Source organism: Cololabis saira, chromosome 9 (assembly GCF_033807715.1).
Source record: "Cololabis saira isolate AMF1-May2022 chromosome 9, fColSai1.1, whole genome shotgun sequence".
In the NCBI taxonomy this organism is placed as follows: Eukaryota; Metazoa; Chordata; class Actinopteri; order Beloniformes; family Belonidae; genus Cololabis; species Cololabis saira.
Window position 1 is genome coordinate 9,138,710 of NC_084595.1, and position 144,179 is coordinate 9,282,888.

Consider the following 144,179-nt stretch of genomic DNA (forward strand, 5'->3'; position numbering starts at 1 on the left):
AAATTATCTAATTGGCTGTCGTTACTCTCACTGTTAAGAGTTTTGATTTGCTGTAGGCTTCTCGATTGTTTCTTTCACCCTATTGGTGGAGCATGATCTTGTCTAATCAGCATCAGATATGTTATTAGGTATATTACATACTAGTGCCTGTGTTCCACTATTATTGATCTTGAAGATCTAAATAAGAGAAATGCATATAGAATCAGAGTGTGCAACACTTTTTTTTGTCTCAACACATGCAATATCATGATATCGAAAATCCCAGACGATATCTTGTCTCAAAACATGATATCAATATAAAATCAATATATTGCCCAACCCTAATATTAAGTGGTCATTAAGTTAAGGGTTTAAGATGCACATGAATGAATGTGAGAAAGAGATAAAATAGGACAATAGACCTTTTTCACAGCAGCCATTTTGATATGAAATAGCAGGGAAACACAGGTGTTACTAATATATTGTGGTTCCATTCCATTTAAGTGTAGCAGAGTCTTTCTAGTGAGTTAGCATTAACAATACCAGGACCCTGGCTGTGTAATGGAATGGAACCTTCATTGGTGTCATTAGTAACACTTGGGTTTAGCCTACAATTTCATGTCAAAATTAGTGCTTTGAAAAAGGTCTGTTGGACAACACAAGCCTTACCTTTGAATGAATTCAAGTGTACAGGCAGCCTCCTCTTGGTACTGTAGATTACAGATGTAGTACACTGAAAACAGAGTAGCATGATATGACCCTCAAGGCTGATCATCCAGCGTCCAGCAGTCACACGCTCTGTTCCACCTGAAACAGGAAATTAGAGTAATTTCAGAAAGCATCTTGACATGTATAAATATCTCTATTTGCAAGAACAGGCATGCTTTGCTGGGATATAGATAACTTTAAAAGCTCATCTGATATGAAAAATACAGTATGTCACTTCACTGAACACATACCGAGCAGTATTAGACGAGGAGTCGAGGGTAGGGTGAGGCTCTTCTCTACATCAGCCACTGTTGCAGACATCTGTAGGGCACAGACAATATAAGTGTACGGAGCATATTTGTTCCATGAAATGAATTTTAAAATGGCAACAATTCAATGCAATAAAAATGAAGAAAGAAGAGAAACAAACTTACGTCTCCAAGAACACAGCTTGTGACAGAGAAATTGTTGGTCATAACATACTTTCAATATTTCTTAAACTTATGATTAAACTTGCTCTGCTAAAGTTAGTCTTTTGACGTTAGCTGTTAATGTTACCACTAAAGATATCCATGCAACTCAAACTCAACTCAACTTCCTTTATTGCCACACGGCTAGGCCGGTGGAATTAGTTTCACAGTGCAGGTGGTAGCTGCAACAAAACACCACAGCAGTACAAAAAGACAGAAAATTTTCCAGAGGAAAAAGACGGAGTAATAACATGTGAATAACATGTCAATTCATGTGAAAATGCACAGAAACAGAGGACAACTCCAAAATCCCCAAAATAGAGGCACAATAATGCTTCTAGCTGCAAACCAACCAAACAAAAAACTAAACAAAAAAACAATATGACTAACTTACCTACAATAATTATATTTTATGCTAAACAACACTACTATACTGTCCTGCAAGCTTAGATCTATAAAACACAGTTTAAAGATATTGAAATAATTGTACAAGAGTAATCACCAGACAGATAAAAGATATTTCAACTTACCGTGTGATTTGCTCATAAAGTGCAGGATTCAGATGGATATTCCTCAAAAAGAAAGTCCAGAGATGGCTTCAACTGTTCGGCATGCCTCCTCTAGAAATGCAGTAGCGTTCTGTTGATTCAAACATCACTCCCAGAATGCAACGCTATTTACGGTATATTACAGTATTTTATGGGAAACGGCAAACTGCCCATCGATATTGCCCAGAATGCATTGTTTTCTACAGTATATTACCGTTTTAATGAGAAACAGTATGCTACTGTCAGAATTTGACTGTTTTTTTACAGCATTTTGTCACAGTGAGAGAAACTATTCAGTTTGTGGCAAAATATTTGTACTTGTCTGAAACTGAAGATGCATAATGCAAACCTGACATTTACTTTTAGTTCAGTTTGTGGAAAATGGTTGGCCTGGCTTTCTCTTTAAAACTTAAACAGTTATAAAGCATTACAAACTGTAACAATAGGGCAAACGTACAGTATTGTTTTGTATTTTGTGTCTTTCAAATAAAAGAATTTTTTTTTCCAGTCATATGTTCCTCATTCAAGGTTGTTAAAAAAAAATACTGCTATAATATCGTATCGTTATCGTTATCATGACCTCAATATCGTGTATCGTACCGTCAGAGGTGTCAAAAGTATTCACATTCATTACTCAGGTAGAAGTATAGATACTAGAGTTTAAAAATACTCCTGTAGAAGTTGAAGTATCAACTCAAGTTTTTTACTCAAGTAAAAGTATAAAAGTAATGGTTTCAAAACTACTTAAAGTATAAGAGTAAAAGTAATGTAAGGGGGAAAAAGCCATTAAGGACAAAAGCCATTGAAAATGAATGCATCTTAGTATAATGCAAATATATTAAAGAAGCATATATGTGTACTATTGAGCATTAACATGTGTTTCAGAGAGCAGGAGATATGATGACTTGTTGCCTATAAGTATTGTAATGGTGCAAAAAGTCAAACTTCAGAGGCATGTTATCATTTATCCTAACCTTTATTGGAATGTACATCCAAGTTTAGTTGCAGGAATCTGAGGGAACGGATGTAAGAACAAAACTGGACAAGAACATCTGAAACAACCACAACCAAATTCACTCTATCCGGATGGAGCAATTTAACTGGATAGTTTTTATTTAAAGGCCGAAATGAAATAGAGTAACGAGGCTGTTTTTAAAATTTAAGGAGTAAAAAGTACAGATAATTGTGTGAAAATGTAAGGAGTAAAAGTAAAAAGTCGTCTGAAAAATAATTACTCTAGTGAAGTATAGATAACCAAAATTTCTACTTAAGTAAGGTAACGAAGTATTTGTACTTCGTTACTTGACACCTCTGCGTACCTTATCATGAGATTAGTGTATCGTTACACCCCTATAGGTCATTGAGGCTGGGCGTCCTGCAGCCATAAAACCAGCAGCAGAAGGAGTTTGTCCTGCTGCAAAACCATTGAACAAGTGTGAGGGTTCAGGTAACCGCCCCCTCACGAAGGTGAACAACACTCGTATGTTGTGATGTTGTTGTTACTATTTTGCACAGGAGGTTTTGGTTTGTTGTAGTGTTTTGAGATCACTGACATCTCTCTCCGTGAGCTCTTCCTGGGCGTGGCTCCATGGGCCGCAGACATGAGGGCAACCCAAGGACCCGAGCTGCTGTGGATCGCCTGCTAATCGGTTGGGGCAGACCAAGGAGTCAGAGTACAGGGGGGAGGAAGGGAATGGGGATTTTGATCAGTTCTTCTTGTTGATCCATTTTTTTCACAAAGTATGTTGTATGTACATGATTTCTTAGCCTTTGTAAATATTGATTTATGTGTGTTGAGGGAGAGAGTGTGGGGCCTCGTCACTGAGTGGTTATGGTTTCACCTGTTGAGGGGGGATGAGGGGGGATGGCATCCCCCCCTGAAATAAAAACAGTCCAAATCATCCCCCCAGTAAAACTGCCATCCCCCCTTTCCATCCCTTATGTCATCTCATCAATGAATGTGGTTTTACTGCTATTTCAACATTTAGAGTCATCACCAGAAAAATAACACCAGAAAAATAACTTATTTGACAATTTTCACCTGTTTCAAGTACATTTTCACTTGAAATAAACGGAAAATCTGCCAGTGGGACAAGATTTATCTTCTTATTACAAGCAAAAAAATCTTCTTCCACTGGCAGATTTCCAGTGATGAGTCTTGTTTTAAGTGTAATGAGATTTATTTACTAAAATGAGACATTTTAACTAGAAATAAGACAAATATTCTTGTTAAGATTTTGAGTTTTTGCAGTGATCCTTATCCTGTGAAGGACAGAGTCATATTGATAAGTTCAGAAAACTGTTTTTTATTGTTGTGTTTTGATGTATTTGATGCAAGTCCAGTGGATATTTAAAGCTTACAGAAGGCTGCATTTAACTGCTGCTATGTCATTCCTGCAGTATTTCTGCAGGTGTTTTGGTCAGTGCTATTATTTGTAATATATTATATTATTTGTAATCAGTACAAATTATCTGTCCCCATATGATAAAATCCACCATCCCCCCTGATTTTTTTTTTACAACTCGAGTACTGGATACATAGGGGCTGTGTTATCTACGAGTCTGATTGACGGGTTTGCCTTTTGATGCTGGAACAACAGACTGTTGTCATGCTTGTTGTCGACCACAGTCGGATTTCCTTGTAAAAGAAGCTCAGAGCTCTGAAAAATGGCTTCGGAGTTTCCTTCCTCTGTGTCACCGAGCTTCACCCTTCAAGACTGCTAACGGTTCACCCCGTGAGGACGGTTCATCAACACCTAACCCCAACAACAAGACATGAGAATAGCTGATGGGATGTTGTAACGGGGATCACTCAACCACGTGATCTCTAATCAGAGCTGAGAATAATAGTGATATGCTGGATATTGCTCTCGTCTGTGTTTCTCTGACCTTGTGTGCCTCTTCTGCTCTGCTGGTTTGTACACATTTGTATCTCAAATGGTATTTCTCCTAGTTTTAGGAGAGGAATTTTGCAGCATTTTTGTCTGATTGTAGCTGCTTAACAGTCCTGAACCTTGGATGCTTGACTTCTGGTTTCATGATGCTCGCTAGAATGATTACGTGTTGTCAGTACTCGAGTCTAAAAAAAAAAAATCAGGGGGGATGGTGGATTTTATCATATGGGGACAGATAATTTGTGCTGATTACAAATAATATAATATATTACAAATAATAGCAGTGACCAAAACAGCTGCAGAAATACTGCAGGAATGACATAGCAGCAGTTAAATGCAGCCTTCTGTAAGCTTTAAATATCCACTGGGCTTACATCAAATACATCAAAACACAACAATAAAAAACAGTTAGGCAACTACAAACGCATGGAGTGCTGCTGGGTGTAAAAAAAGAGTATACTTCAGGTGCTCTTCGGCATGGGGATCCAAAAGATACAAAAACAAGAAAAAGCCGAGGCACTCAAGAAGTTAGAAAAATTAAAAGGCCTTTATTAAATCATGGCTTAGAAAAAGTTAAAATGCCTAGAAAAAGTTAAAATGCCAACATGTTTCGGCCATGTAGGCCTTCCTCAAGGCAGATAGCAAAGACAGAGGGGTCTCCTTCAGGCAGCTCTTTAAACTCAGGTGAGAAGTCACATGATCAGCTCAGGTAAGCAGTCACGTGGTCAACTCAGGTGGTATCTATTAACCTGGTAGGAACAAACAGGCACATCAATCAGATGCAGAGGAGACCAAACAACCAATCAGCATAAGTATAGCAAAGAAAGTAACAAACAGCAATATAAACAGTAATAATACAAAAGACAATCAAAAAAGAAAAAGAAATTATAAAGTAACACTTTTCAAATGCTTTGAAGGCTAAAGAAAACCTCCCAAATGTTTCAAAGCAAGAAAATGGACCAAATTAGAGAAATGTTTCAAGGAAATCTTCTAAAGTTATTAATCATCTAAAAGTAAACAAAATATTACAAAATAACAGACCAAAAATATATAGGAGGACTAATCAATCAAAACAAAGGATAAACTATATGTGATGTTAAACACGGAGCCCCAACACTTACAAAAAAGGTGAGAAGTCCAGTTCACCATTCAGACCTGGGTAATGGGTAGCTTTCAATGTGTAGATCCAGAATGATTCTCTCTGTAAGAGCTTTTTTTAATCTGTCTCCACCCCTTATTGAGTTTTCTATATGCTCTATGCCAGACATTTTTAAAGAATCACAGCTACCATGGTTAGCTTCTTTATAATGTACTGCCATAGGATATAGTGGGTTGCCAGTTCTTATAGCATGTTTGTGTTCTGCCAATCTTACCTTCAGTTTGCGTTTTGTCCTGCCAATATAAAAGTTACCGCATGGGCACTCGAGTCTGTAAACTACAAAGGAAGTGTTGCAATTAATAAATGACTTAATGTTATATTTATAACCCGATGTGACATCAGTGAAAACATTTGTTTTTGTCATATTGCTGCAGTGATTACAATTACCACACTTGTAGTTACCTGATCTCGTGCTCAACCAGGTTTTCTGTTGTACAGGGGGAAGATGGCTTTTTACAAGTTTATCATTGAGTGTTGGGGCTCTCCTGAAGCTAATGGTTGGAGAATCTGGAAGTATCTCTCTGAGTACATTGTCACTTTTCAATATATCCCAGTTTTTTTCAATAATTTGTTTTATTCCCCTTGCTTCACTGCTATACTGTGTGACAAAGTATACCTGATTAGAGTTCTGTTGTTGCCTCTGTTTTTTAACCAGTAACTCTTCTCTGGAGACACTTTTAGCTTTGTTGTATGCTGTATTTATGGTTTTGTGTTTATAACCTCTTTTCTTAAATCTATGACTCATATCTAAAGCATTTCTTTCAAAATCATCTTCTGAGTCACAGATGCGTTTAAGTCGATGGAACTGACCAAAAGGTATGTTATCTATCAGCCATGGTGGATGGAAGCTATCTGCTTTAAGAATTGTATTGCGGTCTGTTGGTTTTCTAAAAATTGAGGTATGCAAATCCCCATTGCTATCTTTAAAGATCTTCAGGTCAAGGAAATTGATTTCAGTCTCAGAATAGTCTAGGCTTAGTTTTAGATTACTATTAATGCTATTCAAATATGCATGGAACTGTAAAAATTCTGTTGCTGACCCGGACCATAGCAGAAGAATATCGTCTATAAACCTACCCCACCATACAATCTTATTCAAGAAAGAGTTAAGGTTGGAATAGACAAACCTCTCCTCCCAGAGTCCCATAAACAGGTTAGCATAATTGGGTGCAAAACATGCTCCCATTGCTGTGCCTTTTGTCTGTTTAAAGAATTGATTCTGAAACAAAAAAACATTGTTATTCAAAGTCCATTCAGCAAGTTGTAAAATGAATGTAGCAGGGGCCATCTGTTCAGGTGGTCGCCTTTCCAAGTAGTGTGATAGAGCCTCCAATCCTTGATCATGGTCAATGTTTGTATACAGTGATTCCACATCCATGGTTACTAAAAGAGATGATCCAATGTTCTTGATATCTTTGATTTTATTTAATACATATGTACTGTCTTGAATAAATGAGGGCAAGGTCTCTACATAGGGCTTAATGTGAAAATCAACAAATTGAGATGCTGGTTCTGTGATTGACTCGTTACCACTGATTATTGGTCTGCCCGGTGGATTCTCCAAATTCTTGTGTACTTTAGGAAGCATGTAGAAGGAGGGGATTCTTGGGCTCCGACACAAAAGAAAGTCATGTTCATTTTGAGAAATCCATTCTTCATTCTTTGCCTCTAGGAGTATTTCTGTCAGTTCAGTCTTGATTTGTTCAATTGGATTAGACAGTAAAGGCTTGTAGTACTCACGGTTATCCAGCTGTCGCAGCGCCTCTGTGATGTACTGGTCTCTGCCCCACACTACAACTGCTCCTCCTTTATCAGCTCTCTTAATTAGGATGTTTTCATTAGTCGCAAGCCATTTTAGTGCTTCTGTTTCTTCTCTTGACAAATTATAGTTCCTTTTTCTCTTAGAGGTCAAGAGGTTATCCACTTCATACGTTACTTTTTTATAGAAAATGTTCAAAGTGTGATTAAATATATTAGGGGTGAAAGTGGACTTTGGCTTAAAAGGAGTTCTTGTGTCCAACTGGACATAGGATCGGGAGGCTGCTTGATTGTGATTAGTGTGATACCAAACTTTCAATTGGAGGTTACGGTGGAATTTAAATAAGTCCACTTTTGTTTGGAAATCACTAGCTGTATTAGTGGGGGCAAAAGTGAGACCTTTAGAAAGGACAGAGATGTGGCTGCTTGAAAGTGGAATGTCAGAGATGTTGATCACCTGTTCATTCTGGAGTAGCTCCTGGGGCCTGTACTACGAAGCAAGTTCAACATATCCAGGATATCTTTTCCTTATCCAGATTCACTAAGCGGGACAATTGCAATCACGCTAAGCGGTCACACGACGGCGGTTATCAACTCGGTATATCAACCCAGGTTTCTCCAATCTGGATATGAGCGCGTGCACATAAAAGGGGCAGTGTTTTCAGCGCATGACCAATCGCAAGCATGGAGAAGTCCGCTGTCAGAGCCGCTTACTTCAGCAGTGAAGAGCAAACTATAATTCTACAGAAATACGATGAGTATAGGAATATTATACAGGCAAAAAGCAACACAGTTGCAGCTGCAAAATCCAGGAAAGACAGCTGGCAAAAGATCGCTGACTGTATAAATGCATAAGTTCATAGGGATATAAACATATATTTGAATATTCTGGGAATCTTAATCTTAAACTGTAAACCATGATCAGCAATATTAAAATAATAAAAGGCTTGCAATATTTCAGTTGATTTGTAATGAATGAAGAATGTATGACATTTTTTTGTTTTTGTGTTTGCATTACAGAAAATCACAATATTCTAATTTTCTGAGACAGTCTGTATATATTGGTTCTATAACTATTGTTGTTGACCGATAGCTTGTGCTGATGCTGTACCAAAGAATTGGGTTTATTTATTTATTTTATTTTATTTTTTATTTTTTCAGGAGGGGGGTATTTAGTATTTTAAAGTGACTTCTCAGAATGTTCGAGGGACGAAATTGAAAATCCCTTTTTTGCTATCCCCTTACAAATGCATCTTCTTTTTGATTTCTTCTTGATTTATTTATTTAATTGGTATTAGTTTTGGATTGACTGTACATCGGATTTTGGGTGATGATTTGTTTTATTTATTCATTGATTGATTTATTTTTTATTTTCTCCTCCACCTTTTTTTCCTTTTTTTCTGGATCGTTCATACAGGTACTCATCAGGGAAAGCAAAGGGGTTTTGGCGGTCCCTGAATACGCGTTCTCTTCGGAGGGATCCTCTCACGATCCGCGCACCAAGCTCCGCTGGAATCTCTTCGAAAGGGCATGTCATTTTCCAAGAGAGCTGATTGGTCAGTGGGCGGTGCTTTTACACCCGGCGATCTGTATCTCGAACATAACCTGCTCCGGAGCAGGTTAGCTGTTCAGCATAAGTTACCATGGCGATGTGCCCCGCTAAGAAGTGAACCACCGTCGTAGTCCTGAAAACCCAGGGTTAAACCTGAAGTTACCTCGCTAAACCCAAATCCCGCTTCGTAGTACAGGCCCCCGGTGTGTCGGCGTTGGCTTGAATTTTCTAAGTGACCTGCGTCTGCCTCGTCTGGTCTTCCTCTTTGTCGTCTTCTTATTCGGTATTCTCTCTGGGGTCTGGTGTCTAAAAAATCAGCAGAAGAAGAGTCCTCCATCCCAGATTGGTCCTCATCGGTGCTTGGAAGTTGAAAAGAAACTGCTCTTCTTCTTTGGGGCTGGGTTTTGTGGCTGTATCGTCGCTGCCATGTGTACACTTTATCTTCTTTGTAATCCGACTGATCTCTCTTGAATTTGGTCAGTTTCATTTGTTTAAGCTCTCTCTGTAGTTTATCTAGCCCTTCCTTCAGTTCTTTTTCAAAAGGGACTTGTTGTTCTGTGAAACTAGTTGAAATCTCCTCTTTAAGCATAGCTATTTCAGTCTGAGTTTGACCTTTCTGTTTCTTGGCCTCTTCAATGAGAAGTAACATAAGGTCTAGGGAGCATTTATTCAGGATGGCTTCCCATTTATGTTTAAACTCAGGATCTCCAGAACCAAATGAGGGGAATTTTTTAATTCTTAGTCCTCTTGGTATCATTTTCTCTCTCCAGTAGTCTGATAATGTTGTCATATGTAAGTGTAATTTCAGTTCTTTCTCTGAAGATCTTTTAAGCTCTGAGAAAAGTTTCCTGGCGTCGGTTGTCTGTATCAGACTCTGATCAAAAAGAGTGTCTGAGACTATAATGCTCTCACCTTCTTCTTTTGAGTAGGAGAAATATCCATTTGAAGTGGCCATTTTGGGTGATGAGCAAATAATTCCCAACGTTCAAAGAACGGAGCTACTCCTGCTTAGGACGATCCCTCCAGGTCCTTCAATCATTAAGGCAACTACAAACGCATGGAGTGCTGCTGGGTGTAAAAAAAGAGTATACTTCAGGTGCTCTTCGGCATGGGGATCCAAAAGATACAAAAACAAGAAAAAGCCGAGGCACTCAAGAAGTTAGAAAAATTAAAAGGCCTTTATTAAATCATGGCTTAGAAAAAGTTAAAATGCCTAGAAAAAGTTAAAATGCCAACATGTTTCGGCCATGTAGGCCTTCCTCAAGGCAGATAGCAAAGACAGAGGGGTCTCCTTCAGGCAGCTCTTTAAACTCAGGTGAGAAGTCACATGATCAGCTCAGGTAAGCAGTCACGTGGTCAACTCAGGTGGTATCTATTAACCTGGTAGGAACAAACAGGCACATCAATCAGATGCAGAGGAGACCAAACAACCAATCAGCATAAGTATAGCAAAGAAAGTAACAAACAGCAATATAAACAGTAATAATACAAAAGACAATCAAAAAAGAAAAAGAAATTATAAAGTAACACTTTTCAAATGCTTTGAAGGCTAAAGAAAACCTCCCAAATGTTTCAAAGCAAGAAAATGGACCAAATTAGAGAAATGTTTCAAGGAAATCTTCTAAAGTTATTAATCATCTAAAAGTAAACAAAATATTACAAAATAACAGACCAAAAATATATAGGAGGACTAATCAATCAAAACAAAGAATAAACTATATGTGATGTTAAACAGGGAGCCCCAACACTGCTGATTACAAATAATATAATATATTACAAATTATAGCACTGACCAAAACACCTGCAGAAATACTGCAGGAATGACATAGCAGCAGTTAAATGCAGCCTTCTGTAAGCTTTAAATATCCACTGGGCTTACATCAAATACATCAAAACACAACAATAAAAAACACTTTTCTGAACTTATCAATATGACTCTGTCCTTCACAGGATAAGTAAAATGGATCACTGCAAAAACTCAAAATCTTAACAAGAATATTTGTCTTATTTCTAGTTGAAATGTCTCATTTTAGTAAAAAAAAATCTCATTACACTTAAAACAAGACTCATCACTGGAAAAAACAACAATTTTCACCTGTTTCAAGTAGATTTTCACTTGAAATAAATAGAGAAATCTGCCAGTGGAACAACATTTTTTGCTTGTAATAAGAAGATACATTTTGTCCCACTGGCAGATTTTCCTACTTATTTTAAGTGAAAATTTACTTGAAACAGGTGAAAATTGTCAAATAAGTTATTTTTCTGGTGTTATTTTTCTGGTGATGACTCTAAATGTTGAAATAGCAGTAAAACCACATTCATTGATGAAATGACATAAGGGATGGAAAGGGGGGATGGCAATTTTACAGGGGGGATGATTTGGACCGTTTTTATTTCAGGGAGGATGCCACCCCCCCTCATCCCCCCTCAACTCCAGTACTGCTCGTTACTACATGTAAGGTTTGTGTACAGCTTCCTCGCTGTTTTTAGCTCATATATTATACTTTTTCTGGGTATTAATCATATGTGTTCGGGGGAGCACGTTTACGTGACTGCTGGATGAAGATCCACATACTGTATAGGTTAGACATATAACAAAGGTTAGTGGCCACTCCAACATGGGGATTTATTAGAATTGTGATTTTATAGAAGCTTTCTTATTAGATTGTAGACACATAACACACCTATCGAAGGCATCTGTATTACTACAGTATATAAAAATAGTTTTGTTTTTCTGCTGCAGCCTGCATGACAGATAAGATACACCACAGCCAATACTGCACTTGTGTCTGACGGTTGGCGCCACTGAGCTGCATATATGATACCTACTGATAAAAAAGAGGAAGTCTCTCCCTCTGCGTAGGTGGAACCAAAGAAGCAGTTGAAAGACAGCGTTCTCTGTAGCTCAGGGCTTCATTCTTCTCTTCCTGTTCAGTGGGAGCGAGACTGAAGCCTCAGCGCTGATTCTGTAATTATCCTCTGCATGTGGTAATAAATACAAGGATTGACTCAAAAGGATAGGAGTCTGTCATCTTTCCATTAAAAGGTATGACGATCTTGGGCGGAAGGAGATTTAAGATGTCTTCCTTCAACATGATCCAAATTTATTAGTGAAAGGTCTGGACTGCAAGCAGACCAGTTCAGCGCCTCCACTCTTCTCCTGTGAAGCCCCGCTGCGGTGTTGGATGCAGTGTGTGGTTTAGGATTGTCTTGCTTGGGTCGGCAACCCAAAATGTTGAAAGAGCCATATTGGACCAAAAACACAAAAAACAAATATGTCTGGAGCTGCAAAAAATGAAAAGTCTTGTATCAGCCTTAGAATGAAGGCAACACATGCTGCATGTATCTATATTAGTTATAACTGGAGGAAGATTTTTTTTTTCATTTGCATTTCGAGAAAAAAGTCGAAATGTCGAGAAAAAAGTCGAAATGTCGAGAAAAAAGTCGAGAACAAAGTCAAAATTTCGAGAAAAAAGTCGAAATGTCGAGAAAAAAGTCGAAATGTCGAGAAAAAAGTCGAGAACAAAGTAAAATCTCGAGAAAAAAGTCCAAATGTTGAGAAAAAAGTTGAAATGACGAGAAAAAAGTCAAAATGTCGAGAAAAAACTCAAAATTTCGAGAAAAAAGTTGAAATGTCGAGATTAAAAAGGAAAGGAAAAAGGAAAAAAACAAGAAAAAGGAAACTTCATGAGCTGATAACTATGATACAGCTGCCACTCAGGAAGGGTTATCATACCAAAATATCATCTATAGACATGGATCTTTTCAAAAATCATGAGTAAGTTTTGTCACCTTGAGTGGTGCTGATATCTGCTCTGGACCATGAACTATTAACGAACCACAAATCTGACCCAGGGAATGAGAAATGTTCAGACCTCGACCCCTTCAAATATATATATATATTTTTTTTTTACAAAATAAGCGCTGACGTAAAGAGCTTGATTGAATTGACATGATTGAATTGTTTATTGATTTCACAAAATATTTGAGACAATTGTTTGAGATTTTTTTATTTGGGGTTTTCATAAACTGTGAGTCATAATCATCAACATTATAACAAATAAAGCCTTGAAATATCTCACTTTGCATGTAGCAGGAAATAATATTTGTTTGACCTTTAGTTGAATTTACCACGAATGAAGTTTTGCAATATATTCAAATTTTAAGACCTTCACCTGTATATTATGACATCAATACATAAGAGCATAATACAGGACTGTCTCCGAAAATTTGAATAATGTGATTTTCTGTAATGCAATTACAAAAACAAAAAATGTCATACATTCTGGATTCATTACAAATCAACTGAAATATTGCAAGCCTTTTATTATTTTAATATTGCTGATCATGGCTTACAGCTTAAGAAAAGTCAAATATCCTATCTCAAAAAATTAGAAAATTCTGGGAATCTTAATCTTTAACTGTAAGCCATAATCAGCAATATTAAAATAATAAAAGGCTTGCAATATTTCAGTTGATTTGTAATGAATCCAGAATGTATGACATTTTTGTTTTTTTAATTGCATTACAGAAAATAAAGAACTTTATCACAATATTCTAATTTTCTGAGACAGTCCTGTATATGTCCGTATGGAACGCAACTTTTAATTCCCAATTACGTAAAGATTCCGTATGACTGGTAAAGATAACTTCCCAACTAATTCCCATGGTTGCTATGGAACTTATCCATCTTTCTATCTACAAACACATACACAGTATGGTCTTTGCAAAATTAGTTGCAACAAAGTGATAATAGTTGGGATTGAAATGTGTCAAAGCCCGTTTTTCCAGTTTTTTTTCCAATGTGCCGTTTGTTCCCAACTCAGCTGTCGCACGAGAGTAATCAAATGAGAAGAACTCCCCTTTTTCGGTTTGCAGCTCCAACTTCTCCTCCTTTTTCCTGCAAGGGCGCAGGAGGTGGAGCTGAGCTGAGCGCCGGGCGGTCATTCATTAACTCTGAAATGATAATATTCCCGAGGACATAACCTGGCGGGAGGAGAGCTCGGGTGATGGTTCTGGTCCGTCGAGGGGACCCGTCCATGGCGAGGTCCAGGGCCAGGGTGAGGGTGTACTCCTGCTGCGCGCTCATGCTGCTCTGTCTGGTCGCTGTTATTGTGTGCGTGAGCGTGTTCGCCAGGCACGCGCGGCGCGCCGAGTGTCCCCCCGGCAGCTTCCACTCCGCGGCCGTGGCTGCAGACTCAAAGACCTGCTCAGAGATCGGGAGGTGAGTCGTATCTAACACTTTTATATGAAAAAAAGAAGAAAAAAGACGGCTCCTTAAAGGACAATGAAGATCGTTACGCACACTATCCTGTGGATGAAGTTGTTAATACTTAAAGGGGATCTATTATGCCATCTAATACCTATTTTAAACAGGCCTTGAATGTCTTAAAAACACGCTTTTGATTGTTTTTTGCTAAATAAATTAGAAATTCAGCCTCTAAACCATGGCTGCGTCCGGAATTGCATACTTCCACCCTAATGAGTATGCAAAATGAGTATGTGAGATTTTTTTGTGTGTCCGAAACATTAGTAGTACTCAATAGTAGCTCTATCCATACTCATTCCGGAGAAATGTATTAGTGTGGATTGATGGACACTAGCTAAGCAGAAACTTCCCACAATGCAATGCAGCAGCATTTGGTTGCTAAGTGATACGTATATGTCATAAGTATAATAATATTATTATATAATATTAATATTATAATATTCGTATATAATAATATTATATAATGTCAGCTTGTTTAGGCCAGAATAAACGGGAAATAGCGGAGCGGAGCTGCTACTGCGGCTGTGACACGTCACTTCCTCCCAACGGCAGGAAGTGACGTGTGCGCTCTGAATAGTACGTCCGAATTAATGCATACTACTGATATTTACTCAAAAGTGTGCCGAACTTAAGTATACTTTTTAGTATATACTTTTTAGTATGGCATTTCGGACGCACCGCATGTCTTTATCATCCCATTCTCTAACCTCATTATCTATGTGGGATTCTGAGTGGGCGGGTCTATGATAATGAGGCTCTGTGCTGATTGGCTGCCTGAATGACGCGATACACCGCTACGGAAAAATGGCAGAAGCTCCGGCCGGCGGAGTTACACCGTGTCCTAACTGCATGCGATGCGAGCGAGCGTCAGCGACAAAATCAATTCCATTGCTTTATTTTCTATTGGACTGTCCTAACTGGCCGCGAGCGACGCAGCGACGCAGCGTGGTGTTTTGAGCTGAACATTTGTCCGATGCCCTGCTTCTATTTTCTTCCTGCCGCTCGCGTTGAAAGCCGGTTGAAAGCGCTGCAGGAAACAATCCCGGATGAGGAACGGCTGATCCAGTTAGTTGAAATGAGAAGTTATCTCTATGATTCCTCCTCATTTCACTACAAAAACCTCAATAAAGTGGCAGCTGCTGGAGGGAGATGGACAGAGAGCGTCCGATGTGACACAGTGCTACGATAGTGGGACTCTCACATGCAGTTAGGACACGGTGTTTAGTTGTGGGCGTGGTTTGCATTTTGGTTACGTAACGACAGGAGCAGATTCTGAACGGCTCGTAGAAGTCACATCACACTGGAAGGATCCTCCAGACGGCTGTACAGACACTGCACAATTTGGCTGCTTTCCTCTTTCTCTGTGTTGGCAGGCTGAGTGGAGACCACTTTATATATGTTAAAGCAAAAGAAAACGTGTTTTTCATAATAGGTCCCCTTTAAACACTTAACACATTCACTCAAGAGGAAACTGACTTCCCTTGAAAATCATCTGCTGGTGCAAACATGAACATTACTGCTTGCAAACTTGTGAACATGGACTAACTGGCAGTGGGGTTGTGTAGGGACACGCTCCAGAGCGGGGGCTCCGCGGTAGATGGCGCCATCGCTGCACTGCTCTGCACCTCCCTCATGAACCCGCAGAGCATGGGCATCGGAGGGGGCTCCATCTTCACCGTGATGAACAGCTCTGGTAGGAGATGCACGCTCATCCCCCACAGTCAGAGGTGTCAAGAAACAAAGTACAAATACTTTGTTACCTTACTTAAGTAGAAATTTTGGTTATCTATACTTCACTGGAGTAATTATTTTTCAGACGACTTTTTACTTTTACTCCTTACATTTTCACGCAATTATCTGTACTTTTTACTCCTTACATTTTAAAAACAGCCTTGTTACTCTATTTCATTTCGGCCTTTAATAAAAACTATCCAGTTAAATTGCTCCATCCGGATAGAGTGAATTTGGTTGTGGTTGTTTCAGATGTTCTTGTCCAGTTTTGTTCTTACATCCGTTCCCTCAGATTCCTGCAACTAAACTTGGATGTACATTAGGGATGGGTGGTATGGACTAAAAAATGTATCACGATAATTTCTGGCATTTATCCCGATTTCTTTCTTTCTTTCTTTCTTTCTTTCTTTCTTTCTTTCTTCCAGGCTCATTTCTTTCTTTCTTTCTTTCAGGCTCATTTCTTTCTTTCTTTCTTTCTTTCTTTCAGGCTCATTTCTTTCTTTCTTTGTTTCTTTCCTTCCTTCCTTCCTTCCTTCCTTCCTTCCTTCCTTCCTTCCTTCCTTCCTTCCTTCCTTCCTTCAGGCTTCTTTCTTTCTTTCTTTCAGGCCCATTTCTTTCTTTCTTTCTGGCTCATTTCCTCAATTTATCATTCTTACCGTGGGGAATATTTTTGACGGTTTATCGTGAACGGTAAAATATCACCCATTCCTAATGTACATTCCAATAAAGGTTAGGATAAATGATAACATGCCTCTGAAGTTTGACTTTTTGCACCATTACAATACTTATAGGCAACTAGTCATCATATCTCCTGCTCTCTGAAACACATGTTAATGCTCAATAGTACACATATATGGTTCTTTAATATATTTGCATTATACTAAGATGCATTCATTTTCAATGGCTTTTGTCCTTAATGGCTTTTTTCCCCCTTACATTACTTTTACTTTTATACTTTAAGTAGTTTTGAAACCAGTACTTTTATACTTTTACTTGAGTAAAAAAATTGAGTTGATACTTCAACTTCTACAGGAGTATTTTTAAACTCTAGTATCTATACTTCTACCTGAGTGATGAATGTGAATACTTTTGACACCTCTGCCCACAGCCGGGGTAATGAGAGTCAGCAGTAACGGGTTATGTCTGATCTTCTCTAAGGTCACGTGAAAATAATCACCTCCAGAGAGTCTGCACCTGCAAAGACTGCGCCTGACCTGCTGCAGTCCTGTCCCAAGACTTTCCAACTCATGGCAGGTACTCTGTTCCAAAGAAATGCATATGTTTACTCATGCCCATACCTGAGGCAGCAGGGCTTGTTTTCCTGCTTTGTCACGCCAAGTATCAACTTACAGACTCCTATGCTCTTGAAGAAGTGGAGGGGGTGAACATGTTTATTCAGTGATTTGTGACAGGACTGACAATTCTGGTTATTTGTTCCCTGGACCTTGAAAGGGCTCTTTATTTTGGCTTTCATTCAACAGATTGTGACGACACAGTGACAGGTTTAACAGTCCTGACGTGAAGTCTGAACTCTGAACAGTCTCTGAGGCAGAGCAGCTATTAACCAAAGAGGCAGATAAATCTACCTACCCCTTCCCCAGAAAACCAACATATCTCATATAAATACAACTGAGTTCTGCTGCAAGCTATTTTGCTCCAAAAACAAATTTCAGTTCAAATAAATACAGGACTGTCTCAGAAAATTAGAATATTGTGATAAAGTTCTTTATTTTCTGTAATGCAATTTTAAAAAAAAAAAAAAAGAAAAAGAAAAACAAAAAAAAACCAAAATGTCATACATTCTGGATTCATTACAAATCAACTGAAATATTGCAAGCCTTTTATTATTTTAATATTGCTGATAATGGCTTACAGCTTAAGAAAACTCAAATATCCTATCTCAAAAATTTTGAATATTCTGGGAATCTTAAACTGTAAGCCATAATCAGCAATATTAAAATAATAAAAGGCTTGCAATATTTCAGTTGATTTGTAATGAATCCAGAATGTATGACATTTTGGTTTTTTAATTGCATTACAGAAAATAAAGAACTTTATCACAATATTCAAATTTTCTGAGACAGTCCTGTATATATTTCAGTGTAATAGTTACATTTTTATTTCTTTATGTTTTTATAAAGTTCCAGTTTACAATAGCACCAGTCAATTGAATTGAATTGAACTGAATTGAACAGACTTCAATAATATCGGGGCATAAACAAGTTCAACTAATGTCCACTTCAGTCATTTTTATTCTGTTTAACCCAAATTAAATCCAGTTCAATGTGATAAAAACATATTTTAGCTTAATAGTATTTATAAAGTTTCAGTTGGAGTGAACACTTTAGGACATTTTATCAGGAAACAAGAACCAACTTTAAAAGACGTGTGACAGCAGATCAGGAAACTGCTAGATGTTAGTTAACCCTTGTACTGTCTTTGGGTCAAAATGACCTAATTCTTCTATCCTTCTTTCCTCCTGCCATGCTCTCTCCTTCCTTCTTCCTTTCCTCTTTTCCTCCTTTTTTACCCTCCTTTACTCCTTTTTCTTCCTACCTCCCTTTCGTCATTCGTTCCTTTATTACCTTCTTTGCTTTTCCTTCCTTCTTTCCATATTTTCTCCATTCCTTCCTTCTTCCCTCCCTTCTTTCTTTCCTTTTCTCCATTCCTTCCTCCCTCCCTTCTTTCCTTTCCTCCCTTCTTTCCTTGCTTTCTCCCTTCCTTCCATCTTTTCTCCCGTCCTTACTCCCTTTTCTACTTCCTTCCTTCCTTCCTTCTTTTCTCCTTTCTCCCTTCCTTCTTTTCTCCTTTCTTCTTTCTTTCCTTCCTTCCATCTTTTCTCCCTTCCTTACTCGCTTTCCTACTTTCTTCCTTTTCTCCTTTCTTCCTTCCTTCCTTTTCTCCCTTCTTTCCTCCCTTCCATCTTTTCTCCCTTCCTTACTCCCTTTCCTCCTTCCTTCCTTTCTCCCTTCCTTCCATCTTTTCTCCCTTCTTTCCTCCCTTCCATATTTTCTCCCGTCCTTACTCTCTTTTCTCCTTCCTTCCTTCCTTCCTTCCTTCCTTCCTTCCTTCCTTCCTTCCTTCCTTCCTTCCTTCCTTCCTTCCTTCCTTCCTTCTTTTCTCCTTTCTCCCTTCCTTCCTTCTTTTCTCCCTTCCTTACTCCCTTTCCTTCCTTCTTTTCTCCTTTCTTCCTTCCTTCCTTCCATCTTTTCTCCCTTCCTTACTCGCTTTCCTACTTTCTTCCTTCTTTTCTCCTTTCTTCCTTCCTTCCTTTCTTCCATCTTTTCTCCCTTCCTTACTCCCTTTCCTACTTTCTTCCTTCTTTTCTCCTTTCTTCCTTCCTTTTTCTCCCTTCTTTCCTCCCTTCCATCTTTTCTCCCTTCCTTACTCCCTTTCCTACTTCCTTCCTTCTTTTCTCCTTTCTCCCTTCCTTCCTTTTCTCCCTTCTTTCCTTCCTTCCTTCTTTTCTCCCTTCACCCTCCCTCGACCCTAAGACAGCACAAGGGTTAATGCAACTACATGACTGACAGCTGTTACAAAAAAACATGTTTCTCACTATATGTAATTGAATTAAATTGTCGCCATTTCTAGAAAAAGGAAATGGGAAAAGTCCTGAAACCTTTGTGAATGCGGTGGTAAAGGCTGCATTCAGCCATTATGGCCCCTCTTTATGGAACAGCCTGCCAGAGAACCTCAGGGCCGCAGAGAACGTTGATATTTTTAAAAGGAGGCTCAAGACACACTTTTTTAGTTTGGCTTTTATCTGATCTCATTTACCTAGTCTTTTCATCTATTGTGTTTTATTTATTTGGCTCTTTTATTATCTTTAAACCTTTAATCCATTTTTAATGACTTTTATTCTATTTTATGTTATTTATTATTCATCTTAAGTTTTGTATAGATTTCTCTAAAATTTTACACTTTTTAGGCATTTTTTACTTTCTTTTAATCTTTTAGTTTTTAGCTCCAGTGTTTCCTCAGGGGGGTCGTCCACACTGGGAGGTGTGCCTGCTCCGCCCATGGGGGTGTCGTCATGGGGGTCCCTCAGGCCTGGGTAGCTGGGGGTGGGACTCCACCGTCTGTGTGGGGTCTGTCCTGGTCTGTCCGGGTTGGGGGGGTCTCTGTGGCGATGCTCCTTGTGGTCGTGGTCGGTGGAGCCTCTCGGTGTGGACGACCACCCATAGGTAGTGTTTTCCTCACCTGGATCGTTAGTGCTAAGCCATGTCACCAGTCCAGTGTGTGTGTGTGTGTGTGTGTGTGTGTGTGTGGGGGGGTCGTATGGGATGTTTTAAATTGTGTTTTATGTGTTGCATTCATATTGTATGATTTGGTGCTATATAAATAAATAAAGTTTAAGTTTAATGTCCTTCACCTGCTGTCCGTTTGTCCATCTTTGCAGGCAGTCAATGGATTGCGGTTCCAGGAGAGATTCGAGGTTATAAAAAAGCACACGACCTTTATGGAAAGTTGCCATGGGCAACCCTCTTCCAGCCAGCCATCAAGCTGGCCAGAGAGGGATTCCCCATTCCTCAGATCCTGGGTCGATACATCCCGTACATCGACACAAATGAGACCCAGGCACTTAGGTACAGAAGATTAAATGAGCCACAATACAAAAATATGACACATGACAAACTGGCGTTTCCCCTCTCTCCCTCTCTCTCTCTCATCCTTGGCCTTCAGGGAAGTGTTTTCTGACGTGAATGGGAACTTGCTGAAAACTGGAGACCTTGTGAAATTTGAGAAACTGGCCGACACTTTGGAGACGATTGCCAACCGTGGAGCAGATGCTTTTTACACCGGGCGGATAGCAGAGGATTTAATCCATGATGTACAGGAGGCAGGTATTGTCAGACGGGGTGCTCTTTTCTTCAGGCATTTGTTTCTGCCTGCCAGACACAGTCATCTAATTACAAGCGAACAAATCAATTGGGTCTGCAAAAGCATGGCGGTGATCCCTCAGACTCCAACGTGAGCCGCCCAGATCCATTAAAAGTCTTGATTTATGTGGCAACTGAGATGGCCTTTTCTTTAATTTTGCTTAACAGAAAGCATTTGTTTCAATTCTCCTGCACAGGAGGAACGCTCACGCTGCAGGACTTGGCTCTGTATGAAGCTACAGAGAGCGATGCGTGGGCTGTGCCTTTGGGAGAGTACCAGATGTACATCCCTCCACCCCCCGCGGGAGGAGTCATCCTCAGCCTCGTCCTCAACATCCTGAAAGGTTCGTGCTGGAGACATATGGCAGAAATGCCACTTCCCTACACTTTCAAATCACGAAATTAATCATGTAAAAAAAAATGTGTTTACCAGAGCCAGCTAGATTTACAGGTCTCAGAAAATTATAATATTGTGATAAAGTTCTTTATTTTCTGTAATGCAATTTAAAAAAAAAAAAAAAAAAATCAAATGTCATACATTCTGGATTCATTACAAATCAACTGAAATATTGCAAGCCTTTTATTATTTTAATATTGCTGATTATGCTTTACAGTTTAAGATTAAGATTCCCAGAATATTCCAATTTTTTGAGATAGGATATTTGAGTTTTCTTAAGCTGTAAACCATGATCAGCAATTAATATATATATATATATATATATATATATATATATATATATATATATATATATATTAGGGGTGCAACGGTTCAGGTAGCCCACGGTTCGGTTTCGGTTTCGGTTTTTAGGCCACGGTTTCGGTTCGGTTTCGGTTTAAGTTAAACCTAAATTATGGTTCTGGGTTAAATCGACGCAGAGCCTACGGCGTAGGGGTGCGCGCCGCCGCGTACCCTACGCCGTAGGCTCTGCGTTGGTGTAACGCAGAACCATAAATTAGCCTTTATGTGCATGAAGAGAGCTTTTTTTTCCAAAATTATCTGTTTATTTCTCTCATCACTTTTCAAAATGTAAATTACTATAATTCTTTATAGTCAACAGCCTCTTAATCTTGACAACTCAGTACAGTAAGTACATTTTACACTATTAAATACGTAAGGGATAATGCCCGACGAGGTACATTATCAGAAATATATGTGCGTGAACCGTCCGACGCGAGCGGAGGACGGTTCCCCTCCGCGAAAATATTGTAAATTATTATAATTATAATTATTACAATATTACAAAATATTGTAGCTTGATCCTGATATGGGAGAGTTAAAGTTGGGGAGATCAGCCTGAATTCTCTCGTCTCTCTGCCGGTCACAGTAATGCACGTGATGTCATGAAGGAGCGGTGGTGGCAGAGGGAGGGAGGGCTGAACCTCGGGTTTCTTTCAGGTGTTTTAATTTAATTATTGGGGGAGTTTTGCCCGAGACGTTAGAGTTGGAGTCTGCCTTTGTTTATGACTGTAAAGCTGTTTGTTTCCTTCCTGAAAATAAGCCGTCTCCGCCTGCTCAGTGTAACGTTTCACTGACCAGGCGGAGACTCTGATCTTCCACTAGCCGGTCTCAAGCAATGATTGCAGACAGTAAAAGCGTTGTTAACTGTTTTCACTCCACCGTCGTTGTAATCAACAGCGAAACCGAAATGATGCCACCGGAGATTTGAATGAAGCCGGCGCTTCTTCGAACTTTTTTCTCTCAACTCCCCCGCTCCGTGTCTGCTCTGTGTGAGCGGGGAGTGGGCGGAGCTACAGCAGTGACTCGCGGAGCGCTGTTCTGCAGCAGCTGACAGGCACACAAACACGTGGATTGTAAAGCATTAATGCAAAATTAATGGCAAAACCGAAAATCCGCGGCACACATGGGCGTATTGAACCGTGGAGGGCGAACCGAACGGTTCGGTTTTATACCGAGAACCGTTGCATCCCTAATATATATATATATATATATATATAATATATTATATTAAAATAATAAAAGGCTTGCAATATTTCAGTTGATTTGTAATGAATCCAGAATGTATGATACTTTTGCATTACAGAAAATAAAGGACTTTATCACAATATTCTAATTTTCGGAGACAGTCCTGTATGCCTCCTATTTAACTTTTTTTTTTTTTTTTAATACCTTTTATATTAATATTAGTCATCTGAGTGGTTAGTGTTGGACTTATGAGACTATTTTAACAACATTTTGAAATAGGTCTCAGTGAAAATATACTTATTATTGTTTTTTTTTTGTTTTTTTTTAAGGATATCAGATGAATTCCCCAGTTCTGACCAATGAACAAAAGACGCTATTTTATCACCGCTATATTGAAGCTTTTAAATTTGCAAATGGACTAAAAAAGCTCATCAGGGATCCGAAAGTCAGACCAGAACAAGTAAGTCCTGCAAAATCTACGGGCACCTTTCGTTTATAGAGTTGCCCATGATACTTTTGCATTTGTCAACATTTCTTTTTGAATAGTAAAGTAAAAATGTGGTTTAGAACCCGGGAAAAATGTATAATTTGCTTTATTTAAAGTTATAGTACCATAAATTAAGTTCAATCCCATTTCAAATATTTGAAGTTAACAAAATTACCGTCAGGGCATTTTAGAGAGAAAGTAAACACATTTAATACAGGGCCTATCGAATACCGATCATTCTAAATCAATAATTCAGTTAAATTCAATTTTATTTATATAGCGTCTATGACAATGCAATTTGTCTCTAGGTGCTGTGTAGAGAACCAGAACATGACCCCTGAGGAGTTTTTACCTGCCATTGTTAAGTTTATGTAATAAACTTAACAATGGCAGGTAAAAACTCCTCATGTGGGAGAAAAACCTTAAGCCAAACAGTGGCAAGAAAAACTCCCCTTTAGGAGGAAGAAACCTGGACCAGGACCTGGATCATAAAAGGGATCCTCCTGCTGAAAACCAGCTGGGCAGAGCAGGAAAAGACGGAACAGACAGAGAGAAAAATAAACAGAGAGGAGACACAGACATACTGTCAGCAGTACAAAAGACGAGATATATCCAGTACTGGAGTTGAGGGGGGATGAGGGGGGATGGCATCCCCCCCTGAAATAAAAACGGTCCAAATCATCCCCCCTGTAAAACTGCCACCCCCCCTTTCCATCCCTTATGTCATTTCATCAATGAATGTGGTTTTACTGCTATTTCAACATTTAGAGTCATCACCAGAAAAATAACTTATTTGACAATTTTCACCTGTTTCAAGTAAATTTTCACTTGAAATAAGTAGGAAAATCTGCCAGTGGGACAAGATTTATCTTCTCATTACAAGCAAAAAAATCTTTTTCCACTGGCAGATTTTTCTACTTATTTCAAGTGAAAATTTACTTGAAACAGGTGAAAATTGTTGTTTTTTCCAGTGATGAGTCTTGTTTTAAGTGTAATAAGATTTGTTTTTTACTAAAATGAGACATTTTAACTAGAAATAGGACAAATATTCTTATTTTGAGTTTTTGCAGTGATCCATTTTACTTATCCTGTGAAGGACAGAGTCATATTGATAAGTTCAGAAAACTGTTTTTTATTGTTGTGTTTTGATGTATTTGATGTAAGCCCAGTGGATATTTAAAGCTTACAGAAGGCTGCATTTAACTGCTGCTATGTCATTCCTGCAGTATTTCTGCAGGAGTTTTGGTCAGTGCTATTATTTGTTATATATTATATTATTTGTAATCAGCAAAAATTATCTGTCCCCATATGATCAAATCCACCATCCCCCCTGATTTTTTTTTTTTTTTTTACAACTCGAATACTGGATATATCATAGTGATACTCATTAGCTGGAGAACTAATAATAATTCAAATATATTTCAAATTGAACCCAACAACTGATTTGCGACTGAATTCCGTCCAATTAAGTAAAATTCATTACACAATAACTTTGATGCTAGTTCTGATAAAGCAGCCTACCTAAATAAATCAATAGATTAGATTAGAGTTTAATTTTGCTTCAGTCACATATCCTAAACTACCGTAGCATGACGTAATGGTGGAGAGGAACACATCCCCTTTAACAGACCTGCACCGTCAGCAGTGCCACAGTTACTGTTTCAGGTCAGTAAGAGAGGAGAAGAATTTTAAAGTCAATCCTGGATTTAACAGGGAGCCAAAGAAAAGTAGTTAAAACTCTCTAACTATGCAGTATGCAGGGCCAAATGGAGGCTTTTCGGAGCCAACTAATCAAAGAAACCCAGTCATCCAATCGTGACGGAGTAGATGCCTTGACTGCTCGGCACCACTCTGAGACCGTTGTTCCTGAAAGTTTGGCAATACTGTCAGACTGAAAGAAGGTAGTCATGGAAACCTGTTGCTGTGAGATTAAAAGACAAATTCTGGTCAGAAATGATCCCGGCATTGAAGCCAAAGCAACGCTGTCCACGGCCTCTAATGACAGTCTGTTCATGAAGCGTCGAAGATGCTCAGATGAGGCCGCCGCCTCCGCTTTGAAAGAAAATTGGCAACGTATGTCACCTCAAAGCTGCCTAATGATTAACTGAAGGAGGGACACGGTACATGAAGGGAAATGTACTGGTCCAAGCACAGAACCTTGCAGAACTCTACAACAAGTTCTAGTTTGTAAGGATGACTTCACACAACAGATAAGAAATCCAATCCAATCCACTTTATTTATATAGCACATTTTAAAAACAACAAGGTTACCAAAGTGCTGCACAATGAGTAAAGTAAGACATAATAAAATAGTAAAAACTAAAAAAAGAGTAAAATAGATAAGAGCACATAAAAGCACAAAATAAAAACACACCAAACAGACAACAACCAGTGATTCATAAACATAAAAGACAGGACAGAAACCACACAACTCTCAAGAAATATTACCTGCAAATCTGTTTGGACTAAACCAGGGGTCTGCAACTCGCGGCTCTAGAGCCGCATGCAGCTCTATAGCGCCGCCCTAGTGGCTCCTGGAGTTTTTCAAAAATGTTTGACCTTTTTTTTCCTTTTTTTTCCTATTTTTTACTTCTTTTTTCTCCTTTTATTTCTCTTTTTTTCTTCTTTTTCCTTTTTTTTCTCTTTAATTTCAACTTTTTTCTCGACATTTCGACTTTTCTTAACATTTCTACTTTTTTCACGAAATTTTGACTATTTCCTCAACATTTCAACGTTTTTCTCAAGATTGTACTTCAACATTAATCTTAACATTTCGACTTTTTTCTCGATATTTCGACTTTTTCTCAAAGTGCATAATGAAAAAAATGTTTTTCCCCTAGTTATAACTAATTTAGATACATGCAGCATGTGTTGCCTTCATTCTAAGGCTTATACAAGACTTCATTTTTTGCGGCTCCAGACATATTTGTTTTTTGTGTTTTTGGTCAAATATGGCTCTTTCAACATTTTGGGTTGCCGACCCCTGAACTAGCTGATACAAGCAAATATCAACTGTTTTATGAATTCTCTGGAGCTTTAATATATAAACTATGTGTGATATGTTTAATTGAAAAAACATGTCTTACTTGTAAACTGTACCTCATGTCAATTAGCTGGTCATGGTCTGTAAACCAATTTATCCCTTTGAAGTGGGCTGTTATAATTCGAGTCGTGTGTGCAGTTATTGATGTTTTTAGCTTTTTTAGTTAGTTAGTTAGAGCAGTTATACTGTATCTGACAGCTTTACTTATTAGTTTTTTGCATTTAGTAACTGGAGATTTTGAGGTGAACCCTAAATTTAGCACATACATAATGAATTCTGATTAAAAAATATGGGCCTTTTTATTCTGAGATAAATGGGTGTAATATTGCAAAGAAAGGGATAAACAGAAATAGTACCAAAACTGGGCAGGAAAGGGTTGAAAAAAGGCTGCAAATCTCTTTTAAACTGATCTTTGATTTAATCTTCTGCATGCTTTTCTGCTCCACGGGCGTGTGTTTGTGGTTTACACTGCTCTCTGCTTTTCACAGATGGCAAAGAAGTTCACAGAGGATAGTTTTGCCGACCACATTCGCAGCTTGATCAGAGACGATGGGACACACGATCCCCAGTATTACAACATCACCCCTCACCTGGACAGCGTGGGCACCACGCATGTATCTGTGCTGGCCGCGGACGGATCCGCCGTGTCTGTCACCAGCACCATCAACCACTTGTCAGTATCTGAAAACTTCTGCCTCACAGGTAGAAACCAGCCAGCACTTATTTATAGCCTGTACTTCTTCTGAGAAAACAACAGAGAGGGAGCTTTCTTTTCTATGAGACCTTGAAGCAATAAGAGTCGTGATAAGGTATCTGTTCCATATTCAAGTAACAGCACAGTCAGGTAGCTCGACTTTTAAAGCTGGGTGGCATCCAAGAAATTCATTGGTATGTGAACCGGCCTCCCAATCTTGATCATCTCGTTGCGTTTGTATTTTTCTCCACAGATTTGGCTCTAAGGTCTTCTCTCCAAGAACCGGAGTCATCCTTAACAATGAGCTCTCCGACTTCTGCGGGAAATTCGATAGGATCATTTCTGGTAATCAGATGGATGCATGATGGATTTTTGTTTTGCACCTGTGAAAACCCACCGGTAGGGTTGTATGTAGTAGGTTTAGGCCAGGGGTCGGCAACTCGCAGCCGTAGAGCCGCATGTGGCTCTTTAGCACGGCCCTAGTGGCTCCTGGAGCTTTTTCAAAAATGTTTGACCTTTTTTTTTCCTTTTTTTCTTCTTTTTCCTTTTTTTCCCTCTTTTTTCTTCTTTTTTTCCTTTTTTTCCTTCTCTTTTTTTCTTTTTTTTCTCTTTCTTTTCTTTTTTTCCTTTTTTTCTCTTTCTTTTCTTTTTTTTCCTTTTTTTCTCTTTTCTTTTTTTCCTTTTTTTCTCTTTTTCTTCCCTTTTCCTTTCCTTTTTTAATTTAGACTTTTTTCATGAAATTTTGACTTTCCTTGACATTTTGACTTTTTTCTCGACATTTCGACTTTTTTTTTCTCAAAATTTTGACTTTTTTCTCAACATTTCGACTTTTCTTGACATTTCAACTTTTTTCTCGAAGTGCATATTGAAAAAAAAATCCCCCAGTTATAACTAATATAGAAACATGCAGCATGTGTTGTTTTCATTCTAAGGCTTATAAAAGACTTTTCATTTTTTGCAGCTCCAGACATATTTGTTTTTTGTGTTTTTGGTCCAATACGGCTCTTTCAACATTTTGGGTTGCCGACCCCTGGTTTAGGCTCTTAAATAAAATGAGATTGCCTTCAACAGGTTTTATGTGGCAGAAAGTTGACTTCAGACTCAGTAAAGAGACAATAATGTCATTAAAAAAAACATTGTCTTACCACCATTTACCCTTATGACCCAACATCTGTTCCGCTTTCATTAGTATTAACCACAAAACCAATTTTGGCATGTGTCCATTTATTTGTTTTTTTTATTTAATTTCAGCCCTTTCATCACTATCAGTAGTTCATAGTTCATAAGGTGCCAAACATGATAGTTCTGTAATGAGGCTGGAAGCATTTCTCTATTAAATAGCGAACAAGAGTGAACCTTGGAAATGTGGGAAAGAGGGCAGGTAACAGATGAGCAGAGGAGCCCACATGGCAGCGTGATGTGAGGGGGTTCATGATGCTTTAAATGTTCTCTGAATGATCATTTCACACCGAACCGTAGCCCTTGATCACAGTGCGGCATTTATCATTAACCTAGACGAATGGCACGTTAATTAAATCGTTGTTTTCCTTTTAATTATGTGTAGGTTAGATGAAGTGAGCTATTCAAACAAAAACCTCCTCCGCAACATTCTTGCAAATCTACATACATCAGCTCAGCTAATGTAAGCAGGGCTACACAGCTCCGTTAACATTAGTCCATTAGTTCCTCTTGAGAGGAGCTAGAGGAGCTGCTGCCTCTTTATCCACGCTCAAAGACGCCGGCACGATGTCAGATGAAAACATCAGCTATGAGGGTTGGGACCTTGTAAATGACTATGTTTACATGCAGTCAAAATTCGGGTTATTGCTAATATTCCGGTTACTGAAACATTCGGAATATTCCATTTACATGCTTGAACAAACAGGGTTATCCCTGTATACATGGTAGTTAATCATTCAGGATATCTGGATCAAACCAGCGACGCGTGGAGAACATCATGACGCAATTCCCGCCATTTCCGCTTCTTCTTCCTGTATCCAAATTCAATACAAATGCTGCTTCGCGCAACTTTTCGCTCACCTTCTTGTAAATCTTGCTATCCCCGTACTTTCTACCGTCTACAAATGCCAAAATGTTCATATCCTTCATTACATTTATGAAGTGATTAGTCTCCTCCTCACTCCAAAAGTGTGGCGTGGTCTTGCGTTTCTCCGTGTTTATAAGAACTTCCTTCCTTACGAACAGAGCATGCATGCGCAGAAAACAAATTCCTGTTCCGTTTGATAGGGATATTCCGTTAGGTGTTTACATGACCCAATATTCAGGTTTTAAAAGGAGTAACCCAGGGGTCATATTCAGGTTTTTAAAAACCCGAATATGAGCACATTCTGGTTATTCAAAGGGGTTATTGGTGTTTACATGGCCGTGCAAATTCGGGTTATTGCCAATATTCGGGTTTTAAAAGGGTTATTGATGCATGGAAACGCAGTCAGTGATGTTATTACAATCTCTGGGCTAGGCTCAACACTCCAGGAAGACGGCCACAGTAAAAGCTACAGTACATTGTGTTCAATTAACCGTTTAAAAAAAAAAAACAATCAAATGTCAAATTAAACAAATAACTGCAGATACGGCTGGCCCATCTTACATGTCTGTTTATAAGCGTTTGTCCTTTTCTGTATGGGTTGCTAAAAAAGGGCTTGAATTAAGAGTACACCCTCCAGGGACCACGACACTGAACTCGTGTAACAAATCAAACACAGGAGTTCCCATTTTCTCAGGGCTTTTTAGATATGTACTTCAGTTAGGGCTGGGCGATTTTGGACAAAAATTTAATCCCGATTTCTTTTCTCTGAAAACCCGATTTTCGATTTTTTTTTTTTGGTAAAACTACAAAAGACAATGGAATAAATTGTTTCAAATATTTTATCTTTATTTTTTAAAGAAAAATAGCAAACAAATTTCCCTATTGGGAATGAAGTGCAATTGAAAGATACTGTAAATCCTCCTTGAGTTTAGTAAAGTGACAACATTTACAATTTTCTTGACCAAACAAAGATGACTAGATGAGCTCTGTCTGTAATGCAGCCAGCTGCAAAAAAGGAAAATCCATTTTCCTTTTTTTAACATCGTCTTGATTAATAAATCCGATTTAGATTTAAAATCGATTAATCGCACAGCCCTAGCTTCAGTATTGGCTTCACTTTTCGGATCTGGAAGCTCAATCAGTCTTTTAACAGTTTATAGTATATGCCCAAAATGATTTCTTTAAAGATAGCTGTTGGGCTATTACAGTCTACAGTAAAAGTAGTCACCTAATTTTCAGTTTATTTGACGTTAAAAGTGCTCTTATTATTGGTGAGCGCTTTCCTAGCCAAGAAAAGAGCATTTGTCACAACTAGTAGTGTTGACATTTTCATGTTAGAGGCAGAAGAAGTGGCTCTAACACAGAAAAGATGGTGGACGGCATAGGCTGGGCGATATGGACCAAAAGTCATAACTCGATATTTTCTAGCTGAATGGCGATACTCGATATAAATATCGATATTTTTTCTGTGACATAATTGGGGTTTCCCCCAAAGCATTATAGCATAGCATCTCTGTTAGCTTCATTTTTTTCTGAGGCAAACCCTTAAAAAAACAGTCAGTTTTAATACAAAGCCTCGTGCCAAATGTCACACAGGTTCCTTTATTAACAGAGGTCTGCACAATATCAAAATGTATAAAACAAATGAAATAAAAATAAACTGCCTGCATATATAGAATAAAAATGCTTCTTGAATAAAATAAAACAAATATCCCTTTCCTGCATAACAATTAAATTAAAATACACTGTGCAATTAATACAATGTAGACAGTAACAGGCAGACTTTTCCACTGAGGTTGACAGTTGTGCAAATAACAAAACATTTGTGCAAATCTCAAATAAAACATTCAAGTCAATTTGTCACAAAATAAGCTATATCAAAATCATACTTTTTTTTTTCTCTCGATATAAACAATATTGTCTCGTACCATATCGCGTTTGAAAATATATCAATATATATTAAAATCTCGATATATCGCCCAGCCCTAGGAAGGCAAGTATGAGGAAGAAGATTAATTTTACATTGAGACGAGCTGCTCGCCAGCTTTGAGCAGTTTAGACTCGACATCACAGCCGGATGAAAGTCTGAACAGCTTGTACAGGGGTGTAGTCTGTGGACAAATACCACAGACATACTAGGAACATTCTGTTTATTTATGATGCAGAGGAATAAAACTCAGATTTCGCTCAATAAATCTCCTTTAAGGTGATTTAGAGTCTGGTTTTCGATGTTGAAGAAAAGACGCGGCACACACACGATTAAATACTACGTGCACCTTTCACTATTTGATTTTCATTTGCCATTTTCAGCCCATCGATCAGTCTGAATTGCAGTCATCTGTCATGTCATGTGGGGCCTTTGTTGTGTTTGCAGGAGAGCGGCCTCCCTCCTCCATGACCCCCGCTGTGCTGAAGTCTCCGTCAAAGACACTGGTGATTGGCTCGACCGGCGGAGGCATGATCACGACCGGGGTGGCCTCAGTATGTGTCCATGGCAATCACGCCAAGAGCCATTCCCTTTAATTGCTGCACACTAGCGTACCTCACTGTTGTCATGGCAAAGGCCGGCTTGATGAGTGCCCCCATGTCCATAATCCATCCTGCAACTGTAATGCAGATTACAGCGTAGGGCTGCACGATTCTGGACAAAATGAGAATCACGATTTTTTTGCTTAGAATTGAGATCACGATTCTCTCATGATTTTTTTCCAATATAAAATTTATTGCACTTATTACTTTAACTTTGCAACAGCTGAACAAAAATATAATAACAATAAACATCTCTTGTCTTCTTTACACAAACCTTTTAATAATTTAAACAATAATAACAATTTTGAACAATATTTGTTCCTCCCTGAGTTGAACACCCTTTCAGAAAGGGGACTTGTAACAGATCCTGTAGTTCTGAGGCAACAAATTATTCCTCTGGCTGCTTTTTGCTGTAATAGCTGACATTGAACATAAAAACAATAAACATCTCTCTTGTCTTTAAATAATTTTAACTATAACAATTTTAACAATATTTATGTGCAATATGTGTCAGGTGATGAGAAAGGTAGATGTTTCTCCAAATGTAATCCACAATCATTAACAAAATATAACAAACATGACAACATGATAGTTGACCATGACAGGACTACAACAACCTAGAACATAGGCCTAGTCCTTTTTTTTTTATGCAGCCATCTTTAAAAAAAAAAAAAAAAAAAAATTTTTTTTTTTTTTTTTTTTTTTTTAAATCGTCGTCATTTGGAAATGAGATCGCGATCAAGCATGAATCGAGATCGCGATTTTTTTTTAACGATTAATCGTGCAGCCCTATTACAGCGTATTGCTTTTCTTCTCTTCCAGGCGCTCATCAACCACCTTTGGTTCGGGAAAAGCCTTAAGGACGCCATCGCCACCCCTGTTGCTTTCGTTGACTCTGAAAACGCAGTGAAATTTGAACCCGCCTTTGATAACGTAATACATTCAGCGTTTTTTTTTTCTCTTTAAATGACATGTCACGCTGCCTTTTGTTCCATCTGAATTGCCTCTCCACTTTGCTCCTCAGGATGTAATTGAGGCTCTCAAAGCTCTTGGACAGAATCATGTGACGGCGAAGAGATTCTTCAACGTGGTCAACGCTGTGGAGAGAGAGAGCGGCTGCATCTGCGCCGTGTCTGACGCCAGAAAACTCGGGGAGCCAGCTGGTTACTGACAGGAGGAGAGAGGGATGCCGCTTATTTTCCTTCGCCACAAGGACACAGGAGATGTATGTCCGGCTGCAAAATCTCTGAACGAGACAGTAAAAAAGAGACTATATGCTGAACGGTTGCGGTAGCGAGTGTCACTGAGCAGAACACGGAGTGAAGATGATGCGCTGGGATTTAGAAAACACAACGAAGAGTCTGAAAGCCTGATCCTCTACTGGGCTGCTCCTTTGGACACATTCAAATTCTATCTCTTTTAATTTTGTCATCTCTTTCATGTTACTGTTGTGAAACGATCAGACCGTGTCCATCTCATCATACAAACAACGTTATATGAGTACATGTACTGTAACTAATCAGGTCATAAATAGTCATAAAATCTCAACATAGGCCAGTATAGATGTGAATAAGCTGTTTGTGTCTGGTATCTGGCATTCAAACCACACGGCGCTGTAGTTATTCTTTAACTTTTTACATCACAGTACAGTTTGTTCTGTTTTTTAATATGCTGTAAATGAACCGTGGAAATTATTTGTAATATTCAAATTGATCTTGAAAAACAATGAATAAAAAGAGACTTTTTATTATTTTTTTCCCCCTCTTTTTCTTCTTTGGTCCAAATGCAACATGAGCTACGACAGAGACAAAGTGCAACAGGTCCCTCTTCAACCAAGTCTCCCCAGCTCTGTTCGTGTGACCCAGGAGCATCTGTCCGGGGTGGACCTCACCTCTGACACGCAGAATCCCAGCAGACCCGAACCCTTTTCCTACCCTCAGCCCAGCATTAATGACTGTGTTTCCATGCATCAATAACCCTTTTAAAACCCGAATATTGGCAATAACCCGAATTTGTTGGGCCATGTAAACGCCAATAACCCGACCCCTGGGTTGCTCCTTTTAAAACCCGAATATTGGGTCATGTAAACGCCAAACGGAATATCCCCATCAAACAGAACATGAATTTGTTTTCTGTGCATGCTCTGTTCACAAGGAATCCTGGTCTTTTGAGTCCAGGAAGTTCTTCTAAACACGGAGAAACGCAAGACCAGGAGGAGACTAATCACTTCATAAATGTAATGAAGGATATGAACATTTCTGCATTTGTAGACGGTAGAAAGTACCGGGATAGAGGATTTACAAGAAGGTGAGCGAAAAGTTGCGCAAAGCAGCATTTGTTTTGAATTTGGATACAGGAAGAAGAAGCGGAAATGACGGGAATTGCGTCATCACGTTCTCCGTGCGTCGCTGGTTTGATCCAGATATCCCGAATGATTAATTACCATGTAAACGGAATATTCCGAATGTTTCAGTAACCGGAATATTAGCAATAACCCGAATTTTGACTGCATGTAAACGTAGTGATTGACACGTGAAGGAAGCATGTCGGTTCATAGACCAAGAAAGATGAGGCTCCCGGTGCATCAGGGGAGGTGTCAGAAGCCTGTGTGTATAACAGCGTAGCGTAGAGATGGTTCAGGACCGCCTTAGGCAGCACTAATAGTGAGACTTATCCAGAAAAACGTTTAAAGTCTTATCTTGTGATATGGGAGAAGCTTCATTCTTGTTTTGTAGTTTTGGGAACTTGATGCTATGACTTGTTCGGCAACGATGGACCTTGCCCACTTCAAGCTTTGACCACTTAAGCTGGGCAGACACTGCGCGATTGTCGACTCGTTTTGAACCGATTTTCCAGTCGTGCGACTATTTTTTGGATCCGGACGGATTTCGACCCAATTGTTGCTCGTGCCTCGTGTAGTATATGTGGGGTAACGAGAGATTAACACCTCACGACGAGAGATTAACACCTCACGACGAGCTCCCGATCACGAATCGTGAGGTCGCAAGAAAATCAAACTTGTTTGAAATCCTGGTCGCTCCTCGTGAAGGAATCGCACAGTTGAAACAGCTACGACCCGACTGGCCTCATCCTTTCACAGAGAGCATGCGCAGTCTCTGATGTCACGTCAAAAACTATTATTTGTAGTTTAAAGTGTTGCAAATTCACATTACAAATCATGTTTTAATAGCAGAAAAAAGGACCACATTTCCCACGTCCGCCCAGCCAATTCCTTGTCCAGAGTACGGCGTAGGGTACGCCGTTGATTTAACGCGGAACCATAATTCAGGCTAAGTCAGCGCGTTTGTTTTTGCTGAGCATCTTCGGTGTCTCCCACTTCGGGGTTCCTCCTCTCCCACTTCTTTTTGACGTTGCCGTTCCAGTTAGGGCTGGGGATCGATTCAAATGTCAAGAATCGATTCGATACCGATTCTTAAGATTCAGAATCGATTATCAAGATTTGATTCGATTCGATTCTGATATTGATTTGGGTTAGTGTTATTAAAACTGTTTTTTGAGCTGTTGCATGAATTATATGACTGTAGTTATGCAAAATATTACTACTAGTATTATATTGAGATTAAACAGCAAGTATTGCAGCTAATGATGCTGTAAGGACCAATCAGCTCCCAGAATGCTGATAGAACTGCTTTCAGAAACATCATGTGGGTCAGAATTATCAAACAGATCCAGGGAGGAAACAGAGACGGATGAAATCGGTTTTATTCTTTCTTACATTCCGTTTTTATTTGTTCCATTTTCGGTCTATTTTTTAATTTTTGAGCATTTGGTTTTTAGCTGTTTTTGCAAATGTAACCCCAAGACAGTATATAAAGTAATGAAATATAGACAATTTATGCAATTATAACCTAACACTTTAATGTTTTCATACCTTTAAACATATTTAAAGGCAAAAACATGGCACCAGTTATTCTCGTGTCCAACAAAACATTCCTTTTTTGGGGATAAACAAAAAAATAACCAAAAGTTGTAATGTAATCATGAAAAAAAAAATACATAAATAAATAAAAGAAAAAAAATAAAAATAAAAATAAAAAGAAATCGATCTTTAGACATATGAATCGATTTTTAGGAATTAATATGAGAATCGATTTAGAATTGGGAAATCGATTTTTTCAACACAGGCCCAGTTCCAGTACTCAGAGGTCCAACGTGAGGATTATGAACGTATAGTGTGAGCAGACGGAGCATCAGAGCATCAGGTTGTACAGTGTGAGACCATTACTCGTGGGCTGTGAACTTTTGAACTCAGCGATCTAGTCGTGCAGTTTGAGATGGGGCTTAATCAAAAAATTTAAAATATTGCACAGTGTCTGCCCAGTTTAAGTAAAAGGAAAGATTGGAAATTATGCTCCAAATGTGTCATACAATGGGAGAATTATCATCTTTCTTGGCCGCTCTGTCGGCACGCAGCACCGGTCCGTGACACATCCGGGGACCCTTTTTTGAGTGAAACGTTTATGTCAGTTCCCGCAATCGTGTGGAGGAAATGGATATTTTACTGGTAATACAGAGAGATAAATCACTCTTGAAAGGAAAAGGTCAGATGATAGGATCCTGGAGCTTTTCAGGGCGTGCTGAGCTGCCTTGTCACATGGTATTTGGACCTTAGGGGGTGTGACAGTCAAACTGTGCCCTGACCTTACAGGATCCACCTGTTGCAAATGCCACATTACCATGTCTGGCAGCATGAACAAAAGGTTGCCAGGAGAGGATCATGGGTAGGGCCTCACGCAACGACCACCCTGCTTTTCCGTTGGCGAACGGGAGCAGCTTGGCGTAAAAACAAGTGCAGCACGGTCTGAAGTCGTCTTTTATTCCCCGTTCACCAGAGGTGTCAAAAGTATTCACATTCATTACTCAGGTAGAAGTATAGATACTAGAGGTTAAAAATACTCCTGTAGAAGTTGAAGTATCAACTCCAGTTTTTTACTCAAGTAAAAGTATAAAAGTACTGGTTTCAAAACTTCTTAAAGTATAAAAGTAAAACTAATGTAAGGGGGAAAAAAACCATTAAAGACAATATGGAGCCAAATCAAGGCCAAAAGTTTTGCTAATTTGAAAATAAAATTTGAACCTGAAAATTCTTTTTTACAGTTTCAATTTTATTTTTTTCAGTTTCAGATCTTTTTTTCAGTTTCAAATCTTTTTTTTTCAGTTTCACGTCTTTTTTTTCAGTTTCACTTCTTTTTTTTCAGTTTCAGATCTTTTTTTTTTTAATCTTAGTATAATGCAAATATATTAAAGAACCATATATGTGTACTATTGAGCATTAACATGTGTTTCAGAGAGCAGGAGATATGATGACTAGTTGCCTATAAGTATTGTAATGGTGCAAAAAGTCAAACTTCAGAGGCATGTTATCATTTATCCTAACCTTTATTGGAATGTACATCCAAGTTTAGTTGCAGGAATCTGAGGGAACGGATGTAAGAACAAAACTGGACAAGAACATCTGAAACAACCACAACCAAATTCAATCTATCCGGATGGAGCAATTTAACTGGATATTTTTTTTTTAAAGGCCGAAATGAAATAGAAAAATGTAAAGAGTAAAGAGTACAGATAATTGCGTGAAAATGTAAGGAGTAAAAGTAAAAAGTCGTAAAATAATTACTCCAGTGAAGTATAGATAACCAAAATTTCTACTTAAGTAAGGTAACAAAGTATTTGTACTTCGTTACTTGACACGTCTGCCGTTCACAGACTAATCGGCACAAATCAATCCGCTGCTCTCCTTGGTGAGTAGCTGGAGAGTTCCCGCGGTGGCCCACGTGTTACTTTCTGTTATCGTCAAAATGAAAGCAGACCACTCCTCAGATAAGTTTGATTCTTTTATTGGCAGTCATTGATAGGCATGAGACGAAAACGCAAGCTAGAACAAGAGAGAGTTGGACACATGAAACAGAAACTTCAAACAAAGAACACACGAATGCTGCGTGTCCAAGAGATTAAACATTCCACGTAAATGGCTCTGACTACGAACCATGATTTTTTTTCCCCAGAACTGTGTTATTGCTAATATAATCAGCCGTCCTGTGATTAGAGCTTACAGCAGGAGGTCATTAGACTCAGTTTCATACTCATTAGAGTCGTTACTACAGAGCCAGACGGAACATCAAAACAAATAATTACAGGAACAATCTGACGGCTTACAGTTACAAACATATTCAACAAACATTGAACATTTATAATATATCTGGTGATGTTTTTTTTAAATTTTATTTTGAATGATCCTTTTTAACAATGAAGAGCCAATTGGTCATCATTTCAGTTGAAGGAGGTATACGTTCAGCTTCCGCTGTGCAGATGTGTCGTTATAAACAATGCACAAAGAATATATGACATTGTAGAACAGACGGGTTAAAATAAAAGTGCCTTAATGTTAGGGCTGGGCGATATATCAAGATTTTAATATATCTCTATATAATTTCAAACGCGATATGGTACGAGACAAAAATTTTATTTTTATTTTATTTTTTTATTTTTTGATTTTGATATAGCTTATTTTGTGACAAATTGACTTGAATGTTTTATTTGAGATTTGCACAAATATTTTGTTATTTGCACAACTGTCAACCTCAGTGGAAAAGTCTGCCTGTTACTGTCTACATTGTATTAATTGTACAGTGTATTTTAATTGTTATGCAGGAAAGGGATATTTGTTTTATTTTATTCAAGAAGCATTTTTATTCTATATATGCAGGCAGTTTATTTTTATTTCATTTGTTTTTATACATTTTGATTTTGTGCAGATCTCTGTTAATAAAGGAACCTGTGTGACATTTGGCACGAGGCTTTGTATTAAAACTGACTGTTTTTTTTAAGGGTTTGCCTCAGAAAAAAAATAAGCTAACAGAGATGCTAACAGAGATGCTATGCTATAATGCTTTGGGGGAAACACCAATTATTGCACAGCAAAAAATATCGATATATATCGAGTATCGCCATTCAGCTAGAAAATATCGAGATATGACTTTTGGTCCATATCGCCCAGCCCTACTTAATGTACTTTGTAGAGCGTTGCTGTGACTAACTTAGTCATTATATGCTACTGAAGACAGAGAAGAACCAATATATAACAGTCACAGATGTGTCTCGTAACACAGGGCCATTAAATGGAAATGACAACATACCTGTGGAGACAAATGGCAGTAGGACGGGCAGTTCGGCCACCGCTCTGACTCAGTGGCCCACATTAACAGCTGGCTGTAGTTTCATAAATGCACTAAAACACTGGTGAGGATCTAAAAAGCTCCATAATAACAAAGAGGTGAGTATCAGCTTTTAGGACAAAAACAATCAGTGACCGCTATCCATTGTTGAGTCCTACCTGTTGTCTTCTAAGATTGCTTTGTTCACCAAAGTGCACAAAAATAGCCCGTGGAAACACAACAGAGCCATGGTTTGTGTCCTCATTTACATCAACACAAGGGCTGCACGGGTATTCACAAGTGGACATTTGGAAAGGGGGGGAAAACGCAAAAAGTCGACCTAGCAGTTTTCCCGGTGTCACGTGATGGGTAGTCGGCTGTATAGTCTGTTGAACTTGTGTCATAGCTTTTGTTGAGAGATTAACAGAGAACACACAATGTGGAGCGAGGCCCTGCCTGCCAGAGACAGACTCAGTCCTGGTAGAGACCCCAGCGGGACCCACCGTTCCCAAACTAACTCCAGTTCCACGTCAGCCACCGCCGGGATGCTGCTACATTACCCAAGCGACTGAATAAAACCTCCTCGAGACTGGCTCCTCGGCTGCCACTGTCACACAGAGAGAGAAAGAGACAGAGCGATAGAGGGGGAAAAAAGAGACAGAAAGAGAGAGACCACTGGTTCATTATTTCTTCCAGCCCCCCTCCAATGAAACCGCACCTTGTTCCCAAGAGCACCATCCACCAGCACAGTAAGTCCGCCGTTCCTGGCCGTCACTTCGTTATCACTATCTTGTGTGGGTCAACTCGGAGATGGTTGGGAGTATCTTGGTCAGCCGTGTCAGGACGGGAAGTTCACAATGTGGGCACAGGTGTCCCTCGTGCCTCAAAGGGTGACTGGGCTCGTGGTGTGAGGTCAAGAAGGTGAAGGAAGTACTGAAGTGCTGTGGGACAATGTTTCAACCACAGTTGAACGAGCCTTGCAGAGAGAACGCCCCATCACCTCTCACAGTAGTGGAGGGTGAAGTCTTTGGAGAGCTGCTTCTCCCCTAAACCCCACGGCTCCAGCTCGTACTTATTCTGCAAGTCATCATCGTCCTCTACCTCTTCCTCCTCCTCCTCGTAGTGGCTGGGCTCCTCGATGGAGGTCTCCAGGTGGTAGGAGTAGGGCTGCCCCTCTGTGTACTCGTAGATGGTGGGGAGGCTGCTCTTCAAGCTGCAGCGCCGGCGCAACGCCACCAGCAGTGGTTGAGGCATCGTAAAAATGTCCACGTTGTTGCCCAGGTCGATCCATGCCAGGTTGGAGAAATTCTTGGGATCTTTGAGCATTTCCGTGAGGTCTTTGAGTATGGCCAGGGTGAGGCGGTTGCCGTTGAGAGCCAGGGTGCTGAGTTTGGGCAGTGAGGCGAGAAGGGGCAGCAGTATCCTCAGGTTGTCGTCCTGGAGCTCAGTAAAGCTGATGTCCACAGCGACCACGTTGTCCCTGTTGTTTTGGAGGTAGAAGGCGATTTGCCGGACGTCGCGGGCGGACAGAGTGATCCCGGACAAGTCAATGCTGTCGCTGGACAGCTTTTTCTGCAGAGTCGTCTTGAGACTGTTGGGAGACATGACGGAGAAGAAACAGGGTTACTTAGATGAGTCTTTGAACATGAATCAATAAAAAGCAGAAGTGTCAAAAGTATTCACTTCATTACTCAGGTGGAAGTATAGATACTAGAGTTTAAAAATACTCCTGTAGAAGTTGAAGTATCAACTCAAGGTTTTTACTCAAGTAAAAAGTATAAAAGTACTGGTTTCAAAACTACTTGAAGTATAAAAGTAAAAGTAATGTAAGGGGGAAAAAAGCCATTAAGGACAAAAGCCATTGAAAATGAATGAATCTTGGTATAATGTAAATATATTAAAGAACCATATATGTGTACTATTGAGCATTAACATGTGTTTCAGAGAGCAGGAGATATGATGACTAGTTGCCTATAAGTATTGTAATGGTGCAAAAAGTCAAACTTCAGAGGCATGTTATCATTTATCCTAACCTTTATTGGAATGTACATCCAAGTTTAGTTGCAGGAATCTGAGGGAACGGATGTAAGAACAAAACTGGACAAGAACATCTGAAACAACCACAACCAAATTCACTCTATCCGGATGGAGCAATTTAACTGGATAGTTTTTTTTTAAAGGCCGAAATGAACTAGAGTAACGAGGCTGTTTTTAAAATGTAAGGAGTAAAAAGTACAGATAATTGCGTGAAAATGTAAGGAGTAAAAGTACTTCGTTACTTGACACCTCTGATAAAAAGGTTTTAGAAGGAGACAGAGAGGATCTCTGGAAGACAATGAAAGTTTCCCTGCATGTTGTCCTTCCTGTTTGGGGGGGGTGACAGTCCGGCTCGGAGGGGAAGGTTGACACAGAGACATCAGCCTGAGGATTTACTAACGTAAACACAGAAGCCAAAACATCCCAGTGAATGTTTGGAGGGTCAGGAGCACACAGCTCCTTGTAGCACGGCTGTTAGCTACCAAAGCTTGGTAGCTAGCAGGATTTAAGTGAAACATACATCAGCTGAATTTTAGAAACGTAGAAAATAAAACAAATCGGTTAACCAGCTTTCTTTGAACATGTTGCACCTGTTTCACACTATAATACATGTAACAGGGATAGGCTTGCCCCCGTCCCGTAAAATACGGAATTGTCCTTTATTTGAGAAAAAAATGTTACGTCCCGTATTGAACTAATACGGGACACGATTTGTACCGTATTTTCATTAACTTTTACACCATATTCTAGTTGAATTATTGAAATAAATTAACTTTTACACCATATTCTAGTTGAATTATTGAAATAAGTTAACTTTTACACCATATTCTAGTTGAATTATTGAAATAAATTAACTTTTACACCATATTCTAGTTGAATTATTGAAATAAATTAACTTTTACACCATATTCTAGTTGAATTATTGAAATAAATTAACTTTTACACCATATTCTAGTTGAATTATTGAAATAAATTAACTTTTACACCATATTCTAGTTGAATTATTGAAATAAATTAACTTTTACACCATATTCTAGTTGAATTATTGAAATAAATTAACTTTTACACCATATTCTAGTTGAATTATTGAAATAAATTAACTTTTACACCATATTCTTCACCTGTAGGCTATATTACATCTTGGCTGATGTGGACATACACAGCATAGGAGGATATTTCAGTTGCTAGTATGGTTGGCTGTCTGTACAGTCATGCAAGTTCAATGCTATTAAAGCACTTTAAACTTTAAATCAAAGCATTTAGTTTTTTCATATAAAATAAACACATTTTTATTCAGTTTATAAGTCTTGGGGCTTTTTTTTTGTCTCCTGCGCTGCTGAAATCAGGGCGTCCCTTATTTCTATTTCTGAAAGGTGGCAACCCTAAACAGGGAGTTAAAAGGATTACTTAACATTTAACAGCGTTGGAGTTGGTAAATGTTAAGCTACAGTTCCTTTACACATTAATTCATAGTCTATGTTGCAGAGAACTGGATACTAGTTTCAAGGCCGAGCTTTTTACTGAGCCTTTCTGCAGGGAAACACAATGGAAATGACACTTAAGGTGTCGTTTTTACAGATGTAGACACTTAAGTGGTGACCATAAGGAACATTTAGCAGGTAGCCCTTTATTAAACTGGATAAATATGTATCAAGAATATGATTTTTTCCTTGCCAGCGTTAATAAAAGCTTGCGTCTGTTTTAGAAGCCTCAGCTTCGTGAGTAACCGGTGGCTCGGGCAGGTTTTCCCATCTGCTTCGTTGCAGGTCTTTGGATCCCATTTGAACTCCTTGAGGACAATGTATTATACGGCAGAGTCTCAACAGATGGGATCCTTCCCAGCAGCAGCTAGTTACTGCTTTACATTTCGGATGAAAATACAGTGCATCAATAATGTATTATGTGCCTTGTCCCTGTGTTCTGAGTCAGTCCCATCTTCTGGGGCCCATCTCGCCCCACGCAGGAGTGAGCAGCATATTTAAGTTGAGCTGTTACTGAAGTGGCCCGTCCTGCTGATGCCGTGTCAGTGTGAATAAAAGCATCGCCTGCTGCCTGCTGACTTACATTGACATCTACTGCAGCACCTGTCACGTGTGACGCTTTGAAGTGTTGTTTCTTTATTTGGTCACGCTGAAAATCGATGCCTGATCTGCTGCCTTTGCTACTTTGTTTCAATAGATACAGGGATCAGGGGCGAAAATCCCGTTTCATAGTTGGGGGGGACAATAAACAGTAAAATTTTAGAGAATCAATCCAGGGGGGGACAAGGAATAAAAGTTTTAGCCTTCCTTTAATACAGCATTTTGACATTTTCAACTCTATCTCGCAAACAGGCAGAAGACCTTTCTTAGAGTAATACAAAACAATGGTATTAGGTGGAAGGTGGCAATAATACAGCACATCTGACATAATACACTGCAAAAACCCAAAATCTTAACAAGAATATTTGTCTTATTTCTAGTTAAAATGTCTCATTTTTAGTTAAAAAAAATCTCATTACACTTAAAACAAGACTCATCACTGGAAAAAAACAAAAATTTTCACCTGTTTCAAGTAGATTTTCACTTAAAATAAGTAGAAAAATCTGCCAGTGGAACAAGATTGTTTTGCTTATAAGATAAATCTTGCACTGGCAGATTTTTCTACTTATTTCAAGTGAAAATTTTCTGGTGATGACTCTTGTTTTAAGTGTAATGAGATTTTACTGTTTATTATTATTTTCGATTTCAGTTTCGGCCACAAATTTTCATTTTGGTGCATCACTACTAAATACTACTGCATTGTTCCAAAATTATTAATTCTGTCTCAAATTATTCTAGGGGAGGACAGCTTTACTAATGGGGGGGACTTGTCCCCCCTGTCCCCCCCGGGATTTTCGCCCCTGACAGGGATGATGAGCAAAAAAGGGTTTTAATAATTAGAAAAACCTAAAAGGAGAAAAGAAAAATGCAAAATCTGCCCATGAAGCTGAGCTCAAGGGGATTTTAATCCACTAGTACGGATAACACATTTGCCAAGGATGTTGTATCTTTATCAGTCTCAGGTTGTCCCTCTCAGCTTTCTTTCTGTGCGACAGAAACCTCATCTCCACCAGAAGCGAAAAGAAAAAAAAACAAACCCTAATGGCCTTGGAATAGGCTTCCCTGCAGGTGTTAATAGGTTTTGATCACGCATCCCACTCGCTTTCAGGCAGACTCTTCCTTTTGAACTCAGGAAGCACAAAAAAAGATGTCTGAGGCATCCTTTCTGCAAGTTGCTTTCATCCTTTTTCCAGATTCATTTTGTGCCAGAAAAACAAGGGTGACCATTGATAACTGAGAAACGAAGCCCATGTGGGGCTTTTAACACCAGAAATGCAGGCAGAGTTTGAATGAGAAAAAAGTGTTTTGCGGGATCATACATCAAAAAACAAATGAGGGTGACATTTTGCTTTAAATTGAATCAAGGCAAATAGATCTACAGAAAAGAATCCCTCTTTTCAACACTGAAGCAGAGCAGTTGTAATAAGGATAACCGATCTATCAGTAGATACTCATAGGGCTGGGCGATATGGACCAAAAGTCATATCTCGATATTTTCTAGCTGAATGGCGATACTCGGTATATATTGATATTTTTTCTGTGCCCTAATTGGGTTTTCCCCCAAAGCATTATAGCATAGCATCTCTGTTAGCTTCATTTTTTTTTAGGCAAACCCTTAAAAAAACAGTCAGTTTTAATACAAAGCCTCGTGCCAAATGTCACACAGGTACCTTTATTAACAGAGGTCTGATATGGGGGTATTATTGTTCCAATATTATTTGTGTGTGCGTATCTCAATCTGTGTGTGCGTAAAAAGATTCGTGTGTCTGTATTCAGATTTGTGTGTGCGTAAAAAGATTTGTGTGTCTGTATTCAGATTTGTGTGTGCGTAAAAAGATTCGTGTGTCTGTATTCAGATTTGTGTGTGCGTAAAAAGATTCGTGTGTCTGTATTCAGATTTGTGTGTGCGTAAAAAAGATTTGTGTGTCCGTATTCACATTTGTGTGTGTGTAAAAAGATTTGTGTGTCTGTATTCACATTTAAGTGTGCGCAAAAATCAGCCGGGAGCTCTCGATTGGCTGTCTTTGCACACGTGGATTTTGACACACTTCTGCCGCGGCAAATCTGTAAAAAGATCTGTGTGTAAAACGATTTGTGCGTCCGTAACTTTTCCTTTGCCCTGAGCTCGGACTCACAGGCTCACGCCAGGCTACAGTACAGCCTTCACCCCACTAGTCGGCGCGTAGCTCTCAGTCAGTACGTTTACATGCAGCAGTTCAATCGGGTTTCTGATCATATTAGACCTTGTTTGGACTTTTAAACTGCATGCAGACACCTGAACCCCATCTACTTCGGACCTATGTCGGACATTTAGTAATCGGGTTGTATATGGAGTAAGATAACTTCCAAAAAGATGTGTCCATCCATGTTATAACTATTCGTATTCGTAATGATAAACATTTGTATGTAAATAAAAAAGTTGTACCCAAAATTCTGCTGTCACGCACATGAGTCTGATAAATTATTAGGGTTAGGATTGTTTTTATATGAGTAAGAAATTAGGTAAGAAATTGACCTTTTAAGTCTCATTTATTCATTCACACATACACTAATATACTTGGGAAACAGTTAGGCACCAAATATAATATTTTTATTTATTTTTTATTTTTTATTTATTTTATTTATATATTTTCTCAGATGGCAAAAATAAGAACTTTATTGATCCCACATAGGAGTAATTCATGTTATATCAGCTATAGAGAACAAGATAGTGCTGAAAAAAACAATAGTCTATCCCCCTCACAAAAATAAGAATAGAGAAACATATTTTCTCAACAACAAAACAAATTTAAATTTTTTCAAATAACAAAATAACACATTTGAACCATTTTTCAGACAATAAAAGAACTGAAAAAATCTGAAGAATTGTTCAAATATGTTGTTTTGTTACTTGAAAATTTTTAAATATGTTTATGTAAAATATGCTTTGTTGATGAGAAAATATATTTTTCTTATTTTTGTGAGGGGGGATAGGCTATATATTGTTTTTCGGCACTACCTTGTTCTCTATAGCTGGTATAACATGAATTACTCCTATGTGGGATCAATAAAGTTCTTATTTTTGCCATCTGAGAAAATAAATATATTATATTTGGTGCCTAACTGTTTCCCAAATATATTAGTGCGTGTGAATGAATAAATGAGACGTAAAAGGTCAATTTCTTACCTAATTTCTTACTCATATAAAAACAATCCTAACCCTAATAATTTATCAGACTCATGTGCGTGACAGCAGAATTTTGGGTACAACTTTTTTATTTACACACAAATGTTTATCATTACGAATACGAATAGTTATAACATGGACACATCTTTTTGGAAGTTATCTTACTCCATATGCAACCCGATTACTAAATGTCCGACATAGGTCCGAAGTAGATGGGGTTCAGGTGTTTGCATGCAGTTTAAAAGTCCAAACGATGTCTAATATGTTCAAAACCCCGATGGAACTGCTGCAGGTAAAGTACTGACTGAGAGCTACGCGCCGACTAGTGGGGTGATATGAAGGCTCTATTGCTACTGTAGCCTGGCGAGAGCCTGTGAGTCCGAGCTCAGGGCAAAGGAAAAGTTACGGACAGACGAATCGTTTTACACACAGATCTTTTTACAGATTTGCCGCGGCAGAAGTGTGTCAAAATCCACGTGTGCAAAGACAGCCAATCGAGAGCTCCCGGCTGATTTTTGCGCACACATAAATATGAATACAGACACACAAATCTTTTTACACACACACAAATGTGAATACGGACACACAAATCTTTTTTACGCACACACAAATCTGAATACAGACACACGAATCTTTTTACGCACACACAAATCTGAATACAGACACACGAATCTTTTTACGCACACACAAATCTGAATACAGACACACAAATCTTTTTACGCACACACAGATTGAGATACGCACACACAAATAATATTGGAACAATAATACCCCCATATCTGCACATTATCAAAATGTATAAAACAAATGTAATAAAAATAAACTGTCTGCATATATTGAATAAAAATGCTTCTTGAATAAAATAAAACAAATATCCCTTTCCTGCATAACAATTAAATTAAAATACACTGTGCAATTAATACAATGTAGACAGTAACAGGCAGACTTTTCCACTGAGGTTGACAGTTGTGCAAATAACAAAACATTTGTGCAAATCTCAAATAAAACATTCAAGTCAATTTGTCACAAAATAAGCTATATCAAAATCAAAAAAAAAAAAAAAAAAAAATATTTTTTTTGTCTCCTACCATATCATAATAAAAAATCATAAAAAAATAAATAAATAAAATAATCGATATAAACGATATTGTCTCGTACCATATCGCGTTTGAAAATATATCGATATATATTAAAATCTTGATATATCGCCCAGCCCTACTCATTAAATGTCAGCTGATTAATAAACTGTGCAGTTAAACACTGGTCCACCTCTCACTCACTATAATGAAGCAGCCCGTAAATTGTGTATGCATCAGTTCATTTGATGTCATTATTTACGGAAATATGAATTTTGGACAGACCAAGGGACAAAGTATAAATGACAAAAAAAAAAGAAAAAAGAAAACTATAATTCTTGTTGAAGCTGTTTAACTGCACGTGTTAACGAGCTGTTCAGTAAAACGAGTCATCTTTAAGGGAATTTGAGGATCATTTTTCTCTTTCCCTCCCTCCGGGTTATTATTGTAGTGCTCGTGCCTTTTTTCTGTTTTTTTTTCTGCTCAGTCACGATGATTTGCTTCAGTCCTCTGATGATTTCAGAGATAAGCAGTCTGATCTCAGCCGCTTCCTGCTATGTTACTTTTATTTTCACTTCATTTTATGATGTATTCTGTGCATGAAAGTACTCGGGGTGGGGGGTGGGGTATTTATATTTTAGTCCAAACCTACTGAGCAAAGCTCTTCTGAGACATTTTTTGGAAAGAACTGCAAATGTAATCAGGAAGACAAATATTTGGAACAGAGGAGGGTAGTGTGAAAAATTGTGAAAATATTGTGGGAAAAAAAAAAATGTTTGAAGCTTTGGCCATCTGTAAGCTCACGTGAAGTGAATGAAAGCAGCTTGGCATCAGTTCTGGGTCACGGCTTCCATCAGGCCCATTGTCAAGCCGCCGGATTAAATGTGAAAAAAAGGAAAAAAACCCACGGTCCAAATCCAAATAAACTAATTATGTAGATTAACAGAATTAGTGAGAATCACATATTCGGCGCGGCGTGGCGTTTCAGCCAGAAGAGTACTGTACTGTGTTTGTAGAGGCCGGTGTGCAGAGCTAATGCTGGATAATGAAGGAATGAACAATCCAGTGGCATTAAAAAGGACTGAGCCGTTTCTGTTTCCTCTGAGCGGACAGGAACCTCACAGAGGCGCGATTGTTGCATGTTTGCATGGATGACGGATGTTTGCCTGCAGCTCAGCAGAGCTGGACAATAAAAGGAGCTAAAAAGCAGCCTGGAATAACAGTTATGAGATGCTTTTATTATTAACATGGGCAGATACTCCTGATTTAGGAGATGTGGTGACATGTCTGAGGGATTCTCAGTACTCGAGTTGTAAAAAAGAATGAGGGGGATGGTGGATTTTATCATATGGGGACAGATAATTTGTGCTGATTGCAAATAATATAATATATTACAAATAATAGCAGTGACCAAAACACCTGCAGAAATACTGCAGGAATGACATAGCAGCAGTTAAATGCAGCCTTCTGTAAGCTTTAAATATCCACTGGGCTTACATCAAATACATCAAAACACAACAATAAAAAACTGTTTTCTGAACTTATCCCAAAACCCAAAACAAAAAAAAATAATCAAAAAAACAACCACCTCTATTGAAGCATTTGAAATAAGAATGAGTGAAAAATTTAACTAAAATGTATGCAATGCAATGCAATAAGTAAAATGGATCACTGCAAAAACTCAAAATCTCAACAACTGTCTTATTTCATGTTAAAATGTCTCATTTTAGTAAAAAAATCTCATTACACTTAAAACAAGACTCATCACTGGAAAAAACAACAATTTTCACCTGTTTCAAGTAGATTTTCACTTGAAATAATTAGAAAAATCTGCCAGTGGAACAAGATTTTATTGCTTGTAATAAGAAGATAAATCTTGTCCCACTGGCAGATTTTCCTACTTATTTCAAGTGAAAATGTACTTGAAAAAGGTGAAAATTGTCAAATAAGTTATTTTTCTGGTGTTATTTTTCTGGTGATGACACTAAATGTTGAAATAGCAGTAAAACCACATTCATTGATGAAATGACATAAGGGATGGAAAGGAGGGGATGGCAGTTTTACAGGGGGGATGATTTGGACCGTTTTTATTTCAGGGGGGGATGCCATCCCCCCTCATCCCCCCTCATACTCCCTCAACTCCAGTACTGGGTATTCTTAGAGTTGCTGAATAAAGACAGTTAGTTCACCATTAAGAGAGGAAAAAAGGATCAGTTTATTTAGTTTAGAGGATGCTGAGAGACAGATTTTGTTACCTTTGCATGGCGCTATCTTTCCCCTGTTTATGATCAAATGGTCAGTAATCTCTCCTCGGATACTGTTAAGAAAAACATCCACCACAATCTTAGCTCGGCTGCTCTGTTTGATGATAATAAATGTAAATGTAACGAGCACACAAAGCTGGGTTTTGTTAGTTCATTTCCATCAGCAGCCGACTGGCTCCGTCTCGTCTCTCCAGCTCTGACAGACGAGCGAAGCTGCTCGGCCACCCGGCAGCTTCTGTATCAATATTCTGCTTTACACTGGGTTTTTAATTGATTGATGTCGCTCCTGCTGTCTCCGCCGGCGACAGACTGTCCCCCCGCAGACTCATCAGGTCAGCAACACGACCAAGTAGGAGAAAGAAAGGTCTTCAGCTGTAAGATTTTATCAGTCTGATATATCCAATACTGGATTTGAGGGGGGATGAGGGGGGATGGCATCCCTCCCTGAAATAAAAACGGTCCAAATCACCCCCCCTGTAAAACTGCCATCCCCCCTTTCCATCCCTTATGTCATTTCATCAATGAATGTGGTTTTACTGCTATTTCAACGTTTAGAGTCATCACCAGAAAAATAACACCAGAAAAATAACTTATTTGACAATTTTCACCTGTTTCAAGTAAATTTTCACTGTGGGACAAGATTTATCTCATAACAAGCTAAAAAATCTTGTTCCACTGGCAGATTTTTCTACTAATTTCAAGTGAAAATCTACTTGAAACAGGTGGAAATTGTTGTTTTTTCCAGTGATGAGTCTTGTTTTAAAGGAGCATGAGGCAGGATTGAGGCAGGATTTATGACAAAAATCCGTATACATTTTAAGTTTTCTAGTAATAATGTCAGATGAAGCGTTCCAAGCCAAAAAGAATGAGCAGGCTGAACAGGCTGTGTGCTGCAAAATGTGCTGCAATTCCGGGCCGGAATTTCCCGCGCTGCCCTGCGGATGTGACGTCACATGACGCTGCATGCGCGTTCTTCCCGTTCTCCCGTGCCGGCTTCGCTGTTGGCTGCAGTACCCCCGATGGCCGTCGTGGTGAAGGGTGGCGCTAGAGAGTCTCATTTCTTAAAAGGAGCCTCATGCTCCTTTAAGTCATTTCATCAATGAATGTGGTTTTACTGCTATTTCAACATTTAGAGTCATCACCTGAAAAATAGCACCAGAAAAATAACTTATTTGACAATTTTCACCTGTTTCAAGTACATTTTCACTTGAAATAAGTAGAAAAATCGGCCAGTGGAACTAGATTAATCTTCTCATTACAAGCAAAACAATCTTGTTCCACTGGCAGATTTTTCTACTTAAGTGAAAATCTACTTGAAACAGGTGAAAATTGTTGTTTTTTCCAGTGATGAGTCTAATGATAAGTGTAATGAGATTTTTTTTACTAAATTGAGACATTTTAACTAGAAATAAGACAAATATTCTTGTTAAGATTTTGAGTTTTTACAGTGATCCATTTTACTTATCCTGTGAAGGACAGAGTCATATTGATAAGTTCAGAAAACTGTTTTTTATTGTTGTGTTTTGATGTATTTGATGTAAGCCCAGTGGATATTTAAAGCTTACAGAAGGCTGCATTTAACTGCTGCTATGTCATTCCTGCAGTATTTCTGCAGGTGTTTTGGTCAGTGCTATTATTTGTAATATATTATATTATTTGTAATCAGCACAAATTATCTGTCCCCATATGATAAAATCCACCATCCCCCCTGATTTTTTTTTAAAACTCGAGTACTGGATACATCTATACAGATAAATCTTGAGTCTTTCCTCTTGTGAGCTGAATTAGATATGCAAAAACACCAGCCTTCAATCCCGTCGGATCCATGTGAATATGCCGTTCCTCGGCTTCTGGACTGATTGCTGAACAGACTCGTAATGAACCTCACGGAGCTCGCGGTACATGCGTCGCCTCCGTTTATTTTCATCTCTGGAATATGAATGCTTGGTTTTCAGAGTCGAGGTGACCGAGGAATAAGCAATCACACAGAAAGAATAAACGGTGGTCTGTTTCCGCTCATGAATAGGATTACCTATTACCTAAGGCACAGGGAGAAAAACCGTACTAATTCTGCTTCCATCATTACATGTAATTTATCAAAATGAGTACAATTAAGTCATAACGTTCCTCTATCAGATTCTCTCCAGTAAACAGACATATTCTTCTTCTTATTCAGTCTGAAAGAGAGTGAAAACCCAGTGGCACTTGAAAAAGGGTAATTTTTGACAGCTGTGGCACACGATGACGCTGCTGTCAGGCCGGCCCTCCGGCCCGCTCTGTCCTATTTCAATGTCAGCTACAAAGATGGAAATCTCTGTCGCTAGAGTCGACACGGAGCCGAGCGAGCGCTGCTCTCTGTTGTGCAGAGCAGCACATTTATTACAGACTGGATGTCTGGACAGAAGGGGCTTACCAGGCCTGGGATTTCCGTCTGGACATGCTCTGCCGCAGCCACTTGGAGTGCGGGGTCAGGTGGTAGATCAGCTGTCGACAAATCTTATCGGAAGACTTTATAATGTCTGCATCCTGGACAAGGAGAGCACGAAAAAGAGTGACAATTACAGCTCACAGCACAAAAAAAACTAAAGAAAAAGAGACTATAAATCAGCAGCTTTCAGTGGGAGATTAGCTGCCGGTGTCGGTGTGCACGGGCAGAATACATCTTGGCCAATTATTTTATCGCACTTTCTAGTTTTCAACTTTCAAAGGTTTCCTCCATCTTTTTAAAACCTGTCAACTTCTACCTTTATGCTCCACATGAACAGAAAAAAATGGGTCTTTTATTAATCCTGAGGCCTCGAGCGGCTCCTGAAATAAACAGAGTTTAGTCGCCTCGCTGGAGCAAGAAAATCTAATCACATGCAGAGTGCATGAGGAGGAAAACACAGGAAGCAGACAGGAGAGGCAAAATGCAACACAGCCGCGCGTAAACACGGATAATTTCACTTCAGTTACCAGGTTGTGGACGCCGTTGCCCGATGTTTCCATCTAAACAGTCCAACATCCTTAACCCTTGTGATGTCTTTGGGTCAAAATGACCCAATTCTCCTATCCTTCTTTCCTCCTGCCATGCTCTCTCCTTCCTTCTTCCTTTCTCCTTTTCCTCCTTTTTTACCCTCCTTTACTCCTTTTTCTTCCTACCTCCCTTCTGTCATTCGTTCCTTTATTACCTTCTTTGCTTTTCCTTCCTTCTTTCCTTATTTTATCCATTCCTTCCTTCTTCCCTCCCTTATTTCTTTCCTTTTCTCCATTCTTTCCTCCCTCCCTTCTTTCATTTTCTCCCTTCTCTCCTTCCTTTCTCCTTTCCTTCCATCTTTTCTCCCTTCCTTACTCCCTTTCCTACTTCCTTCCTTCTTTTCTCCTTTCTCCCTTCCTTCCATTCCTCCCTTCTTTCCTTCCTTCCATTCCTCCCTTTTTTCCTTCCTTCCCTACTTCCTTCCTTCTTTTCTCCCTTCTTTCCTCCCTTCCATCTTTTCTCCTTTCCTTACTCCCTTTCCTACTTCCATCCTTCTTTTCTCCTTTCTCCCTTCCTTCCATTCCTCCCTTCTTTCCTTCCTTCTTTTCTCCCTTCTTTCCTTCCTTCCATATTTTCTCCCTTCCTTACTCCCTTTCCTACTTCCATCCTTCTTTTCTCCTTTCTCCCTTCCTTCCATTCCTTCCTTATTTTCTCCATTCCTTCCTTCTTTCTTTCCTTTTCTCCATTCTTTCCTCCCTCCCTTCTTTCATTTTCCCCCTTCTCTCCTTCCTTTCTCCCTTCCTTCCATCTTTTCTCCTTTCCTTACTCCCTTTCTTCCTTCCTTCCTTCTTTTCTCCTTTCTCCCTTCCTTCCATTCCTCCCTTATTTCCTTCCTTCCATCTTTTCTCCCTTCCTTCATTCCTTCTTTTCTCCCTCCACCCTCCCTTGATCCAAAAACAGCACAAGGCTTAAATGATACAGAATCATGAATCCCTGTTTCTTTTTCCTAATGGGATTCATTCGTGCAACGTCTGTCTCCAGAACAATAATCTCAGAATAACCTACTTCACAGGGGGAACTGTTATATTCTGCTTTTCATTGAAAGGAGAACATGTTCTTTCACAGATCGCGTTAACTTTATTTCAGAGCGCTAGAACAGGACAGACAGGAAATGACTCACCTTCTTCGGACACTGCATCTCTCGAGCCAAACTGACCAGCAGTTCGTGCGAGATCGGGTCCACCAGATTGAGGAAGGCAGCGTTTTTGTACAAAATGTCGTTAAGCGAGGCCCCCTCCAGACCCAGATCCTGCCAAGGCACAACAGACAAGAGGGATCATAAACGCGGCATAAACAGAACCCAGAAAAACAGGTTACTATAAAGAGTTGGAAGCGTGCATCTCTGCAGCTATATATAATGCTAGTGTTAATAAAAGGAGAGATGTTGGAGGTGCTCACGGTGTCAAGGGCATTGTGACTCCAAATGGAGAGATAAAAGGAGTGTTTTGCTTTAAATATTCATTACGAGAGACAGAAGCCCTTTCATCTGCAGTTGGACAGAGAGTTCTGGGGAACTGACTGGGGATGTTTTGGCATATATAATCACACTTCCATGGAAGACAGCCTTAGTGCACTCCGACTTGACACAGCACATACTGTCTGCAGAAATAGAACCGCCCCTGACTCGCTCTGACCTCACATGAAAACTTAATTTACTTCTTCTTTTTATAGCTTCCCAGTCAATGCAGAAAAAGAAACATGTAATCTTGCAGCTGTGCATTATTTCCAAGCTATACAGGACTGTTTAGAATTTAGAATATTGTGATTTTCTGTAATGCAATTACAAAAACAAAAATGTCATACATTCTGGATTCATTACAAATCAACTGAAATATTGCAAGTCTTTTATTATTTTAATATTGCTGATCATGGCTTACAGTTTAAGAAAACTCAAATATCCTATGTCAAAAAATTTGAATATTCTGGGAATCTTAATCTTATATATAATCTTAATAATATAAGATATATATTATAATATATAATATAATATAATATAATATAATATAATATAATATAATATAATATAATATAATATAATATAATATAATATAATATAATATAATATAATATAATATAATATAATATAATCTTAATCTTACATATCTGTAAGCCATGATCTGCAATATTAAAATAATAAAAGACTTGCAATATTTCAGTTGATTTGTAATGAATCCAGAATGTATGACATTTTTGTTTTTTTAATTGCATTACAGAAAATAAAGAACTTTATCACAATATTCTAATTTTCTGAGACAGTCCTGTAAACACTGTATTGTCATATTTATTGCTACAGTAATACTAAGTAGTTTTTTTGCTGTTTTCTCCTCTTTCATATTTCGGAACGGCACTTTGAAGTGCTTGAGCATCTTTAATTAGTTCAACTGTTAAAAAGAACCGGATAAACACATCTGGGTCTTCACGGGAGCTGACTCAGCAAAAAAGTTTATCAAAAAATGGGAAATGAGCAGAATTAACAAATCTGACATCTGGTGGGCTTACTTCCTGCTAAGCTATAAGCTAACTAGTGTTACGTTAAATTTGATGTAATCTGGCCGTTATTATAAAACGACCCATTGTCAGTGATGGTAGCCAGGAGGTTTCTGGAACTCAGAGCTCAGTCCTAGTGGAGGTCCAGGTGAAGGTAGCGGGTTGAAGGGCGGCTAGCAGTCCGGTTAGTCCAGGGGTCGGCAACCCAAAATGTTCAAAGAGCCATATTGGACCAAAAACACAAAAAACAAATATGTCTGGAGCCGCAAAAAATGAAAAGTCTCGTATAATGAAGGCAACACATGCTGCATGTATCTATATTAGTTATAACTGGGGGAAGATTTTTTTTTTCATTATGCACTTCGAGAAAAAAGTTGAAATGTCGAGAAAAACGTCAAAATTTCATGAAAAAAGTCGAAATGTTGAGAAAAAAGTCAAAGTTTCGAGAAAGAAGTTGAAATGTTGAGATTAATGTTGAAGTACAATCTCAAGAAAAAAGTCGAAATGTCGAGAAAAAAGTTGAAATGTTGAGATTAAAAAAAGAAAAGGAAAAAGGAAGACAAAAAGAGAAAAAAGGGAAAAAAGAAAAAAAGGAAAAAAAGAAGAAAAAAAAAGAGAAAAGGGAAAGAAAACTGAAAAAAAGAAAAAAAGAAGAAAAAAAGAAGAAAAAAAAGGAAAAAAAAAAGTCAAACATTTTTGAAAAAGCTCCAGGAGCCACCAGGGCGGCGCTAAAGAGCCGCTTGCGGCTCTAGAGCCGCGGGTTGCCGATCCCTGGGTTAGTCGATCTGGAAGGTGGTTGGTTTTGGAGGAGCTGGCTGTTGCGGCTGTTGCGGAGCGAGAGGTCAACCAGCTGGACATTGTCCAGTTGCTCCCAGCTAGCAGCCTTCAGCAGGGCCAGAGGAAACTGTGACTGGCTGCTTAGAAAACATTGTGTGACCCTTCCAGGCCCAGCCAAAGCCAGTCACGAGGATTGTAAATTATGCTCTGTTAGGCCTTTATTCCCAGCTCACATGTCTCGTTTGACACCATAGACTGGATGCAGCTTTCACTCGATGCCCCTAATTATGCATACATTTGTAGCTTTATATCATTTTATCTGTTAGCGTTATACAGTTTTATCTAAAGACTCACAACGCACAATTGTCATGGATGCGCAATCTAGTTGTGAAAAAGAAAACCTATGAAATACGCTTATTTCTGCTGCAAAAATGGACATCTTAAAGGGACCGGTTGAGACTGGTCGAGTCGCCCCCTAGTGGTCATACGAGAAATTGCAAAATTTCCTTACTACCGTGTTGGCAAATGCACCGGAAACCCAATTAATTAACTAATTCACTAATCTGCTGTACTAGTACTATAACAACAATCAATCTTACAAAATTCTCACTTATCCGGGTATATACACGTTTCTATATGCTGTATCTCAAGAACTGTATTGGATAAAGACATGTACTTGGTACCAAAATGTCCACAATACCCGACTTTATATTCAACTTTAATATATTTATGGGGCTTATTATCAAGGCATTTCGAGTTATAAAGGAAAAAGCACGTTTTTGGGCGGACATCCTAGATTTTGGGACCGCCATATTGGAATTTTGAGTGGCACGCACCTTTTCCTAAAGAGTAGACCTTGTAGAGTATCTGTGCCAAATTTTATGCTTCTTTACCAAAGTGAAGTATCGTCTTGAGTAAATGAATTAACCTGCTGCACTAAATGTTGCCCCTCAGATTACACTTTGGTTCCAATTTTGGCCATTATTGGGCTTCACCGGTACAAGTTTCTATATGCTGTATCTCAAGAACTGTATTGGATACAGACATGTACTTGGTACCAAAATGTCCACAATACCCAACTTTATATTCAACTTTAATATATTTATGGGGCTTAAAATCAAGGCATTTCGAGTTATAAAGGAAAAAGCACGTTTTTGGGCGGACAGCCTAGATTTTGGGGCCGCCATCTTGGAATTTTGAGTGGCACGTGCCTTTTCCTAAAGAGTAGACCTTGAAGTGTCTTGAGTATCTGTGCCAAATTTTATGCTTCTTTACCAAAGTGAAGTATTGTTTTGAGAAAATGAGTTAACCTGCTGCACTAAATGTTGCCCCTCAGATTACACTTTGGTTCCAATTTTGGCCATTATTGGGCTTCACCCGTACAAGTTTCTATATGCTGTATCTCAAGAACTGTATTGGATACAGACATGTACTTGGTACCAAAATGTCCACGATACCCAACTTTATATTCAACTTTAATATATTTATGGGGCTTAAAATCAAGGCATTTCGAGTTCATAAAGGAAAAAGCACGTTTTTGGGCGGACATCCTAGATTTTGGGGCCGCCATCTTGGAATTTTGAGTGGCACGTGCCTTTTCCTAAAGAGTAGACCTTGAAGTGTCTTGAGTATCTGTGCCAAATTTTATGCTTTTTTACCAAAGTGAAGTATCGTTTTGAGAAAATGAGTTAACCTGCTGCACTAAATGTTGCCCCTCAGATTACACTTTGGTTCCAATTTTGGCCATTATTGGGCTTTACCCGTGAATGTGATACATCTTCAGTAAAAATAACTAAAAAGCAACATAAAAGAGAAGTGAGATGACCTTTTCAGTGCAACGAGACGAGCAGCAGTCAGCCGTGCAGCTGTGTGTACCCGACTGTACAACTTGCAATCATTAACAGGCTCAACTTCCAAGTCCTGATGAGGTAAATGGCGTGAACTTTTGTTGGGCATCCAGCTTAGATGAGAGATGAAAGCGTGCAAGACAATTCACAACAGTATGAACCCACTTGCACAAACACACAGAAAGTATCCACATTTTTTATCTCCTTCTCTGACACATTCAGCATTGATTCTAATAGACAGTTAGAGTGGGAGGCTGGCAGCTCCACTTCACCGGCTCCCCTTTTTAACGAGGGCAACGGTAAACACAGACTCAACCCGTGGCGGGGGAGAAGCCGCTTCTGTCTTTCTGAACAGGAAGGCATAAAAATATCCCTCGTCTGCGCTCAGACACAATCAATTTCCATTTGTGAGTGTGACTTGTAGCAACGGATCCTCCACATCTGCAGCAGAACTCTCCTTTCCGTTCTGTGGCAAGACTTCCTTGTTGCACGGCTATTAATCCTCCAACAAACGCCTTTCATATTCAAAGAACACTATCTCAGACATCTACTTGCTTGCAAATGCAAGAGGAGATAAAGTCAGGCTCATTTAATGAAAGTGGAGCTCATTTGGAGAAAGAGAGCTCATGTTCCCTGCGATGCGGCTGTCATGGAGCCTAGTCGGTTTATCTCCTCGCCGTGATTAAGGAGGTCCCACTCTCTCCTGTGTCACGGCTTCAGAGTAATTACTGCTGGATTGGTCGTCAGCTAAAAGAGAAGAGAACCCTGAGGTGCAAAGCAAACAAATGAGATCCCCGAGGAGACTGTTGCATCTTGCATGCACCCACTTATTCTTTCCCATGATTTAATACTAAATGCCACAGCAGGTGGGACCGGGCTTTGAAAACAAACCTCTAATTAAGATCCAACATTGTTTAGTCAATATGGTTGAACGTGGCATATTTTAGGTCATGACTATACTTGTAGCTGTACTGCAGGTTGCGCAACGTTGCATCTAATTAAACAAATATGGATTCTAAATGAAAACAAATGAAGAATAACAAAAGCTGCACTGGTAACTGGCTTGATGACTGTGCATTTTACAACTCCTCATCAGGAAAGCTTGAGATGTGAGAAAGAGATTATCACATTTACTTCAGCTTTTCAGACAGCATGAGCCATACTACTGGATATTATTTTACATTTTTCCCCCTTGTCAGGTTCAGTTTATTTACATTTCAATTCTGAAACACATTGCCAGAAAAGTAAGTTGATATGGGGGAAATGTAGAGCTAGTAAAGATACGAGAGTGAGAAAAAATCCGCCAACAGAATCTCATTTCAGAGAGGTGATTGTAATGATTTGATACAAAAGCAAATCCATGAAACGCGTCTCTGTGGAGCAAAGGTGGGCAGAAGATCTCTACTTTGTTAAGGAGTTTGCAAAAACAAACACCGAACAATTCAAAGCTCCTAAAAGAATAACTGGAAATGTGTATTTTTGATGATGCATGACATAATTCATCAATTAATATACAGCTCCGGAGCTGATTTATGGTTCCGCGTTAAATCGACGCAGAGCCTACGGCGTAGGGTTCGGCGTACGGCGCGCGTCGCCGCGTAACCTACGCGGTAGGCTCTGCGTTGGTGTAACGCGGGACCATAAATCAGCCTTTATTCCGGCGAGGTTGCAACAACAGGGAAAACGAGTGATTATGTACATTCACTGAGTGAATATTATGAAAGTAAAATATATATTTCTCGCTAGAAATGTAATCAAAACGCATTTTTATGCAGAAACTAACTCAAAATATTGATTTGATTCACTAAAAAATAAGAAATGTCCGCCATGTTGTTTTTTTTTGGATTCAGTGGATTCAATGACGACGAAAAGCATTCTGGGAAATTTTTTTGTCCCTAGGTCAGCTAGTGAGGATCGGAAATCCCTACAAACGTAGGGACACATTTATAGCACCTACAGTAGCTACTTTTCGTCACTACCCCTAGGTGGAAAGAGGAATTGGGACACCACTACCCTCACAGGAACGCGCAAAATTTAGGGGTAGGGATGAAAACGAGGGGTAGGGGGAGTATTGGGACAGGGCCCAAGTGTGTAAAGTGCAAGATTGCAAGTTTAAGCAGTGACTTCTGACTCCTGAGTCACTGCATGAAGAGTTTTGATTGTGTTGGACCATCATTCAGAGAAAGTTTGAATTGTGATCAGATGATTGCAGAACTCCAGGTTGGTTCTGGGAAAAAGTGGGTACTGTGTGCTGGAAACCCAAAGGCAAATACAAAAAGGATTGTCCAAAAGCCAGGCTAGGTGATGGGACGGGGTCGTATCAATGTCCTCAGCGAAGGTCATGTACTGTATACTTCTGCGATGGCAGAGACGTACTTTGAGATGTATTTGTTTTCCAGAGATGGTGAATGGTCCGCACCTATACGGCACCGTTTCAGCCGTCACCAACTTCTACAAACACAGCCAGCGCTTCTGTTATACAGCAACAGTTTGTTCCTACGTCATATCTTGACGGATATATCAGGAGCCCGTGTCTGGTTTGGTATAACACTAAGGCCGCGTTCAGACTGCAGGCAAATCTGATTCATATCTGATTCCTTCTCATATCCGATTTTCAGGGCTGACTGTCCACACTGTTTTTAGCAAGTGGCCAAATCGGATCTGGCTCTGTTCAGACTGGGCCACATCATTGACTGATCTGACGGGTTGCCGTAGCAATGACGTCGGAGCGGAGGCTTCACCCAGCGCGTGTATTGTGTGACGTCATGTAATTGCGACGACAAAAACAATAACAAGATGGAGCCGCTGTTGGCGGCTGTTTTCAGCATCTCCCGACCATGGATGTATTCTTCCGACTGCTCCATACCTGTAACGTAGCTCCACAACTCGAAATGGGCGGGTGGTTTGGCGCATGGGTCTGTGTGTTTGGAGCTGTTCAGACTGAGACGCATCTGCCCAAATGCGATATGAATGCGATATGAAACTACCTCCCGGAGGTGGTTTCGATCTGGTTTGCAAAAATCGGATATCATGCGGTTTGGGACTGTTCAGACTTCAAAAGAGTCATCCAGTTTCAATCTGGATGGGCTAAAAATCAGATATTGGCTGGCAGTCTGAACGCGGCCTAAGACACATGATTGTTCCGAGGCATAGGTGCTGCGAGAACCACTTCCATTTCTATACCACATTCTGCACAGAATACAAAGGCATGGGCTGCGTCCGAAATTCCATACTTCCTCCCTAATGAGTAGCAAAAACAGTATGTGAGATTTTTTAGTGCGTCTGAAACATTAGTAGCCTACGTACTCAATAGTATGTACTATCCATACTCATTCCGGAGAAATGTACATTATTAGTGTGGATTGATGGACACTAGCTAAGCAGAAACTTCCCACAATGCAATGCAGCGGTGTTTGGTTGCTAAGTGATACGTATATGTCATGAGTATAATAATATTATTATATAATATTAATCCAGGGTGTAACCCCTGCCTCTCGCCTGAATATAGCTGGGATAGGCTCCAGCAGACCCCCGTGACCCTGCAAAGGATAAAGCGGGTATAGATAATGGATGGATGGATATAATATTAATATTATAATATTTTTATATAATAATATTATATAATGTTATCTTGTTTCGGTCAGGATAAACGGGAAATAGCAGAGCAGAGCTGCTACTGCTGCTGTGACACGTCACTTTCTCCCAACGTCAGGAAGTGACGTGTGCGCTCTTAATAGTACGTCCAAATTAATGCATACTACTGATATTTACTCAAAAGTGTGCCGAACTTAAGTATACTTTTTAGTATATACTGTTTAGTATGGCATTTCGGACGCACCGATAGTCGAGGAAGAAGGGGCTACGGGTACTGGACCTTCCTGCCAGCCGTTCTGACCTGACCCTCAGAATCTGTGGAGAACTTAAAACCAAACAAACAAGAAAAAAGGTGCCCTGTTATGTTGCACATCTAACAATTAGGATCAATAATTGTTTTTGTTGCGATTTAATTTAAATGCTTTTATTTTCTCCTCAAAATGAACCATTTCTAAGTAGAATGAGTTGAACCAACAACTGAAACCCTCTATCCTCAGGGTTCCTTAGAAAACATTACAATCTTCAAAACTCTCCACCTTTGTTGGATTGTATCGAGACCTTGGTGTATTTAACAAATGAAAAGAGCTGGACATAATGCAGGTCCTATATATAGTTTGGGTTTTCACTGTCTTCAAAGGAGTCCAAGTAAACGTAAGAATGTTGTTCCAAATTTCTTCTGATTTAAGATTTGTTGATGTGATGCACACTGTTTGTTTGTATTTAAAAGGACAAAAAGATGCACTACAAAGTATGAACGGTGACGACTGCAGCCTTGACAGCAACTGTCTTCCACATAGAAAGAGTAAATGTTCAAATATAAACCTCTTTGATAAGGAGTCGCTGTTGTTTTGAACAGAACAGAATAGGTTTTATTGTGCTGCTGCTGAAAGAGAGACTTTAACGGTGGAGGTCGTGTCCCTGTTACGGCAGCGTTAGAGCGGCTTAAGAACGGTGGAGATTCTGGCCACAGTGGAGGAAAGAACAGTCGGAGGGGTTGGGGTGTTGTGGTCTATTTGTGCAAGATCACATACGGACACAATTGGATTTGGGAGTAACACAATGACACACCGCGTGCAGTTTAACTGCCTCCTCATTTAGATAGCAGGCCATCCTTTCAAATCTGATGTCAACAGGAGCACGTTTGCCCACAGTGAGAGTGGTGAGTCACATGACGCATCCGCCGCTGAAACACTGTGTCATGAGAGTGGCCTAGTTTCCAGACAAAAACAAAACGCTCCTGGAGGAAGTGGCTCAAGAGACGAGGGCGGGGAATAGGGTCACCCCGAGGGGAGAAGCGGGGGATGAGCTGGGCCGGGATCAAGAGTCGGAGGACGAGCGGAGCGGAGCCTGCACAGATGGCCGAGGACGACCCTGCGGTTCTGAGTCTGTGCTCCACACATGAGCGCTTCCTCAGCTGTTGCCCTGTTGAGCCGCATTTTGGAATAACGGTGCATTTTGTAATAAACGTCCAAAATATAATAACTTTGTAATTTCATTTTGTAATAATGGTGCATTTTGTCATAAACCTCCAAAATATAATAACTTTGTCATTTCATTTTGTAATAAACTTCCGCATTTTGTAATAAACTACCCCAAACTTCCAAAATATAATAACTTTGTCATTTCATTATGTAATAACGGTGCATTTTGTAATAAACGTCCAAAATATAATAACTTTGTCATTTCATTTTGTAATAAACTTCTGCATTTTGTAATAAACTACCCCAAACGTCCAAAATATAATAACTTTGTAATTTCATTCTGTAATAAAGCCGCATTTTGTAATAAACTGCTGCATTTTGTAATAAACTACCCCAACGCATTTTGTAATAAATTTTGCTGCATTATGTAATAAGTTATTACATTTGGAAGGGATTATTACAAAATGCACTTGCAACTTTTTTATTCTCTAGAAAATGTAATAACATGGTGCATTATGTAATAACAATTCTAAAGCATAGTTTATTTGTTTGTTATTGGCCTATATAATTCCAAACTTCAAATAGGCAACTAAAGTTATATTTGGAGTATTTTACATAGATTTATTGGGCTATAGCTCTAAGGGAAATTGCATTAAAAAAAACAACAAAAGTCACTCTTGTATAAATTCATTGTTAAACAAACGACAATAATAGGTTATTATTACATAATGCACCATGTTATTACATTTCCTAGAAAATAAAAAATGTTGCAAGTGCATTTTATAATAATCTTCTCAAAATGCAATAACAACATTTATTACAAAATGGGGCAGTTTAATACAAAATGCGGCTTTATTACAAAATGAAATGAAAAAGTTATTACATTTTGGACGTTTATTACAAAATGCACCGTTATTACAAAATGCGGCTCAACATGCATGCCCTGTGTTTCTAGCCCGAGCTTCAGAAGTGCACGTTTCAGCATGCAAACTGTTCCAGTTTGCATGCTGAAACGTGCACTTCTGCAGCTTCTGCAGCTTCTGAACCCCCACCACCACCACCACCACCTACCTTCCTCAGCAGTTTGAGCACGTCCGTCGCCTGCTCAATCCGCCGGTCGCGCAGCAGCTTCTGGATCTCCTTGATCCACGTCACCCGCCTCATGTAGGGGCTGTGGTTGCTCCTGCGCAGCATCCCGGGCAGCTTGTCCGACTTGAGCATCAGTGCAAACAGAAAGTCCCCGCCGCCCCGGCCGCCCCGGCCGCCCTCCCCGGCACCGCCGTGCTGCAGCTTGCGGCGCTTCTTGGAGAAATTCTCGTTGTCGAGGCTGTTCTGCCTGCTGAGTCTGGACCCCATGGCAGGCTGCTGCTGCTGATGCTGATGCTGCTGCTGCTGCTGATGCTGAGGATGATGCTGAGGATGCTGAGGATGCTGATGTTGTTGTTGTCGGATACAGGCGGCGCTTGTGATGCCGCTCAGACAAATATCGGCAGAAGGACAACCCCACTTGCCCAGCCCCGGTTTGTTTTCCCTGCCAGCGGATGCTCCTGCTGTCTGGCCCGAGCTGCAGAGCCGGGATCCGGTGCAGAAAAAACAGTCCAAATGCTCGTCAATTTCTGGTGCAGCCGTCACTGTTTTGGTGCGTCCCTCCTCGGCGGGGCTACGTGCGCTTGGCTGGGATGATGAAGACGCTCCGGCTGCCTCATCCTCCCCTGTCTCTGCTTTACGCTGCTGTTTAGGTTTGTGTTGGCTCTGACCAATCAGCGTGTCTGGCGCCTGCGGAGCGTCACAGAGCCCAGGCTTGAAAATAAATAAACCACTAGCAGCTCCATGGCGGAGTAGACCAGTATTCCAGTAGTATTATAATATTATATTAATATATTATATATATATATATATATATATATATATATATATATATATATATATATATATATATATATATATATATATATATATATATATATATATATATATATATATATATATATATATATAATGGACTGTCTCAGAAAATTAGAATATTGTGATAAAGTTCTTTATTTTCTGTAATGCAATTAAAAAAACAAAAATGTCATACAGTCTGGATTCATTACAAATCAACTGAAATATTGCAAGCCTTTTATCATTTTAATATTGATGATTATGGCTCACAGTTTAAGATTAAGATTCCCAGAATATTCAATTTTTTTGAGATAGGATATTTGAGTTTTCTTAAGCTGTAAGCCATGATCAGCAATATTAAAATAATAAAAGGCTTGCAATATTTCAGTTGATTTGTAATGAATCTAGAATATATGACATTTTTGTTTTTGCAATTGCATTACAGAAAATCACAATATTCTAATTTTCTGAGACAGTCCTGTATATAGTAATATTATAATATAATATATCTGATATATTATATCATTACAAACCTACGGAAGCGTATTGCATTCACTTGAGAAAAAAAAATCTGCTCTGTTTTTCTGAATTAACGAGATAACATTTTTATAAAAAAAAAATCTGCTCTGTTTTTCTGAATTAACGAGATAATGTCCAGCAGATCAGAATGGGCTTTCCTTCTGAACAACCGCAAAGTCCTGATGTTTCTGCGCAAAGTCGACAAACTAATAACAATACCATCTATATAACTTAAAGACAAGAGTATCTCCCAATGTTTCAAACCGAAAGCAAAATAAAACTGGATTGAACTGGACAGGAACATGTTTGCTTCCATGAAATCCAGCTCTCAAGTGAATGACAGCTTCTTGCAAGTCGTTAATTCAGAAAAACAGAGCAGTTTTTTTTCATTAAAACATTTCTCGGAATTCTGAGATAATTAACTTTTTAATTCAGAAAAACAGCAGATTTGTTTTTCTCAAGTGAATGCAATACACTTCGTACAAACCAAACTGTAAAAATAAATGAAAAAATAAATAATTAAATAAATAAACAAATAGATAAATAAATGAATAAATAAATAAAAAATGTAAAAAAAAAAAAGCTGCGTGAAAGTGTGAAATGTGAATAAAAACAGGATGCAGTGATTTGCATTTTTCACCCAAATGTTGTTCACAATAGCACGTAGAAAATACATATTTTGTGGAAAACAAAGAAATGTATGCTCATACAAAAGAAATAAAAGAATTGGATGGCAACAGCACAGTTCCAAGCAGTTGAGACAAAATGTCAAGCTTTGACACCAACTAATCTGAGTATCTTTTCTGATCTTTTTCCCATTTATTAAATTACCAGATGTTTTCATTTGGTGAAAAGTCTAGACCGCTGCCAAGTCATGTTTTTGTAACAGATGTCAGTCTATGTTGTCCTGAGAGAAGATGATGCCTAAACGGGACCACATGTTGCTCTAAAACCTAAAAACATCTTTCAATATTCTCATTTCCATATTTAAAGCTGGTGATTCAGTAGGCGCCAAAGCACCCCCATCCCATCAGAGATGCTTTTGAATTGATGACAACAAGCTGAACTGTCCCTCTCTGCTTTAGTGTAGCCCAGGGGACGAGAGCCGGTGTCCTGCATCGTTTGGATGTTTTCTTGTATCAGAACACCTGATTCTAATGAAAGACTGTTATCAGCATGCCACCGAGGTCTGCAGAAGTCTGTTAATGACACAGCCAGGTCTATCAGGGTGTATTAAAGCAGGGAAACGTCTAAAACATGCAGGCCCCCGGCCCTCGACACCCCTGGTCTAAAGATGCAGCATCCTCCGTTTTCCAAGAAGAATTTCCAACTCTGATTTGTCTGACCTCAAGAGAGTCTTACTCTTTTTTTATCTTTGTAAATAAGCTTCGGCTGGGGAAAATGACCGCATTTCTGACCACCTGAGCACCTCTTCTTTGCATCACAGTTTATTTGTGGTTGCCAATGGCGACCTGTTTCCTGAGCCCATTATTTCCAACAGAATAACGCCTGTTTTTGAAGCAGCATGACGGCGAGGGCCCAAAAGATTCTCATAATCTTTTGAAGATTTTACAGTAGATGGTGAGATACTCACCATCTGAGAGTCTCAGCTATTTTAAAGAAAATTACATTATTCTTTAAATTATCATTCTGATATTCCTTCAGGTGTTTTTTTCTTAGCACCACGTAATTTACCTGCCTGTTGTTGGTCGTCTCATCTTTTCAAGATGTTTTGCTGTAATCACATCCAAAATTAGATAACATCCTCCTTCTATAATTCTTAAAGGTATAGTCAGTAATGTTGGAGAGCTAGCAAGATTTGAAAGTGGCACCTCCTCTAAGCCCTGCCCCCTCCTCCCCCTCCTGTCAGTGCTCCGTCCAAAGCCACGCCCCCACAAACTTTGGGGAACGCGCATTTGCAGGAGTTGAGTTTCCCAGGACATTTTGGACAGCACATTCTCAACAAAACTACCCCATGTCTCATTCACCTGTAAGCGAGGCCGGTTTTAGGGGGGGGGGGGGGATGGGCTGTGTCCACCCAAACGTGCATCCTGCCCACCCAATCAAAGTTATGGGGATCCTTTATTTTTTATAAATATAAAAAAATATTACAGAATATCTGTACCGTTTCTGATTGTGTGGGCACTGTGCATCATTTTTAGACACAACAATGAACGCATACCGCAAAAGTTGTGTCTCGGCGGAGGGACCCGACGTCCCAGCAAAATGAGGACAACAGAGAAGTTCAGAACAGCAGACAGAGCACACTGAAGGCTGATTTATGGTTCCGCGTTACACCAACGCAGAATGGTGCGCGTCGGTCCGTGGCAGACCCCCAGTAGCGGACAACCTGCGCCGCAGAATCACACTTTGGCTTTCTTTTTTTTAGCCTTTTTAGCAGGGCGAGCCGTTACAAGTAACGCTGGAGGTGGTATTTTTGGCAGCATTTTCTCGTTTTCTGCGCCATTCTTTAGCAAACGTGACTCGAGTGTGTGAAGTTTTCCGGCAAGATTTTCGACGTGACGAGTGCGCGCATGGGACATAGGGGGGCGTGGGCGGGACTTAACCTTTGTCTGGTGTTAGCTTTCTGTTACCATCTCCGATGTTAACGGGTCGGTTTTGACCCGTGTTTTAAATCATCTCTAAATTACACTAAAAGCAATTATCCATCATCCAATTTGTTTCTCATCTCTTGGTTACATTGTTAGGCTTCCTTATCCATGAAAATATTGGTTTTAATATTTTTGGTGTGGGAACTCTGGGCCTTTTTTTGTCAGTATAGCCTTTGATTTCAATTTAAAAAACTGGTCAAATGAGCCTCAAGAGAATCATATGAATAAATTAAAGGTTGTTGTGTTACCTGGCTATTACTGAGGGGTATTAGAACACATATCTTAAATAAATTTGTTTCATTTATTTTTTCATTTTAATATTATTAACTATAATAACATCTATGGTGTTATGGGTCAATTTTGACCCATATACATTTACCTCAAGGAAATGGAACAAAAGTATTTTTTCAGCAATAGAACTTTAAAAAATTGTCACAAGTGATATTGTGACCCTGCAGGCCAGTAGTCAAATCAAGGACCACACGTTTTCCTTGGTTCTTCTCAGGGATGCCACTCGCAGCTTTGCCTGTGTAAATCTGTAGGTTCCAGGCATAGCTGTTTTAGGCATTGCAGGCTGCCCAGATTTTTATGCCGTACTTCCCTGGCTTACTGGGTATGTATTGCCGGAAGGGGCATTTTTCTGGGAAAGGGAGAAGACGTTCATCCACTGTCACTTCTGGCCCTGGGTTGAACATCAGTGGAAGGAGCTGCACCCAGTTCTCCCAGACATCCCTGATGGGGGCAAGCTCGTCAGATCTTGTTTTGGTATCCCTGTTGTCAAATCTGAGGACTCGTGATATCATTCGAAAGGTCGTAAGTGACATTGTTGCCCAGAAAATATTTCTGCCTGTCGATGGATCCCAGAGATCAGTGGACTCATTGCAGGATCTGTACACTCCAGCAAGAAGAAGAACACCAATAAAAGCATCCAGGCATTCCTCATCCATGTCTTTCCACATGTCGCCATGGACTTTTTTCCCCTTCAAGGTTTGTCATAGCAATTATGACTCTTTTTATTGACAATGGCATAAATAAAACATGTTTTGATATCACTGACTCTTGTCACAGCAAACCTTGTGATTCCAGGGGTCTTTTTGATGACATTTTCAGCAGCTGCCCTGCCATGTACATCATGAGGTACTGAGCTCCAAAGTATCTTTCAATTTTTGGACTTGAATTTTTCAGCAGGATAAGCTTCAACACCAGTGACCTCCTCGTCAGACTCACCAGATGTGTCAGTGTCTTCTGGATGATACTCCACATGGTCTTCCTCCTCAGAATCCTGCTCTTCTGCATCACTACGCTGCTCATTGTCGTCTCTATCATTTTCACCAAAAATATAGTCCAGAACTTGGCTTACTGTAAATCTTCTTCTCATCTTTGCATGCTGCAAACTGGAGATGTGCACTCTGCAAGTGAAATGAGTGAATTGACCTACATGGCTGGACATGCCCGACTTTATTTGCTTTTGTTTATGTGCAGGTAAACTGGAAGACAAAAATCCAAAATGAGAATCCACTGAAGTTCACATGACTGGGAGAGGAGCTGGCTGTCTGACAGTGCACTTATGATTTCAGTTTTGGCTCTAATTATTGCTTTATAAGCATCATTTTATAACTGGGTCGAAACCGACCCTAACCCCACAAAGGTAACAATTTCAACCAGAGCATTTTATAATTTAGTGACAACATTTTTTTTGATATTATTTTGTTGAAATAGAGGTTCCTGACAAAGTCAAAAAGCCTTGATGCAATAAACGGATTTTTGTGGTAGTTTTATGAATTTAAAACCTAAGAACGGGTCGGTGGCGACCCTAACACCAGACGAAGGTTAAAGGAGCTTGAGGCTGGATTTATGAAAAGAAATTGTATACGTTTTAAGTTTTCTAGTAATAATGACAGATGAAGCGTTCCAAACCAAAAAGAATGAGCCCTCTAGTGTATCTCTCCTTTGCCTTGAACAGGCTGTGTGCTGCAAAATGTGCTGCAAGGCTGGGGCCGCTTTTCTCGCGCTGTCCTGCGGAAGTGACATCACATGACGCTGCATTCACGTTCTCCCCGTTCTCCCGTGCCGGCTTCGCTGTTGGCTGCAGTACCCCCAACGGCCGTCGTGGCGAAGGGTGGCGCTAGAGAGTCTAATTTCTTACAGTTTTTCTCAATTGGTTTGGTACATTTCTCACATCAGAATTGAAATTCTCAAAAGTTCTTGTTCAGTTTTCACATCATCATGCCATTTGTGCAGATGAAAAAGGCAGTTTCTCATTGCATTGAACAAATTGCAAATGCTTTTGTCCATCCATGCAAATGATTGTGTACAATTCTCAGTTTTTTCGTACATTATCAATTGCTTTTGTCATGCTAATCAAAATGCTTTGTTATAGGAATCTATCAAATAGTCTCTTTCCCCAAAACATTTAGGCTATAGTTCATCATATAAGTCTTCACATGCAAAATGATTTACCAAGCCATCATAACATGTCAAGCATATATACATTTCCATAAGACATTTGTCTGTAAATATGATCTAAATTGGTAAATTCCTCCCAGGTGAATCTAGACTTTCTCTAATGAAAAGAGTTGATCAACCAATGATCGACAGTTTTCTGAATGAGCTCAAGGGAGCATCTCATGAACAATCTACTGGGGAGTATATAGGTAACCAAGCACAATAGAAAGTTACAATGTTTGCCAATGAAGAAGTCATTCTGTAAATGTGAATCTTGTCTTTTCCAATCAATCTTACACGTATACATTATATGAGGTCAAATGTACAACACTTGTCATCACACCTAAACCACATTTTACATCAACATGTCCCTTCAAAGTGCCTTCAATTGCCAACATGACTAATGAATTTGACTGTCTTATCTGTACACAATGACACAATGATTAAACATTCTGATGGCACTGACAAGTATATTGACACAAAAACTTGCTTTTGAGGGATGGACTAAGGATTTTGAGCAAAAGACTGGCTTTTGCAGGTGATCCACAGTGTTTTGCTATTTGTTCAAACTGTTTTGAGAAATGCACTTGATCTTCTGCAAATTGCAAGAATGATTGGAAAAATGTACCAAAGTGATTGAGAAAAACTGTAAAAGGAGCCTCAAGCTCCTTTAAAATGAAGGCATCTGATTGGTTCTTTCCCCCCTGCCAATCCTCTGGTCCTCTGACCAATCCGTTTCATTCAGTGCGCAAAAAACAGATTGGTCAGAGTTTTTACAGGATTAAAGCTGTCAGAGAGGTCGGATTTTTTTCTTTCCTTTTTCTGAACACATTATTCACTGGCTACTCTCAGGATAGAAGGACCATTTCACCCAGTATAACAATACATGTTTTTGAATATGATTACAGACTATACCTTTAATCCTTAATCCAGGGTCACAAGGGCCCGCTGGAGCCTATCCCAGCTAATTACAGGTGAAAGGCAGGGGTTCACCTGGACAGGTTGCCTGTCCAACGCACCACAGCGCCACACACACACACACATACAAACCACCACACACGCCCACACTCATGGGTCATTTAAATCATCAATGAACCAAAGCCGGAGAACCTGAAGAAAAACCATGCGCACATTCCCCACAGAAAGACTCCTGCCGGGCTCGGGAGTGGAACCAGGAACCTTCTCGCTGTGCGGCAACATAGCTAACAGTTACTGAGCCCCCACGCTGCCAAAAAAACCCTGAGTCCACATTTTCATGAAATAGTAAAATGTCTCCTTTTTTAACATTTAACAGATTTTCTATGTTTTATTGTGAATACAATGAGTTACAAGACTTACAAATCATTTTTTAAATGTACTTTCATTTACACCTATTTACTTAAATTTACTAAATTTAAATAATTTATTTACTTAAATTAGTGTCATCATATACCTTGGTTATAGATAGATAGATAGATAGATAGATAGATAGATAGATAGATAGATAGATAGATAGATAGATAGATAGATAGATAGATAGATAGATAGATAGATAGATAGATAGATAGATAGATAGATAGATAGATAGATACAGGACTGTCTCAGAAAATTAGAATATTGTGACAAAGTTCTTTATTTTCTGTAATGCAATTAAAAAAACAAAAATGTCATACATTCTGGATTCATTACAAATCAACTGAAATATTGCAAGCCTTTTATTATTTTAATATTGCTGATTATGGTTTACAGTTTAAGATTAAGATTCCCAGAATATTCTAATTTTTTGAGATAGGATATTTGAGTTTTCTTAAGCTGTAAGCCATGATCAGCAATATTAAAATAATAAAAGGCTTGCAATATTTCAGTTGATTTGTAATGAATCCAGAATGTATGACATTTTTGCATTACAGAAAATAAATGACTTTATCACAATATTCTAATTTTCGTTGGTATAAATACAATAAAAGTAAAATAGAATAAGATACCCAGTTAGAAAAAGAAAATAAAACCGCAGAATGGAACAAGGACATTTGAAACACAAGATAAATAGGTAAAGTAATCATATCTTGGATATCTTGAAAAACCATGCGATAAATGTAGCATTTGAAAAAAAAAAACACATTCAGAATTGGTTTAAATATCAAAGTTTCCAAACACTTTTGAGCATCCAGGCCTTTGTATCTGAAGACGGTTTTAGATTCATCCTTCAAAGGAACTGAAAAGTTTGTGTTTTATCTCCAGGTGCTCAAATATCAAATATGCACTTCCCCGCCGGCCCTGTATGAATATGAATCTCTCTCTTTTGGCAATTTAGCTGTCGCTCAGCCACCGCAAACGCTGTCCAACCCTGTTCACATCCGTCACAACTAATCCCTCTGATGAACACCCATGTCCCAGATCTCCCCAGTGTTTCTGTCATATGGATCAGTATCTGATTGAAAGGAACCCCCGGTCGGGCCATAAGTGCTCAGCTCAGTTACCGCGCACTTTCTGTTCTATTTGCAGGCCCAGTCTTCACGGCCCAGGGCTCTGACCCGACCGTACTCTCTGCTGTGATTCATCCTCCTCGTTACTGAGTGTCACACAAACTACTCTTTATTTCCCCTGATTGTACCATCTCCCGAGATTGGGCCGCCAGATATTTTCTAAGAACTTTAATTATGAATGACTGGTGCCCTTTATTTAATGTATCATTGCTTTGCCACTAACTTGTGTTGCTGGATCCGTAACCCGTTACTGCCTAAATATATTATATATTTACAATTATACAACACAAAAGGAAACTATTTGTGTTCTAGCTGATAAGCAAACACATTCAGAGGTGGATGGTTGGAGGTGAATCCTCCACAATTTCATTTTCATTTATTTCATTTTATTCTTTATTTCATTCAAAAAATAAAAGAAACAATTCAATACAAATACAAATGTTCATAAATTGTGAGCAGAAAGAAGAATAATCTTATCTAATCTGCCCCTTTTTCCAAGAAATAAATTCACAAATAACATAAATTAAAAAAAAAACAAAAAAACAACTAAGTATATAAAAAAATAAAATAAAATTACCACCGTCTATGGGTATGTCAATCAAACTTAACTAACATATTTCATTATATTTACTTAACATACGGGCTTTAATTGTTCTTTTGAATGTAATGTTTGATTTTGATTCTTTGTTTTCTTTGTTCAGATTGTTCCATAAACTGATTCCTTTCACAGAAACACAACGTTCCATCAATTTAGTCCTGAGTCTTGTTTTTTTTAAAATATCTGTTCCTTTTAAGTTATACTTGCTTTTTTCTTTTTTCAAATCTTTTCTGAATGTTGATTGGTACATTTTTTTACGAGTTTTAACCTTAATTTGCAGAATACTATAGTATACTAATTCATGAAATTTCAACAATTTTAACTGAAGGAATAATGGATTTGTTGAATCTCTATATCGTTTTCTACTGATTATTCTTACGGCTTATTCTTATTACAATAAGGGTGACGTCTCCTGCTGATGCAGGTTCACCAGCTTCTTCACATGACCTGACAATCGTGCTCCTCTTCCTGTTGTTTTATTGCCAGGAGACGTAAGAATCTGTTCCTTGAGGCCAAACATTTCGACCCCCTAATTTTGCAAATTGGATAAACTATAAGAAATAACGTGGGCCAAATACGGCGTGAATGCTGCCCCAAAACTGCTCCAAGTGTGGTTGCTGCCACGACATCTTCCCGTCGCTGCACAATCCAAGTGATTCAATCTCTAGTCTTTGTCATTTGTGCACTGGAGCGCTGTGGCAAAAGAATTTCCCGCAAGGGATAAATAAAGTCTATTCAATTCAACATGTACGTGGTGTTGTTTTTATAAGATAAAACACAGCCTGTATGGACGTGTACCGTTTTTACCAGACAACGGTTGGATGGATGGATGGATGGATGGATGGATGGATGGATGGATGGATGGATGGATGGATGGATGGATGGATGAGCACTCCTTTGTTAGCACGCTGGATTAAACTGTAACATTAATTCTTATTTGATAAAAGCGAACAGGAGGCAGAAGAAACGGGACCAGGCAACAGGCAGTTAAGCTTTAAATGTCACTGAACTGGCGTTAGCTCCTTTACATTTTGCAGAATCGGGTCACTGGGTGGTAAGCCAGTGTCTTTAAAGTCGTTGTTCAAATATTTGTGCAGCAAAGCCAACCTTTACCGTAGACCTTGTGCTTGAATGCTTTGCTTACTGCAGTGTTGCTGCTGTGTGCAGGATTAAAATGATCTGTGCATCACATGGAGCGATATAGAGGATATACAGGACTGTCTCAGAAAATTAGAATATTGTGATAAAGTTCTTTACTTTCTGTAATGCAATTAAAAAAACAAAAATGTCATACATTCTGGATTCATTACAAATCAACTGAAATATTACAAGCCTTTTATTATTTTAATATTGCTGATTATGGCTTACAGTTTAAGATTAAGATTCTCAGAATATTCTAATTTCTTGAGTTTTTTTTATTTGAGTTTTCTTAAGCTTTAAGCCATGATCAGCAATATTAAAATAATAAAAGGCTTGCAATATTTCAGTTGATTTGTAATGAATCCAGAATGTATGACATTTTTGCATTACAGAAAATAAAGGACTTTATCACAATATTCTAATTTTCTGAGACAGTCCTGTAACTCCTCTGAATGTGCATCAAATCTGATTGTTTTGCTTTTTATTGATTTTATTTCCCCAACTACATCTTAAATGTCACTGTTACAGGTTGGCCTCCAGTTTTACACTTTTGAAAGTTATTCCAATCAATTTTCATATTTTCCAAATAATTCCTATAATATAAAGTTGTCAACTTTAAAATGCACCAGAATATTGAACTCTGGCCTTTCTCTTCAAGGCAACAAGTGTAAAAGGGTCACTAGCAAAAACTTGAGGGCGGATGGGTCATATTGAAGGTCCAGGGGACAAATCCAGCCCGCTACCTGATTTTATCTGGAGGCTGAGAAAGCACAAAGTTATTTATGTACTTAACACACAATTCATACTGCATTAATGATGCACACGGACCATAATGACATGTTCCATAATACATGCAGATGTTGATACCTGTGCCATGGTGGCATCTATTCATTTGACGACAGTTCCTCAGACTATGCTTTCCTGGGACAGTTTTAGTGTTGAATCATGGATTTGGGGCAAAATTGTCCAAGGAAAGGAAAACCTAAAAACATGGAAGGCGATTTATAAATAAATGGCAAGCAAAAATATTTTCTTAGTGGCGTGTAGGCAGATTTGTCCGCCATATTTCCCCTACACCTCTACAATAGCAATACAATTATATCAATACAACACATATCCAACTAATATGAATCCTTTATTTTTATTACAGAATGTAACAGAGTTATTTACAATACGCATTACAGAGAATACACCAACAGATTATTTTTTGAATCAAGATTACTGAAACTTGATGATTTGGTTAAGTTACAGACACTCACAATCATGTACACAGCTAAATGTAAAGCATTACCATAAAACTTACAATACATGTTTACTTTCAGTTCAAATAATGAAGATAGTCGTAGAAAATTTCATTTCAAACATTTATTTGCCCGAACAACTTTAGAGCAGATAAGTGTTTCTGTTGTTGGAATTAAGTTATGGAATTCATTACATTATGATTTAAAGGGCTGTATAAACATATTTCAGTTTAAAAAGAAATTTAAAGAGAAAAAAATAGCAATGTATGGATGAAATAGTCAAAATTTATAATATATGCGTATGGAGACAGACAATCTATCTTTGATTTTTTTGTTTTTCTTTCCTTGTGATATTAACTAAGTAATTGTGCAGACCATCTGTTATTATTGTTCAATTTAGTTTTGAGGGAGGGGCAGGTAGAATAAGATTTTCTTCTCCCTGCTCCTTTCTGGTTACGGAATATGCTTTTGATTGTGTTGTCATTTTACTTGTTTGTTTTTTTTGTTTGCATATTTCCATGATCGGAATAAATAAAAATGAAATTAAATAGTTAAATGTGGAGCCAATTATGTAATATGTTGCTGTATAACTGGCCGTTGACAGCAATAATGCTGATGAAACCGAGTCTGACATCTCTGCTTTAGGGGCTCACCAGTGTAGACTAAATCCATCTATCTGCCTTTCTCTTTCCATAGACACCATAAGTATATCTTTTAGAACATGTATCCTTAAAGAATAGCCTGCGTTAACAACTCAGAACAGCACAGCTCCACGTCATGGTGGGTTTACGGAGCCCCCGTAATTAAAAGGGCTGGAACCAGCCATGAAAGCCCATGACATCAGCTCCTTGTTCACTGACGTCAACGTTCAGCTGGTGGGTTATTTTGCTGGGTGTGCATCATCACCTTTCACGAAGGAACAGCAGCAGTGCGGGCGTTTACTTGCTGCCGTGCACGTACAGTAAGCAAAGACAAACCCTTCATGCAAAAACAACTGTAGGGGAAACATGGTGGTAATAGCGTGGGCAGATCCCAACCAGTGGAGTCAAAATGAAACCTATGAGGTTTGAGGGGGAAAAACAATTACTGAGATCCTTCTCATTTTAACCCTCGTACTGTCTTTTGGTCAAAATGACCCAATTCTTCTATCCTTCTTTCCTCCTGCTCTCTCCTTCCTTCTCCCCTCCTTCTTTACTCCCTTCCTTCTTTCTTTTCTCCCTTCCTTCCTTCCTTCCTTCCTTCCTTCCTTCCTTCCTTCCTTCCTTCCTTCCTTCCTTCCTTCCTTCCTTCCTTCCTTCCTTCCTTCCTTCCTTCCTTCCTTCCTTCCTTCCTTCCTTCTTCCTTCTTTTCTCCCCTCGTACATGCTTTCCTTGTTTTCTCCTTTCCTCCCTTCTTTCATTCCTTCCTTCTTTCCTCCCTTCCTTCCTTCTTTTTCCCTTCCTTTTTTTCTTCCTTCCTTCCTTCCTTCTTTTTCCTTTCCTTTTTTCCTTCCTTCCTTCCTTCCTTCCTTCCTTCCTTCCTTCCTTCCTTCCTTCCTTCCTTCCTTCCTTCCTTCCTTCCTTCCTTCCTTCCTTCCTTCCTTCCTTCCTTCCTTCCTTCCTTCCTTCCTTCCTTCCTTCCTTCCTTCCTTCCTTCCTTCCTGACCCAAAGACAGCACACAGACAGACACATTCCTTTTTAGTTCCCAAGTTACAATTCAGTTAATACCATTCAAACAATGTTTATACCTTTCACAACAATGGGTATGTCCTTCAAACGTAACTAAAATCTTTCATTATATTTCATTATATTTCCTTAACATACTGGTTTAATTGTTCTTTTGAATGTAATGTTTGATTTGGATTCTTTGGTGTCTTTGTTCAGATTGTTCCATAAACTGATTCCTTTCACAGAAACACAACGTTCCATCAATTTAGTCTGAATCTTGTTTTTTTAAATTACTCTGTTCCTTTTAAGTTACACTTGCTTTCTCCTTTTTGAAATCTTTTCAGAATTTTGATTGGTAAACTTTTTTTATGAGCTTCAAACATCGTTTGGAGAATACTATAGTCTACTTCATGCAGTTGCAACGATTTTAACTGAAGCAATAACGGATTTGTTGGATCTCTATATCGTTTTTCTACTGATTATTCTTCGATCTCCATTTTAAAAGAGAATTAAAAAGCAGAAGAAAGCTTTCCTGATTTCTGCCCTCAATTCTTCTTGTCCTCCCTGCCTCTCTCTCTCTCTCTGTCTCTCCACTCATCCATTTTCTCCCTTTTAACTTTTCAAAAACAAATCCAAATGCAGTGCACGCTTATTATCCAACAAGCACTCGTCATCATATAAGTCCCACCTGAAAACCAAAGATGACACAGTCCAGCGACTGGTCACCTTGCCATTAGTGCTAGAGTCACTCACTGGTCTCTGTGTTTGCCTCCTGTTTTTATCAAGTGTTTACCATCAATCGCACCAAAGGTAAGTGAAAAGACGACAAAAAGATTTCCAAGAGTATTTTTGTTCTGAACAAAGCAAAATATGTACTAGATTATAAGGCATTGCAAATCTTATATTGTTCACTGATTTTACCTTATCTCAATTACTGTGTGGAAGTCTGGGGCAACACATATACTGTACTAGCAATGCACATCCATTGTTTATCCAGCAGAAAAGAGCGGTGAGGATCATTCATAAAGCAAATTACAGAGAACACACCAACAGATTATTTATTAATTCAGGATTTATTAAATTTATAGAAATAGTTGAGTTACAGACATTATTAGTTATGCATAGGGCAAAAAGAAAAGTATTACCAAGTAATCTACAGCAGTTGTTTGTTTTTTCGAATCCAGAAGTTATAGTGTGTATCGGTTGTGGGAGTAAAACTGTGGAACTCTCTACAGAATGATTTAAAGGAATGTACAAATTTACTTAGGTTCAAAAAAATGTATAAAGATCAAATATTTAAGTTATATGATCATGAATAGGCTGGGACTTAAACAGTACTATTGATATAATATGTGGTTGGTTTCTATTTAAGTGTATATTTTATTGTAAATATTGGTTACATTGACTGTTCTTTTTGTTTTGGTATCAGCTACGCTGACGACACACAGCTGTACATCGCCGTGTCTCCTGATGACACAGGGCCACTTGACGCCCTTTTTAACTGTATTTTAGATATTAAGTCATGGATGGCAGATAATTTCCTACAGCTCAACCAGGACAAAACAGAGGTTTTAGTTATTGGTCCTGAAGGCCAGAGAGAGAAACTTTTACCAAAACTACAAGATTTTAAACCTTCGCAATGTGTAAAGAACCTGGGTGTTATTTTTGACTCTGAGCTCACTTTTATTCCACACATAAAGAATATTACGAAGATAGGTTTTTACCATCTTAAGAATATAGCCAGAGTCCACCTGTTTCTCTCTCAGGCCAGCACGGAGGTGCTGATGCATGCTTTTATCTCTAGTCGTTTAGATTATTGTAACGCCCTGCTCTCTGGTCTTCCTAAAAAGAGTATTAAGAACTTACAATTACTACAGAATTCAGCCGCTCGCGTGCTGACGAGGACCAGAGGGCGGGAGCACATTACACCTGTTTTAAAATCGCTGCATTGGCTCCCCGTCCGCTTCAGGATTGATTTTAAGGTTCTTTTACTGGTTTTTAAGTGTCTTAACGGTCTTGGGCCATCTTATTTATCTGATCTGCTTTTACCGTATCAACCCTCGCGGACCCTGAGGTCCTCTGGCACCGGCCTTTTAACCATTCCCCGAACCGGGACCAAAACCCGCGGTGAGGCTGCATTCAGCCACTATGGCCCTTATTTATGGAACAGCCTGCCAGAGAACCTCAGGGCCGCAGAGAATGTTGATATTTTTAAAAGGAGGCTCAAGACACACCTTTTTAGTTTGGCTTTTATCTGATCTCATTTACCTAGTCTTTTCATCTATTTATTGTGTTTATTTATTTAGCTCTTTTATTATCTTTAAACCTTTAATCCATTTTTAATGACTTTCATTTTATTTTATGTTATTTATTATTCATCTTAAGTTTTGTATAGATTTCTCTAAACATTTTATACTTTTAGGCATTTTTTACTTTCTTTTCATCTTTTAGTTTTTAGCTCCAGTGTTTCCTCAGGGGGGTCGTCCACACTGGGAGGTGTGCCTGCTCCGCCCATGGGGGTGTCGTCATGGGGGTCCCTCAGGCCTGGGTAGCTGGGGGTGGGACTCCACCTTCTGTGTGGGGTCTGTCCTGGTCTGTCTGGGTTGGGGGGGTCTCTGTGGCGATGCTCCTTGTGGTCGTGGTCGGTGGAGCCTCTCAGTGTGGACGGCCACCCATAGGTAGTGTTTTCCTCACCTGGATCGTTAGTGCTAAGCCATGTCACCAGTCCACTTATTGTGTGTGTGTGTGTGTGTGTGTGTGTGTGTGTGTGTGTGTGTGTGTGTGTGTGTGTGTGTGTGTGTGTGTGTGTGTGTGTGTGTGTGTGTGTGTGTGTGTGTGTGTGTGAGCGTGAGTGAGTGTGTGTATGCGTGGGGGTGGGGGGTGGGGTCGTATGGGATGTTTTAAATTGTGTTTTCTGATTGTCATTTTATTCTGCATGTAAAGCACCATGTGTTGCAATTTTTAAATGTATGATATGGTGCTATATAAATAAATAAAGTTTAAGTTTAAGAATAAGGGGCAGGTAAAATAAGACTTGTCTTCATCCTGCTCCTTTTCGGTCATGGGTGTGTAGATTGAAGTGTACAAATGTACTACTGTAATATTGTCAAACTATGCACTACCATGCACGAAATAAATAAAAAAAATTTTAAAAAAAAGAACAAAAAACACAATTGGTGTTAATGTTTGGTTTTCAGGCTGAAAATGACGGACGAGGACTTTAATGTCTGAGCTGAAGGGTGCTGTCCCATAACAAGGTGTCTTGATCTTCCTGAGCAGGAAAATGGTTGGGAAGTCCCTGGTTGCTGGTCTGGTGGTCCTTCTGGTGGCTGCAGTGAGTCTGTTTCTGGGGGTGTTCATGGGCCTGGGGAAGAAAAACACGCCTCCCCCTTCAGACCACTTCTACTCAAAGGCCGCTGTGGCTGCCGATGCTGGAAAGTGCTCAGAAGTGGGGAGGTAAAAGGACATACAGCTCATATTTGGTCCGGCACACGTGCTTCCCGGCCCGTTAAGTGTTTTCCTGTGTTTCCAGGGATATTCTGAAGAGAAATGGCTCAGCTGTGGACGCTTCCATCGCTGCCTTACTTTGCGTTGGCCTTTTGAACGCTCACAGCATGGGCATTGGGGGAGGGCTTTTCTTTGTCATCTACAATGCTTCCACAGGTGAGTGTGCATCGGCGGTGACAAAAAGAAGGAAAAAATCAATCAATTCGAATTTTTCTCTTCAACAGGGAGAGTGGAAACCATTGATGCGAGAGAGACGGCACCAATGAATGCCACTGAAGACATGTTTGGAAACAACACCAAGCTTTCTCGTACAGGTAGCGACTAGCTGGGAGCTGTCAGAGTGTTTTCCAGTCACAGACTTTCTGTTAAACGACTTCAGCTGCTGTCACATGACTGATGGAGTTTCAGTGTGAGGTAGGGATTGAAGGTGGATAGATAGTCAAGGCTTTAAGCTCTCCATTCATCTCTTTAAGAGTGTTTCTCCTCCTTCAAACCCTCTCTGTGTCTTTTTTAAACACATAAAAGAAAAGTAGTTCAGCTGAGGATTGTCTCTATAAATGTTTCGCAGTACATCCAGTACTCGAGTTGAGGGGGGATGAGGGGGGATGGCATCCTCCCTGAAATAAAAACGATCAAAATCATCCCCCCTGTAAAACTGCCATACCCCCTTGCCATCCCTTATGTCATTTCATCAATGAATGTGGTTTTACTGCTATTGCAACATTTAGAGTCATCACCAGAAAAATAACACCAGAAAAATAACTTATTTGACAATTTTAATCTGTTTCAAGTAAATTTTCACTTGAAATAAGTAGGAAAATCTGCGAGTGGGATTTATCTTCTTATTACAAGCAACAAAATCTTGTTCCACTGTCAGATTTTTCTACTTATTTCAAGTGAAAATCTACTTGAAACAGGTGAAAATTGTTGTTTTTTCTAGTGATGAGTCTTGTTTTGAGTGTAATGATATTTTTTTTACTAAAATGAGACATTTGGCGAAGAGCATTTCTGAATGCAAAACACCGGATCCTGCAGTGTGGGAGTGAGGGGGGCAGGGTAACGGCCCCTTTTGGGCGGGGGAGAAGGTTCGTCCCTCAAGACTCCTCTCCCTGGCCCTGCCCCTTTTCAACCTTTCCCCGACCCTGCACCCCAACCTGGGACTTGATGATTGGGCTGGAGCTTCGGGAGCTGCATGCTGGCCTGCGGTCCCCACCCCCGGTCATCCCGTTGCTGCTTCCACCTGCCTGCTGTGCTGCTGCCGTCCCTGATACACCAGTCTGGCCCTCGGCAGGAGGGTCCCCCCTTATGAGGCTGGTCCTGCTCAAGGTTTCTTCCCTCTTAAAGGGGAGTTTTTCCTTGCCATTGTTTATGTAATAACTGCTCGGGGGTCATGTTCTGGGTATGGGTCTCTGGAAAGCGTCTAGAGACAACTTTTGTTGTATTAGACGCTATATAAATAAAATTTAATGAATTTAATTTAATTGAAAATTTTAACTAGAAATAAGACAAATATTAGTGTTAAGATTTTGAGTTTTTGCAGTGATCCATGTTACTTATCCTGTGAAGGACAGAGTCATATTGATAAGTTCAGAAAACTGTTTTTTATTGTTGTGTTTTGATGTATTTGATGTAAGCCCAGTGGATATTTAAAGCTTACAGAAGGCTGCATTTAACTGCTGCTATGTCATTCCTGCAGTATTTCTGCAGGTGTTTTGGTCAGTGCTATTATTTGTAATATCTATTATTTGTAATCAGCACAAATTATCTCTCCCCATATGATAAAATCCACCATCCCCCCTGATTTTTTTTTTACAACTCGAGTACTGAGTACATCCACGTCACTCCCGGGTATAATCCCGGTCCTGTACTGAGACACTTTCCAGAAGGAGAATACACACATCTTTCATGCATGACAGGTGGATTGTCTATAGCCATTCCAGGGGAGATCCGCGGTTATGAGATGGCGCACAAAAGGCATGGCCGGCTTCCATGGAGGGAGCTGTTTGAGCCCAGCATTGCTTTGGCTCGTCAGGGGTTCCCCATCGGAAAAGCCTTGGCTCATGCCATCTTCAAGAGCAGAGACTCCATTCAAAGAGACGCCAACATGTGGTGAGCTCCATTCTTCTGCTGGGTGAATGTAAATCAGTTGTTCATTGAATCATTTAAAGTGCATATAGTATTTTGAAGAGTGTTTCCATTTATCCAAGATTTTTGTCATTTCTCGGTTTAATTTGTCAGATATGAAAGCTGTTGGCAGGAGATGCTCAGCTTAACACAGTGGACGGCTGCTGAAAAAGAAGCCCAGAAACATAAACATAGCAGCATTTATAACACTGCTCCATTTGTCCAACCATAAATCTTATTGAAATGTATAATATATCCCAAGTGTTCAGTGCAAGAAAGTTCAGTTCAAAACAAATGGGTTGATGTTCAAACTCAGCTTGTTGCTGAGAATTGTAACACCCTATAATGTAATAAATCCCTGAAAATGTAATAACGCCTGAAAATGTAATAAAATTTGCACTTAACTCAGTCGAAAATGTAATAAAACCCAATAATGTAATAATTTCACCAATAATGTAATAAAATATCCTGACGGATATTGTAATAACATTTATACCAATAATGTAATACCTTATTACATTATTGGGAATTTATTACATGGTACTCAAAAAGTCGTCAAATTTAACCCAATAGTCATTCTGGTGTTTCAAATCCAGCGTATATAACATTCTTAGATTCTTAAAACACAAAATGTAGAACTCTGGACTGAAAATGAACATCTATATTACATTATCTGTCAAGTATTACATTATCAGTTTTGGAAAGAAAAAAAAAGACCCACCTGAAAATTTAATAAATTCCCAATAATGAAATAAGGTATTACATTATCAGTAAAAATGTTATTACAATATCAGTCAGGATATTTTATTACATTATTGGTGAAGTTATTACATTATTGGATTTTATTACATGTTTGATTGAGTTAAGTGCAAATTTTATTACATTTTCAGGAAATTATGACATCATAGGGTGAAATTATTACATTATAGGAAATTATTACATTATAGGGTGAAATTATTACATTATAGGAAATTATTACATTATAGGGTGCTACAAGGATCCATAGAGTTTGATTGGCAACACTCAGCTGCGACTCTCCTTCCTAATTCCTGTGGGAGTAGCATCAACAGTATTAGTAGAAGATTTGTTAAATAGATAATACCACGTTGTAATATACCATGTGTTGTATTTACCTCATTTGAAGATCTGATTTGTATTATGTCCAGATATGCAAAACTGTACCAGTGAAATAGGATGTTTTGTTTTCTACAAGTCTGAAAGGTATAATGATGCATATTCAGGCTTTATTTACATTTTACGACTGCTGATTAAAAATAAGTTTGCAGTGATAATTGACTTTAAATGACTTCATTGCCAACTGGCGCTGTTTTTACAGACGGCGCTTTCATAACAGTGGCCTTTGGAGAAAAACACTCTGACTCACAGGGGGATTATCTAGAACTAGAAGTGCCTGCTGGAGTCACGTTTGGTTGACCGGGGATGCCAGTTTCAGTCGTCTTAATTTAGATTCAGTTCTTCACGTTAGATAAAGCAACACAGCCTCAGCATTAATGTTAAGTTTGCATCCTTGCTTTTGTGTCCTGTAAAAACAGCCTTTAGCTGCTATGAACCTGTTTCATTTCAGCTCTCTCACGTTGCTATTATAATTTAGAGCACTGTGGCCACTGCTATGTGTGAACCAAGTTCCTACTTCATACTGAGATAGTTGGACGTGTTTCCTTCTTGTGCTTGCAGCGAGGTGTTTTGTGACTCTCGAAAGAACATCCTGAAAGAAAACGATATCCTTAAATTCCCCAAACTGGCCGACACGTACCAGAGAATAGCAGACGAGGGGCCGGATGTGTTTTACAACGGAACGCTGGCGCGGACCATCGTTGAGGACATCCGGGCAGCAGGTGATATTTTGCTTACTATTACAGAGATGGAGACAGAAGGACTAATAAATGATGATTAGACTTATGCACATTGGTCCTTGATGCAAATATTTAAACAAACAAACAAAAAACATATTGCAGGAGCCCAGTGGACATAGGTACAGTATGTAGAGATAGCAAAAATTGCCTGCTGAAGTTCAAACCTTTCATCAGAATGGCATGAAAATCGATTCGATGGAACATTTGTGCATATGTTTTTGGAAGTTTCTGGAAATCAATTCATTCCTTCACACAATCAGTTTTAGAAATGAATTTTGAGTTAAGCTCCAATTTGTATTTATTAAATGATACACTGGATCTTCAGTTAGACCGGAAAAAAAGCAGGATATTAATTATGATCACATACTATCAAGTTTTTTTTGGATCAAATTTCAGTTTTTTTACCATTGGAAAAATTATGAGAATTTTTCCAAAGGGGACCAATGAGTATCTCTATTTTTGAATTTGTGCCCTATATGTATGTACTGTATGTTTGTATGTATGTATGGATATATATATATATATATATATATATATATATATATATATATATATATATATATATATATATATATATATATATATATATATATATATATATATATATATATATATATATATATATATATATATATATATATATAGTTTGATATCGCTGTTGCTGCCATTATTTTTTTTTATTTATTTTTTTTATTTTTAATATTTATTTAATATTATTCTCCCTTAATGTATGATTAAAAAAAAAAATCCCTAGGGCAATTATGGAGAGGGTAGGAATGTGGGTAGAATAAAAATCGTGAATGTGAAAATGTGAATTGTGAAAATTATTGTGAAATAAAAATATATTAAAAAAAAAAGAAAAAATAATGGCATGAAAATGATTCAAATAATTTAGACTTTGTTGGTGCCAAACTGGCTGGTCTGAGTATTTAAGAAGCTGTGGATTCACAAGGAGTTTTACACAAAGCCGTGTCAGGAGTTTAGAGGGGAATTCTTTCAAAACAGAGAGAAATAATCCAGTGAGTGGCGATTATGAGGGTAAAAAGGCCTCTTGCCAGAGGTCAGTTGAGGAAACTGGTCCGAGATGATAGAAAGGCAACAGTAACGGACTTGTCACAACCAAGGTACACTGAATGCACCACATGGTGAACCTTATTTCCAGCAGCAGAAAATTACCACATACAGGACTGTCTCAGAAAATTAGAATATTGTGATAAAGTCCTTTATTTCTGTAATGCAAAAATGTCATACATTCTGGATTCATTACAAATCAACTGAAATATTGCAAGCCTTTTATTATTTTAATATTGCTGATCATCGCTTACAGTTTAAGAAAACTCAAAAAAAAAAACTTAAGAAAACTCAAAAAAAATTTGAATATTCTGGGAATCTTAATCTTAAACTGTAAACCATAATCAGCTATGTTAAAATAATAAAAGGCTTGCAATATTTCAGTTGATTTGTAATGAATCCAGAATGTACCGGTATGATATATTTTTTTTTTTTTAATTGCATTACAGAAAATAAAGAACTTTATCACAATATTCTATAATTTTCTGAGACAGTCCTGTATGTCCCTCCTGAGTAGGGATGGGAATCAGGAACCGGCGCCTAAGCGATCCAAACCCTCGAAAGTCTGGTTACATTTCAGTAAAAAAGACAACAGGGCAACTTTCAGCGCTTGCCAATTGGATGTTTCGTCAAAGGGCCAGGGTGGCGTATTTCCAAAGTGCACAGTTTGATTGGAATCGACTTGATTGGATTTGTCACTAGCTCAGTGCTCAGTTCTTATATCTTTTTAAAAATTTGATTTTTAATTTCTATTAGAAAAGATGTTGGACATTCTCGTGGAATTGCCACAGAATAATCAATGTTGTACTTTGTTAATTGCTACAAAAGAATATTTATTTTATTATTATAAAAAATTTATATTAGTGATGCTAATCAACCTTTTATTGTACGTTTTTCCCCAAATAAGAATCGATAAGGGAATCGATAAAGGATCGAACCGTTAAGCAGAATTGAAAATGGAATTGGAATCGTACAAATCGTATCAATTCCCATCCCTACTAGTGAGACAATGAGAAAACAACATCTCGCTGAAATTGGACAACACTAGATTGGGAAAAATACCACTTGGTCTGAAGAGTTTTGATCTTTGCTTGTAAAGGTCAGAATTTGGTGTGAAGAACATGACAGGATGGATCCATCATGCCATCAAGAGACAGGGCCGCTGCTGGCTGTGTAATGGCATATGGGGGTTTGGTCTTTGCACGCTTAAGACCCTCCTACGAGTAGATGAATATTGATTAATTGCCACAACCGAACTGTCATTTGCTGCGGACCATGTCCATCCCTTTATGACCAACATGTACCCAACTAGCAATCCCTATGTTTAACCCAGTAAAAGCAAGGTGAACCTTAACCCATGTACTGTCTTTGGGTCAAAATGACCCAATTCTTCTATCCTTCTTTCCTCCTGCTCTCTCCTTCCTTCTTCCTTTCCTGCTTTTTTACCCTCCTTTAATCCTTTTTCTTCCTACCTCCCTTTCGTCATTTGTTCCTTTACTACCTTCTTTGCTTTTCCTTCCTTCTTTCCTTATTTTCTCCATTCCTTCCTTCTTCCGTCCCTTCTTTCCTTCCTTTCTCCCTTCCTTCCATCTTTCCCTCCTTCCTTCCATCTTTCCCTCCTTCCTTCCATCTTTCCCTCCTTCTTTCCATCTTTTCTCCTTTCCTACTTCCTTACTTCTTTTCTCCTTTCTTCCTTCCTTCCATCTATTCTCCCTTCCTTACTACCTTTCCTACTTCCTTCCTTCCTTCTTTTCTCCTTTCTCCCTTCCTTCCATCTTTTCTCCCTTCCTTCCATCTTTTCTCCCTTCCATTTTTTTCCCTTCCTTACTACCTTTCCTACTTCCTTCCTTCTTTCCTTTTCTCCTTTCTCCCTTCCTTCTTTTCTCCTTTCTCCCTTCCTTCTTTTTTCCTTTCTCCCTTCCATCTTTTCTCCCTTTCCTAGTTCCTTCCTTCTTTTGTTCTTTTCTCCTTTTTTCCTTACTACCTTCTTTCCTTCTTTCCATCTTTTCTCCCTTCTTTTCTCCCTTCCATCTTTTCTCCCTTTCCTACTTCCTTCCTTCTTTTGTTCTTTTCACCTTTCTTCCTTCTTTCCTTCCTTCCATCTTTTCTCCTTTCTCCCTCCCTTCCATCTTTTCTCCCTTCCTTACTCCCTTTCCTACTTTCTTCCTTCTTTCTTTCCTTTTCTCATTTCTCTCTTCCATCTTTTCTCCCTTTCCTACTTCCTTCCTTCTTTCGTTCTTTTCTCCTTCCTTCCTTCCTGCTTTCTTTCGTTCTTTTCTCCTTCCTTCCTTCCTTCCTTCCTTCCTTCCTTCCTTCCTTCCTTCCTTCCTTCCTTCCTTCCTTCCTTCCTTCCTTCCTTCCTTCCTTCCTTCCTTCCTTCCTTCCTTCCTTCCTTCCTTCCTTCCTTCCTTCCTTCCTTCCATCTTTTCTCCCTTCCTTCATTCCTTCTCTTCTCCCTTCACCCTCCCTTGACCCAAAGACAGCACCAGGGTTAATAAAATGGCCTATGAACTCAGGTTAAGACTGACTGAGAAAACCAAATGAAACAGCAAATATCACATTCCTCCTTGTTTCCCCATCACCATGGAATCTGTGTTTGTGTTTCAGGAGGCATCATCACCCTGGAGGATTTGATGGAGTACCAGCCTGTGCTGAACGAGGACCCTCTGAAGCTGAATGTCGGGGAATACACCATCCACATCCCCGACGCCCCCTCCAGCGGGCCCGTGCTGGCTCTCATCCTCAACATAGTGGACGGTGAGCAGCTTGTGCACTCATGCGGGAGAAAGGATGCCGGGTTTTCCCAGGTCACCCCTGGAATATCCTCCCACTTGTTTGGAAGCAGAAAGCCCTGTTACTTGCCAAATGTAGCTCACCTCTATCACTCCATCTGTCGGGGTGTAGAAACCTACAGCCCTGCTGCAGAAATAAATGAGCAATAAGGAAGGACGACGATGCACCCATGTAGTATAAATCATAACTGTTATGTCTCCAGTTTTACGTCCTTTGTATCAGAATCAGAAACATGTTTATTCGGCCAAGTCAGGTCAAACAAGACAGGGAATTTGACTCAGTTATTTTCGCTCACTGTACAGTAAATAGACAAATGACAGCTCTTATTAACATAATTTAAACAAAAGTGAAATGTGCAGCAGTATGAAGTAGACATGGTTATTGAAAGGTGCATTGTTACAGCATATGATTGTGGTTATTATTATTACGGCCCGAGCACTGACAGTGTTTTTATTTTTCCGATGAAATGAGGGCCTTTTTTCCCCCTAAACGTGCCCCAAAAGTCACCAAATTTTGCACTCAAGTCAGGCCTGGCGAAAAATTTGATATTTAATGGTTTGCATTAATGGGAGTGGCAAAATGGCTCAACAGCGCCCCCTAGAAAACTTTGTGCCTCAAGCCCCACAATACGGTTTGACGTACATATACGAAAATCGGTACACACCTGTATCATGGGGCAACTTAAAGAAAAGTCTCTTGGCGCCATGGCCGAACAGGAAGTCGGCCATTTTGACCATTTTGAATTAATCGTCATCATTTTGGCGAAATTTATGCCATTTCTTCAGCTGCTTCAGAGCCCGAACTGTAACGTGCACCCAGGTGTGTTATACATCAAAATGTGTGTCTCGATCTTGCGACGATGGGCATTACTTGTCTCATTTAAAAGCGTTACCGTGGCGACGATAGACGCCAAAAAGCGCGCCCCCCTTCATCTGATTGGTCCATATTTGATAGTTCCTACTTTCTGCCATAACTTTTGAATGGTTGGACATAAAGAGTCGTGGGTGGTGTCATCAGACTCGGTTTTGAGTCCTTGAACATAATTTGTGCAAATTAGCCCCGCCCTTTTTCTGATTGGTCGATATTTCATAGTCCCTATTTTCTACCATAACTTTTGAATGGTTTGACATAAAGAGTCGTGGGTGGTGTCATCGGACTTTGTTTTGAGTCCTTGACTATTATTGGTGAAAATTGCACGCACGAGGGCCCAATAATCACTGCTTGCAGCTTTAATTATTATTGTTACACTATTCTTATATTGTAAGGGTTTATGTCGTTATTGTCCTGTGGATATTTCGCAGGATACAACTTCTCAGACACAAGCGTCTCCACAGCAGAGAAGAAAACACTTACATACCATCGTATCGTGGAGGCGTTTCGTTTCGCCTACGCCAAGAGGAGCAGACTGGGGGACCCGAGATATCTCAACATCACTGATGTGAGTACTCATGTCACGCTCCTCTAAGACTTCACAGCCTCACTCATTGTGATTGCTGATTCTAGCTGGACACTCAAGGGGAAATAAGAGGTGAAATAATCTCCTCATGGATGTCTAATCTAAAAAAATAAATAAATAAATAAATAAATAAGCTCCTATTTTCTTTTCCTCTCTCCTCTTTAACTTATTGTGCACATCTTCAGCAGAGGTGTCAAGTAACGAAGTACAAATACTTCGTTACCTTACTTAAGTAGAAATTTTGGTAATCTATACTTCACTGGAGTAATTATTTTTCAGACAACTTTTTACTTTTACTCCTTACATTTTCACGCAATTATCTGTACTTTTTACTCCTTACATTTTAAAAACAGCCTCGTTACTCTATTTCATTTCGGCCTTTAAATAAAAACTATCCAGTTAAATTGCTCCATCCGGATAGAGTGAATTTGGTTGTGGTTGTTTCAGATGTTCTTGTCCAGTTTTGTTCTTACATCCGTTCCCTCAGATTCCTGCAACTAAACTTGGATGTACATTCCAATAAAGGTTAGGATAAATGATAACATGCCTCTGAAGTTTGACTTTTTGCACCATTACAATACTTATAGGCAACTAGTCATCATATCTCCTGCTCTCTGAAACACATGTTAATGCTCAATAGTACACATATATGGTTCTTTAATATATTTGCATTATACTAAGATACATTCATTTTCAATGGCTTTTGTCCTTAATGGCTTTTTTCCCCCTTACATTACTTTTACTTTTATACTTTAAGTAGTTTTGAAACCAGTACTTTTATACTTTTACTTGAGTAAAAAACTTGAGTTGATACTTCAACTTCTACAGGAGTATTTTTAAACTCTAGTATCTACTGTATACTTCTACCTGAGTAATGAATGTGAATACTTTTGACACCTCTGATCTTCAGCTAATCCAAAACATGACCTCGGACTACTTTGCCGATGGCATAAGGAATAAAATCACAGACGACACCACCCACCCAGACAGCTACTACGAGCCGGACTACTTTGTCCCGGACGACCACGGGACGGCCCACCTGTCAGTCATCGCTGAGGACGGGAGCGCCGTGGCCGCTACCAGCACCATTAACTTATAGTGAGATTCCCCAGTTTTGACCCGGATGTGATCTGTGGCTTATTGGACATAAAGGACTGTCTCAGAAAATTAGAATATTGTGATAAAAAAAAAAAAACTAAAATGTTATACATTCTGGATTCATTACAAATCAACTGAAATATTGCAAGGCCTGTAACACCCTATAATGTAATAATTTCCTGAAAATGTAATAACGCCTGAAAATGCAATAAAACTTGCTCTTAACTCAATCGAAAATGTAATAAAACCCAATAATGTAATAACTTCCCCAATAATGTAATAAAATATCCTGACGGATATTGTAATAACATTTTTACTGATAATGTAATACCTTATTACATTATTGGGAATTTATTACATGGTACTCAAAGTCTGCAATTTAACCCAATAGTCATTCTGGTGTTTCAAATCCAGCGTATATAACATTCTTAGATACTTAAAACACAAAATGTAGAACTCTGGACTGAAATGAACATATATATTACATTATTTGTCAAGTATTACATTAACAGTTTTAACCTCTAAATGTAATAAATTCCCAATAATGTAATAAGGTATTACATTATCGGTAAAAATGTTATTACAATATCAGTCAGGATATTTTATTACATTATTGGAGAAGTTATTACATTATTGGATTTTATTACATTTTCGATCGAGTTAAATGCGAATTCTATTACATTTTCAGGAAATTATTACATTATAGGGTGCTACAAGCCTTTTATTATTTTAATATTGCTGATTATGGTTTACAGGTTAAGATTAAGATTCCCAGAATATTCTAATTTTTTGAGATAGGATGTTTGAGTTTTCTTAAACTGTAAGCCATAATTAGCAATATTAAAATAATAAAAGGCTTGCAATATTTCAGTTGATTTGTAATGAATCCAGAATGTATGACATTTTTGCATTACAGAAAATAAAGGAATTTATCACAATATTCAAATTTTCTGAGACAGTCCTGTACTTCTGGATATTCAGACGTGAACTTTCAAAGGACGCATATTCACGAGCCCTTTCATTTCCACAGCTTTGGGTCTAAAGTCATGTCTCGGTCGACTGGAATCATTTTCAACGATGAAATGGACGACTTCAGCTCTCCGTACATGACCAATGGATTTGGAATCCCTCCGTCACCCAACAACTTCATCCAACCAGGTACTGTTATGATACTTGTTATGCATTTATTAAGGTGGTGCTCTCAGCAATGAAACTCCTGTGAGGGACCGCTGAACAAGGCTGGGAGTTGACGGGAACTCACTCAGCAGTCAAAGCAATCTTATGTTTCTCTGTTGCAGGAAAGAGGCCACTCTCCTCCATGTGTCCTACGATCATATTTGACAAAGACGACAGAGTGAAAATGGTTGTAGGAGCCTCAGGCGGCACAAAAATCACAACAGCCACCGCCTTGGTGAGTCCCAGCCGTGACTGACGTCAGTACTGGAGTTGAGGGGGGATGAGGGGGGATGGCATCCCCCCTGAAATAAAAACAGTCAAAATCATCCCCCCTGTAAAACTGCCATCCCCCCTTTCCATCCCTTATGTCATTTCATCAATGAATGTGGTTTTACTGCTATTTCAACATTTAGAGTCATCACCAGAAAAATAACACCAGAAAAATAACTTATTTGACAATTTTCACCTGTTTCAAGTAGATTTTCACTTGAAATAAGTAGAAAAATCTGCCAGTGGGACAAGAGTTATCTTCTTATTACAAGCAAAAAATCTTGTTCCACTGGCAGATTTTTCTACTTATTTCAAGTGAAAATCTACTTGAAACAGGGGGAAATTGTTGTTTTTTTCAGTGATGAGTCTTGTTTTAAGTGTAATGAGATTAATGAGATTTTTTTTACTAAAATGAGACATTTGAACTAGAAATAAGACAAATATTCTTGTTAAGATTGTGAGTTTTTGCAGTGATCCATGTTACTTATCCTGTGAAGGACAGAGTCATATTGATAAGTTCAGAAAAGTGTTTTTTATTGTTGTGTTTTGATGTATTTGATGTAAGCCCAGTGGATATTTAAAGCTTACAGAAGGCTGCATTTAACTGCTGCTATGTCATTCCTGCAGTATTTCTGCAGGTGTTTTGGTCACTGCTATTATTTGTAATATATTATATTATTTCTAATCAGCACAAATTATCTGTCCCCATATGATAAAATCCACCATCCCCCCTGATTCTTATTTTTTTTTTTACAACTCGAGTACTGACTGACGTCTCCATCCCGTAGATTCTAACTTTTAAGAAAACTTAAGTTACTATTTTTCTGGTTGAAAACAGGTCATCCTGAACTCTTTGTTCTTCAACTATGACTTAAAGAAAGCGGTAATGGAGCCGAGAGTTCACAACCAGCTGAACCCCAACATGACCGTGGTGGAGCAGGGCTTTGAAAAGGTGGGCCAAGACAACTACAACAAATCACACTTAACAGCCTCAAATATAGCTGCACCATGACACAATTTGCCTGTTAGAACTAGACGTGTAAAGTGAGGGAGTCCAGCTGGTTTTGTAGGTAACAGTTAACAACAGCGGAGGCGCTGAGCTCTGAGGCGCCAAAGATATTCCAGAAAGAGCGGCTGCTGCGGTTGCCAGAAAAGCTAATACACTGTAAGAAAAGCCCGTAGAAATTACCGTAAAAAAACTGTGAAATAGCAACGGTGAAGGACGTTAAATGTTACAGATGAAAATCTTTGTTGACATTGTGTCAGAGTTTGTCTGTCTAACGTGTAATAACTCATTTAATGAAGACATTACTCAAAGAATTCAATGATAGTATGTATGTTTATTTCACAACAAAACACAGCTATTAATACTACAAAATATGTTACACAACACACAATATTTTAATAAAATAAGCGGAAAAATTCAGTCAAATTACTGTCTTATACTTAAGACTTACTTAATTACTTATAATGGGGCTTTTATATGGAGCCAAATCAAGGCCAAAAGTTTTTGGTAATTTGAAAATAAAATTTGAACCTGAAAATTCTTTTTTACAGTTTCAATTTTATTTTTTTCAGTATCAGATCTTTTTTTCAGTTTCAAATCTTTTTATTTCAGTTTCAAATCTTTTTTTCAGGTTCAAATCTTTTTTTTTCAGTTTCACTTCTTTTTTTTTCAGGTTCAAATTTTTTTTTCAGGTTCAGACTTTTGGCCCGGATCTGGCGTGGGGGGCGTGGCATCAACTGTGAGGGGCGTGGCATCATGAGTGACAGCAGAACAGAGAAGGCGGGGGACGTTACTCAGTCATGTTGCCTTCAGGAAACGTAGGTTGCAGAAGTTATCAGTAGAAGTATGAATCAACACTGTATATACACTATATTCACGTGATTGGCAGTGGAAAAAACTGATATTAGTGACGGTCTAAAACAGCCTTTTAAACAGAAATGTGTCACTAATATCAGTATTTTCCACTGCCAATCACGTGAATATGGTGTATATACAGTGTTGAATCATACTTCTACTGATAACTTCTGCAACCTACGATTCCTGAAGGCAACATGACTGAGGAACGTCCCCCGCCTTCTCTGTTATGCTGTCACTCATGATGCCACGCCCCTCACAGTTGATGCCACGCCCCCCACGCCAGATCCGGGCCAAAAGTCTGAACCTGAAAAAAAAATTTGAACCTGAAAAAAAGAAGTGAAACTGAAAAAAAAGACGTGAAACTGAAAAAAAAAGATTTGAACCTGAAAAAAAGATTTGAAACTGAAATAAAAAGATTTGAAACTGAAAAAAAGATCTGATACTGAAAAAAATAAAATTGAAACTGTAAAAAAGAATTTTCAGGTTCAAATTTTATTTTCAAATTAGCAAAACTTTTGGCCTTGATTTGGCTCCATACTTTTACCGATTAATAATGCCTCTATTTTGATGTTTTCCAGTGAAATTTAATGGGTTATATGTAAAATAAGCAATGGCTGCACGTAAATTGTACAGGAGAAAATAGCTTTAATGAAGGCATAGTCATGCTAATTTGGCTGAAAATGGATGTTGAATTTACCAGTTTTGTACGTAAATTGTATAATGTTATTTTGTAAAGGATTACAGTTTAAAATTGTAAAATTCACAGGTTGTTCTGTAATGTGTTTTACAATCCGCTGTATCTTTTACAGTATTATTCTGGCAACCACTGCCAGTTTTTTTCCGTAAAAACAACGTTTTTTTTCTTACAGTGTACAGTTTAAATTAGAAAGAACATCAGTAAGATTCAGCAGGCTCTTCGGTGGCGGTTCACTGTTCAAGTGCGAGGCTGCTTGTGCTTAAATTTAACATAAAAGATTCATCAGAATAAAACCTTTCCCGTGTCCTCACCGCTCAGTGTCAGAAGTTTACAAATTAAATTCCAGGACACACTGATGCATACGAGACTCATGTGATGCAATGAGCAAAACAACTTGGGAGGAAAGTTTGAACTTACTAAATTTCACGAGAAAGACTGTTAAAACACACATCCGGGCGAGGAATATGGTTATCAGTCGGAAAAGGGTAAGATCCCCTTTCTGGTTTAGGAGTGAGGCGCTGGCTCAAGTGGAAATTCAAGTATCCTGGGAATGTAACCTCTGGTTAGGAGGATGCCTCTTGGACACCTCCCCGGGGAGATGTTTTGGTCTTACCCAAGAGGGAGGAGATCCTTGAACAGACCCAGAACAAGCTGGAGAGATAAATCTCTCAGCAGACATGGGAAAACCTCCACATTTCTCCAGAAGAGCTGGAGAAGGTGCAGGGACCAGGAAGTGCAACCTGCTTAGGCTGCTGCGCCTGCAACCGGAATTCCACTCCCGTTTGCTTATATCAGTGGTTCCCAAACTTTTTTGCCAGGCCCCCCTTTTGTACGTAACAGAATTTTCGAGCCCCCCCGACCCCAACACAGACACACACATCTTTTGCATTCAAATGTGACTGCAATTTATTTCATACATTGAACATATGTGCGAAAAAACTGTCCATCTCTGTAAAAATAGATTTTCAACCTGACCAGCTCAGAGATTGAAACAACAACAATACAAACAGGACCCAAAATCTGAACATTTGCTCTACAAAAATGACACCTTTAATCCTCACATCTTTTCAGTGATGTGAGTGGGCTTGCTTCATGTGTGCAACACATTTCTTTTTTTTACTTTTTACTGTACAATACAGTATGCATTACTTTCAACATATTTTTGAAAACCAGCAGCAACAGCTAAAAAAATAATCAAAATTTCAACAATTGCTCTGCAAAAATGTCAGCTTTAATCCCCACACCTCTTCAATGAGTGGGGTGGGCTTGCTTCATGTTACAGATCCTCTCAAACCGGTTGCAGGTGAGAAATTACCACATGCATCTACCTCAGTAGCACCGGGTAGTTGTGGGACCTGAAGCAGCAGGTCCTGGTTAGATTCCCGCCGGCCAGACCATTTCTTCATGTCATTCCCCTTCTCTCTTCCCTCTATTTCCTGTCTCTCTCTCACTGCACAGATGTGTTGAAGGCAAAATCTTAAAGAAATTAAAAATCTTTTCAAAAATCAGGCCACCAATTCATTTATCTATAATTAATATTAATGTAAAACATAAACATATTCATTCATTCATTTGATAAACCATCATGACAAAGGCTGTCTTAGAATTGTGTAATAGGTAACAGACCTTTGGTTTTGAGGAGCAGGCCTGAAGATCAGAGGCAGAACATGTTTTTACTCCATTTTTAAAACTTTTTCTTTTTAAGCAAAAACAACTGAGACAAATATTTGGTTGACTTTTTTTCTGTTTTCTGAGAAAAACGTGAGAAAAACATGACTGAAGCCATTATTTTAAGATTATAAATAATACTTATAATGATACATTTTATTTATAGGTTGCTTTAAGGCCACTCAAGGTCACCATACATTAGACATAAAAAATACATAATAAAATGTCATGTTGAAAAGACGACAAATGAAAGGCAAGTAAAAATAGTAGCAAATAAGTGGAAAATTGACGTCATTCCAGTCCCAGAATTAAATGTCTAAAAAGAGGTGTTTTAAGCAGAATTGAAGGAGGTGACAGTGTCAGAATGTCCTCACTAAGACGTAGAGAGTGGACCACGTAACTCCAGTTCCTAGATCTTTACTCTGGCTTCCTGTTTGTCTCAGAATACGTTTATAAATGTCTGAAGGGTCTCGGACAAAAACACATCCCTGACCTCCTGGTCCATGATGACCCAATCAGAAACCTCAGATCTTCAGGGTCACGCCTACTTTCTGTACCCAGAGTTAGAAACAAACACTGAAGCTTGAATTAAGGTTCTGCGTCAAACCAACGCAGAGCACACGCCGTCACCGTGACGCCGTCATGAACCCTTCGGACTTCTCCGTCACTCCATTTCTCCGTGGTGCAGTACCCCCCGCGACTGCTAATTCGCAATCTTTTCCTGAATGGTTTATCCGACTTTTTCCGGTCACAGTGAATCAAAGAGATAAGGACAACTATTGTGCAAAAAACCAAAACAAAAAAACAAACAAAAAAAAAAAAAGAGCGCTGAAAGTTCACGACTGCTTCAAACCGGAAACCGGAAATGCGTTGCAACCAAGCGAACCAATCACAGCCCTCTCGGTCTGCGTCGCCTCGACGCGTAGTTACAATTTTCGGGAGGTGCACGCCAGTGACGGCGTGTGGTCTGCGTCGACGCGTACCACACGCCGTAGGCACGGCGTCGTTTTGACACAGAACCATAACTCAAGCTTGAGGCATCTTTCAGCTTTTATGCTCCTGACCTGTGGAACAAACTCCCAGAATGCATCAGGGCTGCTGAAACTCTCAGATCTTGTAAATTAAATGGCTGTTCAAGTAAACTTGCCTTTCATTACCAAAACAATTGTCCGCGTCCTCCATAGTTGTGGCATGCTTTAGAAAACAGTTAGCAGAAATGACTGATGTGTCCTTTAACTCCTTTAACTTGGTGTTGACCAACGCGTTCAGCTTGTATTTGTGTATTTGTGTTTGTGTACCAGAGTGTCCTGGAGGGGCTGGCCCTGAAGAACCACATAACTCAACTGCTGAGGACTCCGGACTCCGTGGTCCAGGCCGTGGTGCGGCAGGGAGAGCGTCTCTGTGCCGAGTCCGACCCCAGGAAAGGAGGCTACCCAGCCGGATACTGAGCATCCCCTCGCGTTCTTCTCCCACAGCGAGGACGCTTTCAAGAGACTCGGACAGAATAACCAGCGATAACACAAGTCTGCACCGAGGACTGGAGCTGTGTTTCAGCTGTGGAGACGCCATCGCCTTCTCTACGTTTACTCCCAGATGGACATTTGACTTCATTTCAATACCTCTTTAATCAAACCCAGTTATTAAGCATCACTTCTTTTTGACATTATCTTATTGTTTTGAAGTAAAGTAAGAGGTTTCACCTGCTTTGACTCTTGTATCATCAATAGCGGATACCAGTCAAGAAGGTTTGGAGGACTGAAGTAGAAACCAGAGTTTCAAACTGCATCTGCTCTCAGCAGCTAGGGTTGCAAAATACTGGGAACTTGCTGTAAGCCTTCCGTGGAAATTAACAGGAATGCACGGGAATTCACGAGGGATATATTGTATGGTAAATTATGAGAATAATTATATAATTAATTAATAAATGAAATGATTGTTTTATACACTGGCTACCTACGGACACGTATCATAAATATTTCAAGACTTGGTTGCATTTATGACTTGTGACGTCCCAAAAGTTCACTTCGACATTCTAAAACCCGCCTCCCCTGTTCTTCTTTTCATATTCTTACTGAGAGAACGGGGGGGTGCACAAGGGAGCTGTGTAGGGCTACATTAGTAGTTTTTAGAAACCTTTTTCTAACATTCCTCTATGGAACAACACCAGCTACACCATTTGATTATACAGGACTGTCTCAGAAAATAAGAATATTGTGATAAGTCCTTTATTTTCTGTAATGCAATTAAAAAAACAAAAATTTCATACATTCTGGATTCATTACAAATCAACTGAAATGTTGCAAGCCTTTTATTATTTTAATATTGCTGATTATGGTTTACAGTTTAAGATTAAGATTCCCAGAATATTCTAATTTTTACTAATTAATTAATTTCCTAATTTCTAATTAGGATATTTGAGTTTTCTTAAGCTGTAAACCATGATCAGCAATAATAAAATAATAAAAGGCTTGCGATATTTCAGTTGATTTGTAATGAATCCAGAATGTATGAAATTTTTGCATTACAGAAAATAAAGGACTTTATCACAATATTCTAATTTTCTGAGACAGTCCTGTATAAAGGTTTATTCTATGTATAAAAATAATAGTTAAAAAAAATATATGCTGAGCTTAATTTCCCATGGAAAGTTTCATGAAACTTACTTGGAAATTTGACACCACTTTGCAACCCTAGACAGAGCGTTGAAAACTGGAATAAAAACAGCCACATAGCCGAGTTCCTCGGGTTCGTCACTAGGAACCTGAGCGGCGGCTGCTCATGTCATTTTAACTTTGTAAGGAAAAAAATATATTGTAATGACCTGGATTTTTTTTTTTTTTTTTTTTTAGGGGGGAGGGGAAGAAGGATTGTTTTCATGTCAAACAGGTGGAAAATCACAAACTAAGTGGACGGAACCTGTTCTGACCCAGCGAGCGGTCCTGAAGAGCACGCAGGTATACCGGTCACCACTAGGACATCTCAGGTTGTTGCCTGCTCCACCAACATATATCTTTCTTTCTTCTGAGGATGGAAGTCGATCCTGGAAAGGACAACATCGGGAAGAAACTCAAGTGTCGTTTTCTACCGTGAAGCTATTGATTTTAATGTTTGATATCGAGTAGAGGTTAAGTGAATGTATGGTGTATTCTGAAAAATACATTTGCAGATATATTTTTCTAAACATGCATTGTTCTTATGCCATGTTTGTTGCAAAGCTTGTAATTAAACATTTTGGAAAAAAAAAACAAAAACAAAAAACCAAGACACATTCTGGCCTACAGACTATTGTTTCTGCTCTGGAGGGGAGGAAAAAAACAATCCTCTGTTTTTTTGGGGGGTTTAACTGAATGAGCTCTTTGATAAACAGATATTGGCCGGGTTTCCCAGATCCGACCCTTCTTAAGGATTTAAGAAGGTTCTTAAGAAGGGCTCAACTAAGAAGGGGCCCTAAGATACGGGTGTTTCCCAGATGACTTCTTAACACCGTTCTTAGGACCGTTCTTAAGATCGCTCTTTAAAGGAGCTGTCCACCACCGAGGTTCTGAAACCAAATCAATCGATGCCAGGCAAATCGATCACCGATCACTATCAGCGCATTTTCACACACAGCACTGCTACCTAACGCACTAATTCCCTGCTGCCTGTGCGTTATGTGTGTTATAATGAAAAACTAAGATGATAAATATACTTCAATGAACCTTTTTCATGTTGAAAACAAGACTGCAACTAAATAAGAAGTAGTCTTGGTAAGAGAATAATGAGGAAATGTATTGTTTTTTTTAAATGTGAAAGATGGACGAAAGGACAAATTAACTTAAAGGAGCTGTATGTAAGAGCAATAATAAAACAAATCATAAAATGACCCTGATATGTCAACAGACATTTAAAAATCATGTTCATTTCAAATACTTATGTCACTGACAACAGCACTCAAGCCAGGATATTCCAGTTTAAAAAGAGGAGTTGCAGCCCTCAACTGATGTTTATGTTGTCATTTTTTGTTTTGGCCTGAAGCTCCACCCTCCACCTATCTCCCAATCACCAAGTCAGTATTGTTTCTGAAGCTCCACCCTCCACCTATCTCCCAATCACCAAGTCAGTATTGTTTCTGAAGCTCCACCCTCCACCTATCTCCCAATCACCAAGTCAGTATTGTTTCTGAAGCTCCACCCTCCACCTATCTCCCAATCACCAAGTCAGTATTGTTTCGGCATCTGGGTTGCCAGCTCGGCTCTAATTATCACAGCCATGGCAGCCTACGTTCCTGCTTCATTCTGCAGCCTACCTGGCAACCTCTGGTCGGGGGGAGGAGGGGGAGGGTACACGCCGCTCAACAATATTTTGAAAGTGACTGCAGTACCAGTTTTGGACATTTCTTACAGACGGCTCCTTTAACGATCAGCATATAGGACCACATTGTATCCTTTTTTCCCCCCTTTGCTGTCACCAATGAATGCTAAACAATATAAATCTAAAGTATAAAATAGATCAAAATGTGTGTGGTGTGCATTGTTTTAATATCTCATTGCTTGGTGTGATATTGAATTGCCTGACGCGGCTGGATCTGTGAGTCTTTGTTCACTAAGAAGGCTGTAAAGACTGGGTCAGCAGCATCTTTCATTTCCTTCTTAATGAAAGAGCTTCTTAAGCTAAGAGCAACTCTGGGAAACGCGTTTTTCTTTCACAGGCCCCTTAAGAAGGTTTGAAAGAAGCCTTTTGCTGTTAAGAGCTTCTTAACTGATCTGGGAAACCGGGCCATTGTCGTAAATAATTTGAGGCAAAGGCACAATATCAGAGTTATCAAACGCTTACGCGCTGGGACAGTTGATCAGCTGTTTTAGAGTATTTTTGACTTCTTCAAGTGTCAACAGTAATAACATGGTAATAAAATATGTCTGGCCAGTGGCAGGAAAACTGTTCACCTTCACTTCAGGAACAACAACGTAAACATATTATATTCTGAAGGGAGCACTTGGTGAAATACATTTTTTAAGTTCAATGGGTTCAGTGGTGCCATTAAAGGTGACACTTTACTTATTTTTGTAGTCAGAGGAGAGAAAATCAGATGAGGATCAACCAGGTTTTAACATTCAGTGAATTTCAGTCACTTTACATTCAATATCTCTGCTCGTAAGCTTTTAAACAAAGAACCGAGCAGCCGCACCGGTGGTTTTTTAGAATATGATGCTCAAGCTTGTTAAGAAAAAAGAAAGAAAAAAGTTGTCATCCATAGAGTTGGAGTGATTTTCCAAGATTCAGTTTCCCACGTTTTGTAAAAATTCTTCATTGAACGTGCTCCTTTGCGTCAAGAGTAACTTAAAAAAAAAAACAAATCGAATTCATTCAAATGATGATCTTTCTGCTGTAAATGGCTCTGACCAACGAGTAAATTAGCAGCTGTTTGTTTGTCTTATTGCCTACTTACTTACCGTGTGTAACTCCCTTTACTCCCACCGCTGCCAGTAAAGACAGTAAAGATCTATTATTGCATGTAAACGATCCAAACATGTACGTGCATGCAGTGTGTCGGCACGTAACTGAAACCACATCAAGGCCTCACCTGGGGGAGGGAGGCCCCTCACATACCTCTAATATTCACAAAGTAAACTTGGCTCAGTACGCTGCCAAACACTGTTTATCCACGAGGATCCACAGCCAAATACGGCACATAAAACTGACTCAACTCGAATGTTCAGGGGGCTGAGCAAAAACGGGAAACATTTTTCCTTCTAACTGGCTCCAAGTTTTGAAGTTTGCATTGTAGGTGAGAGACAAACATCCAGAGGTGTCAAGTAACAAAGTACAAATACTTTGTTACCTTAAGTAGAAATTTTGGTTATCTATACTTCACTGGAGTAATTATTTTTCAGACGACTTTTTACTTTTACTCCTTACATTTTCACACAATTATCTGTACTTTTTAGTCCTTACATTTTACAAAACAGCCTCATTACTCTATTTCATTTTGGCCTTTAAAAAAAACTATCCAGCTAAATTGCTCCATCCGGATAGAGTGAATTTGGTTGTGGTTGTTTCAGATGTTCTTGTCCAGTTTTGTTCTTACATCCGTTCCCTCAGATTCCTGCAACTAAACTTGGATGTACATTCCAATAAAGGTTAGGATAAATGATAACATGCCTCTGAAGTTTGACTTTTTGCACCATTACAATACTTATAGGCAACTAGTCATCATATCTGCTGCTCTCTGAAACACATGTTAATGCTCAATAGTACACATATATGGTTCTTTAATATATTTGCATTATACTAAGATGCATTCATTTCCAATGGCTTTTGTCCTTAAGGGCTTTTTTCCCCCTTACATTAGTTTTCCTTTTATACTTTAATTAGTTTTAAAACCAGTACTTTTATACTTTTACTTGAGTAAAACAACTTGAGTTGATACTTCAACTTCAGGAGTATTTTTAAACTCTAGTATCTATACTTCTACCTGAGTAATGAATGTGAATACTTTTGACACCTCTGCAAACACCACACAGTAAAACACAAGCTTCATGTTTTAGTAAAAACTTTAATGCATCTGAGATTATATCAGAGACACTGCAGTTATTAGTCTTATAAATACCCGTGTCGGATGGACTTGAAGTTAAACAAGACACGGGAGGATGTTAACTTCCCCGAAGTGCAGTGAGGGATGAGTTACAGTCCGGGCCGAACACAAACACCTCCGACAGGTGGAGAACAGATATCTGTGCTCTGTCAGGGCGGGACTAACGCAGTGGTTTCTTCCTCTAGACTTCAACAATGTGCTCAAGGCCAAACGGGGATTGTCTTGACCACTGACAACCCTTAATTTGTAGCCAACGGTGGCATTATCCTCATTCCTCAGAAAGCAGCGAGAACAATGAGCCCTGCTGTGCCAGTTCCTTCATCCTCACACAGATACCAGACATATAGTCCACGGGCCAGAGCACAACATTTCACTTGTCAGCACCTTCAAGGTGACCAAATCTGCTTATGATTTTTGAAAAGATCCATGTATGTATATGATATTCTGGTATGATAACCCTTCCTGAGTGGCAGCTGTATCATAGTTATCAGCTCATGAAGTGACCCACCCCTTCAGAAAATTACATTTTAGATTCTGGTGCATATCCTGGTTTAGACTCATGTACAGGAAATCTATCAATGTTTCACTATATTGTCTTTGGTATCATTTTAAAGGGGACCTTTTAAGCTTTAATTCAAGCTAAGATGTGATACATTTCCTTAATCCTTATGGTCCTGTGAGTATTCCAGTTTTTGTATTTTGTGTCTCTGTTGTTCCTAGATGACACAGGGATAAAATATAGTATATCATTTAGGTGAAAATTGTGTAAAAATGTGTGTTGTTTATAGTTTAAAGAGCTGCAGTGACATCTATGTTGGTCAGAAAGATTCACATCTCAGCTTGAATGAATGCTTAGAAGGTCTCCTTTAAAATGATACCAATATTGTGAAACATTGACAGATTTCCTGTACATGAGTCTAAACCAGGATATGCAGCAGCATCTAAAATGTAATTTTCTGAACTTCATGAGCTGATAACTCTGATCCAGCTGCCACTCAGGAAGGTTTTCATATCAAAATATCATCTATAGGCATGGATATTTTCAAAACTTATAAGTAAGTTTTGTCTGGTCTGGAACATGGACTAATAGCTTTCCTGCCAGATCAACCTAAAGCTGCTTCAGCAGAAGCTACTAAAGCACATCTGGAGCTAACGCAACGACTGCCGACATTGTTCCGATTAATTCTTACTCCTGCACCGTATGATCTTTCCACTTCAAAAACACCTAAAAATAGAAATGTTGATGTTTCAGTGATGGGAAAGAATGTGGACAGAGTCTTACTCCCACCAAGTGGCGAGTTGCATCAACACAGCAGTTTTTTTTCCCCCTCTTTGTTGTTACTCAGAGTCGCATGGAGATGGGCGGCGCTCGTGACTGCAGCTCCTGGTCCAGCAGTCGGAAGAGCATGGCGCTTTTGTTGCTGTGCGAGGTTTGTCCCAGGCAGCGGTGCAGGCGAGCCTGCAGGTAGTACACGTCCCGCAGCCGCTCCTTACAGTTCAGTTGGAAGAAATAAGCTGCCGCCTCGTTGAGCGTGTCGACTGCAAACGCTGATAAGTGCAAATCTGCCACCAAACACAGAATAGAATAGAATAGAATAGAAAGCCTTTATTATCATTATACTGGTACGATACTGGTACAATGAGATTAGGCAGCAGCTCCGTAAAGTGCACACATGCATGCATGCAAAAAAAAAAATGTAAACAAGTCAAGACTGTAAACAGCAAAATGGGAAACATTAAACATAAATATATATATATATATATATATATATATATATATATATATATGTATATATATATATATATATATATATATATATATATATATATATATATATATATGTATATATATATATATATATATATATATATATTAGGAGTGTAACGATACACTAATCTCACGATACGGTACGATACATGATATTGAGGTCACAATAACGATACGATATTATAGCAGTATTTTTTTAACAACCTTGAATGAGGAACATATGACTGGAAAAATTTTTATTTTATTTGAAAAAAAAAACACAAATCCAAAACAATGCTGTGTGTTTGCCCTATTGTTACAGTTTGTAATGCTTTATAACTGTTTAAGTTTTAAAGAGAAAGCCAGGCCAACCATTTTCCACAAACTGAACTAAAAGTAAATGTCAGGTTTGCATTATGCATCTTCAGTTTCATACAAGTACTAATATTTTGCCACAAACTGAATAGTTTCTCTCATGTATGATCTGACTGTTTTCTTTTCCAGAAATTTAACAACTAAAATTAAATAAATTAATAAAAGTAAATAAATACATACAATTTTACATCATAAAAAAGATTGATTCATGCTCACCTTATAAGTGTAAGGAGATTTATTTTTGTTAAGAAGTTTATTTTGGTAATTCAGGGTTCATTATTTTATAAATATATTCTTTATATTCTGATGTAAATCAGGGACTATAATGACACTAGTCAGTTTATCTGTAGTGATTAGTCTGGTTTAGATTGGGCGGAGTGATACGCCACAGTACGGCACTAGGTGCTGTGTTGATGTTCTAAAATCCTACACTGTTGAGGGACATTAAAGTACACTGGAACTGACGCAGAAGTTGTCCCCGTGTTTATCCTACTCACGACCCCAAAAAGGTTTAATTTAATAAGGGAAGGCTTAACTCTACACCAGACTTAAAAGTTCAGAGCTCAAAACCCCCAAAGAGTCCCGTGATCGGGACCGCAAAAAGGTACTAGTTTCTTCTGAGCGTAGTAGGATTTTGGTCCACGGGTCGAGTCGTGGTCGTCACGTGCGGTCAGCTGCGCGTTACTAGTCAACACAATGGATTAATATTAATAATCCAATATCGCGATAAACTTTGTCACCTCCACGACACGTTTCGTGGCGTTTTTGTATCGCGAAATTTCGTGGCACGATATATTGTTACACCCCTAAGATATATATATATATATATATATATATATATATATATATATATATATATATATATATATATATATATATATATATATATATATATATACACACACACACTATAAAAAAGATGAGTGAGTGAGAGAATGATAATGTACATGAATAAGTGGAAGAATATTGCACTTGACTGGATGGGAGGAATATTGCACATGGATGAATTAAGGAATATTGCACAGAGCGGGGTGAGTGAGAGCGGGAAAGGAACGGCTACACGAGTGTGCGACAGGAGTGGGTTTTGAAGGGTTACCTGGTCGACCTTGTCCGTTTGGCCTGAACCCAGCCACGGCCATCTGACAGCGCGCTGCCAGCAGCATGGCCCGACCTTTGTCCAGGACAGATCCGTGGGCCAGAACTGGCTCCATGGCCTCGTGAAGAACGATTAGAGCCTGCTCCGGGACTCCCAGCATGAGCTGGAGAATTAGAGAAAAATACATAAAAATAGAGCAAAACAAACAACACTTTTGTTCACGGTCATGCAGCTTGGTATTAATAGTGTGTGAGGTGATATGCATAGAAGCAGACTGTGATAGGTGTGAGTGAGCTGCGTGTTCCTGCTGTGAGACCTGAGTGAAGGCCAGGTGAAGGATGGTTTCCGAGGCCAGGGACTGAAGGTGGTGCTGTCTGGCCAGAGACAACGCCTGCAGGAGAAGAGGAAGAGCTGTGGAGAAGCCCGACGACTCCCAGTGAAGCTCAGCAGTGGACAGCATCACTCTGGAAGAAAGAAAACAAAAGTGATGGACAATGTAGTTGTGTTTTACGCTTATTCCTGTAAAAGGCATGGAGTTCAGTCGTAAAATGCAGAGTAGACAAGTAGACTTGCACTGCATGTGCACTTTGTGCACGCACGCGGAAAATTTGGGCGTTTTCAAGATGTATTTTGCACTCAAAGACGAATATTTATGTATATATAATACATTTGTGCTCAGGAATGAGCAGGAGAATATATCTGTCTAGTTTACATAATAATTATGTATTAATTGTCTCCAGATTTAGTCATTGTGAATGTTAAATATAATATTCAGATAAAGAAATATTAGTTTCAATGCAAGTTCATTTTGAAACCATGCATTGTGCAAACTTAATTAAGTTGATATTAACCTACTTTTAATAAAACACGCCATAATGACAAAGCACCACTTTCCACCAAGATTTCCTTATTTGAATATTATATTAAGCATTTCAGTCCATAGTAGCCAGTTTGATGTTATAAATAAGGAACCAAAATATTAACCACAAGCTCCTTTATTTATGACACAGCTGTGCATTATATCAGCAAAACAAAACAATCACATGAATTTATAGGAGGCTTAGAAGTTCATCTGAAATGCAAAGTCCTCATTTAGAGATTCAAATTAAAAAAAATGTCAGGCCAATCCTAGAAGCCTAATGATGTAAACAAGTCCTCTATAAACGGAGGTTAATAACAAATAATGTGACAAACATTATCACTGTGCAACACTGGCAAAAAATCCAAAGTAGTAAAAAACATCTCCAACAGAGATTAACATGTACAAACACTGTCCAATGAATCATTAACCAACTGAAAAGGCTACCAAGCATCTTAAACTTTTATTAATTAACAAAATGCGATATGTAAACCATGTTAGTTTTACTTGCCGACCGGAAGTAACGGCCGATCAGTGGACAATACTACTCCCCCCCCCCTTTTTTCTTTGTTTTGTTTTACTCATTGGTCGCTCAGTGTTCTTTGATGAAAATGTTCTTTTGGAATGTACAATGTGCCTTGTTTTTTTGTAAATTCAATGAGAAAATTACTGGCGGGCCGCCAGTTGAATATCCCTGCCCTACACGGTAGGAGGCAGCTGAGGGACGAATGTTACCTGATAATTATCTCGGTGCATTTGGTCTTCTCACAGTGAACTTGCAGCCGCTGCAAGATGCTGTACGCTTCTGCGCTGCGGTTGAGAGCCTTCAGAACTTGAGATTTCCTGTCGTTACAAAGTGTTACGCCGCCACAGTTAGACACAGCGACAAACGCCAGCAGAAGTGATCACGTGTGCTTTGGTGTTACCTGTAAAGGCCTTCTGTTGTATTTAATGCAGAGATGGCCGTGACCAGCGGCTCTGCTAGATGATACTTCCCTTCATTCATGTTCCTCTCAAACTGGATCTTCAGATCACACAGCATCCACAGCTGAGCAGGGGGATAAGATGAAATCATTAATTCAATAAAGTAGTGAACATCACTTTGCATAGTGCATCTTATTATAGATTAAACGATATTTTATATCAGAGTAAGATAATTCCACCATGACAGACCCAGAATGAAAGAACAGCAGATTTACTCAAAGCTAGATAAAATATCTTGAGATCAATCATAGTTCAATTCTTCTTATGAGAACACACAAAAAATAATCCTGCTTTAACCCTTGTGCTGTTTTTGGGTCAAGGAAGTAGGAAAAGAAGAAGGGAGGAAAGAAGGAAGGGAGGAAGGAAGGAAGGAAGGAAGGAAGGAAGGAAGGAAGGAAGGAAGGAAGGAAGGAAGGAAGGAAGGAAGGGAGAAAAGAAGGAAGGAAGGAAGGAAGGAAGGAAGGAAGGAAGGAAGGAAGGAAGGAAGGAAAGAAGGGAAGATGGGAGAAAAGGAAGGGAGAAAAGAAGGAAGGGAGGGAGGAAGGAAGGAAGGGAGAAAACAAGGAAAGAAGGAAGGAAGGAAAGAACGAAGGAAGGGAGAAAAGAAGGAATGGAGGATGGGAGAAAAGGAAGGAAGAAAAGAAGGAAGGAAGGAAGGAAGGAAGGAAGAAAACAAGGAAGGAAGGAAGGAAGGAAGGAAGGAAGGAAGGAAGGAAGGAAGGAAGGAAGGAAGGAAGGAAGGAAGAAAAACAAGGAAAGGAGGAAGGAAGGGAGAAAAGAAGGATGGAAGGAAGGGAGAAAATAAGGAAGGAAGGAAGGAAGGAAGGAAGGAAGGAAGGAAGGAAAGAAAGAAAGAAGGGAGGATGGGAGAAAAGGAAGGGAGAAAAGAAGGAAGGAAGGAAGGAAGGAAGGAAGGAAGGAAGGAAGGAAGGAAGGAAGGAAGGAAGGAAGGAAGGAAGGAAGGAAGGAAGGAAGGAAGGAAGAAAAACAAGGAAAGGAGGAAGGAAGGGAGAAAAGAAGGATGGAAGGAAGGGAGAAAATAAGGAAGGAAGGAAGGAAGGAAGGAAGGAAGGAAGGAAGGAAGGAAGGAAGGAAGGAAGGAAGAAAAACAAGGAAAGGAGGAAGGAAGGGAGAAAAGAAGGATGGAAGGAAGGGAGAAAATAAGGAAGGAAGGAAGGAAGGAAGGAAGGAAAGAAAGAAAGAAGGGAGGATGGGAGAAAAGGAAGGGAGAAAAGAAGGAAGGAAGGAAGGAAGGAAGGAAGGAAGGAAGGAAGAAAAACAAGGAAAGGAGGAAGGAAGGGAGAAAAGAAGGATGGAAGGAAGGGAGAAAATAAGGAAGGAAGGAAGGAAAGAACGAAGGAAGGAAGGAAGGAAGGAAGGAAGGAAGGAAGGAAGGAAGGAAGGAAGGAAGAAAAACAAGGAAAGAAGGAAGGAAGGAAGGAAGGAAGGAAGGAAGGAAGGAAGGAAGGAAGGAAGGAAGGAAGGAAGAAAAACAAGGAAAGAAGGAAGGAAGGAAGGAAGGAAGGAAGAAAAACAAGGAAAGAAGGAAGGAAGGAAGGAAGGAAGGAAGGAAGGAAGGAAGGAAGGAAGGAAGGAAGGAAGGAAGGAAGGAAGGAAGGAAGGAAGGAAGGAAGGAAGGAAGGAAGGGAGAAAATAAGGAAGGGAGGAAGGAAGGGAGAAAATAAGGAAGGGAGGAAGGAGAATTAGGTCATTTTGACCCAAAGACAGTACACGGGTTAAGAAAACTAGATGAACCACGGCTGCTCCAGACTTACGTTAAACACTCGTGTGTGTTGTGTGTGTGTTCACCAGATGTGTTGAGATGCTGCATAGTTACGGAAATATTCACAGTCAGAGATTTTCCATGGAAATACTGGGAATGAGTTGGATGAAATGTAAACTGTTTGACATAACTTCACTGGTACTTTAGGAGACTGAAACCACAGCGCCAGGTCTTTTCGTGCTGTATTTACTGCCTTTTGTTTTACAGGCGTTTCATCGAGACCATTTCTACTCATTCAACAAGCATTCATTATTTTACCCCCTCCAGAATATTCCAACTTGGTTTATTATACAGTCACAGGAGTGTTTTTAAAAGTTTTATTCCAGTGTTATTCTACAGAACCATTGGATCCTCATATGAACAGTTTAGCTTAGGTTCGTTTTTCACAGAAGGATCGGGAGAGTTCCCAGGAATCGTCCATCCCTTTACAACGCTAGTTAAAACTTAAATATATTTAATGTGAAAATGGTTCACTTTTATCCCCAAGATGAACTATACAGGACTGTCTCAGAAAATTTGAATATTGTGATAAAGTTCTTTATTTTCTGTAATGCAATTAAAAAAAACAAAAATGTCATAAATTCTGGATTCATTACAAATCAACTGAAATATTGCAAGCCTTTTATTATTTTAATATTGCTGATTATGGCTTACAGTTTAAGATTAAGATTCCCAGAATATTCTAATTTTTTGAGATTGGATATTTGAGTTTTCTTAAGCTGTAAGCCATAATCAGCAATATTAAAATAATAAAAGGCTTGCAATATTTCAGTTGATTTGTAATGAATCCAGAATGTATGACATTTTAGTTTTTTTAATTGCATTACAGAAAATCACAATATTCAAATTTTCTGAGACAGTCCTGTAATCTTTATTTTAACTTGTGTAAATTTTGTTAGCTTTTTAACCGCTTTCTCTGAGCATTAACTGCTAACTCCCTTACAGAGTCAGCACTGAACAACACGACGTGAATGAGAGAGAAAGTACCTTTGCATGTTGTGTGTGAGGAGGAAACTGATCTTTCAGATGCTGAAAGATCTCAGTAACGGCACAGTAGAGACCCTGCAACAGAAGCAAAGGGTGCATGGGACAATGAGACAATGAGACGGGTGCTGAACTCCACCCAGGATCTGGGAGGCAGAGATGATTAATGTTCCTCACCTTTCCAGAATGGTGTGAAGATAATAAACTTTCCCGGTGGGCGACTAACAGCAGGACAGAAAACAGGTAGGCAAAATCAAATTAGATGTGTTACCTGCTCGGCGTGAAGCTCGGCCAGGTGGCAGAGAGCGACGGCGAAGGCCTCCGTGTTGTTCTGATGGACCCCGAAGTTGACCGGCTCCAGGCTGCTCAGGTTGAGGAGGAGCTGGGCCTGCTGCAGAGCCATGGTGCTGCAGGACACGTCAGGCCACGTTAAAAGAGGGAAAAATGTTCTCCACGTCACCTACTTTTGTGCTTTTTTTTTTTTCATTCAAATTTTTATTTGGAACAAAGGTGATACATGTTATACAATATTGCATGCTTATATCATGTCCTTGTTTTTGATATAAATAAAAGTAAAATAAAAATAAAAAGAAGAAAACTCATTCATAAAGAAAGGGAAAAGGGGGGAAAATAATATAAAAGGGAAGAAAAAAAAATAAAAATGAAAAAAAAATAAAATAAATAATAAAAAAAAAAATATTTCTCACACCTTTTTACCTGCTCTTTTCCTAGTATCATAGCAATGAAAATGGAGAGGGAAAAGGAAAAAAAAAAGAAGGAAGGGGGACTAGCTACAAACATGTTCACCTGAAACAATAGAATACTTGTTTTTCCATGACAAAATGTCATGGATAACATTGATCCAGTCCTCATCGGTGGGAGTTTCAGTTTGCAACCACTTTCTCGTGAGAGCCTTCTTACTCGCCAACAACAAAATATTAGACATATACCTGTTTTCAAAGCCCTTAACAGTAACTGGTTTCAAACCTAAGTACAATGTTTCAAAGCAGAATGGGATTGTTGCTCCTAATACCTTTTCCATGACAGTTTTGATTTGTCTCCAATATTGCCCGAGCAGTGGGCAGGCTCAGAACACATGGTAGTGAGTCACCTGTTCCTCCCCACATGATCTCCAACACGAAATGTCTCCGTTTAAAAAACGTTGTTGTGCTGGTGTTTTAAAAAAACGTATTATGTTTTTTTATTTTTGTGCTTTTAAAAAGTGTAACAGGTGCAGGAGCATCCAGTTGCATCCGACTCCATGCATAAGATTTAAGCCACAATACTGATTTGATTGAATGTTAATGGGGAAGCGCTTTTACGCCACGATGCTGTCAACAGCAACAGATCTGACAACAGTGCGGTTTGTGGGGGGAGGGGGGGTTGAAAAGCCTGACCTTTTTCCATACATCCTCCATATGGACGTGGTCTGAGCGAGGCTGATCTCGATCAGCTCCGACAGACTGTGTTTCCAGTGCAGGATGTCTGTGTCCTTCAGCGCATCCATCAGTTTGTGTGCAGTCTTGCCCTGCGTCGCCCCCTGCTGGACCAGAGACTGAATGCCCAGAGACGCCAGGTACTGTGGGGAAGGACAAATATCACCATGGATGCTTTCCATTTTTGGAAAATGTATGACTGTCTGCAAAAATAGTGAGATGAGTTTGTGATGCTTTGATTTTGAGTAGTTTCATGGAGACTGATAAGTGTTGCAAGAGGGTTCAACATTTCTGGATTTTTTTCTTAGGAAGGAGGGACACTGGGAATATTTCCATGTGAATTATGTAATTAATAGGAATCTAGAAGAATTGACTGACTTGTGATAATGTATCATACACAAATGAGCAGAAGTAAGCTAAGTGAATAGAGGAGCATTCCTCAATCAATGTATTATCTGTTAAACTGATAATTGGTCCTGATAATAAGATTTATTTTTTAGGAGATGTCTCTGGACTCATGCAGTGTGGCTTCAATAGTTGATGCACATCTGTACAGGGTATACATTTTACAGGTAAGATTGTTTCAACCAAGATTCTAATCAAAATAATTATTAATTTGTTTAACAAGATGTTTCCTTTAACTAACTGGAAGTCCCCTTATACAGACTACCGGTACCCTTCAACTTTATACATGTTCAATTTGTCCTCTTTAATTCAGACGTTCCTTTTACTTCAAATATATTTCCATGAATTTCGTTAGGAATTTGAAACTTTGAAATTAGGGGATTTTGCACCTTGATAAAGAAAAATCACATGAGAAGAGTACAGGACTGTCAGAAAATTTGAATATTGTGATAAAGTTCTTTATTTTCTGTAATGCAATTAAAAAAACAAAAATGGCTTACAGCGTAAGAAAACTCAAATATCCTATCTCAAAAAATTAGAATATTCTGGGAATCTTAATCTTAAACTGTAAATCATAATCAGCAATATTAAAATAATAAAAGGCTTGCAATATTTCAGTTGATTTGTAATGAATCCAGAATGTATGACATTTGTTTTTGTAATTGCATTACAGAAAATCATAATATTCAAATTTTCTGAGACAGTCCTGTATATACAGTACAGACCAAAAGTTTGGACACTCCTTCTCATTCAAACAAATGGGAAAGTGAGTCCAAACTCAACAGCTCTCCACACGACACAACAACCCTGTTCTTTCGTCAGATTATATCTGTAAATAAGTCAGTGCGGGAGCTGGACAGATTTGTTTTCTGACATCTCAGACCCACATCAGAGCAGAATTATTCAGCCTCACTCCCTTTTTTGCTCATCCAACTTCACATCATCGTGCCTTCGGGTACCAGCAAGATGCAACACTGATTTATAAAAAAGTTACACCCTGCGGAGGAGTGAGATGGAGAGAGGTTGAGCGGCTGACTCCACCTGATGAAAACAGCTGCTATGAGCACAGCTGTGAAGAGCTGGTTGAGAAAGGGCGGTGCCCTGTTTTTCTGGGACAGTTTAATCAAAACGTGAAAATAAATTGGTCATTTTTTGAAAAACAAAAACAGAACAACCATGTCATTTAAAAGCTGTGAAAACTGAGGCAAAGTTGTTAAAGTACAACAGTCAGGCACTTCAATGAAGGCGTTATCATCAGAGACGTCGGGCTGTACTTACTGGCAGGCAGAAATGAGCGGCCATTTTCACCGAGTCCTCCGTCAGCACCGTGCTGTCAGATCCTTTCATCTGTTCCAGGGTGTAGAGCCAACTCTGGAGGAGAAGACCCTGTTAGGCTCAGGCTCTTTAAAGTTTCACTAAAGGCAGCTGGATGTAGTATTTGTGAGGTGTTCAAGTATTAGACCCTCTCTCTCTATATATACCGTATACACACATGCATAATCCCTCCCACCACTGAATAACGATAATAACGAGGGTTGTTTTAGGCCCTGTTTCCACGTAGCAAAAACGGTTGTGTTTTCATGCGTTTTGGCCGTTCGTTTACACGAAAAAGAAGCTCAAAGTCACCAAAAACCATCATTTCTGAAAACACCGGCCAAAGTGGAGATTTGCAAAAACTCCGTCTTCACGTTTCCTTGTAAACGGAGAGAAACGGACATTTAGGCTTCAGAACGTCACATTATGCAACAGAAACGTCACCACACTGCAAAAACTCAAAATCTTAACAAGAATATTTGTCTTATTTCTAGTTAAAATGTTTCATTTTTAGTCAAAGAAAATCTCATTACATTTAAAACAAGACTCATCACTGGAAAAAAGTGAAATTATACTTGAAACAGGTGAAAATTGTCAAATAAGTTATTTATCTGGTGATGACTCTTATTTTAAGTGTAATGAGATTTTTTGACTAAACATGAGACATTTTAACTAGAAATAAGACAAATATTCCTGGTAGGATTTTGAGTTTTTGCAGTGCAGCATCATGTGTGCCACCTGTGTTTACAATTTGTTTGGCCACGTCAATATTTTCTTGTATTTTACCTGTTTTATATTCTAAAGTCACACTTAAAAGTAACTCAACTTCTCCGTCACTCCAAACGAAAGACTCGAAAAGATTGGCTAGCATGACTTTACGCTTCTCGTTACACTGCCCCTGTAGGTTTGGCTGCTCATAGCACCTTAACAGCTATTTATGCGGGTTCGTGGCAATGATGGTATTTTTCAAAACGTAGATGGGGAAATATCCGTTTTTGTAAATACTATGTGTAAACGTGGCCTTACCAGACAGTGCTGCAAGCACACGTGGTCGTTGGACTCCTGGGCGATGCGGATCGCCTCCTGTAGAGCCAGATCCGCCTGCTGACTAAAAGAGAGACAAGGAAATGCAATGTTACAAAGAGGATTTCTTTTCTTAAGGGTCCCGCCTGCACCGATGATCACACTCACTAGTGGCCGAAGCGACAATGCAGACTGGCCAGGTTGAGAGCGGCGTAGCGGAGACTCCGGCCGTAGCCCTCGTCGCCGTTGCTTTTCCCCTCATTACCCGATAAGATGAGGCGGTCAAAGTAATGTAAGAGACTGTGGGCGGAGAGGAAGATGTCCTGCACTCTCATGCTGTTCAGGTAGTTCAGGTAGTGCTGTGGACGGACAGAAGACCAGAGAGCTGATCAGAGGAAACGCGACCCCTCTGGTCGGGCTTCTAATCAATAGTTAGACTTGTGAATCTCACCGCTTCAGCGAAGTCGGGGTTAAACTTCAGCATGTTGTTGAGCTCTTCCTGCAACGCTGCAGGCCTTAGGGCTTTGTTTTCATCATTCTTCAGAAGATACGCCTGCAGAGAGATGTTTTCAATAAGAGGGAAAAGCCTTTTACGTCTGGGTTTGACAAATAAACGATGTTTAATTTACTGCCTGAAACCAACTGGTTTGAACAAGGATTAGGGCTGGGCGATATGGACCAAAAGTCATATCTCGATATTTTTTAGCTGAAGGCGATACTTGATATATATCGATATATTTTCTGTGCCATAATTGGGGTTTCCCCTAAAGCATTATAGCATAGCATCTCTGTTAGCTTCATTTTTTTCTGAGGCAAACCCTTAAAAAAACAGTCAGTTTTAATACAAAGCCTCGTGCCAAATGTCACACAGGTTCCTTTATTAACAGAGGTCTGCACAATATCAAAATGTATAAAACAAATGAAATAAAAATAAACTGCCTGCATATATAGAATAAAAATGCTTCTTGAATAAAATAAAACAAATATCCCTTTCCTGCATAAAAATTAAATTAAAATACACTGTGCATTTAATACAATGTAGACAGTAACAGGCAGACTTTTCCACTGAGGTTGACAGTTGTGCAAATAACAAAACATTTGTGCAAATCTCAAATAAAACATGTAAACAGATATTGCATCTCTTTGAGCAAATCTCAAATAATTAAAACAAGTCAACTACTGTACATTTTACAGATTTTGTGCCAGGAAAACTAACCTGTCAACACTGTCAGGTTTCAGCACACAAAGGTACTTTTTTGCCAGCGTAAGGGGTAGGCGTTGATGTTCAGTCAATTTGTCACAAAATAAGCTATATCGATATAAACGATATTGTCTCGTACCATATCGCGTTTGAAAATATATCGATATATATTAAAATCTCGATATATCGCCCAGCCCTGACAAACATTTCCTTTATTTTTACTCCTTATAATCAGCACTCACCTGTCTTGCAAGAAAGTACTCTGCTTGTTTTTGTGACAAAGGGCCTTTGCTTGGAGTGTTGTCACTTCTTAACAAAAGAAAACAAAAAAAAAAACACACAGATGCTTACAATTATCCCGCTTACAATTGAACTTTTAACATTTTACATCTATGAATGAGCCAATCATTTGCCACTTACTGAAGCTCTGACTCGTGCAGCGGGGTGTCCAGCTCCTCTTTGTCCGTTCTGTCCCCCACGGTGTCCTCGGTGCTGGTCAGGTCCATGTCCGAGTCGTCTGCAGCCAACGCCGGCAACCCCACGTGTCCGTCTGAAGGCTTGGCGTAGTGGCTGTGGTAGTAGTTCCTCAGGGACTTGTACAGCTTGTAAACTTGACTGAACGACAGCTTGTTGTACGCCAGGAGCATGTGCCTCATAAAGAGACCTGCGGAGCAGGCGGGACATAGTTTAACGTAGGGCTGGGCGATATATCAAGATTTTAATATATATCGATATATTTTCAAAAAACTTTTTTTTTTTTTTTGATTTTGATATAGCTTATTTTGTGACAAATTGACTTGAATGTTTTATTTGAGATTTGCACAAATGTTTTGTTATTTGCACAACTGTCAACCTCAGTGGAAAAGTCTGCCTGTTACTGTCTACATTGTATTAATTGCACAGTGTATTTTAATTTAATTGTTATGCAGGAAAGGGATATTTGTTTTATTTTATTCAAGAAGCATTTTTATTCTATATATGCAGGCAGTTTATTTTTATTTCATTAGTTTTATACATTTTGATATTGTGCAGACCTCTGTTAATAAATGTACCTGTGTGACATTTGGCACGAGGCTTTGTATTAAAACTGACTTTTAAGGGTTTGCCTCAGAAAAAAATGAAGCTAACAGAGATGCTATGCTATAATGCTTTGAGGGAAACCCCAATTATGTCACAGAAAAAAATATCGATATATATCGAGTACCGCCATTCAGCTAGAAAATATCGAGATATGACTTTTGGTCCATATCGCCCAACCCTAGTTTAACGCAAGAGTTCAGGAGGAGAACAAGAATGCAGCTCCAATCAGGACTTGATTTAGACGTTAGGAGCCGTCGTGTGAAGTGTGCTACTCACCCACAACGCTGGTTTTATAAGCCTCCGAATCGAAAGCAGTGAACGGGGTGGGAAGTGTGGAAAAGAAGTACTCCATGTCTTTTAGCTCTCCATCCGCCATTTCATGGAGCCTTTGAATGACACAAAGCATCATCAGTTACACTATAGATATATACTGAATGTTAGTATTTCAGTATCATTGAGTATGTAAATAAAAGAATGTTTGAAATTTCAAATGACTAAATAATAATCCTTCCTCCTTCCTTACTTCTTTTTTTATTATTTCCTTCCTACAAAAGGAAATGAAATGCTAAGTATTTATCAATGGAAACTGATCGACCAAATAAACTACTTCATCATCATCAATAATAACTAGCAAAGCTTATTACTAAGAGCCAAATATGAAGATTTTGTGCTTATGTTCTCTCAGAAGTAAGTCGCTTTGGATAAAAGCCTCTGCTAAATGACAGTAGTAGTAGTAGTTTTTCTGCGTGGAGATTGATTGTTCTGCCCGTGCTTGAGTGGGTTTTTTCTGGATACTCCAGCTTCCTTCCACAGTCCAAAAACATCATATGTATACAGGCCTTAACAAGAAATCAATCAGGCAGCTGCAGCTGATCCAGAACTCTGCCGCCAGAGTCCTTACAAACACCAGGAAACTGGACCATATTACACCGGTCATGAAATCACTACACTGACTTCCAGTGAGTCAAAGGATAGAGTTTAAATCTTACTGCTGGTCTACAAAGACCTGAATGGTCCTGGACCAAAATACATGCTGGATCTGTTAGTTCCTATGAAGCTCCCAGACCCCTGAGGTTCATCTGGATCTGGTTTGTTGTGGTTCCAGAACCAGAACCAAGCAAGGTGAGGCAGCGTTCAGTTATTCTGCTCCTCACCGGTGGAACAAACTTCCTGTAGACCTGAGGTCTGCTCCAACTGTCAGCTCTTTAAAATCAGGACAAAAACATTAGTTTACTGAAGCGTACTCTTAAATTAAATACTACCTGCTGTACTCTACTGCCCTTACTTTTTAACAGCTTGTGCTTTTTATTATTTTACTTCTTTTCTTATCATCTTTTTCAATCATATTTGTTATTTACTGTCTAATTATGTCGAATTACTTACTGTCTAATTATGTCTTGCCGCTTTTAATGTCAATGTAAAGCACTTTGAATTACCTTGTGTTGAATTGTGCTATATAAATACATTTGCCTTGCCTTGCCTTACTTTTTACAACTTGTCCTTTTTATTATTTTGCCTCATTTCTTATCATTTTATTTCATTTATTTGTTATTTAAGCATACTCTTAAATCATCAACTTGAGCTTTTTATTATTTTACCTTCTTTTCTCATAATTTTATTTCATTGTATTTGTTATTTACTGTCTAATTATGTCTTGCCGCTTTTAATGTCGATGTAAAGCACTTTTTTTTTTTTTTTTAGTTTAGTTTTAGTTTATTTCGGTCATGACATCACAAAAAAAAGAATACAAATGACAACAAGGAAACGAATACACTGTTCAAAGAAAACATTACAAAAACGTTTCCAATATACAAATAACATCGAGACCGAAAAAGGTATAAGCTGAAGCAAAGCTTATTCATTGCCTACCCTCAAAAAGATTATTTAAAGTAATTAAATAAAAGCAAGAAGTAAGAGATAAGACTGCCAGTCAAACAAATTGCCTGCATGGGGATAACAAAGATTCCTCAAGAAATAAAAATAAAATAAAAGGTGCAGTCTACATGTTTCCTTCATCCTTAAATAATCAAATCAAATCACCAATTAAATGAATACCCAATTCAACGTAAGAATCACCACTCATTACTTTGGTATAAAGAAATCATCATTCTTTTCAATTAAAAAAAAAAAATAATGTTAAGGTTCTACCTGATTTCAAATCCCTCTCCAACTTATTCCACACATCCACCGCTGCCACTGTAGCATCTCAGTTTGGTGTTGGTTCTGATTCTGAACTTGAATTACCTTGTGTTGAATTGTACTATATAAATAAACTTGCCTTGCCTTATTACACAGAGTATCTCATCCCTAGAATCAGTGTTTGCTCTGCTGTCAGTACAAAGAGCCAATGAGGCTGCAGTGACACCTGGAGCAGCTGCAGGCTCACCTGAGTTTGACAGCATATGCAGTCTGAGGACAACACTCCTCCACCAGCTGGAGGAACTGCCCGAGAGCCAGGTCCGGACCCTGGTGAATCACAGGGAATCACAAGGAAGTAATGTAAACCAGAATCAACATGTCAACATGGCTTAAACCGAGCTGGATAAGCAGTACTGTATTATATTATTATACATGTGTTATCCAGTACTAACCTGCTGCAGCAGCAGCTTGTTGAGAACTGTATTATATTATTATACAGGTATTATCCAGTAGAATTATATTAGTATTATCCAGTACTATTATATTATTATTATTATTATATTATTATGTATTCTCCAGTAGCTGCTGCAGCGGCAGCAGCAGCTTGTTGAGTACTGTAATATATTATAATTATTATATATTATTATAATAACACTGACCTGCTGCAGCGGCAGCAGCAGCTTGTTGAGGACTGTATTATATTATTATATATTATTATACATTTATTATATTATTATATATTATTATTATACATGTATTAACCAGTACTGACCTGCTGCAGCGGCAGCAGCAGCTTGTTGAGCCTCCTCCTCTCCGGCAGGTTGGTTTTGTTCGCGGTCATCTCGTACAGCAGCGTCAGCACCGAGATCTTGTAGGGACTGACCCAGTCCTTGATGCCGAACACGTTGGCGTGGACCACTCCGTTGGTCATCATGGGGTTGAAGTACAGGCTCTCATGGACGCTCGCCATCCTGACGAGACGAGGTACCAGTAAACACCCTTTAATCTCAGCCCGTGGCTAGAGGTCCATTAGTTAAAATAAAAGAAAAGAGAGTTGCAAATATTTCTGCTTTTACGGCATAATTTGGTTTAAGTTTGCAGAAGTTCACATTAGCTCATTAGCTCCCGTCTTGTTTTCAAACCGCCCTCCTTCTGTCGGATATGAAACACGTCACAGAAATACGTCACAGAGCGGCGACCCCATCAAAATAAAGTAAAATAAAATACAAACACAAATTTGCTGGTGCTACTCTTACATTTGCCCCTTTTCAACTAGAATTAAATTCTCTCATTAAATCTCTTTATTTATTACAAAAAAAGCAATATATTTTTAATCAAGTATGAAAAGTTTTTCCTTGTATCCTCTGACTAACCTTTTATTTAAAACTGTCTTGACCTTTCCTTATAGTTTTCTATGCATCTGATTCTATTCTCTATTTATTTACTTACTCATCTTTATTATTATTAGTATTATTATTATTATTATTATTATTATTATTATTATTATTATTATTATTATTATTATTATTATTATTATTATTATTATTATTATTATTATTATGTTACCTTCATTATCTATATTATGACTTCTTATTCATACTAGATATTTTTATAATTTACTCCATCATTGTAAGTGCTGTTCCACACTATTGTATACCTTATTGGTGTTTGTATAGCAAGATTTGCTAATAAAATTTAAAAATAAAAAAATAAAGTAAAATAAAAAAGAATAAAGTAAAATAAAATACAACCAACCATTTGCTGGTGCTACTCCTAAATTTGCCCCTTTTCTACTAGAATTAAATTCTCTCATTAAATCTCTTTATTTGATAAACAACAAAAAAAGCAATACATTTTTAATCAACTATGAAAAGTTTTTCCTTGTATCCTTTGACTAACCTTTTATTTATAACTGTCTTGACCTTTCCTTATTGTTTTCTATGTATCTGATTCTATTCCTCATACCTGTTTTATTTATTTATGTATTTATTTTATTCTCTATTTATTTACTTACTCATCTTTATTATTATTATTGTTATTATTATGATTGTTACCTTCATTATCTATATTATGACTATATTATGAAAAGTAAAATAAAAAAGAATAAAGTAAAATAAAATTTAAAAAATGTTCGTCTCCTTTAAAAAAAGATATAGCCCTCTCACTTGTTTCATAAATTGATTTATGTTGTTTGATAGTTTTTAATTAAAAAAAATGTATTTATTTATTTAGATTTTTTTGATAGTTTTTTATTTATATAAAGTCTTTGTACTTATTTCGTGAAATTTGGATACAATTCAATTATTAATACAACAAAGTCCATGATGAAGAAGGAAGTTTCCCGTTGAAACATGTCAAGTGTGTTCACTATAGTGTACTGTCCTCGCTTAGGTGTGTTAACTTCAACTAGACAGTGAGCTAAACTCTCTTGTATTCATGAACATTAAGTATATTTATTTTAATTTTTCATGTTATACTGAATCCACATTGATGAGATCAAGAGATAAAAACAGATGAAAGAGAGTGAAACTAGGAAACAAACAGTAAAATATTGCAATTAGTAAAGCCATACATATTGTATTAAAGTATAGTAATTACATGTAAAGTTAACTGTTAACATGTCCAAGAATAAATTATAGCATCCAGATGTTCAAATAAGAATCCAGTTTTTAACATTGCCACATCATTTCTCTCCTTACAACAAAATATAATGTAAATAAATATATATAAACATATATAAATATAGTTTACATATGAGGTTGTATTCAACTGCAGCACAATAACACAGACAGGGGATGTCTTATGTGTGAACTCACTATAAATGTTTTCATCAATCAGCTGAGATCAAATATGTTGGCAACTGCACCACCACTATTACTACACTATTTGAGGATTAACTCGAGTACTTTTAAGGATTGACATGACTATTAACTAGTCCCAAAGTCATGTAGCAAAATAACCAGCCTCCAAAACCCCCTCAACACCTCAGAAAAGTCTAATGAATAGTAAATATTACTGATTTAAATTGTACTTAATTTGTAAATGAAACTTGAATTTTAAATATTAACGATACACACAATTATCGACTTGAAATTGCATAATATTTACCATTATAGTAGCCAAATTACACCGTATATCAGCATCACTGAAATGGCAATGACCTAATACTTAATCAGTCACAACGATATGTAAATATTATTCAAAGGCCAATGATGCCATATATATTTATTCAAATAAGGCCATTATAAACACAATACTGTAATTAAATACAGACACACATGCAGATGCACCAAAACATTGAATCAAATGCAAAATACAAATAGTTTACAAAACTGTACATTAACAAGAGGAAGAACTGGCGATCACCAGATTCTGTCACCTTGGTGTGTAACGGCATCTCAAAGACCAAGAGCGGTCTCGAGAACTACAAGTCTAGTTATTACTTGCCCGTTACAACTATTCACCGTGTTCAACTTTGTCTGATTAAAAAAAAAAGATAATATTTCAAATGTACAATGGTAAAGTTCACTTTATTGGAGATCCAGCACCAACTGAAGTTCACATCATCTCATCCTAGTGGGATGAGAGAAATATTGTTGAGCCCACAGTGTATGCTCAAGGTGTCGATATCACACACACACGCACACGCACACACACACGCACACAAACACACACACACACACACACACACACACACACACACACACACACACACACACACACACACACACACACACACACCCACCAAGTGTTTTTGGTCCTTATTTTGGCTGGTTTGATATGTAGTTTTTGTTTATTAAGAATTAGTTGTTTTTTCTATTTTTTAATGCAATCTTTTTTTTTATTTGATTAGCTGGATGAAATTACTTTGTAAGTTCCGAGCTAGTTTTTTAAACAGAGTAAATAAATGGAATCTTTAGTCCACAGTGTGGTGTGTGATAGGCTCATTTAGTGCATCGGCTCAATAACGTGCCCTTTTAATTCCTACCCATGTCTCTGCCTATTTAATCAGAAATGAACCTGAGGGCTGGGAGTTTTTATTATGTTGAATAACACTCGGGGGTCTCAGGTGGTCATGAAAACCAAATATAAGCATATTTAAAAACACATGAGAGAAATTCCAGGTGATTTAAGTTGGGAGATGGCAAGAACAGTGCTGGTAAGACTTGTTGGGGCAGATCCTCAATACTCCTGAACCTATTTTCTGCCCTTGCACCCACACCGACTGCTCTGTCTGTTGCATTAGACATCCTCTTGAAATGTTAGTCATTTGGTGGCACTGGACCTGTTGGCAGGAAAAGTTATATTTGTTGATACTTACTTCTGTCTCAGTACCTTAGAAATCTGAACTACACTCAGACCTTTTAGACCCAGACCGTCCCAAAGAAACTGACCAGGCTGTGACGTGTTGTAAAACCATTTTTGCATCTCAGGCCCTGGTACCATGGCAATTTATTACCAGTGAGGTTATTAATACGGTAATAACATCTTAAATGGCTGAAATCCACACCTGACTGTCAAATGTGATAAGTGTGTACAAAAGGAGTATCCATGAAAGGCTCTGTCCTTGAAGAGCGATGATAGACAGGGGTTCTATTTCTTATAGGCTCCGCTGTCTGTTGAGAACTGTCACTATTGCGTAATCGTGTTGCACATGGGCAGTTTTGAAGAATCCTTTCACGCTTTGTACACTGGCCCCACTCAGGTCCACTCACAGAGTATAAAAACAGCAGGTGACAAGAGTTTGCCTCCATTCCCTCTTTTTCTTCAGTGTATTTAAGACATAAAAGAAGGAAGAAGATGTCCCCGCACTGACCCCAGTGGTCCTCTGGACAGGCTACATCATTGATTTTGATCTTAATCCCTACTTTGAGACATATCTTGGCCGTGATCATGCTATAACCTTGATGATAATGCGGAATTCTGGGTTTAGCTAGAAAACTTCTCAGTTGAGCTGGTGCTCAGGAGTCAAAGTTTAGCCTTTTAAGCTGTATCCCCCACTGGTACCACCTGTATCAGCATTGGAACAAGTTGGCCAACTGGGAGTAGAACTTAGGTCACCTAACATTTTGTTTTGAGTCTTGTTTTGATTTGCCCAACCAGTCTACATGTGCTTTGTGGATCTGGAGAAGGCATTTGACCGTGTCCCTCGTGCCATTCTGTGGGGGGTCAGTGAGTATGTAGTCCGGGAGCCCTCTACTAAGGGCTGTCCGGTCTCTGTATGATCGAAGCAGGAGTCTGGTTCCCATTGCCGGCAGTAAGTCAGACTTGTTCCCGGTGCATGTTGGACTCCGGCAGGGCTGCCCTTTGTCACCGGTCCTGTTCATAATTTTTATGGACAGGATTTCTGGGCGTAGCCAGGGGCCGGAGGGGATCCGGTTTGGGAACCTCAGGATTTCATCTCTGCTTTTTGCAGATGATGTTGTCCTGTTGGCTTCATCGGACTGGGACCTCCAGCATGTGCTGGGGCGGTTTGAGGCCGAGTGCGACGCGGCAGGGAAGAGAATCAGCACCTCCAAAACCGAGGCCATGGTTCTCCACCGGGAAAGGGTGGTGTTCCTTCTCCGGGTGGGTGGAGAAGTCCTGCCTCAGGTGGAGGAGTTCAAGTATCTCGGGAACTTGTTCACGAGTGAGGGAACGATGGAGCGGGAGATTGACAGACGGATTGGTGCAGCGTCCGCAGTTATGCGGTCGATGTACCGGACCGTCGTGGTGAAGAAGGAGCTGAGTCGAAAGGCGAGGCTCTCGATTTACTGGTCAATCTACGCCCCTACCCTCACCTATGGTCATGAACTTTGGGTAGTGACCGAAAGGACAAGATCGCGGATACAAGCGGCCAAGATGAGTTTCCTCCGCAGGGTGGCTGGACGCTCCCTTAGAGATAGGGTGAGGAGTTCAGTCACCCGGGAGGAGCTCGGAGTCGAGCCGCTGCTCCTTCACATTGAGAGGAGTCAGCTGAGGTGGCTTGGGCATCTGTACCGGATCCTCCTGGACGCCTCCCTAGGTAGGTGTTCCAGGCATGTCCCTCCTCCCTAGGGAGGTGTTCCAGGCATGTCCCTCCTCCCTAGGGAGGTGTTCCAGGCATGTCCCTCCTCCCTAGGGAGGTGTTCCAGGCATGTCCCTCCGGGAGGAGACCCCGGGGAAGACCCAGGACACGCTGGAGAGACTATGTCTCTCGGCTGGTCTGGGAACGCCTCGGACTCCCCTCGGAGGAGCTGGAGGAAGTATCTGGGGTCTCTGTTGAGACTGCTGCCCCCGAGACCCGGGAACGGATAAGCGGCGGACGATGGAATGGAATGTCTTGTTTTGAGGGCTGGGGATATGCAAGGGGACTACGCAACAGTGGCTGCTCTTTGAGGGTCACACCTATGTTCATAGATGTACATGATCAACAATCTCCAATTTGTCCAAAATATGTTTTTAAACAATGTTCTTCAAAGACAGCTTGGGGGAGATTAACACATGCTTCTTTTTATGCTGCGTAATACTATTAAACAATTCAGATACGCTGGAGAAATGTCAGTGTGTAAAGGCCTCAGATGGACACCTGTAATGACGACTCTCAGTTAAATTTATATTACAAAGAAGTTGTGTACCTGGCAGGATTAACAGCTGCTAAAAAAATGCTTGCTCTTCGATGGAAACCACCACACGATCTACCAACATGTCACTGGTTTAATCTGATTAAGGACATTTTCAGTGGGAAGAATTCACGGTGCGGGGCCCAGTACATTAAAAATATGGACACATGCCGTTGAAAAACTGAAAGAAGTGAATAGTGACTGAACATTTATCAAATTTTCTTCTTTTTTTGGCTTCTTGTCTTACTTGTTTTGTCCTGTTATGTTATTGTTGTCTTGTTGGATAGCTACAAGGTGGGTGGGAGGACGGGTGATTTAAAGGTTTTTGCTATACAGTTGCGTACATAATTGTTCGATTTAATTGTATGCATCAACAAAATAATAAAAAATAGTTGATCACAAAAAAAAAAGAATCGTCATTAATCAATAGATGATATAACAACATGGGGGGGGGGGGATAACTATGGTATACCTCTGCCATGCACTAAATTACAGACTTGGAATACAGTCACAAATGCCATTTGCTTGCAAAAAGAAGCCTTATTTGTTGACTTGATCCAGAGGCCAGAGGTCAAAGGGGTCAGGTGTGGACTGTCACCCAGTGGAAACAGGTATTGTGGCGAGACAAATTAGTATGCCAGATCTTTATGGGAGAAATGGCCACAGTGTGCTCAGAATAACAAAAAATGAATAAAAATAAAGCAAAAATCCAAAAGCCAGACTGTGTGATCGTATGGTGATTTATTAGTGCTCTTACCAAAGGTCATGCTTCTGTGATGAAGCAATTAATGCAGAAAAATACACTGAGACTTTAGAGCAACAGACATATCGCCTTCAAGAGAACATCTCTTCCCCAGCGATCCCTACAGTTTTTAACAAGACAGTACAGAACCATTATTCAGCACACGGCCCCTTTTATGTTGAGAGAAATAATGGCAAAATTACGATGTGATTAAACTTCTACTCTCCCAACTGAGATGTGTTGCAGGCCTGGAAGTAAGTTATGTTATAACAAATATATTGAAGAAAAAACGAAGTATGAATAGAATTAATAGTGTGGTCTCTAATTAAATAAAAGTTGATTTAAGTGTAAGAATCACTGCTTTCTTTTGTTGCTTTTCTGAATTATGGTTGTAAAATCAAACGTCTTTTTAGAAAGAATTGCACCTACAGGACTGTCTCAGAAAATTTGAATATTGTGATTTTCTGTAATGCAATTACAAAAACAAAAATTGTATACATTCTGGATTCATTAGAAAACAACTGAAATATTGCAAGTCTTTTATTATTTTAATATTGCTGATCATGGCTTACAGCTTAAGAAAACTCAAATATCCTATCTCAAAAAATTTGAATATTCTGGGAATCTTAATCTTAAACTGTAAACCATAATCAGCAATATTAAAATAATAAAAGGCTTGCAATATTTCAGTTGATTTGTAATGAATCCAGAATGTATGACATTTTTGTTTTTTTAAATGCATTACAGAAAATAAAGAACTTTATCACAATATTCAAATTTTCTGAGACAGTCCTGTATGCTGCTATGCTGTTTCTGCAGCAGCAATACTGTTCTACAACTAACAAGTCCGCTGTCATAAAGTGTCATCACAGCAACTTTTAAGTTGAGAAAATATTATCACAGGCAGAACTACAAGGACGAGAAGCTCCAAAACTCCGACTCCGCAGAAGAAACAGTGCTGTTGACGTTCCTGAATCATTGATATATCTCTCACTCGTAGAGTAAGGAAGGAATCATCAGCGGTCAAGTTGGAAGTGTGAGCAGACTGTGTGAAAAATCTGAGAGTGGATGCCAGATCACACATAAAAAAGTGAAAAATAAAAGAAAGGAGACGTGCAATGATTGATTTCCCTCCAGAAGATGGCACTCTTGAGCCAGTGGTCCGTAGCAGACCGAGCCACATTCCCTGTCATCAGGAGACGGTACCAGCAATGTGTCCCCTAGTCACGTCTGTGTCACGATTGTCGAGGTGGAGTCGGCAGACAATTAACAACACCCATCTGAGTTGATGCTATCTGAAAAGCTTCAATAAACTGACTGCAAATGCCTTTGTCAAGACAAGAGTCGTCGTAAACTAACACGACAAGCTGTACAAGTGCATGACCCGGTGGATGTCTTAAGTTCAGGGAAACTTGAGAACAAAAAAGTTCCACTTTGACGTCGGGGCACTGTAAATCTGTCTTCGTAATAAGAACTATTCAGTATGAATACCTGCAGTTCATTAAGGGAATAGAGAAAAGGAAAATAAAACTGGAACCGTTCACTGGACTATACCACTTGCATCACTTAATTTTATCGATAGGCCATAATAAAAGATAATTTGTAGCATCGTACCCAGTGATATTCCCTCAGTAACAGTTCACTTAATGAACTTAGGAGGACACTTTTTTTTAATTGTGCTGACAATGAAAGATCCAAGATCCAAGTTACCAACAGTGAATGTGATTTACTCAAAGACATTCAGTTTCTCTGTTGTTTCAACAGCTAGTGTATCAATTTAGGGGTTGCATATTCTGTCTTTATCCAAAAAGTTAATACAGTTTCTCGAAGTTTCATTGAACTCTCTGTCGCATGATTTGTACAAAATACCACAGAGATCCAGCACAAATGCTCCTTTTTCAGTTTGCCTTCTCAGCTCTGATCATAGCAGCAGGATTAAGGGGGTGGAGTCAGACGCTCCACCCTCCCCTCTGCAGAGCGTGCTTAGTTAAAGTCAGTGACTGCGTTTACATGCAGTCAATAACCCTTTTAAAACCCGAATATTGGCAATAACCCGAATTTGCACGGCCATGTAAACACCAATAACCCCTTTGAATAACCCGAATTTGCTCATATTCCGGTTTTTAAAAAACCCGAATATGACCCCTGGGTTACTCTTTAAAACCCGAATATTCGGTCATGTAAACGCCTAACGGAATATCCCCATCAAACTGAACAGGAATTTGTTTTCTGCACATGATCTGTTCACAAGGAATCCTGGTCTTTTGAGTCCAGGAAGTTCTTATAAACACGGAGAAACACAAGACCAGGAGGAGACTAATCACTTCATAAATGTAATGAAGGATATGAACATTTCTGCATTTGTAGATGGTAGAAAGTACCGGGATAGCCAGATTTACAAGAAGGTGAGCGAAAAGTTAAGCGAAGCAGCATTTGTTTTGAATTTGGATACAGGAAGAAGAAGCGGAAATGGCGCTAATTGCTTCGTCACGTTCTCCGTGCGTCGCTGGTTTGATCCAGATATCCCGAATGATTAATTACCATGTATACAGGGATAACCCTGTTTGCTCACGCATGGAAACAGAATATTCCGAATGTTTCAGTAACCGGAATATTAGTAATAACCCGAATTTTGACTGCATGTAAACGTAGTCAGCGTTACTGCTAGTGGAGCCCATTTCTGAGGAACAGTGGATGAAAAATGATGTGACGTTTGGTGGATATGGGGCCGTTTGGCGGATATGGGGCCGTTTGGCGCGATATGGCAGCCACGCTTTCTGTCAGTCTGCCCCAGGGCAGCTGTGGCTACAAAACGTAGCTACCACCACCGGTGAGAATGTGTATGAATGAATAATGATCTCTGTAAAGCGCTCTGGGTGCCTTGAAGGGCGCTATATAAAACCAAGTCATTATATAAAGATGGGAAACAAGATCATTACTTTGATCTGGCTTTGTGATGTCACAGTAATCTGCTAACCTTGTCATGGTTTGGTTGTTTTAGGACCCAAGTGCAGGAGACAGAGGGAGGCTGGAGACAGGAGTTCTCAAAACAAAAAGGATTTAATCCACAAAAAGGCAAAACAAAGCGCTGCAAAGCAGGATGAACAAAAAACCAGGATCAAGAAAAAGGTACAAGGAGACATGGAGGAAGACACAGTACGGACCGACAGGGAACCAAGGAATGACAAGACAAGATATACTGAGGGGATAACGAGACAAGACGAGACACAGGTGCAGACACAATCAGGGCAGATGGGACACAGGCGGGGCAAGACAGAAACTGAAGGCAAACTGGAGGCTGGGGGAATGTCAACCTTGACAGAACCCCCCCCCTCAAGGGACAGATCCCAGATGTCCCATTCGGCCTACCACCCGGGGCGGGCGGAGGGGGCCTGGAGGAGGGCCCAGGCCAACACACGGCCAACGTTCCGGGGGCCATCCTGGGGACTGTGCAGACCTGCGAGACAGCTCCGGGGGTCGCCCACGAAGCCGGGCAGACCGGCGAGAACGCTCGGGGGGACGTCCACGAGGCCGACCAGACCGGCGAGAACGCTCGGGGGGACGTCCACGAGGCCGACCAGACCGGCGAGAACGCTCGGGGGGACGCCCACGAGGCCTAGGCCTGGGGCTCAGCGTGGGGCTCGGCGTGGGTCTTGGCGTGGGGCTCGGCGGTCTCGGCGTGGGGCTTGGCGGGCTTGGCGGTCTCGGCGTGGGGCTTGGCGGTCTCGGCGTGGGGCTAGGCGGTCTTGGCGTGGGGCTAGGCGGTCTTGGCGTGGGGCTTGGTGTGGGGCTTGGCGTGACGGGAACGTGACATGGCTCTGGAACGTGACATGGCTCAGGAACGTGACATGGCTCAGGAACGTGACATGGTTGCGGGGGTACCCGGGTCCGGGGCGCCGGCTGCGGGGGTACCCGGGTCCGGGGCGCCGGCTGCGGGGGTACCCGGGTCCGTGGTGCTGGCCCCCCCTCGAGGGGCGCCGGCCCCCCCTCAAGGGACAGATCCCAGATGTCCCCAGAGTCCACATCCAGGGCGGGCTGGGGGGGGACACGGGTCCTCGGAGCTGGCTGGGGGGGGGACACGAGTCCTCGGAGCCGGCTGGGGGGGGACACGAGTCCTCGGAGCCGGCTGGGGGGGGACACGAGTCCTCGGAGCCGGCTGAGGGGGGTCCGAAACCATCACCGGAGGAGGGGCTGGTGCGTCCGGGACCACCACAGGAACGTGGGGAGGTGCATCCGAGACCACCACAGGAACAGGGACAGGTGCAGGAGCTGGAGCCGGAACAGGCTGGGGCTGGCGCTGGCGCTGACGCCGTCGCCGTTGCATCTGCAGGCTCCTGGGTCCACCCAGAGCCAGGCGTGTTCCCCAAAAGGGGTCCCAACACTCACGCACGTTTTTAGCCGCTTCACGGCAAAGGAAGTCCCACATGGTGAGGTAGTCTCCCGCTGGGTCCACCTGGTCGGTCCGTTCTGTCATGGTTTGGTTGTTTTAGGACCCAAGTGCAGGAGACAGAGGGAGGCTGGAGACAGGAGTTCTCAAAACAAAAAGGATTTAATCCACAAAAAGGCAAAACAAAGCGCTGCAAAGCAGGATGAACAAAAAACCAGGATCAAGAAAAAGGTACAAGGAGACATGGAGGAAGACACAGTACGGACCGACAGGGAACCAAGGAATGACAAGACAAGATATACTGAGGGGATAACGAGACAAGACGAGACACAGGTGCAGACACAATCAGGGCAGATGGGACACAGGCGGGGCAAGACAGAAACTGAAGGCAAACTGGAGGCTGGGGGAATGTCAACCTTGACAAACCTGAAGAAACCCCAATTAATTTACAGGATCAGTTTTTTTTTCAGCGTGGCTGGTGATTAAGATTTGGGTGAATTCAAGCTTTTTAGATGATAACATGGAGATTTTCTGCACTTTACAACAAAATCCGTCTGCTGCTGTTCTTGGTTTTTCCAATGAGCTATTAATGCATCAAAGCTTCTGCTCTGTAGGTAAATTAACGATGGATGTGGCAAAAAGGTCAGAAGTATAAAAGAGCAAGGAAAAGGAAATAATTCTAAGTGCGATACTACTGAAGCCTCCTATTTGAAAAGCCTTTCTGTGTTACATTTCCTGAACCTACCGTTCAGTCTTTTTCATTGAATTGAGCTAATTCTATGAAAAAGATTATTCTAGGAAAATATAAGTCAGTACCTCATGCTGGCGTTACCGTGGCTACGTGAACTGTAACATTGATTCTGCAGAGCACCCATGTATGTGGACCAACGTTTCTCCTGTGAATCTTTCCAAAAAAAGAAAATATACCTCCATACTTAGTCCTTTTAATCTCAAAACAGTTTTCTGAAAAAAAAGTTTACTGTCTCAGAAAAAGGCAAAGGTAATTAAATTAAAGATTTTTACGTTGATGTGAGCACACAGATGTTTTTACAAATGACCGCCTTTCAAATTAAAAAAGCCACATGGTTAAGCCAGTACTGGAGTTGAGGGGGATGAGGGGGGATGTCATCCCCTCCTGAAATAAAAACGGTCAAAATCATCCCCCCTGTAAAACTGCCATCCCCCCTTTCCATCCCTTATGTTATTTCATCAATGAATGTGGTTTTACTGATATTTAAAGTCATCACCAGAAAGATAACACCAGAAAAATAACTTATTTGACAATTTTCACCTGTTTCAAGTAAATTTTCACTTTAAATAAGTAGAAAAATCTGCCAGTGGGACAAGATTTATCTTCTCATTACAAGCAAAAAAATCTTGTTCCACTGGCAGATTTTTCTACTTATTTTAAGTGAAAATCTACTTGAAACACGTGAAAATTGTTGTTTTTTCCAGTGATGAGTCTTGTTTTAAGTGTAGTGAGTTTTTCTTTACTAAAATGAGACATTTTAACTAGAAATAAGACAAATATTCTTGTAAAGATTTTGAGTTTTTGCAGTGATCCATTTTACTTATCCTGTGAAGGACAGAGACATATTGATAAGTTCAGAAAACTGTTTTTTATTGTTGTGTTTTGATGTATTTGATGTAAGCCCAGTGGATATTTAAAGCTTACAGAAGGCTGCATTTAACTGCTGCTATGTCATTCCTGCAGTATTTCTGCAGGTGTTTTGGTCACTGCTATTATTTGTAATATATTATATTATTTGTAATCAGCACAAATTATCTGTCCCCATATGATAAAATCCACCATCCCCCCTGATTCTTTTTTACAACTCGAGTACTGGGTACAGCCAAGTTCATCATTTCATTTTGGGGGGATTTAAAGGTAGAAAAACACCCCTCCTCTGCTGTCCGTAGCTACAGCTTCTCCTGTCACCTTGTGTTACGTCCGAGCAGCATCAACCGTCACCCCTCTTGTTTCCAGCTCCTCTCTCCTGCGGTTTCATGCGTGTTTTCACCCTTTATGTTGTTTTTTTTTGGCCCTGCGTGACTGGCCGAGGCTGATCCTGCTGCCAATCACTCTCTGCACCTGTGACTCATCGTCCCGTCCTCCCTGCTCCGTAGTTTCATGCAGTGGTTCACGAGACATGGACAAGGTTCAAGCCAAGACCAAGACCAAGACAGGAACACGCTGAGACCTGGGGACATCCTAGGACATCCGAAGGGGTTCACGTTTATGGGCATGTCGCTTGGCAGTATTAGAGACCTTCCATTTGATCACTACTTGAATTGTGGAAAAATGTCAAGTTTTTCTTCCGTCTTCAGTCTCTGATAAAGGTCCTGAGTAAAACAGTCCCTTTGTCCTTTAAGGAGTCACATCACGCACTATTTTTCCAACACCCCCACATTTCTCCTAATGAACCGTCTGAGACGGGCTTTGGTCAGAACAAATCCAAGCATGCAGGAACGCAGCGTCCTTTTCAAACACTTCTCTACAGCTCTGTTCACAGCAGTATGGTTTAGGGCAGGGGTCGGCAACCCCAAATGTTGAAAGAGCCATATTGGACCAAAAACACAAAAAAAATATGTCTGGAGCCGCAAAAAATGAAAAGTCTTGTATAAGCCTTAGAATGAAGGCAACACATGCTGCATATATCTATATTAGTTATAACTGGGGGGAGATTTTTTTTTTCATTATGCACTTCGAGAAAAAAGTCAAAATGTCGAGAAAAAAGTCTAAATGTCGAGAAAAAAGTCGAAATGTCGAGAAAAATGTTGAAATTCTCGAGAAAAAAGTCAAAATGTTGAGAAAAAAGTTGAAATGTCGAGAAAAATGTTGAAATTTCGAGAAAAAAGTTGAAAAGTCAAGATTAATGTTGAAGTACAATCTTGAGAAAAAATTTGAAATGTCGAGAAAAAAGTCAAAATGTTGAGAAAAAAGTCGAAATGTAGAGAAAAAGGTCGAAATGTCGAGGAAATAGTCAAAATTTCGTGAAAAAAGTCGAGATGTCGAAATTAATGTTGAAGTAAAATCTCGAGAAAAAAGTCGAAATGTTGAGAAAAAAGTCAAAATTTCGAGAAAAAAAATCGAAATGTCGATATTAAAAAGGAAAGGAAAAAGGAAGAAAAAGAGAAAAAAGAAAAAAATGAAAAAAGAAAAAAAGAAGAAAAAGAAGAAAAAAAAAGGTCAAACATTTTTGAAAAAGCTCCAGGAGCCACTAGGGCGGCGCTAAAGAGCGGCAAGCGGCTCTAGAGCCGCGGGTTGCAGACCCCCGGTTTAGGGGATGGAGTCCCCACCACCATCTCTGTAGGGTACGTTTGAGAGCGGTCTTCATGTCGCCTCCACCAGACCCAGAACCAAGGAAAACATGCAAAATAGAAAAGTAAATATACAAAATAAAAGTAGGTCTGATTTAGAAATACATAAAAACAACAAAATTAAGCATACAGATATACACTCACTTCATGTAGCACATGTGTTGGTGTCCAGTGAGTGTGGGCCCACCGTTAGAACTTCAAAATAATGAATCTTATGACAGATTTTTAATTGTTTTATGGTGAAACGAAGCAGATTCTTGGTTAGTTGTCAGTACTAAATATGAAGATAATTGCCACATAAGCATAGCTGATTATTTCCTTCTTGATTTGCTGCAGCAGATTACCTTTCAATGTTGCCTTGTCGTCTGCATCTACCCCTCCTCTGTCATTTCACTTTTTGCAATCATATTTTGAAAGGCTTCACTCTCACGTCTGCTCCACCGTGAGACTTGGAAACAGCATGCAAAATAAAGAATAAAAGCATGAAGACATAAACTGAGAATCACACTGTGAAACCAGCTACCTCTTTCTTTCCTTCCTTCCTTCCTTCCTTCTTTCCTTAATGAAGTTTGGGAGGGTTTCAGTCCACGGAGCAGACCCAGAGTTAATTATCAAAGCTAAATGTGAACATATGTCACTGTCATTTTATCTGTATTGTACTTTTAAGTCTCACTCTCCGGCCTACTTTACTGCAAAGACTTGGGTATTAGATGTAAATTACAAAATAAAAGCATGTAGACATGGACACAATACAAACTGCTGTTGGTCGAAAAAGAAGAAGACAGAAAGCGAGAGATGCAGAAGATGGTCAGATGGAAACATTTAACCCCTGAAGGAAAAAGCAGAAAGAAGAACAAGTTAATGCTAATCTGACACTAATCCAATTATTTTGCATTGATAATTAATCTAAAGTCTGTGCGACATAAAACAATAAAACTTCAGTGTGTTATCAAAAAAGAAAACTCCCAAGTTATAATGTTAGAATCTGAGATGGAGGCTTTAAATGTATCATAGCAAAAAAAAAGATAAAAAAATAAAATTAGAAAGAAAAAATATGCTTTTATTTTGATAGTCGTTCCACACCTGCATATACAGGACTGTCTCAGAAAATTAGAATATTGTGATAAAGTCCTTAATTTTCTGTAATGCAAAAATGTCATACATTTTGGATTCATTACAAATCAACGGAAATATTGCAAGCCTTTTATTATTTTAATATTGCTGATCATAGTTTACAGATTAAGAAAACTCAAATATCCTATCTCAAAAAATTGAATATTCTGGGAATCTTAATCTTAAACTGTAAGCCATGATCAGCAATATTAAAATAATACAAGGCTTGCAATATTTCAGTTGATTTGTAATGAATCCAGGATGTATGACATTTTTGTTTTTTTAAATTGCATTACAGAAAATAAAGAACTTTATCACAATATTCTAATTTTCTGAGACAGTCCTGTATGTCCTCAGTGCAAAATGCTTATTTAATTTCACTTTACTTGTTTTTCACGCCCCTTTAGTCATGTCATTTCTTATGCGACACCCAGATCCCTCTTTCGTCTTCTCCAGGATTGTTAAAAGGCTTTATTCCACTCACACCTTCCTCCATTTTCTGAGGACGGCTGAGCCCCTTGACAGACTCGTGCTGCTTTGGAACACGGCCTTAATTAACATATTCAACTGCTTTTAAAAGGTCATTTCTTTTCTTTCTTTCTTTTTTTATTCCAAATAGTCTCTGTTTAACACACTCTTACATCAAGCCGGTGATGTGCTGTAGTTCTCTCATAAGGCCGACCGTACATACGCAACATCACGTGTGAGTTTTATTCATCGTGCTGTGATATAAAGAGTAATCTGACTGCATTTTTATGCTTCCACTCTGCCGGGTTTTGTCAGGCTCTGGAAGTGTGTGGAGCAGATTAACCAAGATAAACGTATTGTGGTTTGTGTAAGAAATGACAGACCTCTATGTACGCCGACCCTGACTCAGCCTCCTGCTGCCTACTCAGTTACTCTAAATGGATTAAGTTGTCAGCTGGACAGCTCATCTGAGATTTTTAATATCCAGCGCGAGGTATATCAAGCAACCGTCTGCCAAATGGTATCAGAGGGATTATCAGGTGTTGTTCCAACTTTCTCTCTCAGCCCTTTTTCTCATCTACAGCCAGATATGTGCATGCACTCTGTGAAGCCTTCAGGGGGTTTGACCTGTGCATTAATATAACACACTGATGGGGCTGAATGGATATAATCTAGATATAATATTTGAGTCCAAACCAGCACAGCACAGTGTGTTGCACAGAAATTAAAATAAATGGTGCATGTTTTACGTTCTACCCCCCCCATGAAGTTTCCCTCCAATCAAGACTCAGAAGTGACCAAAATGAGCCCTAAAAAAAGCCCTAAAAGTGTAAAAATTGGATGTAAGAGCGAGGCCAATAGGGATGGGCGGTATGGACTAAAAAATGTATCACGATAATTTCTGGCATTTATCCCGATAAAGATAAAAATGATGATAAAAAAATACCAATTCAACTCCACCTTTGTAAATATAAATCTATCTCGCTCTCAGATCCGCCATGTTTGTTACACAAAAACGTCATCAACGGGAATTTATCCTTCTTTCTTTCTTTCTTTCTTTCTTTCTTTCTTTCTTTCTTTCTTTCTTTCTTTCTTTCTTTCTTTCTTTCTTTCTTTCTTTCTTTCTTTCTTTCTTTCTTTCTTTCTTTCTTTCTTTCTTTCTTTCTTTCTTTCTTCCTTCCTTCCTTCCTTCCTTCCTTCCTTCCTTCCTTCCTTCTTTTTTCCCTTTCTCCCTTCCTCCTGCTCTCTCCTTCCTTCCTTCCTTCCTTCCTTCCTTCCTTCCTTCCTTCCTTCCTTCCTTCCTTCCTTCCTTCCTTCCTTCCTTCCTTCCTTCCTTCCTTCCTTCCTTCCTTCCTTCCTTCCTTCCTTTCTCCCCTTTCCTTCCTTCCTTCCTTCCTTCCTTCCTTCCTTCCTTCCTTCCTTCCTTCCTTCTCCCCTTTCCTTCCTTCCTTCCTTCCTTCCTTCTTTTTTCCCTTTCTCCCTTCCTCCTGCTCTCTCCTTCCTTCCTTCCTTCCTTCCTTCCTTCCTTCCTTCCTTCCTTCCTTCCTTCCTTCCTTCCTTCCTTCCTTCCTTCCTTCCTTCCTTCCTTCCTTCCTTCTCCCCTTTCCTTCCTTCCTTCCTTCCTTCCTTCCTTCCTTCCTTCCTTCCTTCCTTCCTTCCTTCCTTCCTTCCTTCCTTCTTTTTTCCCTTTCTCCCTTCCTCCTGCTCTCTCCTTCCTTCCTTCCTTCCTTCCTTCCTTCCTTCCTTCCTTCCTTCCTTCCTTCCTTCCTTCCTTCCTTCCTTCCTTCCTTCCTTCCTTCCTTCCTTCCTTCCTTCCTTCCTTCCTTCCTTCTTTTTTCCCTTTCTCCCTTCCTCCTGCTCTCTCCTTCCTTCCTTCCTTCCTTCCTTCCTTCCTTCCTTCCTTCCTTCCTTCCTTCCTTCCTTCCTTCCTTCCTTCCTTCCTTCCTTCCTTCCTTCCTTCCTTCCTTCCTTCCTTCCTTCCTTCCTTCACGTACGTTGTGCGTGGATTTAACACAGAACCATAAATCAGTTTTACACAAAAACGTCATCAACGGGAATTTATCATTTTTACCGTGAGATGACAAATTCTTATTGTGAGGAATCTTTTTGATGGTTTATCGTGAACGGTAAAATATCGCCCATTTCTAGAGGCCAACATTCAATTTTGCTGTCTTACACACAGGGATCCAGATCTGCACCGGTTTGTGGGCTCTTCGTCTGCCCGGGCTCCACCTCTTCACATTTGCCGTGACATTTGCCTCGGTATATGTGTGTAATCGACAAGCAAACAAGCAGACAAACAAACTGTTTGATCACCTCCTCTGCTGTAGTGTTGGCAGAGCAATGAAGGAAAAGAAAAAAAACAGACACGATAACAATTTGAGGGCTTAATAGATTTTAGAGGGAAAACAACACAATGACCAGCAGCTGATTTGACCACACGTGAGAGGACGTGCAGTTTAAAAGTGACATGTATGCAATGGCGGCCCCTTCCGACAGTGGCGTCAACTCAGTGGAAGCTAAGGTATGGCAAGGTTACGAGTCACAGAACTTAACTAGAGTATCAATCAACACGTCCAGCAAATACTCATCACAGAAGTCTATGTAGCTTATCTGTGTGGTCAAGAAAATTGGAACTTTTTCAAATGCAGTCTCGCTCACTGCAAAAAATCAAAATCTTACCAGGAATATTTGTCTTATTTCTAGTTAAAATGTCTCATTTTTAGTCAAAAAAATCTCATTACACTTAAAACAAGAGTAATTACCAGAAAAATAACCATTTTCACCTGTTTCAAGTAAATTTTCACTTGAAATAAGTAGAAAAATCTGCCAGTGGGACAAGATTTATCTTCTCATTACAAGCAAAAAAATCTTGTTCCACTGACAGATTTTTCCACTTATTTTAAGTGAAAATCAACTTGAAACAGGTGAAAATGGTTGTTTTTGAGTCTTGTCTTAAATGTAATGAGATTTTTTTTTGACTAAAAAAAGACATTTTAACTAGAAATAAGACAAATAAGACAAAGATTTTGAGTTTTTGCAGTGTATAATAACTAGTGAAATCGATCATGTTGTTCTAATTTGCATTTGTAGTTATTCTATAGTATAACCCACAAATAAATTCCTGTAATAAATTATAGCATGTGATATATTTGTTACTCATTGAATTTTATGTAAATAGTCTTTTGCTACCTTTTTAAAACTGGATTTTGATGTAATATTTTTGACGTTATTAGGTAATGTGTTCCATCCTGGGATAGCTCTGTACAGGACTGTCTCAGAAAATTAGAATATTGTGATTTTCTTTATTTTCTGTAATGCAATAAAAACAAAAAAAAATGTCATACATTCTGGATTCATTACAAATCAACTGAAATATTGCAAGCCTTTTATTATTTTAATATTGCTGATTATGGTTTACAGTTTAAGATTAAGATTCCCAGAATATTCTAATTTTTTGAGATAGGATATTTGAGTTTTCTTAAGCTGTAAGCCATGATCAGCAATATTAAAATAATAAAAGGCTTGCAATATTTCAGTTGATTTGTAATGAATCCAGAATGTATGACATTTTTGCATTACAGAAAATAAAGGACCTTTCTTTAATTTTCTGACAGTCCTGTATATAAAAGTGTGTTTTAAAAAGTTTGTTCTTGGCTTAGGTGCCAGTAAATTATCATAACATGATTGTCTCGTTGGATCTTTATTGACATTTCTAGTGAACACTATCTGATCTGCGAAGTATTGTGGTTTTTTACTATTAATCAAAGTCCTCATGAAAGTAAGAAGACTTAATTTGAATCTGTTCACCACCAACAGCCGTGATAAATGCTGATGCATTTTTAAGATATTTGCATGCAGTGAACTATTTAAAGCTGCTTTGTTCTGTGCAATTTGAAGTTTTTAATATCGTTGGTGCCTGCAGATGACCAAATAATTGGGCAATAGTCCAGATGGGACAAAACTATAGCTTTAATTACTTCCTTCAACATACTTGTGGTGACGAAGAACTGAAATGTTAATGTTATCTATGATTCTGCGGGAGCAGAATGCAGCGAGTTCTGTTTCATCATCTCAAGAATCCGCTGAGAGAAACATGGCTGCTGTTGATGTGTGCTTGTGGATTTCCTTCTCTGAGCAGACGTGTTTGGCTTGTTGAGCCGTCTTTATTTGTTTATCTGTGTGTGTTTGCGTGGGTGTGTATCTGCGTGGGTGATTTTGTACCATGAAGATATCTCGTAGCAACTGCTACTGTTCGTGACAGTAGAGCCGTACAGCAAAAAGCCCAGAGACATCATGCTGTGTTTGACTTTACTGTAAATACTCTTGTTGTTTATTTCCTTATTTATTTTCCAGCCAGAAGCTGAGAAAACATCCCCTTCCTCTGCCTTTTCAGCTCCACAGTTCATCATTGTTGCCGTGGATATTTTCTGGAAGGCACATTTCAATGTTGTGTTTTTATATTAATTTACATGTCATCAATGTTCACTTATCCAGATGTATCCTCCTACTGTATGTCATTTTGTGCTTGTGTCTCAGATGTAAGTCGCTTTGGATAAAAGTGACAGTAGTGACAGTAGTGACAGTAGTAGTAATAATGTTTACACTAAAATAACTGCATGTTATAAATATATGCAAACCATTTCACCACATGTAAGAGAAAAAAACGATCAGTTTGATATGATAATTGAACGAAACTAAAAAAAAATGACACATTAAGCAAGAGAATAGAGGACTGTCTCAGAAAATTAGAATATTGTGATAAAGTTCTTTATTTTCTGTTATGCAATTAAAAAAAACAAAAATGTCATACATTCTGGATTCATTAGAAATCAACTGAAATATTGCAAGCCTTTTATTATTTTAATATTGCTGATTATGGTTTACAGTTTAAGATTAAGATTCCCAGAATATTCAAATTTTTTGAGATAGGATATCTGAGTTTTCTTCTGAGTTGTCCTCTTTTGTCCTTTTGCGAGAAAAATGTTGCAGAAGGACGGAAATTTCTTTAGGGGCTTTTAAATACAAACTGAGAGCTCTTGAGGCCGCCACATGCACTCGGTTTTCATATTCTGTTTGTAGATCTTTTTCTTTTTGTCTGTCGCTTTTGTTGTAACCGTGTGATTTGGTCTCTGTGTTTTGCTGATGCCTCTTCGGGCCAGGACTCCCCTGATGAAGCGAGTCTTAATCTCAGAGAGATTCTCCTGGTTAAATAGGAAAATAAAACCATCTGGTCTTTAAAGGAACGTGGAGTCAAAACAACCCTGACTCTATTATTACCTGGTAAGAAGTGCAAACTCTTGTTATGGACCAAAACGGACCAAAACAGCGGGAATCACAACACTTTTGGGTTAGAACTGAATATGTGTTTGCAGCAAAATGGCAATTAATGAGCTAATGAGGAGTTAGGTCAGAACAACTTGGGATTTTAAGCCTTTGGCCAGAGTCAAAAATACCATTCCTGTTAAGTGATAGTGTGGATGGATCCTCGAGACAAACTGGTCATTTTTACTCTATTTTGTGAAACAAGTGTATAAAAAGAACTGTTTGTGCAGGCATCTCCATCCATAGGTGGAAACTATTCGACTACAAATGTTATGCAAACAATAGATGCTGATAGAGGAGAGGTCGTGGCCTATTTTGTTATACTGTAGGTCAGAGGTCGGCAACCCAAAATGTGGAAAGAGCCATATTGGACCAAAAACAAAAAAAACAAATATATATGGAGCCGCAAAAAATGAACTGTACAAGCCTTAGAATGAAGGCAATGCATGCTGCATGTATCTACAGTATATTAGTTATAAATGGGGGAAGATTTTTTTTCATTATGCACTTCGAGAAAAAAGTCGAAATGTCGAGAAAAAAGTTGAAATGTCGAGAAAAAAAGTCGAAATGTCAAGATTAATGTTGAAGTACAATCTTGAGACAAAAGTTGAAATGTTGAGAAAAAAGTCGAAATGACGAGAAAAAAGTCGAAATATCGAGATTAAAAAGGAAAGAAAAAAGGAAAAAAAGGAAAAAAAAGAGAAGAGAAAAAAGAAAAAAAGAGAAAAAAGGAAAAAAAGAGAAGAGGAAAAAAGGAAAAAAAAGAAAAAAAAGGAAAAAAAAGGTCAAACATTTTAAAAAAAGCTCCAGGGAGCCACTAGGGCGGCGATAAAGAGCCGGATGCGGCTCTAGAGCCGCGGGTTGCCAACCCCTGCTGTAGGTGTATAAGTACTGATCCAGTTCTTTGGAGGCAGGACCGTCAACCCTCCTCCTTTTGCATCTATTGAAACAAGTGTGTGTAACATTAGTACCGGACTTGTTTGGACCTAATGTAGCAGTCTCAGACGCAGACGCAGAACTGATTTTCTCTTCTTTCGTGTCCAACGTTTGACTTCTACTGTTTAGTGGTTGGTAACTATGGAAGCAATTCTGCACCATAATTCAAATTAAAATGGATTAGCAAAAATCGTTTTTCTATTTTCAGAATAAAGCTGCATTTTTTGACTCGTTTTGGTAATTCTGCGACTTAATTAAAATGATAAAGAAAAAAACATTGCTTCTTCGTTTTTGTGCCCGCCCCGCAAAAAGTGTAACATAATAAGAGAGTGACGTTAGCCATTCTCTGTCCTCAGTCTGACTGTTTCTCCAAAACGAGAGTTGCAGGTCCTGTAAAGTTGGACAGATATTCACAAATTTCCCATTTCTGCGTTCAATAACTCCTAAATAAAGAGATGTAAATGCATGACTGTTGCCTCTGTTCAACCACCGAAACATAGACAACAAGTTTTAAGCCCATTGTCATCAAAACGAGGCTAGAAACTGCACATAAGCTTGTTTTCTGAATAAACAGTGGTAAAGAAGAAAATTAAAATGACATTTGGATGATTAAATATTAATTTTATTTATGAGTCAAAAAAGCAGCTTCATTTTGAAAATGAAAGGTATTTTTGTAAATACATTTTAATTTTCAAATTTGGCATTTCAAATTGAATTTTATAACACTTTTTGCAAAATAATCTTTTCAAAATTAAATATTTAATGTCCTTTTCTTTATTATTTTAATTGAGTCACAGAATGAGCAATGGTGAAGAAAAGAATGAAAACGCAGTTTGGTTAAGTTATTATTCATTTTATTTGTGAGTCAAAAAAGTCTAAACATTTTTTGCTTAACCTTTTGAATTTGAATTATGGTGCAGAATTGCTTCCATAGGTAGCAAGTCTTTCAAGAAACAGATGCAGACAGTACCATACTGTACGTCTTCTCTTCCACCTGTTCTTAGAGATAGAGCTAAGGAGATAAATATGACTTGATGCTTGTTAGAAGCTCAATATAAGAATATAAACAGAGACAAAATCATGATTAGCATAAATTGTCAAGTCAGTCACAGCAAGTGAGGGTAGCCATTTCACAAACACGACCAGAGAAGAGAAACATAAGAATCCCTGCAGATCCAAGTTAATCGCCTGGATCTGTGAGTGGGATTAGGAGTCCTGAATCCCAAACTCTAAGGAATTGAATCCGAGCAGCAGCGCTGCTACTCAGATCAGAGGTGTGTAGGGAATACAAATAGTTTACATAAGCTGTTGTTTTATTCACCACTTGCTATATACTTTCCATTATAACACGCATGAAAATAACTGCCAGCTTTCAGCACCTCGGGAGCACTGCTGCAGTCGGAGCGCTCGTCCTGCAGAACCGCACCTCTCTCAGACGATGTGGATGATAAATCCAAGTTGACAAATAAAGACCCTCGTCAGCAGAATCCATAGAGTCACTTAGGTCTTCAACATACACTCACCGGCCACTTTATTAGGTACACCTT

General features: G+C 39.1%; 4 protein-coding genes across 7 annotated transcripts; 2 read left to right on the forward strand and 2 right to left on the reverse strand.

Annotated features, from left to right (window-relative positions):
- Positions 1-13,980: 13,980 nt before the first annotated feature.
- ggt5a (gamma-glutamyltransferase 5a) lies at positions 13,981-33,376 on the forward strand. The gene is made up of 12 exons (XM_061729821.1): positions 13,981-14,292; positions 15,903-16,030; positions 17,227-17,322; positions 20,468-20,654; positions 20,752-20,912; positions 21,146-21,292; positions 23,202-23,332; positions 26,891-27,075; positions 27,350-27,441; positions 31,518-31,624; positions 32,495-32,605; positions 32,697-33,376. Exons 1-12 carry the CDS (start codon positions 14,078-14,080, stop codon positions 32,841-32,843), a joined length of 1,707 nt encoding a protein of 568 aa, XP_061585805.1. The 5' UTR covers positions 13,981-14,077; the 3' UTR covers positions 32,844-33,376.
- Positions 33,377-38,618: 5,242 nt separating this feature from the next.
- lrrc75ba (leucine rich repeat containing 75Ba) lies at positions 38,619-64,353 on the reverse strand. The gene is made up of 4 exons (XM_061730406.1): positions 63,685-64,353; positions 53,608-53,736; positions 51,885-51,997; positions 38,619-40,438 (listed from the first exon to the last, which is right to left on the reverse strand). Exons 1-4 carry the CDS (start codon positions 63,967-63,969, stop codon positions 39,844-39,846), a joined length of 1,122 nt encoding a protein of 373 aa, XP_061586390.1. The 5' UTR covers positions 63,970-64,353; the 3' UTR covers positions 38,619-39,843.
- Positions 39,274-98,583, forward strand: ggt1a (gamma-glutamyltransferase 1a). 3 transcript variants are annotated; one of them, XM_061730403.1, is made up of 13 exons: positions 39,274-39,596; positions 80,444-80,620; positions 80,697-80,827; positions 80,896-80,985; positions 82,588-82,780; positions 84,491-84,651; positions 88,348-88,497; positions 89,835-89,971; positions 90,900-91,087; positions 92,118-92,245; positions 92,386-92,498; positions 93,372-93,485; positions 98,064-98,583. In XM_061730403.1, the coding sequence occupies exons 2-13, from the start codon at positions 80,448-80,450 to the stop codon at positions 98,208-98,210; spliced, it is 1,725 nt and encodes a 574-aa protein (XP_061586387.1). In that variant the 5' UTR covers positions 39,274-39,596; positions 80,444-80,447; the 3' UTR covers positions 98,211-98,583. The 3 variants fall into 3 exon arrangements, with proteins under 3 accessions (XP_061586387.1, XP_061586388.1, XP_061586389.1); XM_061730404.1 differs by lacking the exon at positions 80,896-80,985; XM_061730405.1 differs by lacking the exons at positions 80,444-80,620; positions 80,697-80,827.
- A 5,821-nt stretch (positions 98,584-104,404) lies between these two features.
- On the reverse strand, positions 104,405-120,911 carry anapc5 (anaphase promoting complex subunit 5). 2 transcript variants are annotated; one of them, XM_061729822.1, is made up of 17 exons: positions 120,532-120,911; positions 120,007-120,086; positions 117,897-118,006; positions 116,961-117,204; positions 116,783-116,849; positions 115,791-115,892; positions 115,508-115,698; positions 115,343-115,424; positions 114,281-114,373; positions 112,559-112,740; positions 111,433-111,568; positions 111,165-111,239; positions 108,337-108,458; positions 108,146-108,253; positions 106,868-107,015; positions 106,552-106,714; positions 104,405-104,896 (listed from the first exon to the last, which is right to left on the reverse strand). In XM_061729822.1, exons 1-17 carry the CDS (start codon positions 120,727-120,729, stop codon positions 104,676-104,678), a joined length of 2,322 nt encoding a protein of 773 aa, XP_061585806.1. In that variant the 5' UTR covers positions 120,730-120,911; the 3' UTR covers positions 104,405-104,675. The 2 variants fall into 2 exon arrangements, with proteins under 2 accessions (XP_061585806.1, XP_061585807.1); XM_061729823.1 differs by lacking the exon at positions 120,532-120,911 and adding an exon at positions 120,419-120,442.
- Positions 120,912-144,179: the final 23,268 nt, after the last annotated feature.

Bases quoted from the DNA above. Each gene is read 5' to 3' on its own strand.
- ggt1a (XM_061730403.1), top strand. From the start codon at position 80,448: ATGGTTGGGAAGTCCCTGGTTGCTGGTCTGGTGGTCCTTCTGGTGGCT. The intron at 80,621-80,696 runs GTAAAAGGACAT...CTGTGTTTCCAG, and splicing joins AAGTGCTCAGAAGTGGGGAG to GGATATTCTGAAGAGAAATG. The intron at 88,498-89,834 runs GTGAGCAGCTTG...GATATTTCGCAG, and splicing joins CATCCTCAACATAGTGGACG to GATACAACTTCTCAGACACA.
- ggt5a (XM_061729821.1), top strand. From the start codon at position 14,078: ATGGTTCTGGTCCGTCGAGGGGACCCGTCCATGGCGAGGTCCAGGGCC. The intron at 16,031-17,226 runs GTAGGAGATGCA...ATCTTCTCTAAG, and splicing joins CACCGTGATGAACAGCTCTG to GTCACGTGAAAATAATCACC. The intron at 20,655-20,751 runs GTACAGAAGATT...CTTGGCCTTCAG, and splicing joins AATGAGACCCAGGCACTTAG to GGAAGTGTTTTCTGACGTGA.
- anapc5 (XM_061729822.1), bottom strand. From the start codon at position 120,729: ATGGCGAGCGTCCATGAGAGCCTGTACTTCAACCCCATGATGACCAAC. The intron at 115,893-116,782 runs GTGAGTGCTGAT...ATCTCTCTGCAG, and splicing joins AGTACTTTCTTGCAAGACAG to GCGTATCTTCTGAAGAATGA. The intron at 107,016-108,145 runs GTAACATTCGTC...TCTTTCTTCCAG, and splicing joins TGCACCGAGATAATTATCAG to AGTGATGCTGTCCACTGCTG.
- lrrc75ba (XM_061730406.1), bottom strand. From the start codon at position 63,969: ATGGGGTCCAGACTCAGCAGGCAGAACAGCCTCGACAACGAGAATTTC. The intron at 53,737-63,684 runs GTAGGTGGTGGT...GTGCCTTGGCAG, and splicing joins TGCTCAAACTGCTGAGGAAG to GATCTGGGTCTGGAGGGGGC. The intron at 40,439-51,884 runs GTAAGCCCCTTC...GTCTCCCAACAG, and splicing joins AGACGGAAATCCCAGGCCTG to TCTCAAGACGACTCTGCAGA.